Source organism: Schistocerca serialis, chromosome 1 (genome assembly GCF_023864345.2).
Source record: "Schistocerca serialis cubense isolate TAMUIC-IGC-003099 chromosome 1, iqSchSeri2.2, whole genome shotgun sequence".
Classification (NCBI taxonomy): domain Eukaryota; kingdom Metazoa; phylum Arthropoda; class Insecta; order Orthoptera; family Acrididae; genus Schistocerca; species Schistocerca serialis.
The window spans coordinates 1141891199-1142013094 of NC_064638.1; the positions used below are offsets into that span (position 1 = coordinate 1141891199).

The 121896-nt window shown below is 42.2% G+C and overlaps 1 protein-coding gene across 1 annotated transcript; it reads left to right on the forward strand.

The window, feature by feature from the left end:
- The first annotated feature begins 27223 nt into the window (after nt 1-27223).
- Nucleotides 27224-117783, forward strand: LOC126455976 (caspase-1-like). The gene is made up of 5 exons (XM_050091736.1): nt 27224-27249; nt 51180-51493; nt 92523-92701; nt 104539-104677; nt 117399-117783. Exons 1-5 carry the CDS (start codon nt 27224-27226, stop codon nt 117626-117628), a joined length of 888 nt encoding a protein of 295 aa, XP_049947693.1. The 3' UTR covers nt 117629-117783.
- Nucleotides 117784-121896: the final 4113 nt, after the last annotated feature.

The window sequence follows — 121896 nt, forward strand, 5'->3', positions numbered from 1 at the left end:
ATCAGCGGCTCCATAACACTCCAACTACACACGTCCCACACCATTACAGAGCCGTTACCAGCTTGAACAGTCCCCTGACGACATGCAGGGTCCGTGGATTCATGAGGTTGTCTCCATACCCGTACACATCCATCCGCTGGATACAATTTGAAATGAGACTCGTCCGATCAGGCAACTTGTTTCCCGTCATCAACAAGGTCGGTGTTGACGGGCCCAGGCGAGGCGTAAAGCTTTGTGTCGTGAAGTCATCAAGAGTACATAAGTGGACCTTCGGCTTTGAAAGCTCATATCGATGATGAGTCGTTGAATGCTTCGCTCGCTGACACTTGTTGATGGCCCAGCACTGAAATCTGCAGCAATTTGCGGAACGGCTGCACTTCTGTCACGTTGGACGATTCTCTTCAGTCATCTTTGGTCCTCCTCTTGCAGGACCTTTTTCCGGCCACAGCGATGTCGGAGTTTTGATGTTTTCCCGTTTTCCTAATATCCACGGTTCTCTCGTGGAATAGTCCTAGGGGAAAATCCCCACTTCATCGCTACCTGGGAGATGTTGTGTCCCGTCGCTCGTGCGTCGACAATAACAATTCGTTCAAACTCACTTAACTGTTGATAACCTGCAACTGACGCAGCAGTAACCGATCCAACAATTGCGCCGGACACTTGTTATCTTATATAGGCGTTGCTGACCGCAGCGCCGTATTCTGCCTGTTTGCAAATCTCTGTATTTGGATACGCAGTTTCTTTGGCGCTTCGGTGTATAATGTATATGTGTATATAATGGATATGTGGAATTTAAGGAATATCAGTCTTGTTAACACAGTGTTAAGCAATTTCCTCTGTGTTCTTGTTGAATATCAGTAATGACAGCTAACAGAAATACACTATTTGATCGGAAGTAATCGGACAGCTATTAATGCACTATAGTACCAAGTGTGGCATTTTTTCCCCTAATGACAGTTTCAACTCTGATGGAGACGCTTTCAATGGGATGTCTGAATAACTACCTCAAGAGCCGCAGCAGAAATGGGTAACAGCCCATTATTACCTAGTTGGATGCTGGAAACCTGCTGGAAACCACATCCAAGCTGGCCAGCTCACCACCCCTCGTCTTAACCCGAGAGGTAGATACGATACGTGCTCAAATAGTGTAATTAAAATCCCCAATATCTTAAACAGATCTTTACAAAGAGTCTGGTTATTATTTTTCATTATCGTTCTTATTGCTCTTTTCTGCAGTTTGAAAATGTTGCTCATGTTGTATGCATTCTTCCTCTAGATTGGAATTACACACCTAAGAACTTAATGTATTTGTGAACAGTATGAAACTAAAAGGCACTGGCTGTTATAGACTGATGACGAGACTGTAAGGGCATAACACGTTGATGAGATTCCGTTTGCAAGTGTATCTTGTCTTCATACCACTTAATTGCACAAATATCACTTTTCTTCTTCAAACTGAAATTCAAGACTTTCGTTATCTTTATGTTCGGTGCAAATCTATTGCATGTTGAACAGTTTTGAACTTTCTTAGTGTTTCATCTGCTTGTTTTGCAAGCAGTTCTCTTGTTTTTTTTTCAGTGACTACAGTGTTTTTGCCTGTCTGCTCTGTGTTCGAATAACACATGGGATAGGCTACAACTCTGCCTCTAATCTCGGCTAATACTCCACTTTCATGTGCTTTAGCTGTCATAACTGCATTCTGGTTTGTGTACAAGTTGCAGATAATCTTCCCTTCTGTATGTTATCTCCGATAATTTCAGAACTTGAGAGAAGGTATTTCAGCCAACGTTATGAAAACTTTTTCTCATTCTACAAAGGCTATAACTGTAGGCTTATCATTCTTCTATCTGTCTTCAAGGGAAGTCAACATTACCTTGTGTGTTTCTACATTTCTCTGGAACCTAAATTGATTATCCTCTAGGTCGGCCTCCACCGGTCGTTCCATTTTGTTATAGGCATCTGTTGGTATTTGGCAGGGGTGACGCTCTAAACTAATGGCTCGGTAATATTCAAACTTCTGTACACGTGAAAAAGTCCACTAGCCATATCGACAGTGGGAGTCTCTCCATTATCACATCTTTTTCCCAATATTTCCCTCTAGAAAGGCAGTATGTCGACAAAAGGGCGTACTGAGGGAACCATCTACAGCCTACGTGACGCTTCTTGTCAATATACATTAAGGGAGCTATAAAGTTTCATTTAGTTGTACATTTGTTCGCCATTTCAGCCAATAAAGTTTTTGGTCCCTTTTTCTTCGAAGGTGCTACTGTAACTGGACTACAGTATCTGGAGATGTTAGAGAATTGGCTGTTCCCTCAGCTCGAACAAGAAGCACAACAATTCATATTTCAGCACGATGGAGCACCACCACATTGGCACTTATCTGTCCGTAACTACCTGAACGTCAACTACCTGAGGCGATGGATCGGCCGCCAGGCAGCCCGTGACAGAGCACGTCATCACTGGCCTCCAAGAAGCCCTGATCTTACCCCCTGCGATTTTTTCTTATGGGGGTATGTTAAAGATATGGTGTTTCGGCCACCTCTCCCAGCCACCATTGATGATTTGAAACGAGAAATAACAGCAGCTATCCACTGTTACGCCTGATATGCTACAGAGAGTGTGGAACGAGTTGGAGTATCGGGTTGATATTGCTCGTGTGTCTGGAGGGGGCCATATTGAACATCTCTGAACTTGTTTTTGAGTGAAAAAAAACCTTTTTAAATACTCTTTGTAATGATGTATAACAGAAGGTTATATTATGTTTCTTTCATTAAATACACATTTTTAAAGTTGTGGTATTCTTTTTGAATCACCCTGTATATTCCAAGGATTTGTGGGGCAGAACTCTGGTGAATTCTTGCTGCCCAGACCACAGTTTGGTTAGGGTTCGAGTAACTGTAGACTGTGCTTGTCACACCCCAGGAAGACAACTAGGGAAAGTGTCGAAATATTGTAGGATACAAAAACAGAAACCTGAAGATCAATGAGAGAAGACGATCGGCTGGAAAATGACACTTCCCTTCACTCTTCATCCCCCACCCAGGAAGGTGAACCTAGCGTCTTACGCACTATACCACATCATCAGATTAAAAGTAGCAGGTTCCACACAAACCGTTTTTCTGCCAAAAAAGGTTATCTTTATCACTCACTGTGTCAATAACATAGCTTCTTCTCAAATTCATCGCGTCATTGCAATTAATGAGCTAGCCACTGTACATCAAGTCTAATATTTTTTCTCTAAACTAATTCCAGGTATCTTGGAAGCCCGAAAGCGTGACGAAGAAAGAGGGATACTCGTTTGCTTCACCGAGGAAGTCGTGTCGCTGGAACGATGAAGAAAGTAAAATGGTAAACATTTTTTCCTGCTAAAATATTATAAAGAAATTAAGGTATCCGATTATAGAAGGAAGCTGAGGTTGTCCAAGTCCTCTTTATATAATTACTCGCACGGAAGCAAAGTAATAGCAGGTTTTCCCAAATTGCAGTCATGAGTGGTACAAGGGGAACTAGGACAGTATATGGTACAGTGCAAACATAATCTGATTTGCACGTTACAGAAACCTATAGTGCCCCTGTCTGTAGGTAATTTGCTGCAACTTGTGCAGTAAGTGAAAAGGTAGCTTTACACTTTACGTCGAACTTCTCCTTATCAATACGCCTTTCGTATACAAATTTTTCAAGAAAAACACAAAAAAGAAAAAAAAGAAAAAGAAACAACTCACTGTAGATATAAGTAATAATCTTACAGCTATCCACAAGTCAAAGAGGGAGAATAAATCTACATTTTAGCAGACACAGAGATAACAGACGCATTTGCCGAACAATCTAGATAGCACTTGAAGTATGTCACGTACGTACAGTGGAGCCTATGTATCATTCCACTTCATGTCCATAAAAACTGCTTTTCCAGATATTCGTGTGAGTAGACTGCTTGCAATAGTGACTGATGTTGTACTCATAGGATATTATTTTTCTGTGAAATTTCACATTTCTGAACGTTTAAATTAAATTGCCAGTGTTAGTACTTCTTTGAAAATTTATTGGATAATTAAGCAGCTGTTTTCAAACAGTGCTCGCGCGTCACTATACATAAGCTAACTGCGTCATGTGCAAGAAGTCTGAAGTTACTATCACTTTTGCCTGCCAGGTCATTAATACACAAAATGAATACGAAGGATCGGTCGATCTTTCTCCATTCAAAATCACATTCTGCTTCCTTCCTTCCAAGAAATCATTAGTATAGTCAGAAATCTTATTTTATCTCCCATATCACGCTTGTTTCGCTAATAAATGTTGCAATGGCAATGAGCAAACTGGCTTTCGAAATTCAAGAAAAACTGCCCACACGTGATTGATCTGGTCCGTGGTTTCCAGGGTATCATGTGAGAAAAGTACATCTCGAGATACATGTGACTGGTGTTTCCGTGATCGGTGCTGACTGGCTGGGCAAAGGTTGTTTTGTTCGACATACCTCATTATGTATGCGCGAAGGATCGTACACCAGACGGACGTTAAAGGGATTGGACGGTAGTTTTGTGGATCACTTCTGCTACTTTTCTTGCAGATGTGTGCTTTCTTCCAATCAGTGTGCACACTTTTCTGTTTACGGGATTTTGACTGAAATGGGAGCTAATTCAGCTCCATATTATATACAGAACCTTACAAGATGACAGACGACAAGCAAACAACAATTCTTCCAGGGAAAATTTTCAACAGTTTTCATGTTATACATCTCAAATTATTGACAGACTGCTAGTGTAAAGTATCATATAACACGGTATACACAAAAAGTCTGATAAACAAGAAAAACTAACATTTAGACTCGAGCATGTTTCTTAGTTCCTCAGGCGAAGTGAGTGTGAGCCTATTAACGTGTGACCACTTCAGAGAAAAAACAGCAATAGTCAAGACATACAAAAGGTAACTATAAGTTGCGTTAGTTTCCTTATGTAAAAAGTGAGGTATGATCTGCTTCAAATCTGTAACTAAGGTGTGTAAAAAAGAAAGCATTTATCATTCCAGAAAAATGAAGACATTTTTAGTATAAAAGCCTAACCACGTAAAATTAAACATTACTGAAACAAAAGAAAACAACGTAATAACCAATGACAAAAATAGCCATAAGTCTCATTTGTTATCAGTCAACTCTTACAAATACGTGGGTGTAACAATTTATAGGTATGCGAAATCGAAAAATCACAAAGCAGACGGTAGAATACTAGGAAAATGGGCCAAGCCTAAAATATGACTCAGATGTGTGGGAACCTAACGAAATAGAACTAACGTGGAATAATTAACGCTTACAGAGAAGGGCAGCATGAAATTTCACAGATTTGTTTGAGACGCCAGAGAGCGTCACGGAGAGGCCAGAAAATCTGACGCTTGAAGATAGACGTAAACTATTACACGAAAGCCTTAATAGCTCGTGCAACTCGAAATACCATTGCAAAGGGCTTTATAGTGGTTTGCAGGGAATAGATCTAGCTGCAGCTAGAAAAAGGTGCTTAATATGTAAAATCACCATGGTTCGTTTTGAAAGCAATGTTCTAAACATGTTCCTCCTTAAATTAGGAGCACACGCCTCATGACTATAAACTTCTTATCCTTTCCAACGTTTAAAAATTTCACAAATGCTAGTGCAATATCCTAAATATTTCCTTTTATTACCAATCGCATAATCTGACTTTATTCTCTGGTCCCTTATTTTGTTTTGAAATCGTGTGCCGCATGTCTCCCTCAGACGACATCCGGGTAATTCGTCTCATAATTCTCACTGCTCTTTATTTGAGGTTTGAGAGTTAATGACTGTTTTGATAAACGTGAAGTGATCGGCTTCTCCTAAGCAATGATTGTTCACTCACAGTGAAACCACGTTTTGTTACCGAGCTGCCGATAAATTCTAAAGTGCTTTTGACTTTCATACTTATCGGGAACTTGGACGATTCAGTCAATGCAAGAGAGTTTGTATTGGAGTGTTTACAATTATCTTATCAGATCGCTTTTCCTCCTTCGTATCTCTTCGAGGAAAGCATTACCAATCACATCGTACCTACAAATTCCAAAATCAGACAGCACTCTACTGTAATTTTGTCCCAAATATCAAATAATTGATTATTAAGACAAAGATTTCTTTTATGCGCCATTTTGCACTCGAATGTAGGTTCCAGATTCGCTGATTATAGCTTTGGAGACGACTTTACCGATAGACGTGAGTTTAAAGCAGAGCATTGTGTGTTGTTTGTCTTGGATTCTTGCGTCAGTGGTGAAGCATGCTTACGGCTGCGCAATTTCCAAATGAGATCGCAGAAAAACTTTCAACAAAGAATTGTGTTATTTTTAGCAGTCAGGTTCCGTCTTTATTTAGTGTAGCACAGACATTAGCATTCCAAAGTAATTAGTAGGGGGGAGTGTTGTACCTTGGAATACTTATTCAGACACTCACCTCTAATCAACCCTGTAATGGAAGTTTAATGGTTTTTCTTATTTCATTTTGAAATGGTAGCATTCACTATATTTGTGCTGCGGACTTTTTCTGAAACCGCAAAAATTTCTCCGGAAAAGTAAGGTTTTTCAAATAAGAAAAATGTGAAAAATTACATAAATTACTCCGGAAAAGAAAGGTTTCTCCAAATGTTAGTAAGTGTGCACAGATACACTATGGTATGCATCTGGAAACAAAACATTCTGTTCAAATTTAAAAGTGTTGCAATCGAGAAAATTTTATTAATACCATATTTAGTGGGCTATGTGTTACATCATTACTCTGCTACATACCAATAATGAGTAACCGAAATCAAATTAAAGAGGCGTATTATATAAAAAAGAAACACAAGAGAACAACATTTTGAAATAGAAGCTATTGACAACTGACATATATTTCCATTTTTGAGACTGAGAAAATCGTTAACATATTAAAGAAACTCATTTCATTAGCAAATATCACGTGTTCCATGGTAAAGAGGGTTTCTGTTTCACGGTGCAAGACGGTGCACGACGGACGAAACGTGACTTGATCGTCCACATGTTATGTAACTAATTTATAAAATATACAGAATTTTATGCACAATTAAACTCTGTAACTGAAGAATTAACTCTATCCTCTATTCAGCTTCAATGGATTTTACAGCACTTAGATATGTAGAACTCGTAGTACGAGTATTTACAAACACCGCACAAAACACAACCTTTTGTCTCAAAACAACGAAAACAGTAGAACATGGAGGAAACTGCTTATGGCGGTCTCTATCGTTGGTTCCTTCATGTGATTATAACAATCGAGCATCATGTGTTCCTAGGTACTTATCCTACAGGAACAACATTCTTCCCTATTTCTCTTTTTAGAGAGCCGCAGACATCTATCTGTAAGAAAGTCAGTATCTCCATATAGCTGTGTCAGACAATTTATTGTAACCCACAGCTGATGTACAGTCGCTTTCAAGACAATATAGTCTAATCATCAGATACCAAACATGTGCCACTATGAATAGTGCTCTAACTGTGAGGTCCACCTATACTTATTTTCGGCACCAAACCAAGCTCTAATCAGTACACTACGCAATACAATTTGAGAATCACTTTTCTGGAAGCCCAGAGTTTGAAATTTGGCTCAGAGGTGCCTACTACACTTCACTATAATTTTACCTAACGCCATTGCGGACATGCCACACGGAGGGAAGGTCATTACACACCCTCTTACCCACATTTCAGCCCTTCTTTTGATGCCTCAGTAATGGAGGTCAGAACCGCGGCGCCTAGCGTGGAAATCACGTAGGTTTCTTATAGGTGGCTGACGAAAACATTTAGAACACACAGACACTCAGAAGCGACACCAAAAGGCCTCAGGAGATGACATAAGGACCGTCACTGAAACCACTCCTTACCTGTTGGCGTTAATTTTCACGACGTTTAGGAGTGCAAAGTACAGCAGGATGACGCTATTGACAGATTTTGCTACTGTTGACACCCCCTGGACGATTCAACACTTTTCTAAGGACATCGTGGGGTTGCAACCCCAATGAACATGAATTCAACCCTTTTTAGTGTAGCGTGACTGCATGTTTTGCTTCAGTTTACAGGATGGATCCATTAAGGACCGTCCAAAACCATTCGAACGTGATCCGAAGAAGGAAAGAGTGTCCATGATTTTTCATCTCTCCCTTTTCGTACCCTCCCGTGGCGTGTGTATGGGTGGACGCGACGCTGAAACACACATGACTAAAACGACGTAGGCTCCCTCTGAGAGCCCACAATTCGGCAACACCATCAGTGCCACCTACGCACTTTTGTTGGGCACTGAAAGTATCTCAATACAGATACATCCATCTATCTACCTATACTCTGGTGAGGTAGGCAACCCTTTAGACATCTTTTTGATTTCGCACACAGCTAGCAGGCGCTACTGTGGAGCTGGTTTCTTGTCCGGCCATTGAGTAGGGATCGGTGAAGGAGTCGAATATAACTGCACAGGGAAATTTTTAAAGTGCCCGACAAAAGTACTCGGATGGCAACAACAATATTGTTACCACACTAGGAGACCTTAGAGGTATCATACGGCGTTGCAGCCACGTGAATGTTAATATCATGTCCCCCCCTGAGCACACCTCGCAGGGAGGGGGGGGGGGAGGGAGGGGGGCAGGGAGAGGCGGAGGGGGCAGAAAGGAAAAATTAAAAAGCATAAGCAACCTTTTCCGCTTTGAATCATGTTGAAATTTCTGTCAAATGGTTTTGAAAGGTCCCTAGTAGTTCCACCGTGTATACCAAAGCAAAAGTTTCAATCAAACTACAGTCCGAAGGATTGAGAACACGTTCAGTGAGGTTGCAGCACCTTGATGTTCTTAGAAACGGCTTGAATCGTCCGGGAGGTATCAGCAGTGGCAAAATTTGTCAAGAACGCCGTCTTGCCGTGCAGTGCACTGCAAAATTTCGTTTTTGAGTGCGAAATGTTTGAAAATTAACGTCCCTAAGGAAGGGGTGGTTCCGCTGATGCACTTTACGCCACCTCCTAAGGCTTTCTCATGTCGATTGTGAGCAGCGGTGTCTTAGAAATATTTCCCTCAGCCACCCATAAGAAAGCTGCGTAGTTTCCACGCTAGCCGCCGCAGTTCTAACTTCCATGACAGAGGCATCAAAAAATGGGGTGAGGGGGTAATGACCTTCCTTCATCTGACACGTCCATTGTGGCATCAGGCAGAATTGTGGTGTAATTTGTTGTCAGTGCGGCTTCATTAACCCATCTTACAGGTCACATGAACTTATTTGCATGTGTCAACACTTTTCTGTCTGCAGCGTTGCCATCCCCATGGGAGACCATACAGGATGCCACGTTAATGCCAAATTACAAAGAAAGGCTGTAGGCACCGCTGAGCCACATTTCATACTTTTTCGTCGCAAGGAGAGACTGTTACGGGGTTTCAAGAAAGTGATCCTTTATTTCTTTTGTGCATTGCACATATCAGATCCGCAACTCGCTTGGAGGTGCACTACTTTACTGAGGTTTTACCCAGAGTTACAGGGCCACAGCACCATTTGACATCTGAGGTGATTTTTTGAATTGAATTTCCAAGAAAACCTTTGCGAGATTTCAGTTTATCTTGTTATCATGCATGATGCACAAATAAAAACATATAACTGAATCACACAACATTTGAAGAGGTGCCTGGCATATATACCGAGCGTCCATGTTGCCTTCACAAGAGAACCACCCAGCAGTCGGACTTTTGTTATTTTTTTACTTTTGGTACTTGAAGTTCAGAGACCAAATGTTGATCAATATAACTCCTAAAAATTCGCAGAAAATCGACTTTCAGGATCATCTATGCAATTTAATTTGTCAGTGCTACAGCAATTTTCACGGCGGGTGGCGTAGTTCACACAGTAGTAGTGAAGAATGTGAATTTGGTGATCATTGGATCGCTGGTTCGAATCTTGTTGTGGTTTTTCTTTTTTGTTCTTGTTTCAGTTCGAATAACTGGACATTTGTATATAAAACTCGTAAATATGCATATGTCTGAACATCTTTATTTATGAAAAATACATGTCTTCTTTTTTCGACTTAAATTTCATGTACATTATAGATATAAATTCTTAATTATCAATATTTTATAAAAGATTATTATTACCGATCGTTTAAATTTAAAAAAAACTACAAATTTGAAGAGCACAAGGCAAAAATGATGATAGTCACTTTTTTGTAACTTATCAGGACGACGAATTTTCTGCTCTAGTCTCTTGTATATCATAAATGTTCACCGTATAATTATTACAACTACATTTTTATTGTTCTATATCTATTTGTTTAGGTAATAAATGTAATGCAATAAACACATTTACAATTTTAAGGTACTTTATTAATTGAAAACTTAAATAGGTACACAATAAACATGGTAAAAGTGATGGTAGTCATAAAAACTTGGTAAAAACTATGAATGTCCACTATCTTTCTGTGCTTGTTCAGTGGATCTTGTAACCTGTAAACAGATTCTGTTTACTGTTTATTTTATAAGATTTATAATATTATAGATTTTAACACATTAGGCCCATACAGATTTTATTTTAATACTGTTACTTACAACTTATGTTTTGTCAATGAGGCAGTTCTTCAAAGTACTTTTGAGCAGACGGACTGCAAAACTGCTTTAGGTGCTGCAGGTCTTGGTACTTTCCAGGTTTTAGTTTAATCAGATCTGGAAATAGGCAAACTTTTGGGCTAAAACAAGGGAACCTGCTGGTGGTTTTTGTCATAAAATAGTAATATACCTACTTACATGGCGTATTATGAATTTAACAAATAACCTAACTAAATGTCTGTTGCAATAACGGCAAAAATATTTCCTGTACTGACAAGTTTTCATTACTTTCAAGGTTATGCTATTGTTATGAGGTATTATTCTATAACTCATTATAGGTCTATAGATTATTGATATGTGAAAGCAAAGGTAAATTGTTGAGTCATATTCTCTTACCTTCACGCAGAATTCGTGGTAAAGAGAAGGACATATTATCACCAGGGTCTTCTGCCTCTCTTGAGAGCTTGGTAAGTTGGTGTTGTGTTAGGATTGGTGACATACGAAAGTACCCAGTGTAAGATGATCTGTGTTCAACTAACCTACAATGGTCTTTTGAAAATTTTGTTTCACGAATTGGTCATGTAGCAAATATGCATTTCTTGTGATAGTGATTTTCCAAAAAAGCAGTCCATTTTCTAAATAGGTTTTGGTCAGCTTCAATCACAGTGAAAGGCGAAGGCTTTACTTTGGATTCTTTATTTCATTCACCCAATGTTCTGGTATCTCTGTGGGAAATTTGCCGTTTATCAGGGCCATATCTCTATCGCATTCTAGGTAAGAGTGGCCACGAATAGGGAATATGATTGTTATGCAGTCTAGATTTTTTAGGATTCGTACCACATAATGACAGAAGCGAAGCATGGTGTAGTTCTTGTTCTGTCCGCTACAAGAATCGCAAAATATGTACAAGTTTTTGACATTGGACTGTAACATAGTGAAGATATAATAGTTCAACATCGATACTACTTCGTCTGCACCTTTACCTGCTTCTGTTTCTGGGTAAGCAAAAAAAGTTGCATTTCCTGAGATAGGCTGTGGACATTGAACAAATACAATGACAATTGACGGCAGTAGTAAACGTCATTTGTGGTCAAATTAGATAAGCTTAATTTTTTTTTTTTGAAAATCAATGGTAAGTGCCTCAGTATCCTCCCTTTTCCTTGAAATTTTCCTACATTTTCTCTTTGTGTCATTAAACATGTTAGCTTTCCTCAAGTGTAGTTCATTCTCACATTGTTTTGTCTTAATGCTGCTTAAAATAATTGCTTTTTCCTTGTCATCATTAGTCTGTTCCAGCTGGAGGTTTAGAGTTTTCATTTCTGCTTGTTACCTGTCACATGCACTGCAGGTGTCGCTTCTAGGATATCCGAAAGCTATGTTAAAGTTAGATACGAATATCTGTCCACTCTTACCACTAGGCCTACCTGTCTTGTACAACGTGTACATTTTTTTCAAGTGTCTGGCAAGTATGTTTTTTTAGTTTTATCAAAACTATAATGGCTTGTATGTCCCTTAACCGATGCAATGTGATCAATGACACTTTGCTTAGCTTCTTCTGAGGTCCTACAGTGTTTGTGGTCATACTTTCCTCTCTTGTCTGTTGAGGGTTCACTTGTTTCTTTCAGACTCGTTTGAATAGTTTGAACCCTTCTCCCAGTTACACAAAAAATAGACAAAAATGCTTTATAACACACAGGGATGTCAATAAAATTATCACCATCCTTTATTCTTACTTTGCAGGTGTAGCTCTTATCATTAAAACGTGATTCATTTTCAGGCTTTCTTGGTCTACATCTACATCTACATCTACATTTATACTCCGCAAGCCACCCAACGGTGTGTGGCGGAGGGCACTTTACGTGCCACTGTCATTACCTCCCTTTCGTGTTCCAGTCGCGTATGGTTCGCGGGAAGAACGACTGTCTGAAAGCCTCCGTGAGCGCTCTAATCTCTCTAATTTTACATTCGTGATCTCCTCGGGAGGTATAAGTAGGGGGAAGCAATATATTCGATACCTCATCCAGAAACGCACCCTCTCGAAACCTGGCGAGCAAGCTACACCGCGATGCAGAGCGCCTCTCTTGCAGAGTCTGCCACTTGAGTTTATTAAACATCTCCGTAACGCTATCACGGTTACCAAATAACGCTGTAACGAAACGCGCCGCTCTTCTTTGGATCTTCTCTATCTCCTCCGTCAGACCGATCTGGTACGGATCACACACTGATGAGCAATACTCAAGTATAGGTCGAACGAGTGTTTTGTAAGCCACCTCCTTTGTTGATGGACTACATTTTCTAAGCACTCTCCCAATGAATGTCAACCTGGTACCCTCCTTACCAACAATTAATTTTATATTTTTTACGTCATAAACATTGATAAGCCCAGCCAAGTATCTGGACTGAGCGTCATTAGATTCTAAACTATTAAAACGAGAAATTAATCTTTTTGTTTCACCTTCTCAAACTCTATTAAAACACTGTAGTCTTTTACATCTGCAATCGGGCCCAGTTTCGTGAGTACACACTTTAAGGTTTTTCATGACATCTCTTACCCTTCCATGGGATTTTCTCTTCTTTGTGGTAGGTTTACTGACGTTTTCACAATCTTCATCCACACCTGACTCACTTAATTCATTCATTTTCACAGAAACTACTACCAAGAAAACAGGCTATAAACTTTGGCAACTTTCTAATCACAAACACAAATTAAACAAAAGAACGAGGACAATACGTTGAACTCCTGATCAAGCAGGTTTTGCCAACCTTATGAAATGACTCATCATATGTGCCGTGAACACATATGACATTCATCGGTTTTACCGTGCACAACAAAAATAAAATGGCAAATAACTTAGTAACTGCCAGTATTCTTGCTGTGTACATCCACCTACAAATTCAGCCGTATTGAGCTACAAATTCCTGTCCTAACCTGAAAATGGGAAAAAATTGACTGTCATCATTTTTGCCTTGTGCTCTTCATTTATTATCGATCTTTTATAAAATATCGATAGTAAAGAATTTGCATTTGCAGTGAAAACTAGAGTTTTGTATCCGATACGTGTGGTAAAAAGTTGCCTTAATTTTAGTAAATTACCGGTCCTCAGAAGACTTCAAAGTCGATTTTCTCGAGAATTTTTTAGAGATTTAGCGACTTGCTTTGGCAGAATGATATTTGAGTTCTGAACATAAATATAAAAAATTACAAAAATCCAATTTCTGGGTGGTCTCCTTGTCAACCCAACAACTGCCACATTTATCTGAGGCACCTTCTTTTGAAAACTTAGCTTGTGTACTCATTATTGTGTCTTCAACCAAGCTAGATATCATAATCATGACAAATTATTCTTTATAAAATTTTTATTTGAGCTAAAGGACAATTTTATACCAAACTCATTACATCAAAGTAAAACTGGGATATCATCACAGATTTTCTGTTCTGATCGCATCCAAATCACATTTTATGTAATGTTCACTCAGCTGGCTTTAAATGACGATAAAGGTACTAAGAAAAAAACAGGCACTAAAAATATTCCACAATAAAATGGTTTTTATGATTTGTATTAAGTTATTGCTTCCGATTAGAGGAATACGATTCTGAAATCGGAAAATATTTGAAAAGTTATTTATTTATATTTATAGTTGTTTTAATTAATGAATATTAAAAATGATGTCTTTTAGGGGAAAATAGTTATCAGGATACACGTACTTTGACCCTCTCTTAGAGTGAAATACCTCAACTGACTCAATACGTTTTTTTAAAGATACCAAAAGATCAGGCGAACAGTGTTTTCGTATGTTTGATGGAATTCATTCATTTAAGCTATTCCCCACGAAACTTAATACGAAGGTGGTTCCGATTTTTAACAGATTTTAATGTTATATATAAATTAAAAAGAAGAAACGAAACTCGAAAACTTAAATCACCTGCATAGTGAATAAAGAAAACTGAATTGTATGCAACGAGACAGGTAATTCTAAGAAAATTAATGTCGTAGGCGAAAGTGTTTCAATTTAAAACGTAAAAATTCAGCTTAAGATAAACAATGAGCTTTCTGTTTGAAGCCGTCGATAACATGAGGGATCCAAAGCCTGCATTCGACCTTAGACCAATGAAAAGAATAGAGAAGTACGGAATTGTGTCACAAGTACTTGTCCAGAATAAAAGAATGCCATGGCAAAGTAAAAAGAATTGTTGAATTCAATGTCAAACACGTTTCGTACAACATCAACCCATAGTATCAGGAAGTCAGATAAGATAACAGTTGCAAAACACCCATATGGATTTCGTATAAATAGCAGTGTCTGTGGAAATTAAAGATGAATAGTTTTGGTCTGGTTCGTGTTCTCCTGCCTGTTTGTACGAACGACAGTTGCACTCCTTCAGTTTGTTAGGAAATGTTCCAGTTGTCTACATTAGATAGTACGAATTTAATGATGACGGAAGTGTGGGTGGTAAAAATTGTAAAGGGCGACCAACGTTTGATCATAGAAACCACGTTCCAATGGATGTTGGTCGAAGTACTCTTGCAGATATGAAAACCCTTTTCTTCCGTCCAACGCGAAGTAAATGTAACACAAGATTGCAAATAAATTTTGAATTGAGGTGATTATATACAGATTAAATTTCCCTTTGTTTATAGTCAGGGGTAAGCAGCTAACACCAGCAGTATAAAGAAATAAAGGGGTTAGAAGAGGTTGCTGTCTGTTACCGACACTTGTTAATATTTATATGCGCAAGTATTCTACATGCAGACGATGTTGTCATTGTGCAACAAACAGAAGATAATTTACAAAGGGGGCTTCACATACTGAGAAATGTAGTGGAAGAATGTGGACTGATAATATCTCCACATGAATCAACAGTAATGACATTTCTAGAGAAAAACATGATAAGATCCAAAATTGACATAAAAGATAAAATATTGCAGTAGATACTCTACCTTTAACTGTCTTCAAAGTGAAATATCCCCAAAAGCAGATTACGATATGGAAACAAACTTCGTAAATTTAACTATATATGTGGAACAATTTATAGAACTAGCAAATATAAAACCCGAACAGAAATTGAATTGAAGTTTAATGAAACAATGGTGGTTCCACTAGTATAATAGGGAAGTGAGACTTGGGTACTCCTACAGAAAGGCAGAAGGAGAATTATGCAGGTGAAATGAAATTTCACAGGTCAGTCTAAAAAAGGCTGCATGTTGACGGACAAAATACGAAAAACAGAAGTAAGACAAGATCAGCAGATTTTAAGTTTAGGAATAAAAATTATAATGTACTAGCTGTACCCCGCCACACTTTGTAGTGGCTCAGTCTTCATAAACAGAAAAGTAAGAAAAGAGAAAGCAAATGTTTCTAATAGGTATGGGAATTGGATATGTGTCCTCATCTCTGCCTATCAACTGTCTCTGTCCACCTCCCCCTCCCCCTTTCTTTGTCTCCTCCTCCTTTCCCCTCTCTCTGTCTATCTCCTCCTCCCCTCTCTCTGTCCATCTTCTCCCCTCCCTCTGTCCCTCCATTTCCTTCTGCCCCCCTCTCTATCTCCCCCTTCCCATATTCTTTGTACATTTCCATTTCCCTTCCCCCTTCTCTCTGCTCTTGATCTTTGTTTATTGTTATTGCAAATTCAGTTTCTGCAACAGTATTCCAATCACAAACCAATAAGTCGTAACTACAACCTTCTTACTCACCACATATGTGTATATATATTGAAAAGTATATAACTTAAATGTGTTCATACGTTTATTACTGTAATGTGTAGAAATTTTAAGTAAATTGGAAAGGTATACTTTGAGATTTTTCATAACTATATTTTCTCTTTGTATATTACATATATATTTACATATCATATATATGAAAATATTCATATGTTAAAGAATTAGGCACCTAAAAACTACAGAGATTAACGAGTTTGAATAAACCAACATTTACATTTTTATAACAATCTGCTTTTATTATTTATATACCAGATGGTGTTCCAGTAGGTACATAAAACACTTGGATATTCGAATGAGAAGTTGTGTCAAAATTTGAAAGCAGTTGAAGAAGAACTTTCAGAGATATGAGATTTTGAAGAAACGGACTTCAATGTTTACTCAGTTTTTTTCAAATAAAGTCTCGGTTAGAAGATGTGGCCGTTAAATGAAATAAATTGTTGATGGTGTACAACAATCAGCCACAAATTGGTTTTAGATTACCTTATTCAAAAAGCACCCTTACCAGTTTCGAATTTTCCACAATTCATCATTGGTCGGTTTTCTCATGCTTTCATCAAAACAAATTATACACTCCTGGAAATTGAAATAAGAACACCGTGAATTCATTGTCCCAGGAAGGGGAAACTTTATTGACACATTCCTGGGGTCAGATACATCACATGATCACACTGACAGAACCACAGGCACATAGACACAGGCAACAGAGCATGCACAATGTCGGCACTAGTACAGTGTATATCCACCTTTCGCAGCAATGCAAGCTGCTATTCTCCCATGGAGACGATCGTAGAGATGCTGGATGTAGTCCTGTGGAACGGCTTGCCATGCCATTTCCACCTGGCGCCTCAGTTGGACCAGCGTTCGTGCTGGACGTGCAGACCGCGTGAGACGACGCTTCATCCAGTCCCAAACATGCTCAATGGGGGACAGATCCGGAGACCTTGCTGGCCGGGGTAGTTGACTTACACCTTCTAGAGCACGTTGGGTGGCACAGGATACATGCGGACGTGCATTGTCCTGTTGAAACAGCAAGTTCCCTTGCCGGTCTAGGAATGGTAGAACGATGGGTTTGATGACGGTTTAGATGTACCGTGCACTATTCAGTGTCCCCTCGACGATCACCAGTGGTGTACGGCCATTGTAGGAGATCGCTCCCCACACCATGATGCCGGGTGTTCGCCCTGTGTGCCTCGGTCGTATGCAGTCCTGATTGTGGCGCTCACCTGCACGGCGCCAAACACGTATACGACCATCATTGGCACCAATCCAGAAGCGACTCTCATCGCTGAAGGCGACACGTCTCCATTCGTCCCTCCATTCACGCCTGTCGCGACACCACTGGAGGCGGGCTGCACGATGTTGGGGCGTGAGCGGAAGACGGCCTAACGGTGTGCGGGACCGTAGCCCAGCTTCATGGAGACGGTTGCGAATGGTCCTCGCCGATACCCCAGGAGCAACAGTGTCCCTAATTTGTTGGGAAGTGGCGGTGCGGTCCCCTACGGCACTGCGTAGGATCCTACGGTCTTGGCGTGCATCCGTGCGTCGCTGCGGTCCGGTCCCAGGTCGACGGGCACGTGCACCTTCCGCCGACCACTGGCGACAACATCGATGTACTGTGGAGACCTCGCGCCCCACGTGTTGAGCAATTCGGCGGTACGTCCACCCGGCCTCCCGCATGCCCACTATACGCCCTCGCTCAAAGTCCGTCAACTGCACATACGGTTCACGTCCACGCTGTCGCGGCATGCTACCAGTGTTAAAGACTGCGATGGAGCTCCGTATGCCACGGCAAACTGGCTGACACTGACGGCGGCGGTGCACAAATGCTGCGCAGCTAGCGCCATTCGACGGCCAACACCGCGGTTCCTGGTGTGTCTGCTGTGCCGTGCGTGTGATCATTGCTTGTACAGCCCTCTCGCAGTGTCCGGAGCAAGTATGGTGGGTCTGACACACCGGTGTCAATGTGTTCTTTTTTTCATTTCCAGGAGTGTATATTGGTTTCCAGTGAAATGCATTAAGATAAGCAATAATTCACAATTACAAAAGTGTAGCAAAAATGGTTGCCCTACAGATTTGTGTTGGAATGTTACCTGTTGCGCATCCATTTTGGTTGTACGTTTGTGATTGTGAGTTATTGTTTATCCTAGGGCAATTCACTGGAAACCCACGTGTAATTTGTTTTAATGAAAGCATGAAAAAACTGACGATGAACTTTGAAAAATTCGAAACTGCTAACGGTACTTTTTGAATAAAGTAACTTAAAATCAATTTTTGGCTGGTTGCTGTAATTTGTGATTGGTTGCAACTCACCGTCAACAACTTATCTATGTTTGTATTTGTAGAGAAAATGTAGATGTTCTTTGTCACAAATCTCTAAAAGTTTTGAAATTTTGACACAAAGTTGCATTGGATTAGGACTGTGTTTTAACGTACCTATTTTTTAAACATATGAAACATATATTTTTTTATAAATTTACCAATAGGAAACGTTGTTACAGAAAATAGGTACATAAAACACGACTGTATTAGTGTGCAATGTTGTGTCAAAATGTCAAAGCAGTCAGTCAAAAACTTTTGGAGGTACACGATTTTGAACGAGCGAACATTTACATTTCTATTTATATAGATACATAGCTGTCAAAATGATTTCTTTTGTTACGGGGATATGTGACAGCAAAACAGTTAAATGGAACGCATTTTTTTAACATTCTTTTCCATACAAAAAATACCGTTAACCGTCCACAGCGATGCACAAAAAAGAAAGTCAACCAAACGGCTCGAGCCGTTCTCAGGTGATGTGATCTTTCCCAACTGATTTCTATTTACGACGTTTTGGTGATTGTCAAAAATTTTATTTAATACACACATGGTCCTGATAATAACGAACACAAAAAAAGAATCAAACAGATCGGTCAAACCGTTCTCAGTTGACACTCTTTCATAAGTGCGGCAACTGATTTTTATGTACGTAGATGACGTTAACTGGTGTACCAATTTAGAAAGAATGTAACTAGATCGTCAGCCTAGAATCGCCATGAATTACAAGCCCACTGCACAATGAAGTGTCGGAGGTCTTGAGGCCAAGAAGGTTTTTGTAACAGGCTTACTCCATGAAGTGAAGAAGTTGATGGTGGTAGTCAGTTGTTTTTAACAATAATATATACATAGCACATACTGTTGTTGATATGGTTGTTCATCTTCTGCAGTACAACCAACTGTACAGTACGCTTTGCCATCTTCCAAAAATAACGATTTTTCTGAAGTACAACGAAAGAATATTTTAAGCCTAACATGCAAGTATTGTAGATAGATTAGGTTATTTTGCAATTCGTCAGTGCTATTTGCCTGGCCGATTAATTTCAACTGTGACACTGCCCAGTTAATTATACTTATAATTACTTAGCAGGTTATTTAAAATTTTTACAAAGCAACGTGCCTACTTGTTAGTTAAGAACTCGTGTTACTCGTATGTGTTTTGTAAAATTCTTGAGTGTGAGATGGTCTATATAATATATTTAAACTGAATTTTTGTGGTTTCACGTTGTCGTAAATAGTGATGCAAGGCACTTTTGCGAATGCATCTATAAGCGTGATTCAGCAAAGCTGTTTACACGTTCGAGACTGTTTAAAATGCCATAGTGCTGTCTTTACCGAGATTCATTGTGAGAAAGTTCTTACTAAACGACGTATATTCTCTTTTAATAACTATATTAATTACAGAGATAAAGGTATCAACTTCGTTTCTTTTTCAATTGGAACTGTAGTAATATCCGCTGCTAGGAACTTAGTTCTAAAAGAGACTAATTAAAAGGGCTTTCAGTCTTGAAAATCTGGTTACTAGTTTAGAAGAAATTACATTATATATATCTTATGATTTATCTGCTTTGAACACGAAACAGATTGCTGTCTTATGCGGAAGTTCGTGATTTCATGCCCAAAGAAAGAAATGCTTCACATTGGAGAAGTAGGAAATAATGTTTTTCACTGCTGTGATGCTTGTGTAAAAGGGGGACAACGCTGCTTTCATACTGTCTGCGTCATCCACGAGTGTCGAGCACTGGTTAGTTTGAAAAGAAAATTGTTCTGTAGGCCAAAATGAAACTTGTGTACGAGTTTTATGCATTCGTAGATCTCTTTTACAAAGCCATTGGACATGCCTTGATATTACAATTTAAGAACAACAATGTAAGTAGGCTGTTTAGGTTTTTATATTGGTAACGCCACGTAGCGCTCTGTATGAAAATCACTGGCTGTGCTGTGTGCAGTCTGTGGCTGGTTGGCATTGTTGTAATACTCGCCATTGTAGCGTTGGGTAGTTGGCTGTTAACAGAGCGTAGCGTTGCGCAGTTGGAGGTGAGCCGCCAGCAGTGGTGGATGTGGGGAGAGAGATGGCGGAGTTTTGAGAGCGGATGATCTGGACGTGTGTCCATCAGAGACAGTAAATTTGTAAGACTGAATGTCATGAACTGATATATATATATATATATATATATATATATATATATATATATATATATAATGACTTTTTAACACTATTAAGGTAAATACATTGTTTGTTCTTTATCAAAATCTTTCAGTTGCTAACTATGCTATCAGTAGTTAGTGACTTCAGTAGTTACAATATTTTATTTAGCTGGCAGTATTGACGCTCGCTGTATTGCAGTAGTTCGAGTAATGAAGATTTTTGTGAGGTAAGTGATTCATGAAAGGTATAGGTTATTGTTAGTCAGGGCCTTTCTTTTGTAGGGATTATTAAAAGTCAGATTGCGTTGCGCTAAAAAATATTGTGTGTCAGTTTAAGCACAGTCATTTATAATTTTTCTAAGGGGACGTTTCAACAAAAATAAAGTAATTCGCATATACAGATATTTACAGACTTACATTTCTTACTCTAGTATGCGAAAGATGGGATAGGTAGTAGACCGTGGCCTTCTATTTAGAAATATCCCGGCAATTGCCTGTAGTAATTTAGGGGAACCATGGAAAACCTAAATCATAATGGCTGAATTAAGCCTGCCGAATACAAGGCCAGTCTGTTCAAACCAGTACTACCTCATTTGGTTTGTCCGTAGTGTACAATACTGTTTTACAACAAAGCAATTTAATTATGAAAGAAGATAATACTACAATTCTCATTCATCTCTCACTCCCAGTCACTGCACGCACTACACACAGTATAGACACATTTTTTCACAACACAACACACTCTTTCAGCTGGCATCAGGACCATTTTGTGCAACGCAACTTTTAATAGCCCGAAAAACTGAGTCAGCATCCCTCTACGACGAATTAGATGCTGAGATCAGAAAGAAAATAAGGTGTTACATTACAGCAGCATAGTTCTGAAACTAAGTTTCTTCAGGAAAGGAAAGAAATTGTTATGTGAAATGTTATATGTGTTATTATCGTTATTATTATTTATTTGTTTTCTTTTCTTACCAAACCACTACTCACTGTTGCCTAAGTTACCCTTCAATGTATAGAGCGTATTGCTAGACAGGTACTTTGTAAGTGCCTTTGAAATAAATTTGTTTTAGCAATATCTTTAATCTCCTTTGCTGATTTATTGAGCAGTTTTATAACTTGGTAGAAAATTCTATTTTGAGTGTCATGTTTATTCTTTCTTGGTAAATATAAGTTCAGTCTAGATCTTGTTCCATAGACATGGACAGAGTTGTTTGTGCAGTAATTATCAATGTTATTTTTGATGGCTAAAACTGACTGGTAAATGTATTCACACGGTGCTGTTAAATCCCCACTTCTTTGAATAGTCCTTTCTGCATTTGTTCCACAGAAAAGAATACCATAGCCAAGAAATGAGTGTTCATATGAATAGTATGAAACTAAGAGACACTAGCTGTTACACACAGGCCACAGGAATCTAAGGACATGCTGATTTTCTTCAACTGAGAATCAATATCCGTTCCTAGAAATTTTGTATTTGTTAGAGGTACCATCTGCATTTAATGTAACAGAGTGTATTTTCCTTCTTGGAACTCAAATCCATTGCATTTGTTTTCTGTACGTTCAATGTCCATTTATTGCATATCGATCAATTGTAAACTTCCCTGAGGGTTTCATTCCCTTTCTTAGTAACGAGCTATCTAGTTTTCTCAATGACAATAATATTGCTCTCATCAGCGTAGAGAAACTTTTCCCCCAGATTAACATTACTTGGAAAGTCATTGATGCATATCAGGAACGGTGTTATTCTTAAAAATGCTACCCTGGGAAACTGTTTTACGTACTCATCCGTATTTTTCTATATGTAGAGCAAGCTGCCATTCATCTCAGCAAACAGAAATTCTTCTTATCCTGCAGTCTTCCACAGTCATTCAACGACCACATATTCCCGTGTACTACAGTGCCATCAACAAATAGTCGGAGATTGGTGCTCACCCTAGACACCATGCCATTTATGCACACAGAGAAGAAGAGCAGGCTTATCATACTTCCCTGAGACACTGCTCACGATTCACTTGTCTCTAAGGGAAAGCAGAAAGGTGGAAGGAGTATATAGAGGGTATATACAAGGGCGATGTACTTGAGGACAATGTTATGGAAATGGAAGAGGATGTAGATGAAGATGAAATGGGAAATATGATACTGCGTGAAGAGTTTGACAGAGCACTGAAAGACCTGAGTCGAAACAAGGCCCCGGGAGTGGACAACAATCCATTAGAACTACTGACGGCCTTAGGAGAGCCAGTCCTGACAAAACTCTACCATCTGGTGAGCAAGATGTATGAGACAGGCGAAATACCCTCAGACTTCAAGAAGAATATAATAATTCCAATCCCAAAGAAGGCAGATGTTGACAGATGTGAAAATTACCGAACTATCAGTTTAATAAGTCACAGCTGCAATTCTTTACAGGCGAATGGAAGAAGTGGTGGAAGCCGACCTCGGCGAAGATCAGTTTGGATTCCGCAGAAATGTTGGAACACGTGAGGCAATACTGACCCTACGACTTATCTTAGAAAATAGATTAAGGAAAGACAAACCTACATTTCTATCATTAGTAGACTTAGAGAAAGCTTTTGACAATGATGACTGGAATACTCTCTTTCAAATTCTAAAGGTGGCAGGGGCAAAATACAGGGAGCGAAAGGCTATTTGCAATTTGTACAGAAAGCAGATGGCAGTTATAAGAGTCCAGGGACATGAAAGGGAAGCAGCGGTTGGGAAGGGAGTGAGATAGGGTTGTAGCCCCTGTCCCTGATGTTATTCAATCTGTATATTGAGCAAGCAGTAAAGGAAACAAAAGAAAAATTCTCGATGGAGAAGAAATAAAAACGTTGAGGTTCACCGATGACATTGTAATTCTGTCAGAGACAGCAAAGGACTTGGAAGAGCAGTTGAACGGAATGGACAGTGTCTTGAAAGGAGGATATAAGATGAACATCAACAAAAGCAAAACGAGGATAATGAAATGTAGTCGAATTAAGTCGGGTGATGCTGAGGGAATTAGATTAGGAAATGAGACACTTAAATTAATAAAGGAGTTTTTCTATTTGGGGAGCAAAATAACTGATGATGGTCGAAGCAGAGACGATATAAAATGTAGACTGGCAATGGCAAGCAAAGCGTTTCTGAAGAAGAGAAATTTGTAAACATCGAGTATAGATTTAAGTGTCAGGAAGTCATTTTTGAAAGTATTTGTATGGAGTGTAGCCATGTATGGAAGTGAAACATGGACGATAAATAGTTCGGACAAGAAGAGGCTAGAAGCTTTCGAAATGTGGTGCTATAGAAAAATGCTGAAGATGAGATGGGTAGATCACATAACTAATGAGGAGGTATTGAATAGAATTGGGGAGAAGAGGAGTTTGTGGCACAATTTGACAAGAAGAAGGGAGCGGTTGGTAGGACATATTCTGAGGCATCAAGGGATCACCAGTATGCTGCCTAAGCTGGATGAAGCCTAACCAGGATACGCCTGGTAGTCGGGTGTCTCATATGCCGTGTCCTCCGTGCGTTGAGTGGCTAAAGGGGCAGCCCGCACAGCAAACCCCCCCGGCTGGCGAGTCGGCCGCGGTTGCTGGCCCGGCCACGAGCGCTGGATGGTCAACACACGACGACGTCACAGTGCTCGCTCCTGTGAGTCGCGCTCTGCTGCACGCCCAGTGTTGCCTCTGTTGACGGCGACAAGTGCCTGCGGTGCATCGCACTTCGCCCTCGCTGTTTAATGTCCCCACTTTCATCGACATCTATGGAAGTTCTGTGTCGACTGTGCTATTAGACACCAACGTTACGTTATGAGAGCTCGCCTCCTTAACTCCAACTAGATCGTGATCTTTTGTTGATGCCCTATGCCTTAGCTGGCAACGGCCTTGCCGCAGTGGATACACCGGTTCACGTCAGATCATCGAAGTAAAGCGCTGTCGGGCGTGGCCGGCACTTGGATGGGTGACCATCTGGGCCGCCATATTATTCGGGGTGCATTCAGCTTTGTGATGCCAACTGAGGATCTACTCGACCGAATAGTAGCGGCTCCGGTCACAGAAAACCATCATAACGACTGGGAGAGCGGTGTGCTGACCGGACGCCCCTCCTAGCCGGATCCTCAGCTGAGGATGACACGGCGGTCGGATGGTCCCGATGGGCCCCTTTTGGCCTGAAGATGGAGTGCTGCTACTATGCTTTAGCTGACTTCGGCTCTTTTGCCACGATCCCTCTCCCACCGCACCCCTGATGAACCCTTGATTCTCCCGTATCATGAATCCTCGAATATCCATCAGATTCCCACGGACACCGCGCTGCTGCTACGGTCGCAGGTTCGAATCCTGCCTCGGGCATGGATGTGTGAAATGTCCGTAGGTTAGTTAGGTTTAAATACACTCCTGGAAATGGAAAAAAGAACACATTGACACCGGTGTGTCAGACCCACCATACTTGCTCCGGACACTGCGAGAGGGCTGTACAAGCAATGATCACACGCACGGCACAGCGGACACACCAGGAACCGCGGTGTTGGCCGTCGAATGGCGCTAGCTGCGCAGTATTTGTGCACCGCCGCCGTCAGTGTCAGCCAGTTTGCCGTGGCATACGGAGCTCCATCGCAGTCTTTAACACTGGTAGCATGCCGCGACAGCGTGGACGTGAACCGTATGTGCAGTTGACGGGCTTTGAGCGAGGGCGTATAGTGGGCATGCGGGAGGCCGGGTGGACGTACCGCTGAATTGCTCAACACGTGGGGCGTGAGGTCTCCACAGTACATCGATGTTGTCGCCAGTGGTCGGCGGAAGGTGCACGTGCCCGTCGACCTGGGACCGGACCGAATGCACGCCAAGACCGTAGGATCCTACGCAGTGCCGTAGGGGACCGCACCGCCACTTCCCAGCAAATTAGGGACACTGTTGCTCCTGGGGTATCGGCGAGGACCATTCGCAACCGTCTCCATGAAGCTGGGCTACGGTCCCGCACACCGTTAGGCCGTCTTCCGCTCACGCCCCAACATCGTGCAGCCCGCCTCCAGTGGTGTCGCGACAGGCGTGAATGGAGGGACGAATGGAGACGTGTCATCTTCAGCGATGAGAGTCGCTTCTGCCTTGGTGCCAATGATGGTCGTATGCGTGTTTGGCGCCGTGCAGGTGAGCGCCACAATCAGGACTGCATACGACCGAGGCACACAGGGCCAACACCCGGCATCATGGTGTGCGGAGCGATCTCCTACACTGGCTGTACACCACTGGTGATCGTCGAGGGGACACTGAATAGTGCACGGTACATCCAAACCGTCATCGAACCCATCGTTCTACCATTCCTAGACCGGCAAGGGAACTTGCTGTTCCAACAGGACAATGCACGTCCGCATGTATCCCGTGCCACCCAACGTGCTCTAGAAGGTGTAAGTCAACTACCCTGGCCAGCAAGATCTCCGGATCTGTCCCCCATTGAGCATGTTTGGGCCTGGATGAAGCGTCGTCTCATGCGGTCTGCACGTCCAGCACGAACGCTGGTCCAACTGAGGCGCCAGGTGGAAATGGCATGGCAAGCATTTCCACAGGACTACATCCAGTATCTCTACGATCGTCTCCATGGGAGAATAGCAGCCTGCATTGCTGCGAAAGGTGGATATACACTGTACTAGTGCCGACATTGTGCATGCTCTGGTGCCTGCGTCTATGTGCCTGTGGTTCTGTCAGTGTGATCATGTGATGTATCTGACCCCAGGAATGTGTCAATAAAGTTTCCCCTTCCTGGGACAATGAATTCACGGTGTTCTTATTTCAATTTCCAGGAGTGTAGTTCTAAGTCTAGAATTAGAATTATTGCAATTTCAGATTCTGTTACAGTATTCTAATCACAAACCAATAAGCCGTAACTACCACTTTCTACTCCCCAACGGCCGATGTGGCCGAGCTGTTCTAGGCCCTTCAGTCTGGAACAGCGCTGTTGCTACGATCGCAGTTTCGAATCCTGCCTCGGCCATTGATGTATGTGATGTCCTTAGGTTAGTTAGGTTTAAGTAGTTCTAAGTCTAGGGGACTGATGACCACAGATGTTAAGTCCCATAGTGCTTAGAGCCATTTTAACCATTTTTGATCTGCAGACACATATCTGGCAGAAACTGTCGGTGTCAACAGCAACAATGGCAAAAGCAGAGACATTTAACAGTCATTTAGCCAACTTTCTATCAATCATCGAAACAGGAGAGAGCCTTATCAAAAACACGAGAGAGCCTTATCAAACAGAACAACAATAAGTATCTTTTTCCCATTTAGTTTACTGTGTTTTGCAGAGCTGTATTGTTGTAGTAGATATAATTCTGTAGGATTCATTCCACTGTTTTTCACCAGGTTCAAATCAAAACCCTCTGCAGACAAGAAAGAAGGCCAGCGTAAGAAAAGTGAGGAGCACGATGAATCTTCCGACCAAGTGGAGACCGCTCGCAAATCGATAGGCGATGGGCCTTCCGACGTCGTGGACGCCATGCCTGCAGGAGTCTTCGTCCCTGGGTAGGTACCCAGATTATGAAGTCATATTAATGGTTCTAAACACACACACACACACACACACACACACACACACACACACACACACATATCATGAAAACAGAAATTTTTCTATGAATTAGCAACTGTTGTGTAGGAAAACTATGAACGCGTGCTGAAAAGTAATTCCTCCGCCTCTTTATGTGAAAACTCTTAAAGCTTTATAAACAAAACATTTTTTTTAACATTCTTCATCTTTATTCTTCATATCTGCATATTTGTTTCTCAGCATTGTCACCCTGATGAGGAATACATTTACCGAGCGAGGTGGCGCATTGGTTAGCACACTGGACTCACATTTGGGAGAGCGACGGTTCAAACCTGCGTCCGGCCATCCTGATTTAGGTTGTCCGCGGTTTCTCTAAATCGCTTCAGGCAAAATCCGGGATGGTTCCTTTGAAAGGGCACGGCCGACTTCCTTCCCCATCCTTCAATAAACCGATGGGACAGATGATATCGCTGTTTGGTCCTCTCTCCCAAATTAACCAACCAACGAACACATTTCTCCCTGTGAGGGACCAGTTTGATGATACCGTCACTGCAGAATGCTTGACTTCGTTGACGGAGCCACAACCTCGCCTCTGCTTGCACTATCGCCATCTAAGTGAAGTCCTCGAAGTTGTTCGTTAAGTTTTGGAAACAGTTGAAAATCGGATGGGGCCAAGTCGGGTTGCATGGAGGATGATCGAAGACAGTGAAGATGCACCACAGCTCGAACATCCCCAAAAACTGTGAATATGACTTGATGGTATGGTTTTGAATCTTCATGGCGTCGGTGATCCTTTTTGGTGGAACTCCATTCAGTCATGCTCTCTGGTTTTCGGAGTAGAATGGTGATCCCAGCGTTCATGATCTGTCGCAGTGTTGATAAAGAATCCATCACCCTCATCCTCAACATGCAGCAGAAATTGTCGGTAGATGTCCAGTCTCCTCTCTTTCACGTTACGAGCGAGCATTCCAAGCGCCCACCGTACTGCAGTTCAACAATGACGACCTGTACAAGCTCTCGTGATACGGAACACTTAAGCTACCTGAATGCTGTGTCCGTGTTATCTGACGATTTTCTTAAGTGAGTTCATCAACCCCATTCACATGAGTCTCTTCGGTTGCCGGCGAGGAATATACATGACAAGTAATACCTCAGCCGACATTGAGAACAGCATAAAAGAAACGGAGGAATTACATTTCAGGACGACCTCGTATGAATATCAAGAGCTCAGATGGAATCCCAGTTCTAAGCAAAGAACGGAAAGCAGAAAGGTGGAAGCAGTATATAGAGGGTCTACAAAAGGGCAATGTATTTGAGGACAATTTTATGGAAATGGAAAAGGATGTAGATGAAGATGAAATGGGAGATATGATACTGCGTGAAGAGCTTGACAGAGCACTGAAAGACCTGAGTCGAAACAAGGCCCCGGGAGTAGACAACATTCCATTAGAGCCACTGACGGCCTTGGGAGACCCAGTCTCTACCATTTGGTGAGCAAGATGTATGAGACAGGCGAAATACCCCCAGACTTCAAGAAGAATATAATAATTCCAATCCCAAAGAAGGCAGGTGTTGACAGATGTGAAAATCACCAAACTATAATTTTAATAAGTCACAGCTGCAAAATACTAACGCGAATTATTTACAGACGAATGGAAAAAATGGTAGAAGCCGACCTCAGGGAAGATCAGTTTGGATTCCGTAGAAACGTTGGAACATGTGAAGCAATACTGACCTTACGCCTTATCTTAGAAGAAAGATTAAGGAAAGGAAAACCTACGTTTCTAGCATTAGTAGACTTAGAGAAACCTTTTGACAATGTTGACTAGAATACTCTCTTTCAAATTCTAATGGTGGCAGGGATAAAATACAGGGAGCGAAATGCTATTTACAATTTGTACAGAAACCAGATGGCAGTTATAAGAGTCGAGGGACATGAAAGGGAAGCAGTGGGGGGGGGGGGGGGGGAAGGGAGTGAGACAGGGTTGTAGCCTCTCCCCGATGTTATTCAATTTGTATATTGAGCAAGCAGTCAAGGAAACAAAAGAAAAATTCTCGATGGAGAAGAAATAAAAACGTTGAGTTTCACCGATGACATTGTAATTCTGTCAGAGACAGCACAGGACTTGGAAGAGCAGTTAAACGGAATGGACAGTGTCTTGAAAGGAGGCTATAAGATGAACATCAACAAAAGAAAAACGAGGATAGTGGAATGTAGTCGAATTAAGTCGGGTGATGCTAAGGGAATTAGATTAGGAAATGAGACACTTAAAGTAGTAAAGGAGTTTTGCTATTTGGGGAGCAAAATAACTGATGATGGTCGAAGTAGAGAGGATATAAAATGTAGACTGGCAATGGCAAGCAAAGCGTTTCTGAATAAGAGAAATTTGTTAACATCGAGTATAGATTTAAGTGTCAGGAAGTCGTTTCTGAAAGTATTTGTATGAAGTCTAGCTATGTATGGAAGTGAAACGTGGACGATAAATAGTTTGGACAAGAAGAGAATAGAAGCTTTCGAAATGTGGTGCTACAGAAGAATGCTGAAGATGGAAATGGAAATGAGCGTTTGGCGTCATTGGCCGGGAGGCCCCTCGCGGGGCAGGTCCGGCCGCCATATCGCAGGTCTTATTACATTCGGCGCCACATTGGGCGACCTGCACGCCGGATGGGGATGAAATGATGATGAACACAACACAACACCCAGTCCCTGAGCGGAGAAAATCTCCGACCCAGCCGGGAATCGAACCCGGGCCCAGAGGACGGCAATCCGTCACGCTGACCACTCAGCTACTGGGGCGGACAGTGCTGAAGATAAGATGGGTAGATCACATAACTAATGAGGAGGTATTGAATAGAATTGGGGAGAAGAGGAGTTTGTGGGACAATTTGACAAGAAGAAGGGACCGGTTGGTAGGGCATGTTCTGAGACATCAAGGGATCACAAATTTAGCAGTGGAGGGCAGCGTGGAGGGTAATAATCGTAGAGGGGGACGAAGAGATGAATACACTAAGCAGATTCAGAAGGATGTAGGTTGCAGTAAGTACTGGGAGATGAAGAAGCTTGCACAGGATAGAGGAGCATGGAGAGCTGCATCAAACCAGTCTCAGGACTGAAGACCACAACAACAAGACGACCTCGTAATTTCAATTTTTAAAAATTTCTTCTTATTGTATCATAATACGGCACCTTTAATTCACCAGGAACGTTGCCCAAAACACTTATAATTATTTGTGTGATGAACCGCTGCTAATCACATTTACATTTTTTTTTATGTTTAACTGAACATTTCGAGCAAGTTCTATTCATCTTCGCGAACAGATACACAGGTTATTAATGCACTACATTAAATATCCTAAATTTACACAGAAATAATAAAGCCACAATTTTGTACACTATCTCGCTGATGTGGCTATTGTGGGATACGGTGAATGGTGAACGGCGTGGGGAGGAGAGGGGTGACGAGGGGAGGGGAGGGGGAGGTAGAAGTCGACATCCAGTGACATCTACTGGTGTTATTACATTTTTGTGGAGTTCAGCAAGATGTCTTACATTGCTTGTTGAGTTGAACAACACACCCTGCGAGGGATGCATGCAGATAGTTCAGCGTCAGATGCTTATTGGTGTGTTACACTTTTAAAATGTCACTTAATCTCATTTACGTATTGTTCTGTTATTTCTTGGTAGAATAATTCCTTATTTAAGACTGAATAACAAGTACATTGTTTTTTTTTTCGTGCTTGTTATTCAATCTTAAATCTCAAAAGTAAGGTCTCCTATGTTTTTGTATATACATAGACCTGTTTATTTCTACAACGGTTTACATCAGTTTAAAGCTTGAACATTAACAATTTTTCGGCATAATCACCATTTCTGTCGATGCATTTTTCTAGTCTCTGTGGCAGTTTTTGTATGCCCATGTCATACCAGCTCGCCGCCATACTGCGAAGAAGGATGCCGCCATTGGCGTGATTGTTGCTTGGTCTCAGGTGTAAGGTGGTATGCCCAGGTTTCGTCACCCGTGACAATTGAGTACAGAAAGTTGTCCTGTTCGACTGCAAGGCGGTGAAGAAATGTGCGGGAAGCATCAATTCGTTGCCGCATGTGGTCCTCAGTCAGCATGCGTGGCACCCATCTTGCGCACACCTACCGGTAGTTCAATGTTTCCGTTAAAATTCTGTGAGCGGTGCTTCGGGAAACCTCAGGAACCAACGTGCAGAGATCATCCAGGGTGATCCGCTGATCTTCACGCATGCTTTGCTCAACCTTCAACACTGTGTCCTCAGAAACTGACGGTCTCCTGCTCCTTTGTTCGTCGTGAATTTCGGTCCGACCAGCTGCAAACTCTCTACACCACTTACGAACGTTTTTGACATCCATACACGACTCACCATACACTTCCGTCAATTGGCGATGGATTTCAACCGGCGCAGTGCCCTTTGCGTTCAAAAACCGAATAACTGCGAGCAATTCGCACTTGGCGGTAACATCCAACGGGAGCTCCATTCTCAACGGCTCCCAAGCCAAGACAGAGCCTCAGCGCGGCGTTCGCGTGTTTACACACAGCGCGTGAAGCACTCTTCATAACAGTGTGACCAACTGTCACACAAACAGAGTTGTGTACTTATAAAAAATAGACCTTACTTTTGGGATTACCGTCATATCTCAGTCAATCTGTCACAGCTTCGGCGCTCAATAACTTTATTTGCACTGTATTTCCTTTTGGTACACTGGCGGCACTGTTGTATAACATCACCTTGTAGCAGTGACACTGGCTTCGATAAATTCCATTGTACAGCACATTTTTGTATGCGTATAATCATTAAACACATATAACAATATGGTGGTCTTGCTCCGTATTGCTGGTTATCGACTATCCCTTCATTCACTTTGTTAATCGTGATATAACAGTAACGTAATCATTTCTTTCTCACTGGTGCGTCTAGAATCTGTTTCATTAGAATTGTTTAAAATTACGAAATTGTTTCGAGTTTTTAATCTCAGTTATCTTACTATGAACATAATTTTTTTGTTTATTACCACTTTTTCCACAATATCTGCTCTTGAATTTTTTATGGCTTTTTCTTCGATTTTGAAAGGGTGACCTGTATCTTTAATATCCGTCGTTAATGTTCATTTCTACGTTCTTCCAGTCGGTATCAGTCCGTCTGTTCTTCAGATCGAGTGCTGAAATTTCTGCCAGTCCAGCCGATATAATTTTTGTTGTATTGGTTGTGGGTACTTTTGTAAGCTATATTCATGCAACCTACACAGGCTGTATGGTCCCACTCAGTAGGCAACAAGAGACATCTTGCTGAGCTCCATAACAAAATAACAGCAGCAGATATCGAGTCCGAGCCGCCACTACACCGCCTCCCTCACAGAATAGTGCAAAAAATTGTAGCATTAGTATTTATGTGTTAATTTAGATGAGTTACGTTAGTTTATCTTTTAAAGTCTTATGTGTTTTACGGTTACACTCCTGAGGACTAGCAGAACATTCGTAACGCTATGTTAAGTTAAACATAAAATAAATATGAATGTGGCTGGTAACAGTTTATTATTTCACAGTCCGCAGCTCGTGGTCGTGCGGTAGCGTTCTCACTTCCCACGCCCGGGTTCCCGGGTTCGATTCCCGGCGGTGTCAGGGATTTTCTCTGCCTCGTGATGACTGGGTGTTGTGTGCTGTCCTTGGGTTAGTTAGGTTTAAGTAGTTCTGAGTTCTAGGGGACTGATGACCATAGATGTTAAGTCCCATAGTACTCAGAGCCGTTTGAACCATTATTTCACAGTCTCTGCACTTCGCCATTATGACCACAATTTATTAAAACATTCATAATCTGCTCTTGTATGTTGCCAAAACAGATTAACTCATGAATAATTTATGATATTGTTATTCATTGTGTTTCATATACGACGATGTTATGAAAAGGTTAGACTGCTACTTGCCATGTAGCAAAGATCTAGAGTCGCATATAGGCACAACAAAAAGACTGTCAAACAAGTTATTTCGGCCAAAAGACCTTCTTCCGAATCAAATTACCATCTTGGACTTTTTCCGCCACGCTGGATTTTTTTCGTCGGTTGTTTCATTTTTTATGCTGTGCTATGATTGGGTGGAGATAAGGAGAGGTAGGGAGGAGAGTGGTGTAAAACACAACTGGGCTATTTCATTTTCTTAAAATTTATTTTATCCTGATTGGATGCCTTCTTTTAATGCCTTGCTGTGATTGGTTAATAGAAGAGGAGGGAGGAAGTTGTGGCATAAAGCAGGGTCGAGATTTTTAAATTTCTCATCAACGCCATCCTTGACTTTTTTGGTACTTCTCATCTTTCTTTTAAAAATAATTCATCATCTTCGATTTTCGATTTTTTAAAATTTCCCGTTAATTGTTTTAAGCACTCCGCCATTCTATATGCAGGACAATTAATTTCCCGTCAATTTTTTGAATTTCCTGCTGGCCGCCATTTTCAATGTTTTGAATTTCCAGTGCAAAGCGACTGCAGCGTCGCGAATCTGCTGCAGCCTAGCGGCATAAACTGGAACTGGTTACCAGCTAGTAAATACCTAAACAACTATTTCTTTTTTTTTCTGTTCTCCATCTAACTATTGTCCTCAGTTGACATACACATGTAACATAATCAACTAATTTTATGACTTTATTGTCAACTTGTGCTTCTCTTCTACGGATTTTTTGTTAAAAAATTTTCTTTGCTCTTACTGTAATGGACGATCAGGAGGATTATTTTCAAACTTATTCTGCTAGTCCCTTACATTCGTTTTCGCACTTTAGTTGGAGTAGAGACGAACATTACAGAGAGTCATAAGCAAAACTAAGGTGAATCAGATACGTTCCATTACGGTTCCCTTGGTTCGGAATCTGGAAACTTCCTCTAACACTTCTCAGAATATTTCTGTTAATGTAAAGTCCCAGTGAGTACAGAGGCATTCTTCCGCTAAACTGACGATCAGAACAGGAATGTATAAAGTGATTGCGGTACTCGGCCTCTGTCATACATCCATAATGGCTTATGCAGTAGGGGAACGATGGGTAGTATGGGCCAGTTGGTATTTCAGCTAATCACTACTACGTAGCAGCACGGTACACAGTGTTATCTTTCCCGCCAGCGCCATTTCGCCATATGCAGAGAGTTTGTTTGATTCCCAGTGTCGTATCGTCTGTGAATTGTTTGTGCTCCTACAAGTTGTTGCGTCGAATAATTTTTAACATCACTTTGAATCACTACAGGTAAGAATATAATGAAAAAAAAATGAAATGTCGTGTGGCTAGGGCCTCCCGTCGGGTAGACCTGTCGTCTGGTGCAAGTCTTTTTAGTTGACGCCGCTTCAGCTACTTGCGTGTCGATGGAGATGATACGAGGATGAAGACAGACATACACGCAGTCTTTGAGCAGAAAGATCCCTAACCCAGCCGGGAATCGAACCCAGGTCCCCTTGCACGGTATTCTGCCACGCTGACCACTTTTTTTTCTTTTTTTTTTGTTTGGTATTATTCGTTGCGTTTGGTCCGTGTGGACGTCACAACACATCCGTTCAAGCTGATCGTTGATTCCTTTACCCAGTTTTTTTATTACAGAGGGGGAACAGCCCTCTGACCGAACACGCTGAGTTACCGTGCCGGCAGATCCAGTCAGCTATCGAGACGGACAGAATATGCTTGTGAAAACAGGAGCTGTTATTTAGTTTACTCTATTAATATAAGACAGTGACAATTGCATTTCGTTTGCTCTAACAATGTTTCGCTTACTACCGTGTTTTCATATCAGTGTGAGTCTGGTAGTCTGGGCCACGGGACATTCGGCCATGGAAATAACTTCCTTTTTTTTCTTTTTTTTTTTTAGGGTACTATGCCAACATTTAAGAAAACCAGGTGAAGGTCGGGGAGAAGGTCAGAGGATGAATTGAAAAATTCTGTTGCAAGTGTACTGGAGAAAAAACTTTTCGAAAGAGTCGCGTCTGACCGATACCATGTGCCTAGAGGCACTCTGCAAAGAAAGTTAAAAGCTACAGCAAATAATGAGCCAACTGATATGAAACCACAAATGGGGTCTTTTAAGGCAACCTTTGATGAAAGATGTGAAAAGCTATTAGTAGCTCATTTGATGGATTTAGATTCGAGACTAATGTCCTGCCCAAAGCAGAGTTTTTGAAACTGGCCTATGACCTGGCAGAAAAAGGACAAAAATGATTGGAAAGAATTTTTATGCCAGTTTTATGAAGAAGCACCCAAATCTGACCTATAGAAAACCACAATCAACTAGTCTGATGTGGTGTGTAGGGTTTAATAAGCCACAGGTCGAAAGGTTCTTCAGCCGATTTGAAATTCTCTTAAAAAAGCATTCCTTTCGTCCATCCGGAATTTTTAATGCGGCCGAGACCGGCGTATCGTGTGTGCATGAGAATGACAAGGTCATTACAGTGAAAGGAAAAAGTCAACTGTGGAAAATTGCATCTGCAGAGAGGGGACGTGATGTTACACTTCTATTTTGCATGAATGCAACTTGGAAATTTACTTCTCCGCTTTTTATTTTCCGAAGGAAACGAATGAATGACCGCCTCATGATTAGTGCTCCAACCGAAAGCATTAGTTTTGCAACTTGTAGTGGTTGGATGACAGCTGAGACTTTTCTTAAGTGGCTTTGACACTTTGTATCCTTCACAAAGCCCTCAGCAGGAGATCCTGTCTTGATGATTGTAGATGGGTATACCAGCCGCAAGGACTTAGATGTCATCATCTATGCTTGGGAAAGCCATGTCGTATGTTAAGTTTTCCACCACACACTTCCCATAAGTTGCACTCTCTGGATAGGACGTTCATGAAACCTTTCAAAAACTGCTACAACACTGCTTGCAGTTTGCGGACGAGGGCTAATCCAGGGTCAAGAATTAATGACTTTGATGTTGCAAAATTTGTAGATGATGCCTATAAGCAAGTGTGTCGACTAGATATTACTGAAAATGAATTTAGATGCACTGGCATTTACCTGACAAACCCAGACATATTTACTGATTTGGACTTTATGGGCAGTTATACTACCAACATTGTGCAGGAACCTCTCCCTGATGGGGTTGTTGTTACTACATATAGGACACTCCCCTCAACTTGCTTCCTATACAGAATCTACAAACAGTTATGGAGAGACCACCATTCCTATTGATATCAACTCCAATAAAAAATTTGCTGGCAGACAAGAAAGATTCAGAACAGCTACAAGAAAAAGCACAACTGAAAAAAGACAAATGAAATTTTCAAAACAAGAACAAACGATGATCAATACGAAAAAGAAAAATGAAGAAATCAACATTTTTCGTAATGACAGTCCTACACCAACCACTTCTCAAGACGTTGTAGATGTAAAATACGAGGGTGAGTCAAATGAAAACCTTAAATTTGTAATAACAAATCGAAATTTTGCGGCGTTATCCTGTAAGCTGGTAAGCGTGCTACAAACAGCATGCAGAATGGCCTGTAGGTGGCAGCATAGTGCAGATGCACACATACCGTCGCAGTATCAGTATAAAGATGGCCGCCCCACTTGCGACTTGCACTAGGGAAGAACAGCGTTCCGTTATTCGGTTTTGGCGTGGGGAAGGTGTGAAACCTATTGAAATTCATCGACGAATGAAGGTTCAGTACGGTGATGCATGTTTGTCACAGCAGCAAGTCTACGAATGGAGTAGGAAGTTCGAAAATGGTGTGATTTCAGTGGAAGATGCTCCTCGTGCAGGTCAAGCACAACGAGTTGTGACTCCACATAACATTGCAGCAGTTGAAGCCATAGTGAAGGAAAACTGTCGAGTGATACTGATTGACACTGCAGCATGTTTACAGATTAGTCATGGGTCAGCACACCACATCGTGCATGATGTGCTCCAGTTTCACAAAGTGTCTGCAAGATAGGAGCCACGGCAGCTGACTACTGAAATGAGAGAACAACGTGTTGATGCTTGTGAAGAACTTCTTCGGCGCTTTGAACGAGAAGGTGGTGGCTTCCTTGCAAGAATCGTTACTGGGGACGAAACCTGGGTTCACTTCCACCAACCGGAAATGAAGGGAGCGAGCAAGGAATGACGCCATTCCTCATCACCAAAACTGAAGAAGTTTCGAACAGAACCATCAGCAGGGAAGGTTATGCTGACTCTCTTTTGGGGCGAAAAAGGCGTCATTTTGGAGCATTACACGTCCAGAGGGACCACTGTCACCAGTGCATCATACACAGATCTCCTAAAAAATCATCTGCGGCCTGCAATCAAATCAAAGCGACGTGGATTGCTGTACTGCCCGTACAACAGTTGCAACAAACACAGACCTGCATTTAGAGTGTCGTCCTCATCCACCATACTCACGAGACCTTGCCCCAAGTGATTTCCATATGTTTGGACCACTCAGAGGCACAATAGGAGGAAAGAAGTTCCGATCTGATGAAGAGGTACGCCATGCGGTGCGTGAGTGGTTGCGTGAACTACCAAAAGAATTTTTTTCCAAAGGAATTTATGCACTTGTAAGCGCTGGAGGACTTGCATTGAGCGTGGGGGAGACTATATTCAAAAGTGATACAGCTTTGTACCACTTCTGCACAATAAATAATATTTAAAAAATATTTAAGGTTTTCATTTGACTCACCCTCGTATATTGTGCGTGGAGCAAGCTATTAGGAAAACTGGATTCAGTGAAACAAGTGTGAAGGCTGGGCACATGAGCTCTGTGTGGAAGTTCAGGACTTATTTTTTTTACTTTTGTGATCTCTGTAAGCTAAATAATTCTTAGGGTAAATGAGCTATAATATGTAATACATTGTGTATAGTATTAAACAATAAAACTTTTATTGGAAACAATGTTTTTAATTTATAAACATAATCATATTGGTGTGGCCCATACTACCCACCAATTTTTAAAAGGCCCAAAATGCAAGGTTAATTCTAATTACATTTTGTGTATTGTTCCCTTCATATATTCCTAAATATATTTTTATTATTTAGATGAAAGAAGCAGAAAATATGATTTTTTCGCTCGTAACTAAGTTAGGCTACAAATATATTTTGTAATGTACATTTTTCCTTAAATGGCCCACAATACCCGCCGTTCCCCTATGTGTGTAGGTCTACACAGAGGAGCCAAAACTGTGTGACTTCCTGCTTAAAAGCCTGTTGGTCCACTTTTGGATCGCTGTGCAACAGCAGTTCTGCGTGGAATGGATCCAACAAATCCCTGGTAGGATTGCAAAGGTATGTGGCATGAGGTGTTTACGTATAGGTCACGCAGTTCCTGTAAATTAGTGGCACATGATTTATGGGTGCGTGGCTGGTGCTCTGTATCGTCGCAGGCAAATTTACTGCCCAAGACATCAACTTGAGTTCAGTGCCACTCTGCTCACACAAATGCACGATTCTGGCCGTGTGACATGAACAATTATCCTGCTGGAACATGCCACTGCCGTCACTGAAAACATCAAGCATGAAGGGATGCCCGTGGTTTGCAATAATGTTCTACGTCAACAGCTGTCATCTTGCCTTCGATTACTACAACAGATCCCAAGGAAGACCAAACCAGTGGCCCTAATTAGTAAACTGTACAGTACAAGAAGGATTGAAAAATATTTTGAATTGTTGTAAGGGAGAGGTTTTTATTGTATTCGCTTAGCTGACACAAGTATTTGAAAACACAAAATTGAGTGGTCAGTCTTAAAAAGAACTCAATGAGATTTTGGTATTCATTTTTGACATAGGTTGTCGAAACTCTTACTGCAATTTTGGCAATTTCTGCATATTCTTGCCGAACAGTTATCCAGAACGATACCAATGGTGTTGTTTCGAAAACCAATTTTATAGTCTGGTCACATGATAGTTTAGTTAGCGAATCTTCTTCACATGATAACATTTTCAACTTTTTTTAGCAGTCTTCTTTAAAGGAATTTCTGAGCCATTGGATTTCACCCTTAACTTCAGGGAATTAGTTCCTAAAACAATTATGAAAAGGCTTAGATATTGCACTGGTAAGTCTAGTTAGTAGATTTCACATTAATGAGAATGAGAAATAAAATGTAAAATCATCATATAAGATTATTATTAATTTTAAAAACCATAATGTTTGAAAACTGTTTTGAATAACGTTAATGTTTGAAGAACATTAGTGTTTACAATTAGGCCTATTACAGTATTTGCATAGAATTTAGGAAAATAAGTAGTTTTAAATTGCTGAGGATGGAGGTCAAAGATTTGAGATGATCTTTTATGGATGTAGCTGTTATTCTACCAACTTCGACTTCCTTGGTTTCCAGAAATCTATAAGCCAGGAAATACGTCGAAGGAATCCTGTTTCACTATTTGAACCCAAAGTCGAATGTTAATTGTTGTTGCTTTTACTCTGTCTTGCATAAAAAAAGACTTATGACCATTCTTACACTGTAGAGTTAAATTAAAAGCGTTGAGGGCACCGAAAATATCCGCCAAATTTGCCAACTTTGTCGATCAGTTTTTATGGTGGTGTAGTGGTTGTATACATGGGAGATCGCTGGAGATACTAAAAGGTGTCAGATAGATTATATAATGGTAAGATAGAGATTTAGAAACCAGATATTAAATTGTAAGACATTTCCAGGGGCAGATGTGGACTCTGACCACAACCTATTGGTTATGAACTGTAGATTAAAACTGAAGAAACTACAAAAAGGAGGGAATTTAAGGAGATGGGACCTGGATAAACTGAAAGAACGGGAAGTTGTAAGGAGTTTCATGGAGAGCATAAGGGAACAATTGACAGGAATGGGGAAAACAAATACAGTAGAAGAAGAATGGGTAGCTCTGAGGGATGAGGTAGTGAAGACAGCAGAATATCAAGTAGGTAAAAACACGAAGGCTAGTAGAAATCCTTGGGTAACACAAGAGATACTGAATCAATTGATGAAAGGAGAAAGTACAAAAATGCAGTAAGTGAAGCAGGCAAAAAGGAATACAAACGTCTAAAAAATGAGATCGACAGGAAGTGCAAAATGGCTAAGAAGGGATGGCTAGAGAACAAATGTACGGATGTAGATGCTTATCTCACTAGGGGTAAGATAGATACTGCCTACAGGAAAATTAAAGAGATCTTTGGAAAAAAGAGAACCACTTGCATGAGTATCAAGAGCTCAGATGGAAACCCAGTTCTAAGCAAAGAAGCGAAAGCAGAAGGGTGGAAGGAGTATATAGAGGGTCTATACAAGGGCGATGTACTTAAGGGCAATATTATGGAAATGGAAGAGGATGTAGATGAAGATGAGATGGGAGATACGATACTGCGTGAAGAGTTTGACAGAGCACTGAAAGACCTGAGTCGAAACAAGGCCCCGGGAGTTGAGAACATTCCATTAAAACTACTCACAGCATTGGGAGAGCCAGTCCTGAAAAACTCTACCATCTGGTGAGCAAAATGTGTGAGGCAAGTGAAATTCCCTTAGACATCAAGAAGAATATAGTATTCCAATCCCAAATAATGCAGGTGTTGACAGGTGTGAAAATTACCGAACTATCAATTTAATAAGTCACAGCTGCAAAATACTAACGTGAATTATTTACAGGCGATCGGAAAAACTGGTAGAAGCCGACCTCGGGGAATATCAGTTTGTATTCCGTAGAAATGGTGGAACACGTGAGGCAATACTGACCCTACGACTTATCTTAGAAGGAAGATTAAGGAAAGGCGAACCTACGTTTCTAGCATTTGTAGACTTAGAGAATGCTTTTGACAATGTTGACTGGAATACTCTCTTTCATATTCTGAAGGTGTCAGGGGTAAAATACAGGGAGCGAAATGCTATTTACAATTTGTGCAGAAACCAGATGGCATTATAAGAGTCGAGGGACATGAAAGGGAAACAGTGCTTGGGAAGGGAGTGACACAGGGTTGTAGCCTCTCCCCGATGCTATTCAATCTGTATATTGAGCAAGCAGTAAAGGAAACAAAAAAAAAGTTTGGAGTAAGTATTAAATTCCATGGAGAAGATATAAAAACTTTAAGGTTTGCCGATGACACTAATTCTGTCAGAGACAGCAAAGGACCTGGAAGAGCAGTTGAATGAAATGGACAGTGTCTTGAAAGGAGGGTATAAGATGAACAACAACAAAAGCAAAACAAGGATAATGGAATAAAAACTTTGAGGTTCGCCGATGACATTGTAATTCTGTCAGAAACAGCAAAGGACTTGGAAGAGCAATTGAACGGAATGGACAGTGTCTTGAAAGGAGGATATAAGATGAACATCAACAAAAGCAAAACAAGGATAATGGAATGTAGGCGAATTAAGTTGGGTGATGCTGAGGGAATTAGATTAGGAAATGAGACTCTTAAAGTAGTAAAGGAGTTTTGCTATTTGGGGAGCAAAGTAACTGATGATGGTCGAAGTAGAGAGGATATAAAATGTAGACTGGCAATGACAAGGGAAGCGTTTCTGAAGAAGGGAAATTTGTTAACATCGAGTATAGATTTAAGTGTCAGGAAGTCGTTTCTGAAAGTATTTGTATGGAGTGCACCCACGTATGAAAGTGAAGCATGGACGATGTATACAGGGTTATTACAAGTGATTGAAGCGATTTCACAGCTCTACAATAACTTCATTATTTGAGATATTTTCACAATGCTTTGCACACACATACAAAAACTCAAAAAGTTTTTTTAGGCATTCACAAATGTTCGATATGTGCCCCTTTAGTGATTCGGCAGACATCAAGCCGATAATCAAGTTCCTTCCACACTCGGCGCAGCATGTCCCCATCGATGAGTTCGAAAGCATAGTTGATGCGAGCTCGCAGTTCTGGCACGTTTCTTGGTAGAGGAGGTTTAAACACTGAATCTTTCACATCACTATGTGTGAAACTTGCCCACACGCGTTCAACCGTTTCTTCGCTCACTGCAGACCGACCCATTGATTTCCCCTTACAGAGGCATCCAGAAGCTTTAAACTGCGCATACCATCGCCGAATGGAGTTAGCAGTTGGTGGATCTTTGTTGAACTTCGTCCTGAAGTGTCGTTGCACTGTTATGACTGACTGATGTGAGTGCATTTCAAGCACGACATACGCTTTCTCGACACCTGTCGCCATTTTGTCTCACTGCGCTCTCGAGCGCTCTGGCGGCAGAAACCTGAAGTGTGGCTTCAGCCGAACAAAACTTTATGAGTTGTTCCACGTATCTGTAGTGTGTCGTGACCATATATCAATGAATGGAGCTACAGTGAATTTATGAAATCGCTTCAATCATTTGTAATAGCCCTGTAGTTTGGACAAGAAGAGAATAGAAGCTTTCGAAATGTGGTGCTACAGAGTAATGCTGAAGATTAGATAGGTAGATCACATAACTAATGAGAAGGTATTGAATAGAATTGGGGAGAAGAGAAGTTTGTGGACAACTTGACCAGAAGAAGGGATCGGTTGGTAGGACATGTTCTGAGGCATCAAGGGATCTCCAGTTTAGTATTGGAGGCCATCGTGGAGGGTAAAAATCGTAGAGGGAGACCAAGAGATGAATACACTAAGCAGATTCAGAAGGATGTAGGCTGCAGTAGGTACTGGGAGATGAAGAAGCTTGCACAGGATAGAGTAGCATGGAGAGCTGTATCAAACCAGTCTCAGGACTGAAGACAACGACAACAACAGTGGTTAATGCCCTCAACTCGCATCTCAGAGACCCGGGTTCTATTCTCGTTCTTGGCCAAGCAGATATCGGTTTTGTGGGGTCACCCAAATCAATTCAAGCAAATGACGCCATGGTCCGTTTAAAGGGTCATGGTCTCTTCCTTTACCTCTAGCAGTAACAAATCCGAGCAGAGCCCTGTGTCTGATAACCTTAGGTATGGACCGGGCGTCAAATACCGATCCTCCTTCCTTCCTTCGTGTTGCGTCTGGATATTACATGAGCAAATACATGTCGATCGTTCTTGTGAACAATTGTGTCCAAGAAACAACAAAGCGACAAATTACGATCGGGCTGTTTCATGTCATGTGGTCACGCGATGAGCAGCCAGCCATAGCCAAGACTGTGGGCCAGCTCCATAGCGCAGCCTGTAGGGATGTACGCTTCCAGACGCATGACCGCACACAATATCCGTAGTTTTCAAAACTTGGAAAAATACTATATAGAATAGCGTCAGGGCATTTCAACTCTTATGTCATTCTGTACTCGCTGATGCTGACTAACGACGCAGCTCCTGAAGTTCCGATAATTCTATCCTTGTCTTCGACTCTCGATCAGAGTTCACGTTTCAGTGCCACTCAGGGTTGGGAACCGCTGGCCTAATGGTACCACCACCATTCTGTTTTCGTGGCGCGGTGCGTGTTTCGAGCAGCCGTTCGCTTTGGCGACAGCCTGTCCGGACACGATTGGTATAACAAGAAATGTGATTTAGTCGACCAGGCATCATGTTTCCAGTAATTTACGGCCTAATCTTCATGATCTTGTACCCAGTGCTATAGTAACTGACGGTGTCACTGAGTCAACTTGGGAACACGTACAGCTCGTCGGCTGCCGAGCTTTATGTTCACTAACATGCTCTGACCTGTGTGCTCCGAAACACTCGACCCTGTTGCAGCAATGTTCCCTGTCGTCAGACCTACCACGGATCGCCACATCTTACTCTACAGAGAGGGCTTCTCTCCGACATCGAAGTTCTGTGACGAGGTCTTACCGTCTACTCCTGGTTTCACCGTCGTAATTTCCATAGACTCTCACGACAACATACGCGAACAGTCGAACAGCTCCGCCATTTCCGAAATTCTCATTCGCAGACGCCGGGTCACAAGAATTTGCTCCTTCTAGGAACCGCATATTTGAGTGGTTAAAAATGGCTCTGAGTGCTATGGGACTCAACTGCTGAGGTCATTAGTCCCCTAGAACTTAGAACTAGTTAAACCTAACTAACCTAAGGACACCACAAACATCCATGCCCGAGGCAGGATTCGAACCTGCGACCGTAGCGGTCCTGCGGTTCCAGGCTGCAGCGCCTTTAACCGCACGGCCACATATTTGAGTTTTCTCAATTTTCTGCCCTTGTTGTTGTTGTGGTCTTCAGTCCTGACACTGGTTTGATGCAGCTCTCCATGCTAATCTATCCTGTGCAAGCTCCTTCATCTCCCAGTACCTAGTGCAACCTACATCCTTCTGAATGTGCTTAGTGTATTCATCTCTTGGTCTCCCTCTACGATTTTTACCCACCACGCTGCCCTCCAATGCTAAATTTGTGATCCCTTGATGCCTCAGGACATGCCCTACCAACCGGTCCCTTCTTCTTGTCAAGTTGTCCCACAAACTCCTCTTCTCCCCAATTCTAGTCAATACCTCCTCATTAGTTACGTGATCTACCCACCTAATCTTCAACATTCTTCTGTAGCACCACATTTCGTAAGCTTCTATTCTCTTCTTGTCCTAACTATTTATCGTCCATGTTTCACTTCCATACAAGGCCACACTCCATACAAATACTTTCAGAAACGACTTCCTGACACTTAAATCTATACTCGATGTTAACAAATTTCTCTTCTTCAGAAATGCTTTCCTTGCCATTGCCAGTCTACATTTTATATCCTCTCTACTTCGACCATCTTCAGTTATTTTGCTCCCCAAATAGCAAAATTCCTTTACTACTTTAAGTGTCTCATATCCTAATCTAATTCCCTCAGCATCACCCGAGTTAATTCGACTACATTCCATTATCCTCGTTTTGCTTTTGTTGATGTTCATCTTATACCATCCTTTCAAGGCACTATCCATTCCATTCAACTGCTCTTCCATGTTCTTTGCTGTCTCTGACAGAATTACAATGTCATCGGCGAACCTCAAAGTTTTTATTTCTTCTCCATGGATTTTAATACCTACTCCAAATTTTTCTCTTGTTTCCTTTACTGCTTGCTCAATATACAGATTGAATAACATCGGGGATAGGCTACTACCCTGTCTCACTCTCTTCCCAACCACTGCTTCCCTTTCATGTCCCTCGACTCATAACTGCCATCTCTTTTCTGTACAAATTGTAAATAGCATTTCGCTCTCTGTATATTATCCCTGCCACCTTTAGAATTTGAAAGAGAGTATTCCAGTCAACATTGTCAAACGCTTTCTCTAAGTCTATAAATGCTAGAAACGTAGGTTTGCCTTTCCTTAATCTTTCTTCTAAGATAAGTCGTAAGGTCAGTATTGCCTCACGTGTTCCAACATTTCTACGGAATCTAAACTGATCTTCCCCGAGGTCGGTTTCTACCAGTTTTTCCATTCGTTTGTAACTAATTCGTGCTAGTATTTTGAAGCTGTGACTTATTATTTTTTTATATTTATTTCTGCCCTTATCGCCGCTAAAACGATCCCCCACTCTTCCCTGCTCCGCTTACACAGGGTGAACAGGGTGAAAACCGACAAAATAGAGGACGGATTCCTCACTGGAAATGGAGGAAAAATCCTATAAACATGTGTGCAGAAACGGACAGTGTGCATGCAACAACAACGAATCGTCCAGGAAAATAGTACAAAGCTGCATCGACCACACGTCACAACAGAGGTCCATAGTGACCTCTATGGGATGCCATGCACTCGTTCACACGTCGCATCATGGATTGCCGGAGTCTCGCAGGTTCCGACCTATCTCCGAATAGCATCACAGGCGTATTGTACACGCTGTTGAAAGGTCTGCACATCAGAAACTGTTTCAGCATACACGACGTTTTCAGATACCAAGAGGTAAAAATCCAGGGTGTTTAAGCCCGGTGATCTAGCAGGTCATGGTACAGGGCCTCCGTGTACCATCCAACATTTGGGGAAGATGTTCTTTAGATGTCGGCAAATTCTAAAGCGGAAATGGGGTGATGCTCCATCATGCAGAAATCGCATAACTCGTCGGACTGCCATAGGCACATTCTCATGCAGCCCTGGCAGAGTATTCGGCATGAAGTCCAAGAATGTTCTTCCGTCGAGGCGTTGTAGAATAACTGGTTCAGGAATGTGGACGCCAAGAATCCCTGCCCACATTTTGATGCTGAACAGATGGTGACGAGATGCCCCAACCATTCCCTAAGGATTGGCTGAAGCCCACAGTCGTTTAATGAACAAAGTAAGAGAATATGGACTATCAGACCAATTGTGTGATTGGATTGAAGAGTTCCTAGATAACAGAACGCAGCATGTCATCCTCAATGGAGAGAAGTCTTCCGAAGTAAGAGTGATTTCAGGTGTGCCGCAGGGGAGTGCCATAGGACCGTTGCTATTCACAGTATACATAAAAGACCTTGTGGATGACATCGGAAGTTCACTGAGGCTTTTTGTAGATGATGCTGTGGTGTATCGAGAGGTTGTAACAATGGAAAATTGTACTGAAATGCAGGAGGATCTGCAGCGAATTGACGCATGGTGCAGGGAATGGCAATTGAATCTCAATGTAGACAAGTGTAATGTGCTGCGAATACTTAGAAAGATAGATACCTTATCATTTAGCTACAAAATAGCAGGTCAGCAACTGGAAGCAGTTAATTCCATAAATTATCTGGTAGTATGCATTAGGAGTGATTTAAAATGGAATGATCATACTTATAAAGTTGATCGTCGGTAAAGCAGATGCCACTGAGATTCATTGGAAGAATCCTAAGGAAATGCAATCCGAAAACAAAGGAAGTAGGTTACAGTACGCTTGTTCGCCCACTGCTTGAATACTGCTCACCAGTGTGGGATACGTACCAGATAGGGTTGATAGAAGAGATAGAGAAGATCCAACGGAGAGCAGCGCGCTTCGTTACAGGATCATTTAGTAATCGCGAAAGCGTTACGGAGATGATAGATAAACTCCAGTGGAAGACTCTGCAGGAGAGACGCTCAGTAGCTCGGTACGGGCTTTTGTTAAAATTTCGAGAACATACCTTCACCGAAGAGTCAAGCAGTATATTGGTCCCTCCTACGTATATCTCGCGAAGAGACCATGAGGATAAAATCAGAGAGATTAGAGCCCACACAGAAGCATACCGACAATCCTTCTTTCCACGAACAATATCGGACTGGAATAGAATGGAGAACCGATAGAGGTACTCAAGGTACCCTCCGCCACACACCGTCAGGTGGCTTGCGGAGTATGGAAGTAGATGTAGATGTAGATGATTATACAGATGGTTATGATGTCAGTTCTGTTAAAGATTGCTTTGTAGGTAAAGAAGACTGATGACAGAAATCCAATAATTGTGATGGTCTGGGTCAAAAACCATCGACAAAATCCTTCCCGTTGAGGGAAATCCGCTGTCGATAATACTTGCACGCGTTGCAGGTGACAGAGATTGTAGAGGCTGCCAATTAGGATGTACATAATCGTACTTTGGTTTACACCATGTTGCCGAGCCACTTTCTGGAACTTATACTAGGATTCGCCTCCTCTGTATCCTGTAGAAGCCGATTCTCTAAATTTCATGTACGCTCAGTCCGCCGCCTCCTGCACGTTCGTCTGTCTGAAACGACCCGCGAGCACACAAACGCCCAGAAAAGGCTTGAAATGTTATGTGATGTGGCTGGTGTCTGTGTGGGCACTTAATTTGGTACAGCCGTGCTGCCTCTCGACTGTTTCTAAACGCTTGGCCGTTAACAAACACACTCTCGGCTTGTTTCCGACACGGATACTAGACCATTTTGCATCTTACAGGTGGCTGCGTCAGTTAACACACAAGGAACACACGGCATGTACTCTGAGAAACTTTCATTCTTCAGCGCCATCTACTGCAGCAAAGATGCGTTTCCGGACACACGTTCATAGGGCCTTTCTTCCTCCATTTGCAGTCTGGAATCCGTCCCTACAGTTTGTCGGCTTTATTAATTTTCGCCCTGTGTGATTACCTTGCCATGTGCCGTGCCCGCAACACCAACATGTAGCATTTAGTGTCGTTGTGGACAGTAGCCATAACGTTTTTGCTCGTCAGTGTAGATTCTGCAACAAAGTGAACTACTGTACCCTTCTCACCTCATCAAGAGCTGATATTTGGTCCAGCGCTTAAGATAAGACCTCTTCTCATCAAGTAAGTGGCACTCGATTGAATCTGGCGCATAGAATAAGTATGTCTGCATCTGAAGGTGTAGAGTAAGGGAAAAAAAGTGGTCATCGTCTCTTTCTGTTATGCAGTGTATCTGGTTTCATTTGACAGTAGTACAAGGGTTTTTCCTAACTGGGAAGATTGAAACTGGATGCACTCAGCCTAGCAAGACCAGATGAAGAACTACTTTAAATAGAAGTAACAGCTCGAATGTTTGGGAAACTGACAACTCCTGTAAGAACAGTGACATAACTTCATGATCCACCAAATCCCATCCGAATGGCGCCATTTAGTAAAAGTTGATACGGTGGCCGCTACGTTCATGTGGTTCTGTGAGCATGATCGGAGAATTACTTTTTATCTCAACATACTCTAATCTTCAGGATTCTGCTCTCAATCTTAAAAAACAGAACCCTTTTAGGATCACTTTTTTGTCAGTTTGTCTGCTTGTTTTTCTGTCTGTCATACTGTTAAGACACCTTTTACTCTAGAACTGAGCTCTACGTTCCCTTGGCTGTGTGTAACATTTAAGCTTCTAAGTCAATGCGATCAAAAGATACACCCATTAATGGCACATATTTCGATACTCGCAAACTCACTTATCAGAATCTGTAGGGTACTTCCTATGGACACATATCGTGTAATATGATAAAAAGCGAAGTTTCACAGTTCAAGCAAAGAAAAAATCCGCAAATTGTTAATTTGTAATTATATCACACGTAAAAATTTTTCTTCCATCTGTTGCCCACTTGTTTGTTCGTCCGTCTGTTAAGTTCCCTCTTCATCGTGAACGGGTAGCGGTATCGGTTTAAAATTTATGTCAGGCTTCTAAGTTAATGCAATAAAAAGACAGTCACATATGTCACGTATTTTGACTGATTCGACATAAATACGGATCTCAGCCGCAATTGGGCACTGAGTTAAATTCAGTGGCAAGAAGCTAAACTTTATGCCGGACCAGAAATCTAACCAAAATTTCTTGTTTTGCGCTAGTGAGCACCTTAACCACTTCAGCTATCCTCACATGCTTCCCATGCAAGCCAAAGTCCCAACTTGTCACACACTGCACATGTAGCGTCCACCATCCATTATCTTCACTGCGCACAGCTTTTCCTGATTTCCGCGCAGGTGTTCGGACGTAGTGTGCAACACCACTGAAATTATCATTACCATAGATATACATATTTACTATTATACATGTGATGGCTGTTCTGTCGGACTTGTCTGGTAGAACAGACACGACACATTTAACAACATATTTTGATACTCGTAAACGCACTCATAAAAACCTATAAATGAATAACTTATCTAGGGTGATTCTGTTGCCCCTAACGATATCGTATTACACAATACACACTAGGTTTGTATCACGAACGGTATCCAGATAGGCGACAGGTTCGAATCCTGCCTCGGGCATGGATGTGTGTGATGTCCTTAGGTTAGTTAGATTTTAGTAATTCTAAGTTCTATGGGACTGATGATCTCAGATGTTAAGTCCCATAGTACTCAGAGCCATTTGAACTATAAAAAACACGAGGGTTGGTCAGAGTTACAAGATATTCTTGGACCAAGATACAGTTTAAGTCTGCCATACCTATGCATGTGCCTCCCGTCTTCCTTTGTGTAATTAGCGGTATAGTCATTCGGGTTTTGGATGTATCTGTCAATTTATTACGTTTATAATACTTAATGTTCCGTAAATGATTCCGAAAAGTTGTTTATGCGGTGTATACCACCATCAGAAATAATGGTAAGGTTATTCTGTTTATAATACTTAATCTTACTTAAATGGTACAGAACTGTTCTCTTACATTGTGTGTCTCACCACCGAAAACAACGAAACTAAGACGAGGTCTGAAAATGGAAGGTATGGAAGTAACACATTTCTGGTATATATGGCAATGAAAAGATTAATATTGTTAACGTGCAAAAGCAGTTTCATAAACAATATTTGTACACTTGGTCTAAGATATTTTCGTATACTTCACCAATTATTCTGTGACATTTGACAATGTGCTTCACATCTAAAAGCGAACTGGTCAACAACATTGTTCTGTCATGTGGGGTTGCATAAAACGATGCTGGTGGGGGTGGCTGAATCAACCTGCATATACGACAGTCCGTGTGGTCTAGCTTTAAGGTGCGTGTCTGGAAACTGAATGGTAGCTGAATCGAATCTCGGTCGGACCACGGACTTTTCAGTCATTGTTTTAACCCATCCCTCATCTCCCAACGATGTGAGCAGTCGCAAGAAACAGCATGTGGTTCAGATTACACGTTAAACTGTAGGTCCTTTTTTCACAGTTGGATAACTGGGGAAGGTTAGGGACACGCAAGTCACTGAAGTGGTCTCCAATATAAAGACTTGCATCACACCATTGAGCCACAAGAAATTATAATAATTTTATCTGTATACATAATTAAGTTTGTACGGAACTCTCAGTGTGAGAGCTCTACTCCCAGTTGTCCGGCTTTAGGAATCTGTGGCTCAATCGGTAAAAACGAAAACCTTATTTAGATTGCGCCAACTTCCACGACTCCATTAGGCTCCACAAATGGGACGATATTATCAATATGCCGGGTTCAAATAGAATACTTCATTAACAATAACATGTCGCCCACATCGAGACACTCATCTTCCCAGTGACAGATTAGCCCTGCGTCAACTGTGAAATGGTAGCCCACGGATGTACAGCACTTTGTTCAACCCTGTATAGCCTCAGAACTTCTTGGCTGGTACAGAGGGTCGCGTTCACTTGATTCAGATGTGAACTGTGTGGCTGAAGCTAGTCCAGGATGTTGGTGCACTCTGAAAGCTACTATATGTAGAGATAAGCACCATTTAATGCTCGTTTTGTTTTCAGAAAAACTCAGTCGATGCCGAAACCTACACCTACACCGACACCGACATCTTCCGCCAACATTCTGCCAAACCCTGGTGTGTCCCGCGACGGTGAGGAGTATTCCATGTGCAGACAGAAACGCGGTGTGGCCATGATCTTCAGCCATGAGAACTTCGACTCTAGGGCATACGACGACGAGCTACACCAACTTCCGGATAGGAAGGGTACACATATCGACAGAGACGCACTCCGCCACACTTTCGAAGACCTTGGCTTCGATGTCCGCTGTTTCGACGATCTGTGTTATTACCAAATAAATAACGAACTCAGAGGGGGTAAGTAAATGTCTCTTTGCCCCACAGATCAACGAATCTCCTTCTAATCTAAATCTATGCTCGGCATCACCTAGCGTATGGTACTATAATGTGGCTGTCGCGTTAGTTCGTTAATTGCCTTGAAACGTTTGATCGCTGTAAAGTAACAAAAATCTGCATACAAGGATCAACATATTTCTTGTAGCAGTTTCCGAAAGACTTGGGTAATTCATCATTACGTTCTCGTTAGCTGTGCTCACTGGTCATAGATGCGAAAACTGGATATGATGAGGAATTTGTCAGTAGGTTCACAAAAAAATTGATTTTTGACAACATACTAGCTAAGGGGGAGGAAGAAATGATCCAATAATAGGAGAAGAAGGACTGGGGAAAATGAGACAAGGGGAAAGCCACCTGTCAGAATTTCGCATAAAGCACTTTTTAGTCGCTGCTAACACTTCGTTTAAGAATCATGAAAGGAAGTTGTATACATGGAAGAGGCTTGGAAACAATGAAAATTTATTTACATAACAGTAAATAAATATTTTAAAACTGGATTTTAAACTGCAAAACATATCCAGGTGAATATGTGAACTACGACCATAATATATTAGCTATGAACTGAAGATTAAAACTAGAGAAACTGCAGGACGTTCCAAAATTAAAGAGGCGGGACATGTACAAACTGAAAAAAGAAACCTGATTTCGTTGAGTGTTTCAAAGGGAGCGCTAGACAACGATTGACTGAAACGTGGAAAGGAATGCAATAGAAGACAAATGCGTAGCTGTCAGAGATGGAATACTGGAGGCAGCGGAGGATCAAGTAACCCAAAACACAGGGGGCTATAGAAGTCCGTAGGTAACACTCGAGATATTGAATTTAATCTATGACAGGAAAAAATATAAAACTACAGCAAAGAAACAGCAAAAGTAAATGTGAGATTGTCAGGTGCTTAATGGTAAAAAAGGAATGGTTACAGGAGAAATGAACGCTGTAGAAGCATGAATAACTAGGTGAGGCAATATTAAACAAAGAAGGCTGAAATGTGGAAGAATATACAAGGCAACGAACCTGAAGGCAATATTGTAGAACAGAAAGAGGAAGTAGGGAAGATGAGATGGGGGCTATGATACTACGAGAAGAATTTGACACAGCATTGAAAGACCTAGGTTCGAAAGAAGGCTCTTGGAGTTAAGGACATTCCCTCAGAATTACTGAGATCCTCTGGGTCAGCTAACCATGTCAAAACTCTTTCAACTTTCATGCAAGATATTTGAGAAAGGTGAAATACGCTCAGACTTCATGAGAAATGTAATAAATCCAATTCCAAAGAAGGCAACTGGTGACAGGTGTGAATATTACGAAAACATCAGTATAATAATTGTGGTGGCAATATAATTGCACGAATTATTTACAGAAGGAGGAAGAAATAGAATCCAGTATCAAAGAAGATCAGTTTTGATTCCGGAGAAATGTAGGAAAGCACGAGACAGTACAGACCCTACCACTTATCTTAGAAGACGTGTTAAAGAAAGTGAACGTTTACAGAATTTTTAGATTTAGAGAAACCTTTTGACAATGGTTACTGGACTACACTCTTTGAATTTCTGAAGGGATAAATTACAGGGAGCATAAGGCTGTCTACAACATCTACAGAACTCAGACTGCGGCCGGCCGGAGTGGCCGTGCGGTTCTGGGCGCTGCAGTCTGGAACCGAGCGACCGCTACGGTCGCAGGTTCGAATCCTGCCTCGGGCATGGATGTGTGTGATGTCCTTAGGTTAGCAAGGTTTAACTAGTTCTAAGTTCTAAGCGACTGATGACCTCAGAAATTAAGTCGCATAGTGCTCAGAGCCATTTGAACCATTTGAAATCAGACTGCAATTGTAAGAGTCGAAGTGCATGAAGGGTGAGCAGTTTCTGAGAAAGAAGAGGCCAAGATTGTAGCCTATACCCCATGTTATTCAATCTGTACAACGAACAGGCAGTAAAGAACACAAAGGAGAACTGTGGAACGCGAATTGAAGTTCAGAGAGACGATGAGCGACTTGGAAGTTCTGATTAAGGGAATGGATAGTAACTTGAAAGGACATTAGAAGGTTCCAGAATGAGATTTTCACTCTGCAGCGGAGTGTGCGCTGATATGAAACTTCCTGGCAGATTAAATCTGTGTGCCAGACCGAGGCTCGAACTCGGGACCTTTGCCTTTCGCGGGCAAGTGTAAGTAGAACACTTGCCCGCGAAAGGCAAAGGTCCCGAGTTCGGGTCTCGGTACGACACACAGTTTTAATGTGCCAGGGAGTTTCACATTAGGAGGTAGTGGAATTTACCGAATTACATCAGACGTTGACGAAGGAACCAGATAAGTAAATATGACATTCAAAGTGGTAGATGAGTTTAACTATTTGAGCAGCAAAGTAACTGTTGATGCCGAAAGACATAGAATATAATATGTAGACTGATAATAGCAAGGAAGGCATTTCTGAAAATTTCTTTACACTGAATATAAATTTAAATGCTTGCAAGGGTTCGCCGAAAGTATTTTATTGGGAGTGTAACATGTTCTAGAGAAGAAACATGGGCATCAAACAGTTCAGACAAAGGGAAAGCAACTGCAAGCGAATGTCGATGATTACACGGTGGAAGCTTGTCTATTACCTACTCGGTAGATAAGATTCTTATCCCCCTCCTAATCCGCGGTCTGCATAGGGAAAGATATCACAAACTTTCATTGATGGTAGGATCATGTTCTACCCGATTCAGGAAAGGTCTCTAATGGACGAAGATTAACAAATCAACACATGCGGATCAAAGACTGCTTTTATTCTAACAGTTTTTTCTCATTTCCACAAAACATCGCTCGTGACAGTTACTGATTTCTTAAAATACCATGTGGACCTAAGACACAAAGCGCTACACGTAATACACACCGTACCAGACAGTGGCTAGCGAAAGTAACAGGCGCTGGTGGCACGACATTTTATTGGCGCACCGTGCCCCCCACCCCCCCATCCACCCCAATTGGCGCCCAGTGCACAACACTCACTGGCGCCCCTCCTCGGGGCCCGGGGTTCGACACTTCACTTAATTTGCGCCCCCCTCCAGCTCCCCCCTTCTCCAGAAACACATGTAATATAACATACAGAATTTCGTAAGAAAAAACAGTGTAACAGGTGACATAATACTGAAAAACCCTGTATGGTAATGCTAATCATTACGTCTTATCTTCATCGACGTGCAAGTCTCCGATAATTCATCGAACAGAAAGGCTTGCTCCAGGAAGCTGAACTATTCCAAAGTGACTCTCAATGCAAGTAATCCAACCTAATCATTCCATTTTTTGCAGTTTCTTCTCAATCATTCTGATTTTTCTGTTCTACGTTTTACTTTTTAAGGGTAAGCTACGTTATTGGTTTATGAATAAAATATATTGTTGTTATTAATTTATTAGGGACCGTGGTTTAACCATAAGGAAGGTGTAAATTCGGATAATTACATGAAAACAACCACAGATTGTAGAGAGGTTCAGGGAGAGCATTGGGGTACAATTGACAAGAACGGGGAAAGAAATACAATAGAAGAAGAATGGATAGCTCTGAGAGATGAAATAGTGAACGCAGCAGAGGATCAAATAGGTAAAATACGAGGGCTCGTAGAAATCCTTGGGTAACACACGAGATACTGAATTTAATTGATAAAAGGAGAAAATATAAAAAAGGCAGTAAATGAAGAAGACAAAAAGGAATACAAACAACTCAAAAATGAGAGCGACAGGAAGTGCAAAATGGCTAAGCAGGTACGGATAGAGGACAAATGTAAGGATGTAGAGGCATATATCACTAGGTTCAAAATGGTTCAAATGGCTCTGAGCACTATGGGACTTAATTTCTGAGGTCATCAGTCCCCTAGAACCTAGAACTAATTAAACCTAACTAACCTAAGGACATCACACACACCCATGCCCGAGGCAGGATTCGAACCAGCGACCGTAGCGGTCGCGCGGTTCCAGCCTGTAGCGCCTAGAACCACCCGGCCACCCCGGCCGGCTATATTACTAGGGGTAAGATAGATACTGCCTACAGGAAAATTAAAGAGACCTTTGGAGAAAAGAGAACCACTTGTATGAATATAAAGAGTTCAGATGGAAAACCCGTTCTAAGCAAAGAAGGGAAAGCAGGAAGGTGGAAAAGGGCGGTGTACTGGAGGGCAATATTATGGAAATGGAAGGGGATGTAGGTGAAGATGAAATGGGAGATACGATACTGCGTGACGAGTTGGTCAGAGCACTGAAAGACCTGAGTCGAAACAGGACCTCAAAGGTAGACACCATTCCATTAGGACCACTGGTAACCTTAGGTGAGCCAGCCATGACAAAACTCCACCATCTGTTGAGCAAGATGTATGAGACAGGCGAAATACCCCCAGACTTCAAGAAGAATATAATGATTCTAATCCCAAAGAAAACAGGAGTTGACAGGTGTGAAGATTACTGAACTATCAGTTTAATAAGTCACAGCTGCAAAATACTAACGCGAATTATTTACAGACGAATGGAAAAACTGTCAGAAGCGGACCTCGTGGGAGATCAGTTTGGATTCCGTGGAAATATTGGAACACGTGAGGCAATACTGACCCTACGACTTATCTTAGAAGATAGGTTAAGGATAGGTGAACCTACGTTTCTAGCATTTGTAGACCTAGAGAAAGCTTTTAACAGTGTTGACTGGACTATTCTTTTTCAAATTCTGAAGGTGGTAGGTGTCAAATACAGCGAGCGAAAGGCTATTTACAATTTGTCCAGAAACCAGATGCCAGTTATAAGAGTCGAGGTGCATGAAAGGGAAGCAGTGATTGGGAAGGTAGTGAGACAGGGTTGTAGCCTATCCACGATGCTATTCAATCTGTGTATTGAGCATGCAGTAAAGGAAACAAAAGAAAAATTTGGAGCAGGAATTAAAATCCATGAAGAAGAAATAAAAACTTTGTGGTTTGCCGATGACATTGTAATTCTATTAGAGGCAGCAAAGTACCTGGAAGAGCAGTCGAACGCAATGGACAGTGTCCTGAAAGGAGGATATAAGACGAACATAAGCAAAACGAGGATAATGGAATGTAGTCGAATTAAATCAGGTGATGCTGAGGGAATTAGATTAGGAAATAAGATGCTTAAAGTAATAAATGAGTATTGCTACTTGGGGAGCAAATAACTGACGATGGGGATGTAAAATGTAGACTGCCAATGACAAGAAAGCGTTTCTGAAGAAAAGAAATTTGTTAACGTCGAGTACAGATTTAAGTGTCAGGATGACCTTTCTGAAAGTATTTGTATGGAGTGTAGACATGCATGGAAGTGAAACATGGACGATAAAGAGTTCAGACAAGAAAAGGATAGAGGTTTTCGAAATGTGGTACTACAGACGAATGCTGAAGATTAGATGGGTTAATGACGTAACTAATGAGAAGGTACTGAATAAAATTGGGGGGGGGGGGGGGGAAGAGGAATTTGTGGCACAACTTGACTAGAAGAAGGAATCGGTTGGAGGTGATGAAGTAAACTACCTTAAAAACATTGAGATGATATCTGTCACTAGATGAAGATACAATAGGTTTTGTGTACTTCCTGCCAATTTTTGTTCTTAAGGCAAGATAGTTTCTCACACCTACCGAATTAACTACACCAGAATGAGAACTGTAGAATCTTGCTCTCTCCTCAATGGTGCACCATTGTGTTTAAGTGCAGGAGGGTAATTTAAAATACTTCACCCCCCATAAGGTATTAAAAATCCAAGTTTTAAAGCTATTTATTTTCTAAACCTATAACTGAAATCATAAAATCAAATTACTTCTCTAAATTCATAAATGTGTACTTCGAAATTGCAATAGTTTATAGGTACCAATAGAGTTCTACCAAAATAGGGAAATAGAAAAAAATAAACAGTACGCATTGAGTGGATATCTGTCACTAGATGAAGATACAATAGGTTTTGCATACTTCCTGCCAATTTTTGTTCTTAAGGCGTTTATTTTAAATCTTCTGGATATTGTTTTTTGCAAGTTGTTCTATTACATGGTTGAAAATTACATTTATCTTTCTTTCAGTTGATAAAATTGCAAGGTTACTCAACTATTCTTTGATCATAGTCTATCTTAATTTGGAAAAACTTCTTCACAAGTAGCATATGAAACAGTGATTGCTAAAAAAATTGTTAGTGCTACAAAAATGTTTTTTAACTCTTTTGCATCTTCCACTTAATTATCCAGCTTAATAATTCTAAAGTTATTCATGCAAAAATATTCTCTTCAAGATGAATGTCTTAAAATAAAGGAATGTGGTGTCTAATACAATGTACTTCAGCAATCATAGTTGAAGCATTCAATTCGGAATGTTTGTCACACAAATCGCGAATGTTTTGAACAATGAATTAATCTTTTTCTGCATCGAATAGTATTTGAATTTGAACGAAATCAAATAGCTCGTGAAGTATATTCATTTGTAACGTATTTTTTAAATTTCTGGTGTTAGTTTATCTACTGCCTCAAGCTATTACCAACGAGATTCCTGAACTAAATTTAAGCTAGAGTTGATACTTTTCTCACCAGACATTTTCTTTAGTCTTCCGGTTCTTCTTTCTGTTGAAATATCAGACATACTGTGTGTCTCCATTTGTCTCTCAGCTGCTTTCGTGATCGATCAGCGTGCACATGTAGAGATTCATACTTTTAACTCCATTTTGTGTCACAGAATAGCTTCACATTAACTGGAACGTGGTGTTTAGGAAAATCACAACTACGTGTACAGCTTGAGAAAAATGAGCCAAAAAATTTCCCCGATTTTGCGCCAACAGTAGCTGCATATACTCCAGCAAGATTGAGTGAGTGACTGAACATGAAACAAACACTGCTTAGAGATTTACATCCTAAATACATCTCTGAACACCACTAATGTGTCCAGCTACAGTCACAGTATTATAATATCCTTCTCCATAGCAGTACTCCACTTTTAGACCATCTCCTTGCAACTTGTCACAAACGTGTTGTGTAATTTCATCAGCTGATATCCCATACAACAGATTGAAGTCAGCAAATGATTCCACTACTGTGTCTTCTGAATACTCAATATGTACACAACGAATTACTTGAGCCATTTGGCCGTATTATATGAATGTATGGCGTATCCGCAGCTGTTATACCTAGTCCCAACAGGGAATCATATAGCGCTCGTAGATAAAAGTGTTCCGAGACTGTTACCTGAAATGCTCCTCCATGATACTGACAAGAAGGAGATTGAGTTAATAATTAAAACAAATAAAGACCAAGAACTCTCATGGATATGACGGGGTATCTATCAGAATACTGAAGTATTGTCCTATGTATATTAGCCCAGTACTTAGCCATATCTGTAACTTTTCCTTTAGGAGTGGTCGGTTTCCTGACCGATTACAGTACTCGATAGTGAAGCCACTTTATAAAAAGGGTGGCAGGGATAATGTTGACAATTATATACCTATTTCTATGCCATCGGTGTTTGTTAAAGTTATCGAGAGGGTTGTATATACAAGGTTAGTGGAGCATTTAAATTCACATAATTTGGTGTCAAATGTGCAGTTTGGTTTTAGAAATGGTTTAACAACTGAAAATGCTATATTCTCTTTTCTCTGTGAGGTTTTGGACGGACTAAATAAAAGGTTGGGAACACTAGGTGTTTTTTTTTTAATTTAATGAAGGCTTTTGATTGTGTTGACCATAAGATATTACTGCAGAAGTTGGACCATTATAGAGTAAGGGGAGTAGCTTACAATTGGTTCGCCTCTTACTTTAAGAACAGAAAGCAGAACGTAATTTTCCGCAATATTGAGAGTGGTAGTGATGTTCAGTCCCAATGGGGCACTGTTAAGTGGGGCGTTCCCCAAGGGTCAGTGCTGGGGCCACTCCTGTTTCTTATTTGTATAAATGATATGCCTTCTAGTATTACAGGTGATTCAAAAATATTGCTGATGACACCAGCTTGGTAGTGATGGATCTTGTGTGTAATATTGAAACATTATCAAATAATGTATTTCATGAAATAAGTTCATGGCTTGTGGAAAATAATTTGACGCTAAATCACAGTAAGACTCAGTTTTTACAGTTTCTAACTCACAATTCAACAAGAACTGATATTTTGATCAGACAGAATGGGCATATTATAAGCGAGACGGAACAGTTCAAGTTCCTCGGCGTTCGGATAGATAGTAAGCTGTTGTGGAAAGCCCATGTTCGGGATCTTGTTCAGAAACTAAATGCTGCTTTATTTACCATTAGAACAATATCTGAAATAAGTGACAGTTCAACACGAAAAGTAGTCTACTTCGCATATTTTCATATGCTTATGTCATATGGCATTATTTTTTGGGGTAATTCTTCTGACTCAAAAAGGGTATTTTTTGCTCCAAAACGGGCTGTTCGAGCTATATGTGTTCGAGAACCTCTTGTCGACCCCTATTCAATAGTGTGGGAATTCTGACATTGCCCTCAAAGTATATATTTTCGTTAATGTCGTTTGTTGTTAGCAATATTAGCTTATTCCTAAGAGTTAGCAACTTTCACTCAGTTAATACTAGGCAGAAATCAAATCTGCATGTGGAATGCACTTCCCTGACTCTTGTGCAGAAAGGAGTGCACTATTCTGCGGCATCCATTTTCAGTGAGCTACCACAAGAACTCAAAAATCTTAGCAGTAGCCCAAACGCTTTTAAGTCTAAACTGAAGAGTTTCCTCATGGCTCACTCCTTCTATTCTGTCGAGGAGCTCCTGAAAGAGCTGAAAAATTAAGCAAATTCCAGTGTTACATTGTTGATTTTCTTTATTTAAACTTACGAAATGTCGTCTGAATACGTTTTTTGTATTTCATTTTATCTGTTTCTAGTATCGTGTTATAATTTCATGTATTGACTTGTTGCATGACCATGGAGACTTCTCCTTAATTTGGTTCCACGGAACAATAAATAAATAAATGTAAATTGAAGGTGGAGAGGAGAAGAGAGGAAAGGGAAGGGAAGAGATCACTGGTGTTAGCTGCATCGGGACGTTACGCGGAATCAGCAGCGATGAGTGAAAATGCGTACCGGACTAGGATTCGAACTTAGGATCTCCTGCTTATGAGGGAGGTGCGGAAACCACTGCGCCATCCGCGACACAGCGTTATCCCATCTGCACAGACTATCTCTGCGTGCCTCACGGTCGATTCAGAATCCCATCGAACACCACCTACCCGCTGTCGCTGATCATTTCCTCCTTGTTCGCTCTCTGAGATTGCCACAGGAGGTCGGACGTGTTTGTGCATCGCAATCAAATGTCCGAAAAAAACAGGCACCGTGCATTCATATGATTTTATTGGCCTAGCTGTGAAATGGATTCACCTTCTTCACTGCGGGAATCTCAGAGATCCAGCACGGAGAAAATGAACAGGGACAGAGAATAGGTGGCACTCGATGGGAATGTGAATCGGCCGTGAGGTACGCAGAGATAGTTCACGTAGTTGCGACAACGCTGTGTCCCGCATGGCGCAATGGCTACCGCACCTGCCTAGCAAGCAGATTTCGGGTTCGATTTCTGGTCCGGTACACATTTTCAGTCGTCGCCGCTGATTCCGCGTAACGTCCCGAAGCAGCTGATAGCAGTGATACCTTTCCTTTCCTTTCTTCCCCTCTCCACCTTAAACTTGTTCGTTATGCGATACAGTGTGCTGGAACGAAAAATGGAGAAATAGACTTAGAAATTTTCTTAATTACCTGTATTCTGACGTGATCACCGCGTTGTTTGATAAATTCATTTTGAATTCGTGGAGAAACATAAGACATAATACAGCCGTCTGTTTGCTGAACATTAAGAAGATTATGATTTGCAATTGGATCATATTTTACACATAGCTTGAAAGTTTCAAGGAAATTTCCCCAGTTATCACTTGTAGAAAGAACTTCTGTCCGACCAGCGACAGTAAGGATTGTCTGGCTAAATAAATATGCAATCAAGAATTTTTGTTCAAACACCTTTCCATTTCTCAAATGTGTTATATTATGCTAATGGAACTGCGTTATCAATTGTTTCACATTTCTGTAGTCGAATTTCAATCTATTTTCAGTTTTCAATGTTCCAACACGATAATAACTTTCCCCTGATCTAATACTCTGAGATTCAGCTTTTCCATCTCTAAAATCATGTGACAGTACAAAAAACTCTTTATTTTGTTAAGTTGGGGTTGGGTTGTTTGGGGGAAGAGGCCAAACTGCGAGGTCATCGGTCTCATCGGATTAGGGAAGGATGGGGAAGGAAGTCGGCCGTGCCCTTTCTACATCTACATCTACATTGATACTCCGCAAGCCACCCAACGGTGTGTGGCGGAGGGCACTTTACGTGCCACTGTCATTACCTCCCTTTCCTGTTCCAGTCGCGTATGGTTCGCGGGAAGAACGACTGTCTGAAAGCCTCCGTGCGCGCTCTAATCTCTCTAATTTTACATTCGTGATCTCCTCGGGAAGTATAAGTAGGGGGAAGCAATATATTCGATACCTCATCCAGAAACGCACCCTCTCGAAACCTGGCGAGCAAGCTACACCGCGATGCAGAGCGCCTCTCTTGCAGAGTCTGCCACTTGAGTTTATTAAACATCTCCGTAACGCTATCACGGTTACCAAATAACCCTGTGACGAAATGCGCCGCTCTTCTTTGGATCTTCTCTATCTCCTCCGTCAACCCGACCTGGTACGGATCCCACACTGATGAGCAATACTCAAGTATAGGTCGAACGAGTGTTTTGTAAGCCACCTCCTTTGTTGATGGACTACATTTTCTAAGCACTCTCCCAATGAATCTCAACCTGGTACCCGCCTTACCAACAATTAGTTTTATATGATCATTCCACTTCAAATCGTTCCGTACGCATACTCCCAGATATTTTACAGAAGTAACTGCTACCAGTGTTTGTTCCGCTATCATATAATCATACAATAAAGGATCCTTCTTTCTATGTATTCGCAATACATTACATTTGTCTATGTTAAGGGTCAGTTGCCACTCCCTGCACCAAGTGCCTATCCGCTGCAGATCTTCCTGTATTTCGCTACAATTTTCTAATGCAGCAACTTCTCTGTATACTACAGCATCACCCGCGAAAAGCCGCATGGAACTTCCGACCCTATCTACTAAGTCATTTATATATATTGTGAAAAGCAATGGTCCCATAACACTCCCCTGTGGGACGCCAGAGGTTACTTTAACGTCTGTAGACGTCTCTCCATTGATAACAACATGCTGTGTTCTGTTTGCTAAAAACTCTTCAATCCAGCCACACAGCTGGTCTGATATTCCGTAGGCTCTTACTTTGTTTATCAGGCGACAGTGCGGAACTGTATCGAACGCCTTCCGGAAGTCAAGAAAAATAGCATCTACCTGGGAGCCTGTATCTAATATTTTCGAAGGAACCATCCCGGCATTTGCCTGGAGCGATTTAGGGAAATCACGGAAAACCTAAATCAGGATGGCCGGACGAGGGATTGAACCGTCGTCCTTCCGAATGCGAGTCCAGTGTGCTAACCACTGCGCCACCTCGCTCAGTTTTTGTTAAGTATTCAAGGAAAGCAATATACATCGTGTTCGGAAATTCCCGTTACAAACTTCTGAGACTTGTAGAGAGGAGTGAGTACGTAATATTTTGAACAAAAACCCACATCCAGAAACGTACCGTTTTCGCTCTACGACGGTTTCATTTAGGATGTGTAACGCGTCCACGTCTGCTGAGGGATAGAGAAAAATTTCAGAGTTGCTTGTCCTGGTATGCAGCAGGGTGGTAATATTTAAGTGTTTACACAAACAAAATGCTTAAGAGATAAATGAACGTTTCGTTATGTTTCTTTTCGAACTGATACTTAATATATGTGCTGCGTCACGCCTAATTCAGTTCCCCAAACAGAAGTCGATGAGTTGAAGGTCTGAAATGAAGCCATCATAGAACGGAAATGGAACATTTACGGACGTGGATACCTATTCAAAATATTATGTACTCACTCCTCTCTACAAGTCGTAGAAGTCTCTAACGGAAATTTCCGAACACCCTGCACAGTAAATTTCACAGAAGAAGACAACAACCATGCCCCTAAACTCTCTCGCCATTTTTTAATTTCATATAAAAACAAAACCTTAGAAAATTATCTGCCAGTATTAACTGTTGGAAAAATGCATCTTTTCCCAGTAGTTCACACGTCCATATTTTACAAACTTCATTTTTCAAAATCTCGCTTTCTTTTTCTGGCCAGTAAATAACATCAGTGCAAACATTCAGACGAAACTGTTCCCGCAGAATGATTTTCTGCGCAGGCGTTCAAGCATTTTCAGGAAAAGTTACCTCTGATTTTAGTGAAGAGAGTGAACAGCTTACGGACTCTGGATTAGACGAACGTATAAATTCTGGTGTACTTACAGAACAGGTGCCAACAGAAGTTTTCACGATAAATCTGTCAAGACTTCCAGCTAGTTTAGCAAGCTGCCCCTCTTCTGTTTTGCGGTTTTTCCTGCATTCAACACCAGATTCCTTTCTTAAATACGTTATGTACAGGATAAATTAAAAAATATATATATATTAAGGGAGAACCGTTATTTCCGATCGGAAACTCAACAACGGAGCGTGGAGCAAGCAAGTGCACTTGTCTTGCGGCACTATCGAAAGCGGACTACTCCGACCTATCGGAGATCTTACGACCCGCCGTTTCGAACCCCACTCCCATGACAGAACACACTTAACAATAAATGCTGAAAAAACAATAACATAGGATATCGATTATGAAGTGAACTGTATGCAAGCCCTGTAACACCGTATTTTATTTTATGATAAAAACTGTATGTTACAATTTTTTTTTTTTTTTTTTTTTTTTTTTTTGCGCCGCTAAAAATTTTGCGGTTGGGGCTTCCTCTCTACGGCACACCTCACCTCCCTTTCCCCCCCCCCCCCCCTACTCCAAAAAAAATGGCTCTGAGCACTATGGTACTTAACCTCTGAGGTCATCAGCCCCCTAGAACTTAGAACTACTTAAACCTAACTAACCTAAGGACATCACACACATCCATGCTCGAGGCAGGATTCGAACCTGCGAAAGCGGTCGCGCGGTTCCAGACTGAAGCGCCCAGAACCACTCGGCCGATCCGGCCGCCCTCCCCCCCCCCCCCCCTACTCCCCCTCTCCCTTCGGCACAGCAGGGTTCGTGGACAAATTTCTGCTGACGCCCACGACAACCGTATATAATTTCGAAAACTTATCGAAATCCCACGCATGAAGGTAAATAATTCAGTACAGTGAGACAAAATAGGGGCATGGGAGGTACAAGTAAACATCTCAGATAACTAATGAGGAGGTCCAAAACGGGATAAGGGACAAAAATATGGTACAAACAGAAAAGATTGACTGATAGGACACACCTTGAGGCAACAAGTAATTATTAATTTTGTAGTTAATGGAAGTGTGCGGGTAAGAATTGTGTATGTAGACCAAGGCTTGACTGCTGTTAGTGTATTCAAACGCATCTAGGTTGCAGCAGCTGTCCAGAGATGAAGATGCTTGCACAGAATATACTAGCACGGAAAGCTGCATCAAGCCAGTCTTTCAACGAAGACTGTAAGGCCGACAACTGGCCATCTACAGTTATTGGGTTTAGTGCAACCTTGTAGGAAATGGGGAGGATCATGCAGTAGGCCAGCTCTCAACTATCTGCGACATGGCTGATTAAACAGACGTCGCCGGCCGGGGTGGCCGAGCAGTTCTAGGCGCTACAGTCTGGAACCGCGCGATCATTACGGTCGCAGGTTCGAATCCTGCCTCGGGCATGGATGTGTGTGATGTCCTTAGGTTAGTTAGGTTTAAGTAGTTCTAAGTTCTAGGGGACTGATGACCTCAGCAGTTAAGTCCCATACTGCTCAGAGCCATTTGAGCCAAACAGACGTCAAACGGGAAGAGTAACTATACAACTGACCTACATCGAATGCTGGTTGAGAACGCACTGTGTTTCTTCTCCCTCTCTCCAAAGATCCTCCTCTTTCGCCAGACAGAGACGTTCGGGAATCGATATCCGAACAGAGCTCCCGCGAGGAGTGCGAAGTACTGTGGGACGTAATGGTCAGTGGATATCGGCGAGAAACATGAGCATGACTGGTCGTTTCGTGGCTGGTGCTGTGTGGGCACGACCAGACCATTGCTCGTGTGACTTGCGTACGAGTACATACGGTACTGTGCCATATATTGCGGTGGGTCTCTGACATGGCCATTCGTGACTCACACAGTTGGATGGATCGAGAAGCTGACTGCAGAACCTCGTCGAATTTCCGCCCAACTCGCATCAAATCCGAGTGCGGAAGTGACGCAGGCGTTCTGTGCTGGTCGTCGTCCTCAGTGTCTGGCATGTCAATGTCCGGGTGTGTTGGAGTGGAGTCGTCCTGGGGTCAGTGAGATGGTCATAGGTTTTCCGTGCATTAAAATTTCAGATGCCTGTGGACCACTTTGAGCATCCTGTGTGGATCTGAGTAAGAGGGCTGCAGAGCTGATCGCACTGCATCGTCTCGCAACATGACACAGTCGCAAGAGGCGAGGGTCTTGCGCAGAAACACTTTTAGGGTCGAATGAGTTGAGGGACGAAATGTGTGTATTCCAAATGTGTTCCTGAACATAATGCACTAGTGTAGGCAAGTCTGCAACCAGGACAAGTGGCTCATTGTAGAACTCCTCTGCTAGAGACGCCCATAGGTAGTCCTTGTAAGCTGGGACCCATGGGAGCATCTCAGTCCAGGAAATGTTGTGGCACGTCAAAACTGCCTTCTTATTCCTGAATCACCTTACCATTACTGTTCAGGTGATATGCAATAGTCCATGTGTAGGTTGTTGCACAGAGGGCGTTGAAGAGGACCAATTCAATTGACTGCCCTGATTAATGGTAACCAGTTTTGGGAGTGCCCAAGTGGGTGATACATATCTCGGCAGATGCAAGTGTGGTTGTTTCGGCTGTGTGTGTGGCTTCTACTCACTGTGATGTCCTGTCTATCATATATAGGAGGTATGGAAATTCTTCCAATTCCAGCAGGGGTCCAGTGATGTCAAGATGGACTTGCTGGAACTGAGTCTTCAAGATGGGTATGCGTATGACTTGAGGCTGGACGTGACTGCTTTTCTTACTGTGTTGGCATATGAGACAGCTTTGCGCCCAAGGTGACAGTCTCATTTGCTGTTCACTCTTATGAACTTGTCTGTGACTAGACACAGAGTTTTAAAACCACTCGAATATTTCGTGGCACATTGTGGAACTAGCGGTCGTGGTCTGTTTTGTGGAATGTCAGAGAGCAGAGTTGGGTGAGACGTGAGAAGAGACCGATGTTTGAAACTAAGGTTTGTATCATGGTCGTTGTAGTGGTTATCGATACTTGGGTCATTGGTTTGTTTGGCTGAAATGTGCTCATAGTTGTACTGGAGAGAAACTGCATAGATTCTTGAATGGTAGGCCAGAAACATATTGACAGCACAAAGGACGTGATGTATGTTGGTGTTAAACGGTGCCATAAGATCTGAGTAGCTGAGACGTCATGCACTGGCATCCTGAGATGGGTTTCTGATAGCGTCCAGCAGATGTTTGTGATCTGAGTACATGGTCACTTTATGCATTTCTATATCATTGCAGAAGTACGTGACAGTGCATATACCATGAGGATCTCAGAGTCGAAAGCTGACCATGTTGACTCTGAGGGGGATAGTTTCCTCGGGAAAAGTCAAAGCAGTTGAGGCATCCCATCTACCACCTGATGAAGCACAGCCTCCACCGCAGTGTCACTTGCGTCAGTTGCGAGGGTGAGCTGTACTTTGTGGTTGGGGTCTGTCAAAGTAATGTGCTAGACAGTTATTACAAAGCTCGATGGAATGCTTCTGTCTTCTGCACGGACCATGCGACGTTCTTTTTGCCGTGTTTATCTTTGTCTGCTAATTCTTTCATGAGAGGCCACTGTAACGTGCCTGTATGAGGGAAGTGTCACTGGTAGAAGTTAAGGACTCTAAGGAATTGACGCAAGCCATGTAAAAATTCTGTAAGTGGAAATTTTTTTACCATCTCCATGCATTGCACTGTCGCTTTAATACCTTACATATTGATTGTAAAGAAGTTATGGAATCGAAGGAATCAACGCAGCTCATGGAAATTTTCTCAAAGTGGGAAGTTTTTACCACTCCATGCGTTCCACTGTCTATTTGAGGCCTTATGCGTTGAGCGTATGGCCTAAGAACGCCACTTTCGTTTGTTGAACTTGCGACTTTCATTTGTGGAAACGGGAAATTCATAGCCACAAGAACATCAGCAAAGGACCAAAATGGAACGACTGGACCCCAGGGGATTTGTCTCAACAACATTCATAATTTTACAAAAATACATTCAGAACTTTTTTACACTAACAAACAAATTGCGGAAATAAAGTATTTACTCAGGTTAACGAAGGCAATGTTGGCCTGATGTACTCGACGATGCCCTATAGCTACACTGTCTAAAGGATGGTCCTAAGAAATACCAAATTAAGATCAACCTGAAGATGCCTAAATAAGGTGAAACGCGTAGGTTGATTAAAAAAAAGAAAAAAGAAATAAGTAAGACAGATAAAATAATTAAAATAATAACAATTAGCTGGGCTCAATTTGGTAATAAAGAAGACCCTAAAAGAATCTAAACATTCTGAAGAAATACCCGAGCTCCTTTAAACTAAAGCCAAAAGCACATAAATTGGAAGTAAGTTAAGAATTTGAAATTTTTTTCAGTCCTCAGCAACAGAAAATTACTGCTCTGAACTCGTGAGTGAGGTCACTTCTGCTTTCTTCTTCTGTAAGATATAACAGAATACAATATTTGTTACATGAGATTACCCGATATAAAGAGTAAAAGACCACGAAAATAATTTTTGCCACCACTGCTAATCTACCGCAGGCTTTCAAAGTCGAAGGCTCATTAACGTGAACACACGGATCAGACAGTTAGCCCAGATTTCAGTTTAATGAAACTTAACTTCTCTGTAGAAGCATCAGGATTTAGTTATAGAAACTGGGACCTTGCCATCGTCACAAGAAACGGCTGACGCTTCCAATGTGTGGATTGTCCGTTGAGACATCAAGGTGCTGGTGTAACCGACTACGCACACTGGAAGGCAATCATGCTTGCTCAATCGACTGCAGGGTCTACCCAACACAAACAGGTGGTCGTTCATACTTAACCAAGTCCTTCGAATAGCAAGTATGGTTAGCGCACCTGGAGTACATACGGGCTTATTAGTTGAAGCAGAAATATCACGTGCTCACCTGACGTAATCAGTAGCCGATGTGCCAAATTCTGACTACGAACAAGTGCCCAAACAAGCCGCAGGAAGCGAAAATACAGATTTCACAGCTACTGTCTATCTAGTGTGACGCTGAAACATCATTTCATGCATAATCCTTATGACGGACCTAATAAGGATGCCAAACAAATAGGCCTAAGTACAAGTTCGTCTTCAATTTAGGGACTTTAGTGGCACGTATCGACTAACATACACAGAACAACAACATCTCTTGGACATTTCTCGCCTGAAGAGCACAGAAAAGCATAAACGGCAGTTTCAAATAAGCGCGTTTCCTAGCAATTAGGAATTAAAAGCAACTTCGTAAAATTTTCAAACTACAAACAGCTGAGAGCCCTGAGGGGGCATATATTGCAAACTGAAATTCATTAAAATTTAAGTACTTGAAGAAGTAACATATGTGCCTCTAACTTATAGTTTGCTCCGCTCCCGCCACCGGACAGACAGGCAAAATAACACGTCGAGGACATCAATTGGCGCAACCACACAATGACGCAGTACACACTTAGTCTTACCGGAGCTCGGTAGGCAACACTAAAACACACTAAAATGCAACATTAGGCAAGCTAGTGCACGGAATTGACATTCAATGTGACACGGAGCTGTTGCTTGCCTAAAGCAAAAGTCCTTTAAGCAGTCAAACAAGCTGCTTAAGAAGCAATATAATTATAAATATGTCGGGGTTAAGACCCTCCACAATAATTCTTTCCCACACAACCGGCAAGTCACCAGTCAAGCAGAAACGCTAACAAAGCGGGGAGTGAGAATATACCCACGTATAAAACTACAGTTTCCAAATAACAGAAATCTTCTGCTTCAAATCTGCCCAAATACAACCATCGAGAAAGGTGAAGAGAAATTAAGACACGTGCGGTAAGGCAGTGTGCTACAAATCCACGGCATCAAGATTAAAACTGCGACCAATCCAATCCACTGCCAGCCCTACTGCAAAACACGGCTGCAGTTATCATACACGCGCCTTCCCAATCTGCCTTGTGTCGACCTAACTGGATTCGACGAACTGCCAGCCACGTATCTCTCCGTGACCTAGCTCACCTGGCTTCGGCTGAGCGCCACCTAGCTTCCTCGTTCGATACTTGACCAAAGGTTATCCTTTACGCGGAAACCGACTAAGAGTGAGCCACCACGGCTACACTACCCCCACCAAAACACAACATCCCCTCTCGGAAAAAGGAAGGGCGTTTTCTTCTCAGGAACGAGCCCATTTACCGACCATAAGTTGGCCAACTGAGAATTGAGGGTATAGGTGAACATTAAGAAGGCAGGAACTGCCTTGATAGCCTCATGCTGGCCGGAACTGAAAGCGAAATTTAACCAAGGAACCAATACATCTCACTTTTTCTGAGACCTAGCATGGAATATTATCAGCGTTTACTTGAGGTTCTGGTTTACAAAGGAAGGCTGAGTGGAATAAGATGCAGTGGTGAGGTGCCCAATGGTGTTTACAAAACAAAATCTTTTAAAATCTCTAGAAGTAAATGTGGTTGCATTATTCCTCATAAATGACTTGGCTGACCAAAGATGGAAAATATTTTAGGCAAATGGCATATACAGGGTGAAAAGTATTTAAACCGATATACTCTGGGAGGTTGTAGGGGACATCAAAACAAATATTTTTCCCTAATGTCATTGTTTCCTTTCAGGAGTATTTAAACTGGTAGAGGAAGATTTCTCTGGCGGCAAATTAATTAAAATACAAACACTTTTCCAATTTTTTATGAAGAAGAGACAACAAATTAACACAACCCAATTTCAATTACAGTAGATTTTCGAAAATGCCTCCATTGACACGCAAAAGAAGGTTACACGGTCGGATCATGTTCTGTCTGACACGGGCAAAAACCCCAGGAGTATCCTGAATTGTTCCTGCTGCTGCTACAATTCGGGCAACTAGATCCTCCTCTGATGCAACAGGAGTTGCGTAAACAAGGTTGCGCATCTCGCTCCACACAAAAAATGCCAGGGGGTCATATCTGGGGATCGAGCAGGCCATGGTACAGGACCACCTCTGCCAGTCCACATTTCTGGGAACCGTCGGTCCAGGAATCGACGCACACGACGACTGAAACGTGCCGGCGCCCCGTCATGTTGGAACCACATGCGTTGTCTTGTAGGGAGCGGGCCTCTTCCAGCAATTCTAGCAATGCTCTAGCGTGAAAATTGTAATAGTGCCTGCCATTTAATGGCCTAGGTAGCAGATACGGCCCAATTAAACAGTCCCCAGCAGCACCGACCCACACATTAACGAAGAACCGCACTTCATAAGCGCGAGTAACTGTGGCATGTGGGTTATCCTCACTTCAAACATGCGAATTGTGCATGTTGAAGACTCCAGCACGCCCGAACGTTCCTTCACCTGTAAACAACACAGAGGATGGAAATGTAGGATGCATTTCATACTGTTCCAGGTACCACAGCGAAAATTGTGCTCTGGGTGGATAATCAACTGGTTCCGACACGCTGTAAGTGAAATGGACGAAACAATTGCTCTCGAAGGACTGTTCTTACATTCGTCTGATCCGCCCTCATGTTAAGTGCAATTGCACGAGTGCTGATTGAAGGATCTCGCTCCACATGCTACAAGATAGCTTCCTCAAATTGCAGCGTTCTTACCGTGAGACAGCGTCCCTGTCCAAGTAATCTGCTAAATGTCCCGGTCTCACGCAGACGTTGGTACACAGCAGCAAAGGTCGTATGATGCGGGATACGGCGATTAGGAAATTGCTGTTGATAAACCCGCTGTGCAGCTCGTCCATTGTGGTGCGCTACGTAGTACGCACCAACCATATCAGTGTACTCACTCCAGATGTATCGCTCCATTAGTAAACAGAGACAATGCGCTACTACACTGGTGGACAGCAGTTGCCTACAACTGAAGAGTGTAATACGGTATCTAACAACTGAAGATCGTAATACGGCCTCTAACAACTGAAGAGCGTAATATGGCCTCCCCCGGTTTAAATAATCCTCATAGGAAAAAGTGACATTATGGAAAAATATTTGTTTTGGTGTCCCCTACAACCTCCCAGAGTTTGTCGGTTTAAATACATTTCACCCTGTAGATAAGGCTGCCATGACCTACCATTTTAGACAAATGGTATATAGACAAGGCTGCCATCATCCCTCAACTGTCAGGTAAACTGAGAAATGGCGCCAACTGCAACAAGAATGTAACGATTCCCACCTCGAGTAAGAGAAAGGGGACCCACATAAGCAATAAAAATTTTATACATCGCATGGCCCTCATGGGTTGATTGCAAAAACCCTTACGTGAGTTGGGGTTGTGCTTAACTGCCTTACACAGCTCACATTCCCACAGTAAATGTTGAATATCCCTATGCTGGGAAGACCATGTCACATATTCTTTTATTTTGGCAGTAGTTTTATAATGATCAAAGTGCCCACCCAGCAAGTAATAATGAAAATAATGGGGTATCAGAGGTAGCAGCTCCTTAGGTAAACAAATTTTAAAGGATTTATCGCCTCACATTCCTATGACAAGCAGTGACTATTTAAGGAATACCCTGTCACATGCTCCCCACTAAGTAACCTATGTTTGATGGACAGATTTAAGGAGTCCTAAACGAGTTTTTACTTGAGATCTTCAAAGAGTTATGGTACCTCAGTTAGCACCCCGCAGTTCCAAGCAACCTGCCGGGCTTTGTGCCCTTCCTGCTTATGATGGTTTTCTTCAAACATGACTCAAGGCGTCAACAGTCAGGCTATCTGGACCTCTAGCATGCCTAACCTTGAAACGGAATGTGCAGATACGTACTGCCCATCGCGCAATCCTGACTATCTTCCTGGAGCGTGCTAAGACGTAGCCTAGTATGGGGCTGCCGGTCTCCATTACAAACTCCTTGTACTCTAGAAAAAACTTGAACTTTTCCAAAGAGAAAAGAACTTCTAGAGACTCTCACTCACACATGGAGTGTTTACGCTCCACAGGGGATAGTCCCCCCGATGCACAAGTGAGCGAATAGCACTCACCTTGATGCTCTTGCAAGAGAATGGCCGAAGCCCAGAATTAGAGACATCGGTTTGAACAATGAATGGGAACTCAAAATTGGAAATCTCCAGTACGAGAGGATTGTTGAGAGCTGTCTTAGTGGCTTCAAAGCAGGCCTAAGGACTTCCATCCCAGTTAAAAATATTACCTTTTTTACTGACGTTATTAAAAGGAACAGCGAATTTTGTGAAGTTGGGTACGAATTTACGAAGAAAATTGGCCATGCCAATGAACCTGGCCACATTTATTTGTTCTTATGGGGAAGAAATTTTCGTAAGCCCCAAATCACCTCTTGATCGATCCTAACCCCCTCTGCTGAGACCCAGTGTCCCAAAAAGGAACTGCCACCAAACCAGTATGATTTTAGATGGTTTAACAGTGATCCCAGCTCGTCTAGGATGAAGCAGGACTTCTTCCAAATGCTGAAGGTGCCTGGAAAATGTGGCACTATAAACAAAATCATCCAAGTAATTATAGACTAACTTAAACTTCAGGTCACCCAAAACATTATCCCAGATGCGCGACAAAACAGCAGCTCCGAGCGACAGCCTGAAAACAACCTAGTTGAGCTCATACAGATTCCAGTCTGTACAGAAGACAATAAAGTGTTCACGTCAAGCATGGTAAAGAAAAACACGCCTCCTAGGCCCATAAAACAGTTATAGAGGTCAGGAAGAGGAATGGGTTGTGGAACAACCTTTTAACACCCTATAGTCTACGACCTACGACCAGTTGGTAATCCCCACCAGAAATATGGGGGAGGCCTAATCACCCCATCACAGAGCATCACTCATCCATGTAAAATCTGGAGGCGAAAGCCTATACGGAGCTTACAACAATAGGAATAGACAGATTTCCCAATTTATCAGTAAGTGTATCAGGGAAATTACCAAAAATCTCCAAAAGTTGACCAGCTTCAACTGGTCCCAGGCGACTAACCACGAAATTCGAGTGCTGAGCTGAACACTTTTCACCCCTGGAAAACGTTGGCAGGAAAATACCATCTCACAACGGCGACATTTAAAAAAGAATGGTCTATCAGCATAATCAAGAACCAGGCCAGTGCGCTGTAAGAAGTTTAGTTACAAATTCATTAATCGGAAACTCTAAGCTCCCTGCGCAGTTCACCTGCCTCAGGCATATCTGTCCATTGACAGCCTTGCATCTCTGAGATAAGGCACGCAAAAGAGGCATCTTACACAATTCTCTAAACTCGAGATACCAAGTGTAATTCCGCAGGAAGATGGTGCTGCCCAAATCAAACAAAGCTCACATGCGTTCCTGGTTATATATATATCGGACACTCACGTACAAAATGCCCCCCATCGCCACATCGGAAACAGTCCTGCAGCCTAGACTCTCTTGGGGAGAGGGGAAGGGGGCGTTCGTAAATTCCTTGCGGTTTCCAAATAGTAGAAACATACACCTTCAAGTCTGCCCAAAAACAATCATCAGGAAAGGTGAGACGAAACTAAGACACCAGCAGGCAAGGCAACGCATAACAAATCCACGGTAGCAAGATGAAGATCGCGATCATACCAGTCCACTATCAGCCTCACAGATAAACAGTTGCAATCGGTGCTCTGCACGGAAAAACGTGAGTCTTTCCTATCTGCCCTGTGCGGAGTTGACTCCACTCTGCTGACTCCCGTCCACCTTTCTCTCCATGACCCAGCTAACCTCGCTTTGGCGGAGCACTACCTAGCTTCCTCAACTGACAGCCGACCAAAGATAATCCTTTACGTGGAAATTGACTCAGAGCGAGCAACCACAGCTCAATACCACCTTATTGTAGTGGGCTAGAATATTTTCTAGGTGGCTGGAATGTTCGTAGTGAGTGTTGTGGACATGGAGTATATCATCAAGACAGGTATAGCAGTGCAGAAATAGGAGTAGTCCATAAATAAAAGGTCGCTACGGTTCTATGAGGCCGTGTGCCAGGAAGACATATTTGTACAGTTTAGATGGGGTGACGATCACCGATTTCTGGATAGTGTCAGAATGCATTGAATTTGTTAATATGCCCTCTTACGATCGATTACGCTGAATACCATAGCTCCAACGAGTTGTCACATACAGTTCTGGATTTGGGTACAGGGTGATTATTGCCTACGGTTCTGGAGTTGAGTGCCCTATAGTCAACACAAAGTCTTATTGAACCATCTTTCCTGGCCGGCCGTTGTGGTCGAGCGGTTCTAGACGCTTCAGTCTGGAACCGCGCGACCGCTACGGTCGAAGGTTCGAATCCTGCCTCGGGCATGGATGTGTGTGATGTCCTTAGGTTGGTTAGGTTTAAGTAGTTCTAAGTTCTAGGGGACTGATGACCTCAGATGTTGAGACCCATAGTGCTCAGAACCATTTGAACCATTTGAACCACCTTTCTTGAGCCCGAGATTAATGTGGGGAGTCCATGGTCTGTCTGAGGGATGGATAATACCCGTTTCCAAACATTTACGAATTGCATCTTTAGCAGTCTGTATGTCTACAAGGTACAAACAGTAGGGTCTGTGGGAGGAACATCAGTAGTCACAATTTGTTGCGTAGTTCCATCTCGCTCTTCCCATATGCATGCCCATGCATGGGAGGTGGTCTATTTCACTGTGTACAAACACTGTGCGTTGTTGTTATTGTTGCCGGCTGACGTCTGCAGGCGCTGCGACGAGATGATTGTTGTGTGCAGGAAGTGACTGAGAAGAGGGGGCGTGGTCGAAAGTGACACGCTGTGCGCTCCTGCTGGCTGTTGAGAGCTTACGATGCGTGAGTGCCCATGTGCCGATGTGAGTGCTGCCTCTGTCTCCTTAATGCGATGCTGGAGATCTGTGTTTTCGATGCGTAGTAACTGTGATTGCGCGTTGCAGTCGACGTATCATTGGTGACTAACGAATTCGTCATCAGTACGACGCACTCACGAAGGGTTTCGGAGAAGGAGTCGCTGATAGAGAGATGTTCAGACGAATGGGAACGAGTAAGTAGGGCAAAAATTCCCTCAATAAGATCGCCCGTAGGACGGTGCATTAGTGCCATTTGTACTACATCAAAGGTCCAGGTGCACTGAAGGTTCATAGCCAGGTGAACAATGCGACTAGTGGTGCCTTAGGCTGGTACCTCCTAGTTGTTCAACGAATGAAGTAGGAGTGCCAGTGTTAGTTCGAAGGTTGGCGTGCTGCTCTGCGACAAGGAGCTGACGTCAGACCCTATGTCCCACTAAAAGGCTCTGTTGTGTGTTAGGATCAGGCATCAAGAGGCGTCCTTGCGGGGGCGTCGTCATTGTAACGTGAGTTTGCGCTATACATCGATGGGGTGGGCGACTTTGCCTATTGTGGCAGGTCAAAACCCCTACTATGGTCTGTTGACGTGGTCTGGGTGCTCACAGGGAGCAGGACATTTACTAGTGGCGCGTCCGAAATACTTGTGAAACCATCAGACCGACGGCCGTGGGCCGGCTGTTACGTCGCTGCCAGATGGTGCAGACAAGTTGGTCGTGTTATGGCGTGGCACCGGCTGTCGAGGTGGCGTGACATCACTCTCCTGTTGCGTCGTAGTAAGAGGTGCATTCAAGTTCTAAGGCGTCCGATTTTTTTTCTCCGGACTGGAAAGAGATAGAAACATGCGCATTGTTTAAAATGAGACCGCGTTCATTGTCAATACGTCCCAAAGATGGCAGCACCGTACGGCAGATGGAATTTTACCGCCAGTGGCGAGAATGAGAACTGTTTTAATTACTTAAAATGGCGACGTTTTCCTTACTTGAACAGCATGCAATCATTCGTTTTCTGAATTTGCGTGGTGTGAAACCAATTGAAATTCATCGATAGTTGAAGGAGACATGTGGTGATGGCGTTATGGATGTGTCAAAAGTGCGTTCGTGGGAGCGACAGTTGAATGAAGGCAGAACATTGTGTGACAACAAACTGAAACAACCTCGGGCTCGCACAAGCCGGTCTGACGACACGATCGAGAAAGTGGAGAGAATTGTTTTGGGGGATCGCCGAATGACTGTTGAACAGATCGCCTCCAGAGTTGGCATTTCTGTGGGTTCTGTGCACACAATCCTGCATGATGACCTGAAAATGCGAAAAGTGTCATCCAGGTGGGTGCCGCAAATGCTGACGGACGACCACACGGCTGCCCGTGTGGCACGTTGCCAAGTAATTTTGACGCGCAACGACAGCACGAATGGGACTTTCTTTTCGTCGGTTGTGACAATGGATGAGACATGGATGCCATTTTTCAATCCAGAAACAAAGCGCCAGTCAGCTCAATGGAAGCACACAGATTCACCACCACCAGAAAAATTTCGGGTAACCGCCAGTGCTGAAAAAATGATGGTGTCCATGTTCTGGGACAGCGAGGGCGTAATCCTTACCCATGGCGTTCCAAAGGGCACTACGGTAACAGGTGCATCCTACAAAAATGTTTTGAAGAACAAATTCCTTCCTGCACTGCGCGTGTGCTGTTTCACCAAGACAATGCACCCGCACATCGAGCTAACATTACGCAACAGTTTCTTCGTGATAACAACTTTGAAGTGATTCCTCACACTCCCTACTCACCTGACCTGGCTCCTAGTGACTTTTGGCATTTTCCAACAATGAAAGACACTCTCTGTGGCCGCACATTCACCAGCTGTGCTGCTATTGCCTCAGCGATTTTCCAGTGGTCAAAACAGACTCCTAAAGAAGCCTTCGCCGCTGCCATGGAATCATGGCGTCAGCGTTGTGAAAAATGTGTGTGTCTGCAGGGCGATTACGTCGAGAAGTAACGCCAGCTTCATCGATTTCGGGTGAGTAGTTAATTAGAAAAAAAATCGGAGGCCTTAGAACTTCAATGCACCTCGTATTGTGAAAAGCTATGGTCCCATAACACACCCCTGTGGCACGCCAAAGGTTACTTTAACGTCTGTAGACGTCTCTCCATTGATAACAACATGCTGTGTTCTGTTTGCTAAAAACTCTTCAATCCAGCCACACAGCTGGTCTGATATTCCGTAGGCTCTTACTTTGTTTATCAGGCGACAGTGCGGAACTGTATCGAATGCCTGCCGGAAGTCAAGAAAAATAGCATCTACCTGGGAGCCTGTATCTAATATTTTCTGGGTCTCATGAACAAATAAAGCGAGTTGGGTCTCACACGATCGCTGTTTCCGGAATCCATGTTGATTCCAACAGAGTAGAGTCTGGGTTTCCAAAAACGACATTATACTCGAGCAAAAAACATGTTCTAAAATTCTACAACAGATCGACGTCAGAGATATAGGTCTACAGTTTTGCGCATCTGCTTGACGACCCTTCTTGAAGATTGGGAATACCTGCGCTCTTTTCCAATCATTTGGAACCTTCCGTTCCTCTAGGGACTTGCGGTACACGGCTGTTAGAAGGGGGTAAGTTCTTTCGCGTAGTCTGTGTAGAATCGAATTGGTATCCTGTCAGGTCCAGAGGACTTTCCTCTCTTGAGTGATTCCAGTTGCTTTTCTATTCCTTGGACACTTATTTCGATGTCTGCCATTTTTTCGTTCTTGTGAGAATTTGGATAAGGAACTGCAGTGCGGTCTTCCTCTGTGAAACAGCTTTGGAAAAAGGTGTTCAGTGTTTCAGCTTTACGCGTGTCATCCTCTGTTTCAATGCAATCATCATCCCAGAGTGTCTGGATATGCTGTTTCGAGCCACTTACTGATTTAACGTAAGACCAGAACTTCCTAGGATTTTCTGTCAAGTCGGTACATAGAATTTTACTTCCGAATTCACTGAACGCTTCATGCATAGCCCTTCTTACGCTAACTTTGACATCGTTTAGGTTCTGTTTGTCTAAAAAGTTCTTATTAAAACAAAATTGGCGGAGTACACAAAACTGAATTGTGGACGTAATAAAACATAGAAACTAAAATATATTGTCAGTGAGGCGCAGTGCGCAAAAAATTGGTGTTTGTCACAACGGATAGCAAATAATTGCCAAAACATAGATCAGTTGACGAAAACATTGAATATGATGATGTTGCCAGAGCAGCGAAGCAAAGAATTGCCTCAGACAGTCAAGTAGCTCAGCAACGTATGCGCCGAAATTCTGCTGTAAATAATACTTTTAATACTGTCGCAAAGAATATATTTCAATATGAATAATAAAACCAAGACTGCGGAAGAGAAGATACACAAACAAAACAGATAACATGAATATTGTATGTGTGCCTTTTCATTGTTTTTAATTGCTTGGAAAAGAAATATTGGAGGACAAAATTAGAAAAACCGAAAACTTATTATGATTATAATGAAGAGACAAAGAACTAGAAATTTCAAAAAATTGCATTCAAACGAATAAAATTCATGAAGTAAGACACTTCGATATTGTATTTAAATAGACAGAATAGTAAGCACAGAACAAGGTTTGAACTCAGAACCCTTCGCTTAGGAGTCAAACACATTAACCATTATGCTAACGCAACTCGTCATTCAAATAAACTCCGGGAGGACTCTAAAACATCACGCACAATTCCGACAAACACTGTTGGTATGACAATGAATTATTCACGTTTCGTCGAAGTACAACAGGAAATAAACAATTACTGCTGTTCTTTATTGCGAAAAAGCGGTTAGTGAGAATGATACAAACACCTTTCCTTCCTATTGCCTGAATTAGGAGGCTTATTGCTTGTTTGGTTTAATTAATTAATAGAATATGAAGCAATTGGTATAAAGAATGCTTTTTCCAAACTTCCTATAAAGGAAAGTCTGCTATCAAGATATTGCTTTTGTTCAATTCCATTATTTATGGTTGAACGTTTCTAAAACTGAAGACACTCGTCCGTGATCTGCACTGCAGTCGAGCTCTGGCAACGTCGTTCTCTGTTCATTGGCTGACTGTTTTGTGACGTCAGATGCGCAGAACCAACCTAAACTCGACCGCCGTCATAAATGACGCACACTTTAGTTGCAACTCGGCCGCTAATTTGAGAATCCATACGGTCCTTAAAGTTGTATCTGTCATGAAAGTACTATCAATAGTTGTGTGGAGGCAACACAAAAGTTGTGAGAGCATGTTGTCGTGAAGTTGCTGTTTGTAGGTAGCCTGCTGTAGCTTTTTATCCAGGGTAATTCCGCGCAAGTTTGTGCAGCAGCGAGCTCTTAGCTGTGTTGTACTTGTTTACGTGTGGTGGCGACAGGATAATGTCACTGATTTGCTCAACTTGTCCTGCCAGTGACAGAGTGGGTAAGATACTTTGAATCATAGCCTAAAGTGCCGGTTGCTTCGAAAATGCAGCGCACAAAGAAAAGGGTTCAAATGGCTCTAAGCACTATGGGACTTTAACATCTGAGGTCATCAGTCCCCTAGACTTAGAACTACTTACACCTAACTAAGCTAAGGACATCACACACATCCATGGCCAAGGCAGGAATCGAACCTGCGACCGTAGCACCCGCGTGGTTCCGGATTGAAGCGCCTAGAACCGCTCGGCCACAGCAGGCCTGCAGCGCACCACCGCGAACCATTAGGCCAGGTGAAGGAAAGGAGGGGGGGGGGGGGGGTAGTTGGAGGTGCGAGTTGAACCTCTGAGGTGCGATAGGCAACATGGCTGTCGATTGTTTGTGACGCCCCATTGGTTGTGGCGACAAGTAAAATGTTTGCTTGTATCGGTTTCGTGGCGTGGTAGACGCGAAAGTGTACTTACAGTTCTGTTGCTATCTTTGCTGGTTAAGAAAACTGTCTGTGGTAGAATTGTACTCAAAGTCCAAGAGCAGATTCGTTGTTAGCCGCCACTATTGAGATGTGGTTAGGTCGGCGTTGTCCATAGATACGAGGTGCGTGCTGTAGATCCACTCGGTTTTCACCAACGTATTTACACATTGTGCCCTGTAGTCCTTTGGGCACCGTAATCCGGGCCGGCGAATGGATGACGCGTGTTGTAATGACAATACTGTCGCGACGTTACACACCGAACCTGGTTAATGTGGAGAGGCGAATTTAAGGTGCGTCTCACGACAGATGCTGGATCACCAGAATAGGACGCGTGGACCGTGATGTGGTAGGAACAGGTCGCAAGGATATGCGACACGGTTTACGTAACACACTTTTTTCGGATGGGAAACTATACAATAGGTCTACACTGAACGCTGGTCGAGAATGCACGGTCTTCCTCCTACTTCTCTCCAAAGATCCTCTGCTCTCCCAGGCCAGAGACGTTCAGGTGTTGCAGAGTGGTCGATATCCCCGTAACCTCAATCTACGATAAAATTTAAGAAATGTAGTTCAACTTTATACAGATGTTTTCTGTCCAAAAGTTCATTTATAACGTGGTAAGAATAGTGAAGCAGTAATGATGCCAATTGGTTTTTAACATTGTTTTCATTATCTGCCGACACCTTCCAAACACTGACTACAGGGTTAAATGTTTTTAAAGCTACAAGCATTGCAAGTTTTTGTTCAACAATAACGATGCACTGTAGTCATTGAAGGCTACATTTGATTCTAATGTTATATTTATTAATGTTAATACTGTTTTCAGAATTGTGACTGTTTCCTAACAACAACGGCAAATATATACTGACGATGGTGTCAGTAGGTCTAGTTTTTTTAAGCAGGTACTTAAAAGAAGTTACTGTGCAATAACACTAATGTATAAATTATCCGATGTGAATCTTATATTTTCAGATTTGATCAACACTTCTTAAGTACATTATCTTTTCTAAAACTTTTAACGAGAAAGGTGACAATAAATGTGGTCGGGAGATATTAACATATATCCTAATACATTCCCGAAGGTGGTGTCCAACTGTGGCTTTAATCTGTCTGGAAACATAACTTGTGAAAGTAATTGAGTGTGACCGTCTTGACTTTTTATAATATTTTAACTGTCAGTCCCCGGTAGCTGAGTGGCCAGCGCGACAGAATGTCAATCATAACGGCCTGGGTTCGATTCCCCGCTGGGGAATGGATGTTGTGTTGTCCTAATTATCATCGTTTCATCCCTATCGACGTGCAAATCGCCGAAGTGGCGTCAAATCGAAAGACTTGCAGCCGGCGCAAGGTCTACCCGACGGGAGGCCCTAGTCACACGACATTTACATTTATTTGTAATATTCGAACTAAAGAAATATATCTTGTATAATATTAAAGCGGAAGTGCAAAATGGCTAAGCAGGCATGGCTAGAGGACAAATGTAAGGATGTAGAGGCTTATCTCACTAGGGGTAAGGTAGATACAGCCTACAGGAAAATTAAAGAGACGTATGGAGAAAAGAGAACCACCTGTATCAATATCAAAAGCTCAGATGGAAACCCAGTTCTAAGCAAAGAAGGGAAAGCAGAAAGGTGGAAGGAGTATATAGAGGGTCTATACAAGGGCGATGTACTTGAGGACAATATTATGGAAATGGAAGAGGATGTAGATGAAGATGAAATGGGAGATATACTGCATGAAGAGTTTGACAGAGCACTGAAAGACCTGAGTCGAAACAAGGCCCTGGGAGTAGACAACATTCCATTTGAACTGCTGACAGCCTTGGGAGAGCCAGTCCTGACGAAACTCTACCATCTGGTGAGCAAGATGTATGAAACAGGCGAAATACCCTCAGGCTTCAAGAAGAATATAATAATTCCAATCCCAAAGAAAGCAGGTGTTGACAGGTGTGAAAATAAGTCACAGCTGCAAAATACTAATGCGGATTCTTTACAGACGAATGGAAAAAATAGTAGAAGCCGCCCTAGGGCAAGATCAGTTTGGATTCCGTAGAAATGTTGGAACACGTGAGGCAATACTGACCCTACGAGTTATCTTAGAAGAAAGGTTAAGGAAAGGCAAACCTACGTTTCTAGCATGCGTAGACTTGGAGAAAGCTTTTGACAGTGTTGACTGGAATACTCTCTTTCAAATTCTGAAGGTGTCAGGGGTAAAATACAGGGAGCGAAAGGCTATTTACAATTTGTACAGAAACCAGATGGCAGTTATAAAAGTCGAGGGACATGAGAGGGAAGCAGTGGTTGGGAAGGGAGTGAGACAGGTTTGCAGTCTCTCCCCAATGTTATTCAATCTGTATATTGAGGAAGCAGTGAAGGAAACAAAAAAAAATTCGGAGTAGGTAATTAAAATCCATGGAGAAGAAATAAAAACTTTGAGGTTCGCCGATGACATTGTAATTCTGTCAGAGACAGCAAAGAACATGGAAGAGCAGTTGAATGGAATGGATAGTGTCTTGAAAGGATGGTATAAGATGAACATCAACAAAAGCAAAACGAGGATAATGGAATGTAGTCGAATTAAGTCGGGTGATGCTGAGGGAATTAGATTAGGAAATGAGACACTTAAAGTAGTAAAGGAGTTTTGCTATTAGGGGAGCAAAATAACTGATGATGGTCGAAGTAGAGAGGATATAAGATGCAGACTGGGAATGGCAAGGAAAGCGTTTCTGAAGAAGAGAAATTTGTTAACATCGAGTATAGATTTACGTGACAGGAAGTCATTTCTGAAAGTATTTGTATGGAGTGTGGCCATGTATGGAAGTGAAACATGGACGATAAATAGTTTGGACAAGAAGGGAAAAGAAGCTTTCGAAATGTGGTGCTACAGAAGAATGCTGAAGATTAGATGGGTAGATCACATAACTAATGAGGAAATATTGAATAGGATTGGGGAGAAGAGAAGTTTGTGGCACAACCTGACTAGAAGAAGGGATCGGTTGGTAGGACATGTGTTGAGGCATCAAGGGATCACCAATTTAGTATTGGAGGGCAGTGTGGAGGGTAAAAATCGTAGAGGGAGACCAAGAGATGAATACATTGAGGAAATTGAGAATGATGTAGGTTGCAGTAGGTACTGGGAGATGAAGAAGCTTGGACAGGATAGAGTAGCATGGAGAGCTGCATCAAACCAGTCTCAGAACTGAAGACCACAACAACAACAACAATATTAAAGCTGTGCAGTCTGTTCTTCTCCTTCCCTCACTTTCTCCTGGAAACCAGCATCGGACCACTGACGTCTTTATTCACCATAAATCTGAATATTGCACGATTCGATCTGTCGGCCAAATGGTGGCCCACAAAGAGGCCCTTTTCAAGTGCTGATAACGCTGTCTGATACGAGCACGGGGCATCTCCGTGTCCTTCAATGTGATCACTCGACATCTGACGCTGTTCAAGCCCCTAATATACCCTACCAGGAGTGGCAATATTTATTTATGCGTTCCACTGGAGTCCGCTGCTTATAACTTAGAGACCAGATGTCTTGATTCTTACACAAATTATGCATTACAAGTTATTATCTCCTACACAATACCATCACCGTAACTATTTTATGCTATTAATTATAGAAATAATAACTGAGGAAAAGAGAAACTTGTTTTCTGTGTATAATAACTACATCTATGACAGATCTGTGTCAGTTCTTGTCTTGTCGGCCTAGTAACAACACTATACACGAACAAAGCTGCTCCACTCTGGTGGCCACTGTGACTGTGACAGAGAACTGCAGCGTTAATTACTTACTTCCCCGTCGATAGTGTGGACGTAAATCAAGTTGCGCTGGTATCTGACTGGGTTCAAAATAGTTCAAATGGCTCTGAGCACTATGGGACTTAACATCTGAGGTCATCAGTCCCCTAGAACGTGTTGTTGTCGTGGTCTTCAGTCCTGAGACTGGTTTGATGCAGCTCTCCATGCTACTCTATCCTGTGCAAGCTTCTTCATCTCCCAGTACCTACTGCAACCTACATCCTTCTCAATTTCCTTAGTGTGTTCATCTCTTGGTCGCCCTCTGCGATTTTTACCCCCCACACTGCCCTCCAATACTAAATTGGTGATCCCTTGATGCCTCAGAACATGTCCTACCAACCGATCCCTTCTTCTAGTCAAGTTGTGCCACAAACTTCTCTTCTCCCCAATCCTATTCAACACCTTCTCATTAGTTATGTGATCTACCCATCTAATCTTCAGCATTCTTCTGTAGCACCACATTTCGAAAGCTTCTATTTTCTTCTTGTCTAAACTATTTCACGTCCATGTTTCACTTCCATACATGGCTACACTCAATACAAATATTTTCAGAAACGACTTCCTGGCACTTAAATCTATACTCGAAGTTAACAAATTCCTCTTCTTCATAAACGCTTTCCTTGCCATTGCCAGTCTACATTTTATATCCTCTCTAGTTAGACCATCATCAGTTATTTTGATCCCCAAATAACCAAACTCCTTTAGTACTTTAAGTGTCTCATTTCCTAATCTAATATCCTCTACATCACCCGACTTAGTTCGACTACATTTCATTATTCTCGTTTTGCTTTTGGCGTTCATCTTATATCCTCCCTTCAGGACACTAACCATTCCGATCAACTGCTCTTCCAAGTCCTTTGCTGTCTCTGACAGAATTACAATGTCATCGGCAAACCTCAAAGTTTTTATTTCTTCTCCATGGATTTTAATACCTACTCCTAATTTTTCTTTTGTTTCCTTCACTGCTTGCTCAATATACAGATTGAATAACATAGAACTAATAACTTAGAACTACTTAAACCTATCTAACCTAAGGACAACACACACATCCATGCCCGAGGCAGGATTCGAACCTGCAACCGTAGCTGTCGCGCGGTCTGACTGGGTGCTTTGCATATTTTGTCATGTAATGTAGATTGAATTGAAAGGTTATATCCTTTGCTTTATATTCCTTGCTCCTACTTTGACCACGCTTAATAGACTCTACATCTACACCTAACTCTGCAAACCAGTGTGAAGCGCATGGAAGTGAGTACTTCCCATGGAACCATGTATTAAAGTTTGTTTCCTGCTATACAAGATGTGGGCAGGAGAATGATGGTGTAGTATGTATTAAAGCGGGGACCTAGAAACGACAGAGAGGCTTCGTCCCACCGTAGCCCTCAGAGGTTCACAACCCCACAACTGGTCACAACAGTCCACCCACCCTACTACCGCCCCACACTGAACCTAAGCTTATTGTGGAGTTCGGCCTCCAGTGTACCCCCAAATGTTTACATGGTAGAATAATTATGGTGTACGCATACGTGGAGACAGTGTTTGCACAGCAATTATCGACATAGTGTAACTGAGGCACAATAAGGGGAACCAGCCCGCATTCGCCGAGGTAGATGGAAAACCGCCTGGAAAGCCATCCAAAGGCTGGCCGGCACACCAGACCTCGACACTAATCTCCCGGGCGGATTCATGCTGCGGACCGACACGCCTTCCCACTCGGGAAGCAGCGCGCTAGACCGCGCGGCTAGTCAGGCGGGCCTAGGAGAATGATTGATTAAATGCCTCTGCAACCAGTAAAATCTTGTCTTCGTGGTCTGTACCGGAGCGATACACCGGAGGTTGTAGGATATTCCTAGATTGCTCACTTAATAGTGTTGCCCGAAGCTTTGAAAGTAGACTTCCGTGGGATAACTGGCGTGTGTCTTTAATTGTCTGCCAGTTCTGCATCTAAGTGACGCTTTGCCGTGCGTCGGAAAAACTTGCCGATATTCCTACTGTCCTTCTTTGCATACGTTCAACATCTCTTGTTAGTCCTGTGTGGGTCCGACACATTTGAGCAATATTATGGGATGAGCTACGCTACTAGTATTACTTAGCGTCGCGCACGGTATTGCTCCCAGACCGGAAGTTGGTAACAGCATCGTGAGCTATAAGTAGACTGGATGTGGTCAGAGAAGCGGAACTCTGGATAGGAGTACCGTGTGTGGACGCTGTTTGCTTAGCACTGTGTTTCGCTGGGCGTTGGCTTGCAAGTATTAACGAACTTCTGCAATTCCTGGTCGACGTCATTATCGTCGTCGCCTTAGGATTTATGTACCTTTTTTCAGGTCTTTGAAGGTTATAACTGTTGACCTGGCTGGCCAGTTTAATAAGCGAGACTTATTGGTGCCCCGTGTGAGTTTCGTGGATTGAGGTGTGAGTTTACTTGTGATGTTAGCGCTGTTTTCGGAGGCATCACATGGTTGACCTTGGCTGTTGTATGGAGGAGCCATGCAGACTATGGTGGCCTTGAAGCTTTTCCAGGGGGTAAAATTTTGGCTTGGGAGACTTTGGAGTATAACGGAGAGTACAGCTCTACTAGAGAAGGTTCCCTGTGGTACTTCGGTCCTGGACAAGCCGTTCACCATTTGTACTAGGAGGGAGAAGCTTCTCAATTCTGGCGATTATGTATTTATATGGGCTAAAGTAGGCAATAATAACTGTAAGATAAAGATTAGCGATGACTGTATGTTGTATTATAGGCAACAAAAATGAAAAAAATATTAAATCAATATTAGACTACAGCAAAAAAGAGACCTATTGGGTCATGCTAAATGTCCCATCCCAAGTCATCCAGACACTGATCCATTTTGCAGCAAGTTCCTTTGCAGACTCATTGCATTCACAGAGTATGCTACCGATGGAATGAAGCCTGTCAGTTGCTTCATCTGCGACTGAGTCAATAATTCATATTTATATTCCTATAAAACATTACACTCAGCAGTTGTTTTACAACCATAGTAACAACTAATTCACTCAACAACAGTTTCATTATCGGCGGAAACTAACACGCTTCGCGCAACAGCACAATCAGCAGTCACATCAGTTCCATTTGTGAGGGTTTCAGACGCCCGGTTGACGATGGTACCACTCGTATCGCCGCCCTTACCAACGCTCAGCTCACAACTCTTCCCACTGCCATGGCACCTTTCACGAGTTCCAGTCGGTTAGCATGCAGTCATTTGTTCGCTGCCGAAGAAGTGAACTTTTGCAATTCAGTTTTGCATCAGTAGGTGGAAGATCATAATGTTTTGGTCCAATAGTTGTAAGAAAACTGAACACAGATATAACGTTATTTCTTCTGGTGAATCCTGAACTATCAATTTTCAGTTTGTCTAAATGTGGACTATTCTCGGATATTCATACGTAGATTACGCTGTAAATATCCGCTTAACTGAAGTTAAGCTGATCTAAGTGAAATGCCAGTTTTGTGGCCATGTAACACTTTACAACTTTATTTCCACAAACTACTTTACTCTTTTGTGGTTCCCATACAGTTGCTGTCATCGACCAAACTGGAGTAGGTACGCGTGACATCGTAGGCTCTCCCGGCTAATAAGTCTTGAAAACCTGAAATGATAATTAAATGGACACCATAGCTGCAAACGGGCGTTGATATACATCACTGGGGACATGCTGAAAATGTGTGCCCCGACGGGGACTCGAACCCGAGATCTCATTCCTACATGGCAGACGCTCTATTCTTCTGAGCCACCGAGGGTACAGATGATAGTGCGCCTGCAGGGACTTATCCCTTGCACGCTCCCCGTGAGACACACATTCCCAACATGTCCACACCATTACATTCGTAGTGCGCCTAATAAATGTTTGCCCATCAGACTCATTACTCGTGGCAGATTAAATCTACCAAGTCCCGTACGAGTTGCGGCATAGCGTGTGCGTTCGCACAAGAAGGTGGCTCAGATGGATAGAGTGTCTGCCATGTAAGCAGGAGATCCCGGGTTCGAGTCCCCGTCGGGGAACACATTTTCAACATGTCTCCAATGATGTATATCAACGCCTGTTTGCAGCTAGGATGTCCATTTAGTTATCATTTCATTCTAGAGAAGCTGCACGGTCATCAATGGTATCTGTTCTTTCGGGAACAGATACTATCTTCATATATATCTCGAAAACTTCTTCAGGTTTGCGAAAATCAACTCGATTTAATATTTCGGTGATCCAACTGTTCGCCATCTTCAGGTTGATTGGTTTGTTTGGGGAAGGAGACCAGACAGCGATGTCATCGGTCTCATTGGATTAGGGAAGGACGGGGAAGGAAGTCGGCCGTGTCCTTTCAAAGGAACCATCCCGGCATTTGCGAGGAGTGATTTAGGGAAATCACGGAAAACCTAAATCATGATGGCCGGACCCGGGATTGAACCGTCGTCCTCCCGAATGCCATCTTCAGGAGAACGCTGTTTCTGCTGACGAATCCTGCTGAGAACTGATGCCAGGCAGCTTTATTTTTTTTCTTTTCTTTATTGGGTTTCGATTCCCCCCGAAGGGGGCGGGCTAACAGCAGCTTAGTCTGCCGCTCTTCAGCCTACAGAATTTGTTTTAAAAAGATGAAGATAATAAATAATAAAAACAGGAGATAAAATCGGAGACTTAAATCGTAACAAGGCGGAAAAATCGTGGAACGTAAAACATAGAACAAAGGGATGATGATGCTAATAAAATACATATGAAGCAGACTGGTAAAATGGTGGAGAGACAATTAAAAAAAATTGTGACAGTCTGGTTTCTGTTTGCAAAAGACATAAAAATTCACACCCAGCGACAGCATGATTTCTGTGCGCAACACTTTGGAAAGACGAACAACACTGAACATTCCCTTCAACACTGCACTAAAAAGTTGGCAAATACGACATACCACAGGCGAGGGCAGGTGGGGGGAAACTGGACAGATGATGGGAAAATAAAAGGGGGAAGGAGAGGAAAAACGAAGGGGGGGAGGAGAGGAAATGAGCCGATGGAGGATGAGGACCCATAAGAGGGGGGGGGGGGGTGGTACCTGGCAGACGCGACAGGGAGTGGGGAGGGGAATACAAAAGGACTCGGGGGGGGGGGGGGAAGGGAGGTAGGAAGAGGTTAGGTGGGAGGTGGGGAGTAAACAGAATGGAAGGGGGGGAGAGGGAGCCCAGAGGAAGGACAGTGGAAAGGAGGGGGGGGGTTGAGGGTCAGACTTGATGGGAGGGATAAATGGAGGGAAAGAGGGCATCATTAGGGAGGGGGAGTTGATGGATTAATTAAATTGTCTGCCTACCTAATTTTATTTGTTTCTTTGTAGACACTGTTAGAAAAACCGGTAGCATTGGCAACTACCAGTTTCACACCGTGTCCCTCGTTTAAGCAATGCTCTGCTACCGCCGATTTTTCCGGCTGTTGTAGCCTCGTATGACGGCGATGTTCCACGCACCTGTTATGAACTGTGATGTGGGGCGCATGCGCCGTGTACCGTATGGACGCCTATATAAGGACGTCGATTTGCAGCCTGGCATCAGTTCTGAGCAGGACTCATCAACAGAAGCAGCGTTCTCCTGAAGATGGCGAACAGTTGGATCGCCGATATATTGAAGCGAGTTGATTTTAGGATCCGGCAGCAAATCCGAAGAGACTTTCTACGGTAGGTACGTCATTACGGCACACTATCCCTCCAGAAGCAGCATAGTCTTACTGTATGGTCTCCGGCAGTAGGCCCACCTCAGTATCACAAAAGATAAGCTCACATTCAATCATTTGTGGACAACCTTTGTGTATTACTTTACATCCACACATCCCTGGAATGATACAACACTATCTGAGTCCTGAGGAAGTCTTCCAAACAATCTGAAGTGGTATTAAGATAAGAAAATACTGTGTGTGTACAAATATGTGTGTGTGTGTGTGTGTTTGTGTGTGAGAGAGAGAGAGAGAGAGAGCTGGGTGAATAATAATAAACACAACATAGCAACAAGTAATCAAGACTCGCAGAGACTTGTTACTTGGCTAATTGGGTGTTCAAGAGGACAAACCACCTAGCTGGTGGAACCTTAATTACAGTGTTAAGTAGATGGGATTGTCACATTTATTAGATTAAGTGGCGACAACTTGACTATAAACAAAGTTAATTAATTCCCTCTCTGAATTGGTGTCCACTTGAACAGCACAACATTCGTTTTTAATTATGTGCTCAACGTAAAATAAACGAAAAGCTAAACATCTTCATAAATTCACCCAACTTTGTAGTTGAGGCCTATAAGGTTTATTACAGAGTTTGCTTTTGACTCGATTTGTTCGTTCCTGTACCTAGTCCGCACTACATTTCTCAACTATGAATCTGTGTTAAATTCTTTGGTATACAGATTAGATTAGATTAGATTAGTTTATCGTTCCATAGATCCATGCTGAGGAGATCCTCATGGATGTGGAACATGTCATTTTTTTTAAGCTGAAATAACAATGCTAATAGTATGAATATATACAATACATCATTTGTTTCTATTAAAAATCGTCAATGGAGTAGAAGGAGTTGGCCACTAGTAGGTCTTTCACCGTCCTTTTAAACTTATCTTTATTTGTTATTAAATTTTTTATGTTTGCTGGCAAATTATTGAAGATGAGTGTTCCTGAGTAGTGAACCCCTTTTTGAACTAAAGTAAGTGCTTTTAAGTCCTTGTGCAGATCATTTTTGTTCCTGTTATTGTATGTATGAACTGAGCTGTTTGTTAGAAAAAGAGATATATTATTTAGGACAAATTTCATTGAGGAGTAAATATACTGAGAGGCAATAGTTAGTATACCCAGTTCTTTGAAGAGGTTTCTACGGGACATCCGTAAATTTACTCCACAAGTAAGACGTATTACATGCTTTTGGACTCTGAAAACTTTTGTTTGACTTGATGAGTTACCTCAAAATATTGTAACCTTATGACATTATGGAATGAAAGTAGCCAAAGTATGCAAGCTTTTTCATTTTTATGTCGCCTATGTCAGCTAACATTCGAATTGCAAATACAGATTTTTTAAGGTGTTTCTGCAGTTCTGTGATGTGCTTCTCCAAACTGAATTTATTATCAAGTTGTAATCCCAGGAATTTAAGACTGTCAACCTCTTCTATCTGCTCTTCTTCATACTTTATGCATATGCTGGGTGGAAACTACATACAGTGAACTACATACAGTGAGTCTTTTCGAAGTTCAATATCAGTGAGTGGGCTTTAAACCATTTATTAATATCCATGAAAATATCATTAGCAGATCTTTCTAGAACTACACTCGACATACTATTTATTGCAATACTTGTGTCATCTGCAAACAATCTCTGCTTCTGGCGGTGCAACTGATGAGAGATCATTAATGTACACAAGAAAAAGCAATGGCCCTAAGATGGATCCTTGTGGGACACCACATGTAATTTCCTCCCATTCTGATGATGACTGATGACTTAATTCACTAGTCCCTTGCACTGACACCCTTTGTTTTCTGTTAGCGAGGTATGACCTGAACCATTTTGCAGCGCTGCCCGTGACACCATAGAATTCTAATTTATTTAAAAGGATGTTGTACTTCACACAATCAAATGCCTTTGACAAATCACAGAAAATACCTGCTGCTTGTAATTTGTTATTTGATGAATTAAGTGCATTTTCACTGTAGATGTAAATAGCCTTCTCGATATCAGAACCCTTCAGAAATCCAACCTGTGTTCTTGGTAATATGTTATTTGTGGTCAGATGGTTGAGAAGCTGCCTGTACATTACTTTTTCTAAAATTTTTGAGAATGCTGGAAAAAGTGAAATCGGTCTGCAGTTTGATGGTATCTCTTTATCCCCTTTCTTGAATAGAGGCTTAACATCTACATATTTTAACCAGTCAGGAAATGTCCCAGTTATAATTGACTGGTTACACAAGTAACTTAGAATTGTACTAAACTCTCAAGAACATGCCTTAATTATCTTTGTTGATATTTCATCGTAACTTTCTTAAACGTCTTGTATATGAAGTAAACTGCAATTCACTTTTGCCATATGTTTCAGTAATTTTACATCGATTATTTGAGAACCTCCTTGAGAAAAAGTAAGTAAATAATTAAAATAAATACAGTGAGTGGTTGTGAGCAGTTCGCGGTATTTATTCTGTGACTGCAGTGGCTCACCAGGACCACAGAAACTACGACTGCGTCGCAGTGGCGGTGCTTACCCACGGTGAGAGGGACGGAAAGCTGCATGCCAAAGACCGGGACTACTACGTCAGCGAGCTGTGGGAGCCGTTCACAGCCAGGCAGTGCCCCACTCTCGCCGGGAAGCCAAAGCTCTTCTTTATACAGGTATCTTGGCCACAGCGTGATGATATTTTCACACTTCGAATCTGTGAAATATATTCGTTTAGTACCAACCAAGCATTTGGTTTTGCATGTTGTTACTAGACTACTGGCCATTAAAATTGCTACACCACGAAGATGACGTACTACAGATGCGAAATCTAACCGACAGGAAGACGATGCTGTGACATGCAAATGATTAGCTTTTCAGAGCATTCACACAAGGTTGGTGCTGGTGGCGACAACTACAACGTGCTGACATGAGGAAAGTTTCCAACCGATTTCTCATACACAAACAGCAGTTGACCGGCGTTGCCTGGTGAAACGATGTCGTGATGCCTCGTGTAAGGAGGAGAAATGCGTACCATCATGTTTCCGAATTTGATAAAGGTCGGATTGTAGCCTATCGCGATTGCGGTTTATCGTATCGCGACATTGCTGCTCGCGTTGGTAGAGATCCAATGACTGTTAGCAGAATATGGAATCGGTGGGTTCAGGAGGGTAATATGGAACGCCGTGCTGGATCCCAACGGCCTCGCATCACTAGCAGTCAAGATGACGGGCATCTTATTCGCATCGCTGTAACGGATCGTGCAGCCACGTCTCGATCCCTGAGTCAACAGATAGGGACGTTTGCAAGACAACAATCATCTGCACGAAAAGTTCGACGTCGCTTGCAGCAGCATGGACTATCAGGTCGGAGACCACGGCTGCGGTTACCCTTGACGCTGCATCACAGACAGGAGCGCCTGCGATGGTGTACTCAACGACGAACCTGGGTGCACGAGTGGCAAAACGTCATTTTTTCGGATGAATCCGGGTTCTGTTTACAGCATCATGATGGTCGCATCCGTGTTTAGCGACATCGCGGTGAACGCACATTGGAAGCGTGTATTCGTCATCGCCATACTGGCGTATCACCCGGCATGATGGTATGGGGTGCCATTGGTTACACGTCTTGGTCTCCTCTTGTTCACATTGACGGCACTTTGAACAGTGGACGTTACATTTCAGATGTGTTACGACCCGTGGCTCTACCCTTCATTCCATCCCTGCAAAATCCTACATTTCAGCAGGATAATGAACGACCGGATGTTGCAAGTCCTGTACGGGATTTCTGGATACAGAAAATGTTCTACTGCAGCCCTGGCCAGCACATTCTCCAGATCTGTCAGCAATTGAAAACGTCTGGTCAATGGTGGCCGAGCAACTGGCTCATCACAATACGCCAGTCACTACTCTTGATGAACTGTGGTATCGTGTTGAAGCTGCATGGGCAGCTGTACTTGTACACGCCATCCAAGCTCTGTTTGACTCAATGCCCAGGCGTAACAACGCCTTTATTACGGCCAGAGGTGGTTGCTCTGGGTACTGATTTCTCAGGATCTGTGCACCCAAATTGCGTGAAAATGTAATCACATGACAGTTCTAGTATAATATATTTGTCCAATGACTACCTGTTTATCATCTGCATTTCTTCTTGGTGTAGCAATTTTAAAGGCCAGTAGTGTATATTCGTTTAGTGTCAACCAAGGATTTGTTTGTGTACGTATTAAATGAATGGACGAAACTTTCAAAATTACCGGTATTTTAGTTCTGAATAACTGGTATTTTTGGTAATTGGTGTGGTTTATAACGAGTAAAAGACGTAAATATCAACTAGCGAGAGCAAATCAGTACTAAAATTTTTAATTTTTCTATAAACATGTTATTCCTAAATTTTGCATTCGCTTGAAATATTGCGTTATTGTAGGAAATGGGAAAAGCAATCAGCGCTGTTTTAATGACAGTGCCGACAGAAACTAGCACCGACACATGGGATAACAATTAGAAAAGCATTGTTGGGACATGGATGTCATTGTTACGGTGTGGCGTGGACTACGGTATGCATGTACATGCAGTGTGCAAGACTTGTCCCCTTCTGGTGTATGCTGCGGTTTGTCGTTGTCGTTGTTGAACACCCATTGTATTGCAGAATGGCACCATCCCTATATTTTTAAGAAGTACAACATTTTCTAAGAACTACAGCACTCTTTAAGAAGTACAAAACTTAATTTGTTTCCAAAGTTTAAAGATTTGGGTGTCACTTCAGCGAAATAGTAAAAGAGGAAGGAAATTATGGTGACAGGAATAAACTGAAAACCTAACAGCAATTTATTCATAGTAAGACAACACAAGTAGTAAGTAGCTGATCTATTGCTTGTGCCTACATAATATGGCCTTATCTGCCTGTAGCTCTTGAAAACGGACAAATTAACAGGAAAAATAGTCACTTTTCACCCGTCAGCTCTGATTATTCGTAATGCCCAAATAGTGGTATGTTTCCCGATTACGATATCATTTTTAGCAGAGTTAAAAAACGGTTCAAATGGCCCGGGGCACTATGGGACTTAACGTCTGAGGTCATCAGTCCCTTAGAACTTACAACTACTTAAACCTAACGAACCTAATGATATCACACACATCCATGCCCGAAGCAGGATTCGAACCTGCGACCGTAGCGGTCGCGCGGTCTGACTGGGTGCTTTGCATATTTTTTCAGGTAATGTACATTCAATTGAAAGGTTATATCCACTGCTTTATATTCCTTGCTCCTACTTTGACCACGCTTAATAGACTCTGCATCTACACCTAACTCTGCAAACCAGTGTGAAGCGCATTAGAGTGGGTACTTCCCATTGGACCATGTATTAAAGTTCGTTTCCTGCTATTCAATTAAGATGTGGGCAGAAGAATGGTTGTGTAGTATGTATTAAACCGGGCACCTAGAAACGACAGAGAGCCTTCGTCCCACCGTATCCCCCAGAGCTTCACAACTCCACAACAGGTCACAACAGTCCACCCACCCCACCGCCGCCCCACACCGAACCTAGGCTTATTGCGCTGTTTGGACTCCAGCGTATCCTCAAATGTTTGCATGGTAGAGTAATTATGGTGTACGCATATGTGGAGACAGCGTTTGTGCAGCAATTACCGACATAGTGTAACTGAGGCGGAACAAGGGGAACCAGCCCGCATTCGCCGAGGCAGATGGAAAACCGCCTTAAAAACCATCCACAGGCTGACCGGCACACCGGACCTCGACAATAATCCGCCGGGCAGACTGTAGCGCCTAGAACCGCTCGGCCACTCCGGCCGGCAGCAGAGTTTGAAAAAATTGGAATCAAGAGGAGAATACCGATGTTTCTTTGTAGTGTGCAGCCACTTACGACTTTTCGACACAAGTAGGAAAGGGTGTGTGGGCTAAGTTTTCTTTTCTTTGCCTATTTAATTGAATATGTTACGTGTATGTACCTTGAAACTGAGAGAGACAAGTTTTTCAGTGTTTGCCGATTTCTCCGCTTTTTACAGGAAGAACGGGAATAAAAAACCGAAAATCGGTTCTTTTAGAAACGTTTTATTTTGAGCGGTTTTAACAGTCAAGTAAAAATGGCGGGGAAAAAAGGTAAAAAAAGAGATACAACAAAAAACAAGTTGTTTCAGCGCTAACCGCCATCCCTATGCTGTACGCTGAGGTAACAGAAGCCATGGGGTTCCTCCTAATATCATGTCGGACCTCGATTTGCCCGGCTTACTGCAGCAGCTCGACGTGGCGTGGACTCAACAAGTCGATGGCAGAAATACTGAATGATGTTGCCTGTATAGTCGTCCATAATTGTGCTAGCGCAGTATGTTGTGCACAAACTGATCTCTCGATAACGTCCTATAGATGTTCTATGAGATTCATGTCCGGTGAACCGCGTGGCCAAATTATTCGCTCGAATTGTCCAGCATCTTCTTCAAACCAATCGCGAAGAATTGTGGTCCGGTGACATCATTGCTTAGGAATATGAAGTCAATGAATGGCTGCAATTCACCTCCTAGTAGACGAACATAACCATTTCTGGTCAACGATTGGTTTAGTTGGACCAGAGGACCCAGTCCAATCTCCGGCCGCTGTGGCCGAGCGGTTCTAGGCGCTTCAGTCTGGAACCGTGCGACCGCTGCGGTCGCATGTTCGAATCCTGCCTCGGGCAAGGATGTGCGTGCTGTCCTTAGGTTAGCTAGGTTTAAGTAGTTCAGAGTTCTAGGGGACTGATGACCTCCGAAGTTAAGTCCCATAGCGCTCAGAGCCATTTGAACCAACCCAGTCCAATCCACGTAAACACAGTCCACACCATTGTGGAACTATCACCAGTTTGCACAGTGCCTTGTTGACAAACGGGGTCCATGACTTCGTAGGACCTGTGCCACACCCGAACGCTACCATTAGCTGAAATCCTGACTCATCCAACCAGCACACGGTTTCCCAGTCGTCTAGGGTCGAACCGATATGGTTACGAACCCAGGATAGGCGCTGCAGGCGATGTGTTGTTAGCAAAGGCACTCGCGTCGGTCGTATGCTGCCGTAGCACATTAACGCCAAATTTTGCCGCGCTGTCCAAACGGATACGTCGGTTGTACTTCCCACATTGATTTCTGCGGCTACTTCACGCATTGTTACTTGTCTGTTAGCACTGACGACTCTAAGCAAACGTCGTTGCTCTCTGTCGCTGCATTGTCCGTAGTGACAGGCTGTGCCTGAAATTTGGTATTCTCGTCACACTCTTGACACTGTGGAGCTCGTAATATTGAATTCCCTGTTTCCGAAACTGAATGGCTTCCAGCTCTAACCACCATTCCGCGTTCATAGTCTGTTAATTCTCGTCGTACGGTCATAACCACGTCGGAAATCTTTCAACATCAATCACCTGAGTACAAATGGCAGCTCTGCTGAAGCACTGCCCTTTTACACCATGTGTACGCGTTACTGCTGAGGCGTAGCCCCTTCGCATCGCTCCTGTCACTTGTTAGGACTATATCATTATAGGCATGAGTCATCGACAGATGTCACCAGCTGACATGGACCTGAGCTACAGAGCTGCACGTAGTTGTAATAGTAGGCGGCAGAGGTCAGCAGTTCACGGACAGTGCTAGCAGACGTAGTCAAAACAATGTTGTAAAGTTATGTTTGATTAATATTTAATGTATTTGCATAATTATAATTGTTTTATATGTGTAGTGGCTCTGAGCATTATGGGACTCAACTTCTCAGGTCATTAGTCCCCTAGAACTTAGAACTAGTTAAACCTAACTAACCTAAGGACATTACACACATCCATGCCCGAGGCAGGATTCGAACCTGCGACCGTAGCGGTCGCGCGGTTCCAGACTGTAGCGCCTAGAACCGCTCGGCCACCCCGGCCGGCATATGTGTAGTAATTAGCAGTGTGAGTGTTGTATGAGTGAAGAAGAACAGAAGTAAATGAAAATTGTTTTGCTTATTCACGAAGTACCAGTTAAACTATACAGTGGATTTACTATAGTTAAATGTGCAGTCAGTTTATGGTACTAATAAATCGAGAGTAGAACACAAATTAATCGGTAATTTCAGAATTAGTAATTTTATATTTGATACTTTTCTAAATTTATTTATTTAGCGATTGCCATAGAAAGAAATTTTTTACTATGATTGGTCATTGAAGTAAAGCGCGGGTTAGCGCGGGATAATACTGCAACTTGACTTGCTGTTTGTGATATCAGCCAATCGGAAAACTGCAGGCTCGCGCCAATCTATGCTGGGAACAAAGCCTTTGGTGTGATCTAGGGGGGTCGGGGCTGAGGGTTCGAACTAGTAACATCTCATTGAAAGCAGCTCCGACGAAAGTACTGTAAAATTGCGGAAAAGTGCTAATTACGAGTTCGCGAAGTAGTACAAAGTGTATTTAAGTGAACGGCATAGTGGAAGTCGTGTGGAATTTCGGACGGAATATCAAAAATATAGCTTTTGACTGTTAGTTAAAACCGCGTGGCGTGTTGTGCGATCTGAGACTGGAACAGGTGTTACGTGTAGAGCAGAGTGCACAACATTTGAGCGAGCATTTTCATAACTAAACGATCCGGTGAACTCTATTAACTTCGGTAACGGGTGTAAATACCATAAACTGGCTACGTGTGTGATTGTGGTGTGCGTGTGAACTTTACATTGTGTTGCCACTTAGTATGGACTTGGCAGTATTAACTGTGATCTTTATCGTAAAAAATACACCTGAAAATTTACATTGCCAAGTTAAAACTTTTATTTCAGTACCTAGCCACATCCCGTTTACCTGAAAATTCTATGTATGTTGCGACCTGCAATAGACAGTAGTGGTCTAGTATTTTCTACTACAGCTTTCAGCTAGACAAATCAACATTGCTGGACGCTGGCAGGTTGGTAAAAAGTAGCGTGCCACATCCCACTGCCACCATCTGTATATGTGCATATTGTTATCTCACGACTTTTGTCACCTCATTGTATACTACTGGTCATTGATATATAAGGAAACAAATAGCTGGCCACCAGTGCCAGAACAGTAGGTGCCTAGACTTATTATGGTTGCTGAACCGTGAATTTACTTTCAAAACCTTTCTTAAGAATTTACTTTATTTACTAGAGATTCATCACGAACATTAACACATTTAATCACACTATGTGAACGTGGAAGTAGTTGCCAGTGGGTAACTGATGAAAACAAATTAAATGTCTTTCAACAAATGGAAATTTTATTCATAAAAGCCCCACCCCCTTTTTTTAACAGATTTAAAATTATAATTAGAAAGCACCCGCAAAATATCGAGTTACAATTTTATTCAGAGGCAGAAGGAACAAATATTGACATTATGAGCTTTCGGTCTGAAAACCCTGCCGCTTCCCTTTGACACGTCGGTAGTCACGACTGCTCACAACAACCTCTGAAAGACTACACCGGTGCAGATCTGCAACACACCAGATTGCTTTAAACTAAAAATTTTAACAACTCACACAAGCAGATAATCTATGCACCCCGTAGGAGGGATGGAAGAGGTACAAAACACTAACATTAAAAAAAATTAACTTGCCACCGAAGGTGCAACTTGATTTAAAAAAAAAAAAAAAGAAATAGAGAACTCTTGCGGTGGAAAGATGGCAACTTTATATACTAAAATGACAATTTAAATAAGAACCCATGAAACGCAGTCTTACATAAAATGCTCTACATTACACATACTCCGCCTCTCAAGATGATAGGCAAGATAAAAACATATTTCAGGAATTCGGCGGTTACACATCAAGCAATAAATCGTTAACACCGAATCCGACAAACATAACAGAGGCAGCTATTAACGTACGGCAGACCGACAGACAGACAAACACTAACTGCCTAACAAATGCGGACAGGAGTCAGACAAGCAAGCTGGGGACGAGAGACTGACCAAGAAATCAAGTAGAATTTAACAAGTACATGAAACAACATATCACGAAAAACTTAACTTCTAATAAACTGCGATGTCTGGCGAAGACCTGCCGCAGCACCCCAAAACGCTCTCCCGAACCGTCCGCTGCCAGCCGCTTCAACGGACGCAGGAAGGCGCGCCGATCTCCCGCCTCACGGCGTCGGTTTGGCGCGTCGCCTCTGAGCTGTGCTGTACGCGTTGGCTGCCCTCATCAGCAGTGGTGTGCGGACATTTTCCACGCCGGACATCTGCCACGACTTTACCTGCTCCGAAGGGTTGCGTCCCTTGTCTCCCCCTCCTCCTCCTCCTCACCCACCGCCCCCTGGAACTGCATTTAGTAACTCCACCTTAGTGGCAGTGTCATCAGTAACATTACCGTCGCTGTCGCTCTGTAAAGGTACTGACTGAGCCTTTCCGCCGGTTTACTTAACATAAGTCCAGGGTCCCTTTGGATTTTCCGCCACATTTCCATAGAGAGTTTCGTTGTGGAAACTGTTAAACGCATCTCGCATTGAAATCCGCACCAAATTTCGAGCCTCAGTAAAACTTCACCAATCTTGGAGATTCTGCGTTCGTCTAAATTATACGTGCCTTTTTCGGTGCTCCTGCAGCAGATTTCTGTCGTGTTTTGTGTATCTTGGGGGATAAGTTCCGTATCTTATTAATTTATTTGGTATGAATCTCTCCAGTGGCTCTGAGCTCTACGCGACTTAACTTCTAAGGTTATCAGTCGCCTAGAACCTAGAACTAATTAAATCTAACTAACCTAAGGACATCACACACATCCATGCCCGAGGCAGGATTCGAACCTGCGATCGTAATGGTCACTCGGCTCCAGACTGTAGCACCTAGAACCGCACGGCCACTCCGGCCGGCAATCTCTCCAGTGCTGTTGATACTATTTCTTTGAACTGCCCATACTAAGTCACATGGTTTGGAAGGATTGGAGACTGTCTCTTAGAAAGAAGTCATCCGAATTTTTAGCTGATTATATAAACAGATGTATTTCGCATTTAGTTTTGGTGGAAGTTTTTATGGAATTGAGCCTCTCTACGACAGTGTGTTCACCAACCCCTGTATCAGATGTGATGCTCAGGATTATTTGTGGCTAAGAGTCAAGTGTGTTTTCGTAACCATTTACAATTTGATTAACCTCGTGAACTAATTGTTCAAAATAGTTTAAAAAAAACATTTAAAACAATTACGGAAGTTGTTTTCTATCTACAATAGGGTCTGAAAATGTGTTTTTGTCAACATATGGAAGGTACATTGAAGTCACTGCCAACTATAATTGCATGAGTAGGGTATCTATTTGTGATGAGACCCAAGTTTTCTTTGAACTGTTCAGAAACTGTTTCATCTGAGATCGGGGGTCAGTAAAAGGAGCCAGTTATTGATTTATTCCGGTTGTCCAATATAATCTCTGCCCATACTAAGTCACAGGAACCAGCTGCTTCAATGTCACTTGTGAACTGAAACACACGGTACATTATTTTTCCTTAAGGTGTGCTTCTTGTTTCTGTTGTAATGCAGATCGTCACAATTACGGCTTTTCCCTCCAAAACCTAGAATGCTTTCTCTGTGACGCTGTAAATACCAGAGCTACACAATGTAGAACAACAACGTACGTTACAAGTGCAGCATTCTGTATTACTTCATTTCCTTATTTCTAACATTTTAAAATTGTACGTCGACTTTAGATGTTGTTATCTCTATTTAGTGAACGTATTTTCAGTCATATTTTGAACATTGTCCCGCTACAGTTTATTAACTATTGTTTCGCCGCAAGGGATATCGGATTTTAGAGAGTAAATTAATATGGAGTATGTAGTTCTTCTTTCCAAACATTCACATTGTGGAGTCACCGCCAGACACCACACTTGCTAGGTGGTAGCCTTTAAATCGGCCGCGGTCCGTTAGTATACGTCGGACCCGCGTGTCGCCTCTATCAGCGATTGCAGACCGAGCGCCGCCACACGGCAGGTCTACTCTCTAGAGAGACTCCCTAGCACTCGTCCCAGTTGTACAGCCGACTTTGCTAGCGATGGTTCACTTCTACATGCGCTCTCATTTGCAGAGACGACAGTTTAGTATAGCCTTCAGCTACGTCATTTGCTACGACCTAGCAAGGCGCCATATTCAGTTACTATAATTACATCAACAATGTATTCTGAAGAGATAATATTGTGAATCATGTACCGACAAGAGCGACGTTCATCATTAATGGATTAAAGTTAAGTATCAAACTAATTACGTCCGCTTTCTAAATTCTCATTCCTTGTTATGTTCCAAACCTCACGTCAGTATAGTCTTCCCTCTTCACGCCAGCCTGCGTGAGCTAAAACGCGTGCATTTCGGCCTCCACTAGTACCACGGTGTTGGCTCTTCTACCAACACAACACACATACCCATTTCTTCTTTCCTTATTGTCTTCTGGACATGCAATTGTAGTAATTAAAGTAGCCACAAATGCAGTGATCAGAAAGAAAAGATTAGCGTACATTTGCATTCTCTTTACATTGTTTCTTTCTTGTTCCCATGGCGATGGACTGTTTTATCGCAATCAGTAAGTGTGGAAGGAAGCTACTGTAAGACAGAGGGATCTATATTTATGCTTAGCAGAACTAATTACATACTGACATAATCGTGGTTATTGCTTTCATTTCCCAGAAGTTATAAATATTTCGATTTCGGAAAAGAAGCTCTGTATTTCGCCACAAGATATCAAAGAAGAAGGTCCCTTACATACTGGTTGTATTGAGTAAGATGTGGAGACGGCGGTTTGAAAGCGGACAGAAGAAGTACGAGAAAGGGCGTCCCTTACTTGAGGGATCGCTTCTCAAGATGCCGGGAGAAGGGGCAAGTTTGGCAAATGTCCGGCGTGGCAAATGTCCAGTGTGGTAAAGGTCCAGCGTGGCAAATGTCCGGTTTGGCAAATGTCCGGCGCGGTATATGTCCGTCGTGGCGAATGTCCGGCATGGCAAATGTCCGGCGTGGCAAATGTCCGGTGTGGCAAATGTCTGGCACTCATCAGCAGTTGCTGCTTTGCAGCGGGGCCCAGGTACGATCTCCGTGTTGCCTGACAGTTGTCAGTATCATGGCTGAAGCTGTGCTATCAAGGTGTCGCAAGGCGGATGTTGGCGATCGGTGGAAGAGCGCCCACGTTCTCTCGCTACCGCAGTCTCTCCACGACTCCCCATATCGCTTCTCTACCATCTCTCAGCTCAACTCGATCTTCGAAATATTCTTCCTTTCGGCATTGTCATTGGCGGCCAAAATTTTCAATGCAGCCCAATGACAGATAGCCACACCTCTCCGTGCGGAGTGGAAATTTCCTGGCTGGCGTGGGCTGGCATGTGCCTCGTGAATCGGCATCTTTCTCACGATTTCACATTCTTACGATGTTTTCCTGCATTCCGAGGCTGTTGTGAGGGCAGCTATACAACACTTCTTTATAACTGCTCTCTGTGCGACAGACTAATGTTTGGGCTCTGTCTCAAAATCTGCGAGCATCTGCGATTTATAAGGAATATCCTCACTGTCGAGAAAAACATCATGTTAAGAACGCTGAATTCTTTGACACACCTCCCTGCGCTGATTGCCCGCGCTTTGTGTTCACTCCTTCCTGTGCCCGTCGGTGCTGGAATTGTCGGCACATTCCGGGGAGTAGAATGACATACTCCACTGCTTTTCATGCAGGCATACCAAAAATATGCATATTGGGTCATTAGGGAACACTGGGAGCTTAAATAAAGAAACAGATTCTTGGGGACTCATCATAGCAGGTGTACTGCGGGAATCGACATCAGGCACACTCACGTTCTTGTTGGATGTAAATGAAGTGTTCCCCATACTCAAGAAATAGAAGTAATTTTCTTTGGTGAAGATACTAGTATGATAATAGGACTAAATGGCATAATTTCAACACTAAAAAGTTTATATTAAACTTCCTTGAAAATTAATGGCTGTTTCTCCGCAGATGAGGTTTGATTAAGCTTAGATAAAACACAGCACTCACAAATCTGAACTAAATAAGATCTAACCACAGCCATAGAAATAATGCATGGCGGTAAATCAACAATTGACACTAAATATTCTAAATTCTGAAGTGTTGATGTCAATAAAAACTTAACTAAAAGCCACATGTTAATGATGGTTTCGAAAATCTAAGCGTTGGAACTTTTGCGTTACGATTAGTATCATATTTTGGAGATAAAATATCAAAAAAGGCAACTTCTTTTTCCCATTTTCTGCATTAACTTTTCACTGAGGCATAAAGTAGTTGTTGAACAGGAGTGCGTAATCGGGATTCTACGTGGTGTCAAATATACTGTATTTGAATGACTGGTTCCACATTATAGTGAGAGGTGGCAATGAATGAAACCTGCGAAGAGTTCAGTATCTCAAGCATCGCATGCGTGGCTTCCGTTTGCTGTGGTTAATGAAAAGCGATTCCAGGTACCCATAAAGGCACCAATAACCTCGCTGTTCTGCAGTTCTAATGCTAAAATTGATCATTATCTGTTTATGCAACCAATCTTGAATGAGATACCACCTTTCTGTTGCAGGCGTGCAAAGGAGATGGCCTCGACCAGGGCGTCAACGTCAGCAGCACTCTACGAGATGTCGCGGACAGTTCACCTGTGGCATTCAGCTACCCAGTGCCTTCTTATGCCGATATCCTCGTCTCCTACTCGACATTCGAAGGTACAACCTTAAAAAATTTCATTTCCTTGATTTAAAGATTAATGACTACTGGCTGATTCTGAGCTGTATCATGAGTGAAATCCGAAAATAGTACTAGTATTCGGACACTGATGGCAAAGTTGTTACCAGGATTGGCCGAAAGATAGTCGTGTTACTTTTCAGGCTTTCTCGACGCGTCTGTTGCAAATACACTTACCGGATTTGCCACCGCGTCTTATTGCGTGAATCCCACAACACGTCATCGATACAACCGATACAAGTGTTCGACATCTTCAGGTTTCTGTTCTTTCCGCTGCAAGACGTGACTGATGATAATCGCACGGAGGCGTCGAAATTTCTTCCTGCAGAAACCTGTTTAGGGAACTAGGGATACTAACTATTGCTTTCCAATATATATATTCCTTAATGAAATTGGTCATTAAAAATATATCACTTTTTCAAACCAACAGCTCAATTCATAGAATCAATGCTAGAAATAAGAATAATCTTCACTAGGATTTAAAGTCACTTACTCTTGTACAAAAAGGTGTGCATTATTCAGGAACACACATATTAAATAACTTGCCAGCAGCCATAAAAAACTTAACAACCAATGAAATTCAGTTTAAGAGAGGCCTAAAAGATTTATTGGTGGCCAACTCCTTCTACTCCATTGATGAATTTCTCAGTAGAACCAACTCAATTGTTTGTGTATAATATACAGGGCTAGTCACCTAACATTACCGCTGGATATATTTCGTAAACCACTTCAAATACTGACGAATCGATTCCACAGACCGAACGTGAGGAGAGGGGCTAGTGTAACTGGTTAATACAAACTATAAAAAATGCACGGAAGCATGTTTTTTAACACAAACTCACGTTTTTTTAAATGAAGCCCCGTTAGTTTTGTTAGCACATCTGAACATATAATCAAATACGTAATCAGTGCCGTTTGTTGCATTGTAAAATGTTAATTACATCCGGAGATATTGTAACCTAAAGTTGACGCTTGAGTACCACTCCTCCGCTGTTCGATCGTGTGTATCGGAGAGCACCAAATTACGTAGGCATCCACAGGGAACGGTGATGGACCTTAGGTACAGAAGAGACTGGAACAGCACATTACGTCCACATGCTAACACCTTTTTATTGGTCTTTTTCACTGACACACATGTACATTACCCTGAGGGGTGAGGTACACGTACACACGTGGTTTCCGTTTTCAATTACGGAGTGGAATAGAGTGTGTCCCGACATGTTAGGCCAATAGATGTTCAATGTGGTGGCCATCATTTGCTGCACACAATTGCAATCTCTGGGGTAATGAATGTCGTACACGCCACAGTACATCTGGTGTAATGTCGCCGCAGGCTGCCACAATACGTTGTTTCATATCCTCTGGGGTTGTAGGCACATCACGGTACACATTCTCCTTTAACGTACCCCACAGAAAGAAGTCCAGAGGTGTAAGATCAGGAGAATGGGCTGGCCAATTTATGCGTCCTCCACGTCCTATGAAACGCCCGTCGAACATCCTGTCAAGGGTCAGCCTAGTGGTAATTGGTGGAATGTGCAGGTGCACCATCATGCTGATACCACATACGTCGACGCGTTTCCAGTGGGACATTTTCGAGCAACGTTGGCAGATAATTCTGTAGAAACGCGATGTATGTTGCAGCTGTTTGGGCCCCTGAAATGAAGTGAGGACCAATGAGGTGGTCGCCAATGATTCCGCACCGTACATTTACAATCCACGGTCGCTGTCGCTCTACCTGTCTGAGCCAGCGAGGAATGTCCACGGACCAGTAATGCATGTTCCGTATTATTCACTGCCCATGGTTTGTGAAACCCGCTTCATCGGTAAACAGGTAGAACTGCAACGCATTCTCTGTTAATGCCCATTGACAGAATTGCACTCGATGATTAAAGTCATCACCATGTAATTGCTGATGTAGCGACACATAAAACGGGGGAAAGCGGTGACGATGCAGTATGCATATGACACTACTTTAACTCAGTCCACCGGCTCTCGCAATGTCCCGTGTACTCATGTGTGGGTTCATGGCAACAGCAGCTAACACACCAGCTGCACCCGCTTCTCCTGTGACGGGCCTGTTACGGACTCGTTTGCGTGCTACGACCATACCTGTTGTATACAGTTGGCGGTAGATGTTTTGCAACGTGCGGCATGTCGGATGCTCTCTGTTCGGGTACCGTTCTGCATATACCCTGCAGGCTTCAGCTGCATTTCGTCAACACTCGCCATAGATGAGTATCATCTCCGCCTTTTCAGAGTTCGAATACATCATGGTCACAGTTCCTACAACACTACACTATCACAGACGTCTGGTAACACGGTGTACTACAGTTGGTCTGCGTGCGGAGACGAATGCAGAATAACAATAGCAGCAAGCGCTACATGCGGACACTGCGACAGCTAGACCAAACCACAACAGTGCACTACAGCCACACTCGTAAACACGGTTGTCATCGTAAACATGTCCCTGCAGATGCTGATCGCCGACCGTGGCCCGTGTTTGTTACAACACGCAACTGAACGTCGGAAGTTTCAAGCGTCAAATTTAGGTTACAATATCTCTGGATGTAATTAACATTTTACAATGCAACAAACGGCACTGATTACGTATTTGTTTATATGTTCAGATGTGCTAACAAAACTAACGTGGTTCCATTTAAAAAACGTAGGTTTGTGTTAAAAAACATACTTCCGTGCATTTTTGTATGATTTGTATTAAACAATTACACTAGCCCCTCTCCTCACGTTCGGTCTGTGGAATCGGTTCGTCAGTATTTGATGTGGTTTACGAAATATATCCAGCGGTAACGTTAGGTGACTCACCATATATATATATATATATATATATATATATATATATATATATGGTGGTCCATTGATCGTGACCGGGTCAAATATCTCACGAAATATGCGTCAAACGAGAAAACTACAAAGAACGAAACTTGTCTAGCTTGAAGGAGGAAACATGATGACGTTACGGTTGGCCCGCTAGATGGCGCTGCCATAGGTCAAACGGGTATCAACTGCGTTTTTTTTTAAAGTAGGAATTACATATTCGTGTAGTACGTAAAGAAATATGAATGTTTTAGTTGAACCACTTTTTTCGCTTTGTGATACATGGCGCTGTAATAGTCACAAACGTATAAGTACGTGGTATCACGTAACATTCCGCCAGTGCGGACGGTATTTGTTTCGTGATACATTACCCGTGATAAAATGGACCGTTTACCAATAGCGGAAAAGGTCGATATCGTGTTGATGTATGACTATTGTGATCAAAATGCCCAACGGGCGTGTGCTATGTATGCTGCTCGGTATCCTGGACGACATCATCCAAATGTCCTGACCGTCCGCCGTATAGTTACGTTATTTAAAGAAACCGGAACTGAGAAACTTCAACCACGACCTGCAACAAATGATGCCCAAGTAGGTGTTTTAGCTGCTGTCGTGACTAATCCGCACATCAGTCGCAGACAAATTGCGCGAGAATCGGGAATCTCAAAAAAGGCCGGTGTTGAGAATACTACATTAACATCGATTGCACCCGTACCATATTTCTGTGCACCAGGAATTGCATGGCGAAGACTTTGAACGTCGTGTACAGTTCTGCCACTGGGCACAAGAGAAATTAAGGGACGATGACAGATTTTTTGCACGTGTTCTATTTAGCGACGAAGCGTCATTCACCAACAGCGGTAACGTAAACCGGCATAATACGCACTACTGGGCAACGGAAAATCCACTATGGCTGCAACAAGTGGAATATCAGCGACCTTGCCGGGTTAATATATGGTGCGGCATTATGGGAGGAAGGATAATTGGCCCCCATTTTATCGATGGCAACCTAAATGGTGCAATGTATGCAGATTTTCTACGTAATGTTCTACCGATGTTACTACAAGATGTTTCACTGCATGGCAGAATGGCGATGTACTTCCAACATGATAGATGTCCGACACATAGCTCGCGTATGGTTGAAGCGGTATTGAATAGCATATTTCATGACAGGTGGATTGGTCGTCGAAGCACCATACCATGGCCCGCACGTTTACCGGATCTGACGTCCTCGGATTTCTTTCTGCATTACGGAAGGTGAACTACTCGCTGTTGAGAGGAATGTCGTTACACGTATTGCCATATGCATTGAGGTTGACGGACATCATTTTGAGCATTTATTGCAATAATGTCGTATTTACAGGTAATCACGCCGTAACAGCATGCTTTCTCAGAAATGATAAGTTCACAAAGGTACATGTATCACATTGGAACAACCGAAATAAAATGTTCAAACGTACCTACGGTCTGTATTTTAATTTAAAAAACCTACCTGTTACCAACGGTTCGTCTAAAATTGTGAGCCATATGATTGTATTACAGCGCCATCCATCACAAAGCGAAAAAAGCGGTCCAACTAAAACATTCATATTTCTCTACGTACTACACGAATATGTAGTAAAAATGGGGGTTCCTATTTTAAAAAACGCAGTTGATATCCGTTCGACCTGTGCAGCGCCATCTCGCGGGCCAACCATAGCGCCATCTGGTTTACCTCTTCAAGCTAGAAGAGTTTTGTTCTTTTTAGTTTTTTCGTTTGATGCTTATTTCGTGAGATATTTGGCCCGGTCACTATCAATGGACCATCCTGTATATATAACAGGGGCCTACAGTTCTTCACCCGATACTGGAGATCGAAAAATCCGTATCCAAGATCGTCACAGAATCGTTTGATTCTCTGTTTTAATGCTTCCTTTCGGCTCCAGACCGAAGGACCGTGATCTTTTCTGGGAAATTTGTTGTAAAACGCTAGCTAGTTTTGCTTCCAGCCCGCGAGAGAAGCTAGCTGTCTTCACCAAAGCATCCAGGCGCTTGTAGGAACAGAGTATGGCGCCTGAACCCAGGTGGCAGCCGTCGTTCCCACCGACATGAGCTACAATTTGCAGCCGACTTCACCCACTGTTCTCAACAGTGGCTGGCAAAAGACACTGTGTTGATTTGTCAAGATCAGGAGCAGTAGCCCTCTCTTACATCTAACTACGCAAGCTACATTTTTTAAAAGTTGTATTTCTCATGACAAGCATGTTATTAATTACATCTAATATAGTATCCAACATTTGTAAATTACTATGACATAAATAATGCAGAAAAAAAGAATTTGTGTTTATTGACGGCACATACAATAATAATGACATATTACGGAAGAGAAAGAGGATGTGCTGAAAAAATAATTACTGTAGGTAGTGGAGAAGAAAGTGGCGTTACTGATTGACGGCGAGAAGAAGAGAAAGAGGAAAGTGTTAAAAAGAAGTAACGTACATAGAGGAGAAAAAATGGTGTTACTGACTGACGATTAAAAGGAGACAGAAGCTACGAAGCTTCCTTCATCATCAGACAAGCGATTCAGTTACGACTCTACCAATAGACTGAAGTGGGTAAATGCACGACTTAAAACTGTGTTAATATGGCTCGCTTCAAGCCCAAATCTTTAACAAATAAACAATCGATAAGCCACTCCATTGTAGAAAGAAGAGTAAGCGAAATCACTAAAAATTTGTCAGCTGACTCGCACGAATCCAAGAGGATAATAATGATGCATATAACAAATAGTTTAGTGTTGATTTTCAAAGAATATTTATTCAGTAAATGCGCACATAAATGCAGAAGGTTGTCTTAAATGAGGTAATTCAGTTGAACAATAATTCACTAAGCAGCGCAAAACGTAGTACATGTGGTATGAGAAGAGCATTGAAACACACTAGCATGCGCGAAGGAAGCCCACACAACAGCGCATTGACAAAAATCAGCAGGAAATTAGTAAGTGCGGCAGCCCGGAAATATCACTAACAGTCGCTAGGGAATCTAAAATGTGTTCACCTCAATCAGTATCGCCATAAAACAACTACCAACTTAGTGACGCTGTAATAAATAACACATGCAGCGAACTATTATAAGCTGCCTTCCACTGATCAGTGTTAAAATTTGCGTAGTCGCACCAAAAAGTTACTGAAAGCCATACAAATATTTCTAAGTCCCGTCACAATATAAATTTTCAGAACTTTCTCTCACGAGATTATTCTATCCCAAGATATTCTGTAGTGTTCAACTCACGGTCGCAAGAAATATTCCGTGTCCAACGAACGCTAACTCGATCCTCGCGGCTCTCTGACCACACAATCCAACTCAACAGCCAATCACTATAAAGGACTGCAAACAAACGACTAGAAAAGACCTTTCTGTTCTTTTTAGGTCTTATACGACCTTAGCCCTGCTTATTCAAGTTGACTGTTTACAAAATAGCTACCATTCAATCATAAAGACACATTCAGGACGGTTATAATTAACACGCTACTTGGGAGGGCCCCCATGACAAATGAATGATCGTAGGACAGTGAAACTTCGTATAAACCTTCATAACGACATCTGGAAGAGAAATAACATGAGACAGTAACACGTGACATGTTTACGTTCCATGTTACAAACGTTGTTTATGGTGACGCCATCTGCGTCCACGACAGCCTATAACCACACTAGAGATTGCTCTATTGCTCAGGTGGGATGCTGTCTACCTCCCTTGCCATGCTCATCTTTAACCTCGAACGTGTGCTAGTGTCGCCGGCCGAAGTGGCCGTGCGGTTCTAGGCGCTGCAGTCTGGAACCGCGAGACCGCTACGGTCGCAGGTTCGAATCCTGCCTCGGGCATGGATGTGTGTGATGTCCTTAGGTTGGTTACGTTTAAGTAGTTCTAAGTTCTAGGGGACTAATAACCTGAGAAGTTGAGTCCCATAGTGCTCAGAGCCATTTGAACCATTTTTTGTGCTAGTGTCCAGCTGATGAACCCTATCCTTCAGGTAATTCCACAGACAGCAGTCACACCTCCTTAAATCTGGTGCCCTTTGGTGGCCACGCGGTTCGGAAGGATCTGCCAATGATTCATTTTTTCCAAATGTGTTACACGAGTAACCGAGTGTCCTCACGAGCAATGCGAGGCCATCCTCCATCGTGCGTCAAAACGGCTGTGTCCAAAGCAGCGGCCTCATGTAGAGCAGGGATTACATGTTGGCGAAACAAATCACAGCAACGTGTGCCGATGACGCTGCATAACCTTGGTCCCTAGGTTCCGAGTTCCTCAAAGGAAAATGGACCAATCAGAAACAATGGCGTGAAGTAATACCACACAATGACGCGCTCACTATGCAGGGGACCCTCAAGAACGTTAGTTGGCCCTGACTATCCATAAATGCGACAATTGTGAGTGATCATTGCCCAATGACCTTGAAGCGTGCTTCATCACTCCACAAAATGTTCCAGGCCATACGTCATCAACCCTTGCAAGAAACGTAAGAGAAAATTATACTCACAAGGGAACCTCCCCATCGCACCCCCCTCAGATTTAGTTATAAGTTGGCACAGTGGATAGGCCTTGAAAAATTGAACACACATCAATCGAGAAAATAGGAAGAAGTTGTGTGGAACTACGAAAAAAATAAGCAAAATATACAAACTGAGTAGTCCATGCGCAACATAAGCAACATCAAGGATAATATGAGTTTAGGAGCACCGTGATCCGATGGTTAGCGTGAGCAACTGCAGACTGAGAAGTCCTTGGTTCAAGTTTTTCGTCGAGTTAAAAGTTTATTTTCTTATTTTGAGACAATTATCAAAGTTCAAGCACTCACACATAATCAACTTCGCTCTCCAAAATTCCAGGACACGTTCAGATTTGCTTGGACATATGCAGGATTTGACGGTCTACACACGGAAAAATTTGAAAACGTTAAAAACATGTTTTGACAGAGCACAGAGAAAAGTGTGCGACTGTGAAACTGTTGCATTCATTTGTTGCAGTTTATGTGAAAAACTCTTATGTTTTCATCAGTTTTTTGGGAGTGATTATCACATCCACGAGAAAACCTAAGTCGGGCAAGGTAGAAGAATCTTTTTACCCATTCGCCAAGTGTACAAGTTTGGTGGGTCGACAACATATTCCTGTCATATGACGCACATGCCGTCACCAGTGTCGTATAGAATATATCAGACGTGTTTTCCTGTGGAGGAATCGGTTGACCTATGACCTTGCGATCAAATATTTTCGGTTCCCATTGGAGAGGCACGTCCTTTCGTCTACTAATCGCACGGTTTTACGGTGCGGTCGCAAAACACAGACACTAAACTTATTACAGTGAACAGAGACGTCAATGAACGAACGACAGTTCATAACTTTGCGAAAATAAAGAAAGTAAAATTTAGACTAGAGGGAAGACTTGAACCAAGAATCTCTCGTACCGCAGCTACTCACGCTAACCACGGGACCACGGCACTCCTTACCTCACACTGCCCTGATGTTGCCTATCTTGCACGTGGACTACTCAGTTTGTATATTTTGCTTATTTTTTTCATAGTTCCACACAACTTCTTCCTGTTTTCTCTATTGATCTGTGTTCAAATTTTCAAGGCCTATCCACCGTGCCAACTTATAACTAAATCTGAGGGGGGTGTGATGGGGAGGTTCCCTCGTCAGTGCCTGCGTCAGATGGCACAAGCTGATGGGCATGCGCTGGTGAGTAATGCAGAGCTCAATTGGATAAAATTTCACAGTTGTTTTCAGCTCTTTTCGATCGGGCGAGCATGGAACGTTCACCTGTCGTGACACAACTCGTTCTCTTTTTGAAGTTCGCGCATCGCCTCTGGCATTCTCCGCCAAGGCAATAGTAACTTCTTCAACCATCTGTGGTGCAGCCGGCTGTCGGCCTCACCCAGGAGCAATTCCCAAATCGCCAGTTAAATGGACCATCCGAATCATGTTCTTCAATTCTGGTGCGGGAAGAGGACCTCTCCGTATTTCTTTAATGCGTGGATAGTGGCGAAGAGCAGCAGCACTGTTGCTATTGTTTTGATAAAACAGCTTTCCGAGTAAACCCATTCTGACCTTGTCCACACCTATGTAATGCACACTGATGCTTTTGCTTCAATCCTACGGCGCAGCGCCAGTACCGGCTCCTAACGGCAAGGCATGATACTAACACTACCAATAACGCAAATCCTGTGGCGCACAGCTGGGTACCGAGACAGCATAGTCGCGTAAGTTTAATCATAACCACTCTGTACATTATACTCATGTGTACAGAAAAGCCTCACAGCCACTTGGCGACTTCTCATTAAAATGTCGTCGTTGTGGTCTGCAGTCCAGAGAATGGTTTGATGCAGCTCCCCATGCTACTCTATCCTGTGCAAACTTCTTCATCTCTAACTACTTCTGAATCTGCTTAGTGTATTCGTCTCTTGGTCTTCCTCTACGATGCTTACCCTCCACGCTGCCCTCCAGTGCTAACTTGGTGATCCTTTGATGCCCTACCAACCGATCCCTTCTTCTAATCAAGTTGTGCCACAAATTCCTCTTCTCCCCAATTCTATTACCTCCTCGTTAGTTACGAGATCTATCCATCTAATCTTCAGCATTATTCTGCAGCACCACATTTCGAAAGACTCTATTCCCTCAATGACTAAGTGTCTCATTTCCTAATCTAATTCCATCAGCATTATCCGATTTAATTTGACTACATTCCATTATCCTCGTTTTCCTTTTGTTGATGTTCATCTTATATCCTCCTTTCAAGACAGTGTCCTTTCCGTTCAGCCTCTCTTCCACGTCCTTTGCTGTCTCTGACAGAATTACAATGTCATCGTTGAACCTCAAAGTTTTTATTTCTTCTCCATGGATTTTAATACCTATTGCATTGTCATCGGAAACTCTCAAAGATTTTATTTCTTCTCCGTGAACTTTAATTCCTAATCCTAATTTTTCTTTCATTTCCTTAACTGCCTACTCGATATGCAGATTGAATAATATCAGGGATAAGCTACAATCCTGTCTCACTCCCTTCTCAACCACTGCTTCCCTTTCATGCCCCTCTGTACAAATTGTAAATAGCCTTTTGCTCTCTGTATTTTACCCCTGCCACCTTTTAAATTTGAGAGAGCATTCCTGTCAACATTATCAAAAGGTTTCTGTAACATATTAGCCAACAGCACTGGAGGGATCGATTCAACTACTGTGGTTATCCGTTGCGCGCAGGGTTTCAAGATCTGGTACACGTTTCATAGGTTTCTGTAAGTTTGCAAATGCTATAAACGTAGGTTTGCCTTTCCTTAACCTATCTTGTGTGAGAAGTCGTATGATCAAAAGTGCCTTGTGTTTTTCTGCATTTCTCCGGAATCCAAACTGATCTTCCCCGAGGTCGGCTTCCACGAGTTTTTCCATTCCTCTGTAAATGATTCGTGTTAGTATTTTGCAGCCGCGAGTTATTAAACTGATACTTTTTGTGTTTTTATAACATATTTATACATATACATACATGTTGTCTGTGTGTGTGTGTGTGTGTGTGTGTGTGTGTGTGTGTGTGATTTATGTAGTGGAAAGATGGCCGCGGTGGCCGACCGGTTCTAGGCGAACTCAAGTTCGAATCCTGCCTTGGGCATGGATGTGTGTGATGTCCTTAGGTTAGTTAGGTTTAAGTAGCTCTAGGTCTAGGGGACTGATGACGTCATATGTTAAGTCCCATAGTGCTTGGAGCGATTTTAACCATTTTTTCATTTAGGGGGAAAGTTGTTGTCGCAAATATCGAGGAGTTCTAGACCGATTTACTAAAACTTTTTACACGACACTCCAATGAACGTTGGGACGGACATAGGCTATATATTTTTGTAAAACATATAATGTATACATATATATGTAATATATATGTAGTTATCACAAATCTCGAAAAGTTCTTGGCCGATTTACTTCAAATTTTTACACGATACTCTACTGAATATTCAGACTAAAGTGGGCACAGGAAAGAGGGAAGAGGAGTTGGATACAGAGGGAGGGGGGAGGAGATTACTCACAGGACGACGGGGTAGGGGAGGGGGGTAAGGTATACAGAGAGTGAGGTAAGGGTGACAAAATGAGCAGAGAGAAGGGGCGCAAGAAATTTTAAGCTGTACAGGGTGTCCGAAAAGTCTTTCCCTGATTACATAAATTGATAACTCAGGCTAGAAGTAAGACACAAATATGAAACTCGTGTCTAATTGTTTACAAACTATCAAAGTTTTTTTCACACATCAGTAAACTTCCACATGAGCACTCTTGGTAGCATGTAGCACATCTAGGCGATAATCAATTTCCGTCCACACATTAGCCAACATCACTGGAGGGATCGATTCAACGACTGTGGTTATCCGTTGCCGCAGGGTTTCAAGATCTGGTACACGTGTTCGGTAGACCTCGTCCTTGACATAACCCCATAAAAAGAAGTCTAATGAGGTTATGTCAGCAGAGCGTGGAGGCCAACCCGTTGGCCCATCACGACCGATCCATCGCCCGGGAATGGTCATATCGAGATAGGCACGGACGTCCAAACCCCAATTAGGCGGTGCACCGTCTTGCTGAAACAAGACATCGGGGTGACAGTGAAGCAGCTGAGGAACAGCATACAGTTGCAACATGTCTAGATACACTGCAGATGTGATGGTAGCCTCAGCGAAGAAGAATGGTCCGATAATTCAATCATGCAATAGCGCGCACCCAACATTCACCTTCGGACTGCCTCTCGTGCACTCCATGACCTCGCCAGGAGGTTGTGATCCCCAAGTGCGCACATTATGGCGATTCGCTACTCCACTGACAAAAAAGTTCGCTACGTCGGAAAAGGCAATTCGTCTGAGACAACCGTCATCGTCCTCAATACGTGATAGCACTTCGACCGCAAAGTCATATCGACGTGTACTGTCATTGGGCAACAAGATCTGAAGGCTTTGCACTTTGCATGCACCAAACAATAAACGTTTGTGACCGAGTGAGGTGGCGCAGTGGTTAGCACACTGGACTCGCATTCGGGAGGACGACAGTTCAATCCCGCGTCCGGCCATCCTGATTTAGGTTTTCCGTGATTTCCCTAAATCTCTCCAGGTAAATGCCGGGATGGTTCATCTGAAAGGGCACGACCGACTTCCTTCCCCGTCCTTCCCTGATCCGACGAGACCGATGACCTCGCAGTTTGGTCTCTTCCCACAAACCCAACAAACCAATAAACGTTTGTGTAAAATGTCATGGAGAGAGCTTTTTGGCATCTGTAGTTCACGTGAGGCCCTGCGCACCGATTTCTTCGGACTTCGCAGTTTCCACCCTGCCTGCTGAGGTTCTTGGTCGACCAGACCTCGGAAGGTGAGCAACCGATCCTGTGTTCTTGAACTTCTCATACCAGGCTTTAATGCTCTTGAAATCAGGTGGATTCCTTCCAAATGTTGTGTGGAAGTGTCTCTGCACTGTGGTTGGTGATCTTGTCTCATGGTACCACAGGACACACTGTGCCTTCTCCTGATTGGTTAACATGGCTTCTTGGGCACTGCACCTCATCCAGTACTTACGTACTGCGAACCTAAAACAGAAAAAAAACTTTGATAGTTGTAAACAATTCGACACAAGTTTCATATTTGTATCTTACGTCTAGCCTGAGTTATCAATTTATGTAATCAGTGAAAGTCTTTTCGGGCATCCTGTATATGCAATCCCAAAACATATTCAGCAGTTGCGCAGCAATGCCGGGTTCATTAGTTAATGTATGGTTTCGACTCGTCTTACCCTTTTTTTTAGAGCTTTTTGGGTAAATGTTTCACTTAGAACAGAAGTATGTGGTTTCACAAGAAGGTATTTTTATGATGTTGCAGGTTTGTACTCCTACCTCAACACAAAAAACGGTTCATGGTACGTGCAGACACTGTGCTCCCATCTGAAAGAGCACGGCAAAACTATGGACCTCATGTCGTTGCTCACTGAAGTGAATCGCGTAGTGGGTCAGGAGTTCCGTGTCAAGAACAAGTCGGAGCCACGCCTGCAGGGCATGGTGCAGGCTCCATCCTTCACGTCGTCTCTGACGCGGCGCCTCCGCTTCCGGTAGGGTGGCCATCCCTGCCGTCACTGCCCTCGACTCGCCACTACAGATAGAGTCTGTCATATCACGGAGGACAGTCTCCGCAAAATCATCGTCAAATATCTCACTGTTTGATAGATTACTTGCTATTTCTGATTGAATTTAGCTCGTTTTGTGGAACTTTAGACACTACAATTTATCAAATTTTTCAGTTTTTTATTTAATTCAGTTTATTTAATTTTTTAAGTTTTTTATGTAACTCAATTTTTTATGGACCATGTGTATGATACAGTATAATAATACAGGCTAAAATGATTTACAGGATTCTTATTTATTATTTAAATATATCTATAGAATGACTATTTATAGAGGAAAGTACTTTGTGAGATGTTTAACTCTGCTTTAGTTTTGTATCATCTCGCTTCTGACTAATTTTATGTTTTCCATATCGATTTCCTCTCCTAAGTAAATCTCTTTATCTCAGAGTAGCACTATTATTTAATGTATATCTGCCTATTTACAATTTTTTATGTCTGCAGTTCCATCCAGTACCTTACAAGCTATTTTCTGATATCTCAACATATTTCTCGTCATATTCCTTATTGCTGTTAGTGATTTCCACACATTCTTTTCCTCTGCTATCCTACTGACCTGCTGACAACCTCGTTATTCATTATCCCATCACTCAGCAAGTTTTTCAGCATCCTTCTATAACAATACATCTCAAATGCTTAGGCTCTCCTTTTTGTGAATAACGTAAAAAAAGTTATCAATTAGCAAATGTGTTCATACATATAGTGGGCATTACGTGGGGGTCTGTGTTTCCTCCTAGATGGTGCTATTATCAATGAAATCCACAATCAGAAGTTTTAGTTTTCCAAATGAGAGCTACCATTTCTTAATTAAGACGAATTCTATACTTTACATGTCTGTATTGAGCTTGGAGCATTGTTTTTCCAGTTTGTGATAGATGAAACCAGGTTTACCAGAAATAAATATATTCACATGTCTTACTTTAATTGAAATCCACCGTTTTTAATTCCCAAACAAGATGCATGACAAATGAAATATCGATATGTTACTTTAAATACTTTCTCAGCTGATGGTAATTATATGCCAATATTTTCTTGCTGTATACATCAAAACGATACAGCAGTGTCATATTTGCTAATATTCGTTGCTCATCATTGAAGTTTCTTGGAAAACACCGCAGAATCGGGCATTGGGGCTAATATACTAATTGGGGGAAAGCATTCAGCAACAATGATTTGGATTTTCTGCCTTGAGTAAAAAGGACTGCACCTTTAGTAGAGGTCTGAAGAACATCTATCACTTTTCCCATAAACATGTTTTGCGTATGAGATTTACTATGTTATTCTGTGGTTTCTTCTTTAGCATCACTGATTTCCTTCATAATATATGACATAAATCCACTGCATGTTTTAATGTGCTTAATCTTAGCAAATCCTCTAATACAGGATTATATTAGTTATCAATTTATATTACCCATATTTGCGAATTTTGTTACTAATTTATTAATTTATACTAAGAACCTCTACTTAGATTGTGTGAAATAATTAATATTTTCAATCTATCTCAACAAGGCACTGTGCTGGGTCTTGGTAGATGTTCAACAAACAAATGAAAACACTAGATTTTTACATTAATGTTAATAAAAAATTATTTTAGTGAACTTGAGTTAATTCGCTGATATTTTTACATTATAAAAATCTAAATTTTGATTGCGTGTGTATGGATTTGACACCAAAGTTTGTGGTCTCTTAAGAAAAGAATTAATGCACATTTTTTTCTGATGGGTTGTACAGTAAATAAATAATATAGTTTGGACTCATTTCTCTATAGCTTTGTTCATTATATTTGGCTACGCCTCTGTTGTTATGATTATTTTTTAATTTTGGAAAAAAAGCTGTATGACATTGTCCTTTCATACCAGTAAGGAATTTTTGTTTTAAATGCAAAAGCTTTTAAAATTGTGTGATTTTTTCGATGAGTACATTCCGTTGTTTTAGACACCGTTTTGGCTATTAAACCTTGCAGGATAGCTAACATTTTCATCTTCACCTTTTATAAATGACTATTAAATTTCTAATTCCATCTGTTGTCATGGAAAATTTAGATTCCAAAAATTCTTTTGTCTTCATGAAGGACACACATGGCAGCCTCTTCCCTCTTACTCTTATATTTAAGCATTCAGCCACACTTTTCTTTTAATTTGTATGTATAAGTGCACATCTTCTGTGTTGTTCAATAGGTTTTTGTTAGCATATCAGCATATAATGTATTTATTTATACAAAACTTTTAAATTTACAAATTTATATATTGTTAGAGCCAACCGATACATTCCAACAATAATATTTTCGATGTCATATTTCGGTTATGTAAACTCATTTCTATACTTATTGCTGGGGTATGTTATGCATAATACATGCAACTAAAGGTAATTCTTAACTGATGTTCACAGAAAAAACTTATGACATAATAAATAGTAATAGATAGGTACTGGTGTCAGAACTGTCAAGACAAAGTATTGCTGCTTGGCTTCTCAGCCATAATAGTCCATTTAGATACTGATGTGAACAAGAGTGAACAGTAATTCTGAAGAGAGAAACATCAGATAATCTTAATCAAGATAATCACAGGATATTCAGTGCCTTGCTCTTTTATTTGTTTTTTGCCCCTCAGAGAATAATTTTTTGTACCATTAAGTAATATGAATAGATGAATGTGAAAATTAAAGTTAATATCTTTAGTGATCTTCGTTAAGAGAAACGAGCTAATCATATCAACTTTCTCTACATGAGTAAAGCGATTTTGGTTGATTGTTGTGAAGTCACATAAATATAAAATTATGTGTGTCATGAAAACCACAAGATGCCTTCCTTTCTACTTCAAATGGTGAACATACTGTGAAATGACAGGAGGGATTAGTCAATAGTTATACTTTTAATATCAGGAAGTCGTCGGATACCTTCTAGGTGCCGATAAATGCGTAAGTAATTCAACAATGAAGGCCCACTAGGTGTTGACTAATTACTCTGTTTCCGACGTTTCGCAGATCATTGGCTCTGCTCTACTGCACGCGGACCCCACATCCCAGCACAAATGCATAGTACTGGTTCACACTAGACTGATGAACGTGTCTACTTTGTTTAGGTATCACTATCCGATTATTGTTTAAACTGTTCAGAACAAACCAGTTTCGGGTGTGTCGGCTAGTTTTAAACATGGCTCGCGCAAAATGAAACTAGTTTATATTATCTTATAAGCGTGTAGTTTACATTCTAAGTATGCACTCCTTTATATATATTTTTAGACTGTCATAACGGCACTTATTTCACAAACAACCAACTTCGCCCACCAAGAGATGTCTTTACTTCAGTCTAAAACAAAAAGCACAGAATAGAGACGTCACAGAATGAAAACTCAATTGAAACCCATGCGTCAATATTTAGTGCACCTGGGAAACGTCTGTCGTATTGAAACCGACTAAACAACTGATACGTTTTTGCTTATTTTCTTCATTGTGCATGTTACTTGTTGGGTTAGCCTACAAGTAACCAGTTGTTTCGTGCACTGTAAAAGTTAGAAACATAAAACGTGTTACGGCGTAAAGTCAAGCGCCGGCATGCCAGTCGGTAACGACAGAGCACAGGGGGCTGTGAAGGTGACGCCAACCAACAGCACGTTGACGCAGCCCTGTCCAGGACGACAACGCGACAGCAACGGCCTCTATGCGAAGAGGACAAAAGCGCCCCGGCCGACTGATCGCGGCCCCTCTAATGCAACATAAACATTAGGCGCTTCAAGACCAGCGACTCAAGAATTGCATATACTGAAGAGACAATTTATTTTGCCTGTCGCCTTTTGCTTGTGACGCATCAGTTTAACACAAAGTTAAGTATTGTCAATCACTTTTCGTAATAACACCTATTAATACGATTTGATTGAACTGTGTGTCTAGCGATCCGAGAAAGCAGGTTTCCTAGATACCCCATATTCGACAACTAGGCAGGCTTCAACATAATGGGCAGTAGTGAGAGAAAAGACCGCACAGGAAAGTAAAAAGCGATTCCCAAGAAGTGGCTGATAGCGGTAGCCTACACGAGAAAAATGAGCTTTCCGATTTTCTTCCTGGAAGCAATAAAAACTCATTAAACTGTATCTAAATGAAGCAAAGCTGCATCAATTCCTGTGGTTAGTTTTTCAGTGGAGTTTCTCTTTTTCCTATAACAAATAAAAAACGACTTGCGTCTTCTTCATTTCTGTGTATAAT

Bases quoted from the DNA above. Each gene is read 5' to 3' on its own strand.
- LOC126455976 (XM_050091736.1), top strand. From the start codon at position 27,224: ATGCCTGCAGGAGTCTTCGTCCCTGG. The intron at 51,494-92,522 runs GTAAGTAAATGT...CTGTGACTGCAG, and splicing joins AAATAACGAACTCAGAGGGG to TGGCTCACCAGGACCACAGA. The intron at 104,678-117,398 runs GTACAACCTTAA...ATGATGTTGCAG, and splicing joins CTCCTACTCGACATTCGAAG to GTTTGTACTCCTACCTCAAC.